Raw genomic sequence first — 144,179 nt, forward strand, 5'->3', positions numbered from 1 at the left:
GGTAACAACAACAGCAACAGCAAAGCAGATTGCAATCCAAACGTTCTTCGGAAGCCAAGAATGAGGCATAAGAACAAAAAATGAACAAAGAAAAGACAATGGAAAAACAGTTGTGCTTATCTCAGACTCAGACGAGAGATAAGCAACATTCCAGTGATAACAGTTACCCTATAAAATAGCCTGATTCAAGTGGCAGACACCTGCTACTCAAAACTAAGAAGCTTTGAGAAAAATATAGAAGCATCTGTACTGTAATTACTGGAATATTCATAGAACAATTCCAAGCAAGCATAGGAAAGTTAAACTACAAGTAAAATAACAATTTGTCACCCTCATCCAACAGCTCCATCTACACTTTTCCTTGCCTTGGGAAAGAAGCCAACATCATAAATCTGGTATAATGGTGGTGCACATGGTCACAGCATCCTCTCCGGGTCCAACCAAATGTGCAATTGTTCGTCTGTTGCACCTTTTTTAGAATTGTAAGACACTGGTGCACATTAAGAGCTTCGAGTCTGCAGGTCTACCCCATCAGCAAGTTGCTTGATAGTGGAGGGGCTGGACTTGGTGTGGACCATTTTTCCTCCTGCTGCAGGAAGGCGTCAGAGTCAGTACATGATCTAACAAACAGAGTGAGTGATTGTTTCGAGCATTTTCTTGCGATCGCAAGAGTCTGTTGGACATTGGTAGTGTAGGATACTGCAAATCCGGTTCACTGTTTCATTAACGAGACGGATAGCGAGATAGCTGTGTGGCCTTGGCTGTATTGCGGGCCAGGCCCATATGCCGCGGAGTCACATGTTGCAACTGCCCAGGGGAGGAGATACTGGAAGCAGTGTAGAGCTACGTCCATGCTGGACTGTGGACTGACCCCTCCTGTCAGTGCTGCCCTCTAGTGCCCACTTGGGGAAAGACAAGCTAGATTTTGTTCACCTGCGGCTGCACTAGCACGTGACGATCGGACTGCTGCATGCTTGTTCTTGCCGACTACATCCCATGCAACATCACTCTACAGAATATGACACTCAGGGACTTGGGCTAGAACTTTTTTTATATGTAACTGTATGTTTACTCATAATGAATGTGCCATATGTGTGTAGGTACTATGTTTAGCAACTTGGCCCTGGAGGAACACTGTTTCATTTGGCTGTATTCATGCATGGTTGAATGACAATTAAACTTTAACTTAAAGATTTGTTTTCTTTTGGGCATACTCAATAAATCCAATAACCATAGTAGAATCAATGGAAGACCGCACTCATCAGGGCAGAACGTCAACGAACAAAAGACAGCAAAGTGTACAAATACAAAAGAAGAAAATAAATAATAATAATTAATAAATAATCAATAAATATCGAGAACAGGACATGAAGAGTCCTTGGAAGTGAACCCCTAGATTGTGGGAATCGTTCAGTGAGGTGACAAGTGGAGTTGAGTGAAGTTATTCCCTTTGGTTCAAAAACCTGATGGCTGAGGGGTAATAGCTGTTCCTGAACCTGGTGCTGTGAGTTCTTCCTGATGGCAGCAACAGGAAGGGAGCATAACCTGGATGGTGTGGATCCCTGACGATGGATGTTGCTTTCCTGTGACAGCACCTCAGTGTAGATGTACTCAATGGTGGGGAGAGCTTTACCTGTGATGGACTGGGCCGTATCCACTACTTTTTGTTGGATTTTCCATTCAAGGACATTGATGTTCCCATACCAGGTCATGATACAGTCAGTCAGTATACTCTCCTCCAAACACCTATAAAAGATTGTCAAAGGTTTAGATGTCATCCCAAATCTTCACATACATCTAAGGAAGTAGAGGCAGTGCAGTGCTTTGTTTGTAGTTGCATTTACGTGCTCAGCCCAGGACCGATGGTCTGAAATAACAACGCTGAGGAATTTAAAACTGCTGACCCTTTCCACTCCTGATCCATGATGAGGACTGGATCAGTAACTTCCAGTTCCCTCCTCCTGACATTAATCATTAGCTCCTTGTTCTAGCCATGAGTGAGAAGTTTTTGCTGTGGCTCCGCTCAGCCAGATTTTCAGTCTCCCTTGATTTATCACCACTTTTGATTTGGCCTACAACAGTGGTGTCATCAGCCAATTTGAACATGTGATTGGAGCTGTACTTAGCCACACAGTCATTTGTATAAAGCAAGTAGATCAGGGGCTGATCACTCTGCCTTGTAGTGTGCCAGTGCTGATGAAGATTGTGGAGGAGATGTTGTTGCCAATTTGAACTGACTGGGTCTGCAAGTGACGAAATTGAGGATCTAATTGCACAAGGAGGTATTGAGGGAAAGGTCCTGAAGCTTATTGATTAGTTTTGAGAGGATAATGGCATTGAATGCCGAGTTGTAGTCCAAAAAAGAGCACCCTGATGTATGCATCTTTGCGGACCAGATGGTCCAGGGCTAGATGAAGAGCTAAGGAAGTGGCATCTGATGTGGACCTTTTGTGCCGATAGGCAAATTGGAACTGATCTAAGTCACTTCTGAGGCAGAAATTGATATGTTTCATCACCAACTTCTCAAAACATTTCATCACTGTCGACATAAGTGCTGCTGTAGGATAGTCATTGAGGCAGGTTACCACCTTCTTCTTGGGAGCTGGTATATTTAAGCCTACCTGAAGCAGGTGGGTACCTCAGACGGCCAAAGCGAGAGGTTAACAATCTCAGTGATCAGCACAGGTCTTTACCGAAGCTTTCCGTGGAAAGCCTTACCCTCCTGAAGGAGACTCTCGCATCGGCCTCGGAGACTGAAACCACAGGGTCACGGGGGGCTGTGGGCGCTTGTGACGGCTCACGCACCTTGCGACTGTCTGGCTGCACTGCATTTTCTCAGTAACTGTAACGCTATATCCTGCACTCTGTGATTGTTTGTCGCTTTGTACTATCTTGATGTAGTTATTTTGGAATGATCTGTATGGATGGTATGCAAAACATGCTTTGCACTGCATCTCAGTACGTGACAGTAATAAACGCATAACAAATTACTTGCTGCAGCTGCAGTCCAACATTCACTACAACACCCAGATCCCTCTGCACCTTACTGGATTGCAATCCCTCGCCATTCAGATAATTTCGTTCTTTTTTTTCCAGCCAAAATGATAATTTATTCACTTATGCCCCATTCAACCTGGGTGAACGCTGGTGAATGGCTCTATATCAGGTGAAATGTTGCCACTGTCTGTAAGGAGTTAATACATTCTCCCTGTGACAGTGTGGGTTTCCTCTGTTTGCTCTGGTTTCCTCCCACAGTCCGAAGATGCGTGAGTCATGATTTGTAAGTTGTGGGCATCATAAGCATGGCGACACTTACCTGCTACCTCCAGCACACCCCGGACTGTGTGGGGCTGTCAGGCACCGGTGTCCAAGGCAGCAGGCTTCAGGAATGAAACTCCTTCCATAGAAACGTAGGAGTTCTGGTCTCAGGGCAAAAAGGTCATGGAGCAATTAGCATTATGCTATTAAGTGCCAATGAGGTTTAATTCTGCTGCTTTAAGGAGCTTATACGTATTTTCTGTGACCACGTGGGTTTCCTCCAGGTGCTTTGGTTTCCTCCCACAGTCCAAAGGTGTATGGGTTAGTAGGTCACATATGTGTAACTGGGCAGTGTGGGCTCATTGGGATGGAGGCACTTTTACTGCACTGTAACACTAAATAAATAAGTAAGTACATTTATTACTTATTAAATTTAATTGTGCTCCACAGCAGTGTAGAGTTAGTGTGGTGTTATTACAGCGTTCCACAGTTTGGAGTTCAATCCTGGCATTGTCTGTACGATCTCCCCATGGATTTTCCCTGGGCGATCCAGGTTCCTCACCTTGCCCAAGATATACCGGACAGGTTAATTGGTCATTATAAATTGTAGACTGTCCCGTGATTAGGTTAGGGTTAATCAGGTTTTTTGGGGGTTGGGTTAGGGTTATGGGCTGGAAGGCACTGTATCAATAAATAAAATTTAATCAATTAATTAAGTAATTTTAGCCTCATTAAGTCTTCTTTAATATGTTATTTTCTTACTCATCTTAAACTGAACAGATTCTACAGATGCTGTAAATCCAGAGTAACACACAAAAAATGGGGAACTGAGCAGGTCAGACAGCATCTATGAAGAGGAATGAAGAGTTGATTTTTCAGGCTGAGACCCTTCATCATTAGCAAATGTAGCAACTATAAGCTCACTGATGTCTTTTTATAAATTGTAAACAGTTAGTGGTGACTGCAGCATGCCAGTCATCGCCTGTACAACCTGGTATTTTCGTGGCGTGGGCCAGGGTCTCAGAGAGGCAGGTCAGAGTTGCTGGAACTACTTGGAAGCAGTTCAGTGAAGCAGAGGTGATGTGCAGTCAATGAAGGACCTGAGGTTTGATCAAATTAAGTGCTAAGGTGAATTGAAAAGGTCAGGTACTGGCTGAATCCAAGTGACAGACCCCAAGCCCGAAGACGTATGTAAGTGATAGAGAGTGATGCAAAGATTGGATGTTTCAGGCGCTGGGCCTGATTGAAATGGTCAGAGTGGCATGTTCAGAGGCGACTGACAGTCTGGTTTGGCTTGCTGATCCGGGGTTCTCATTTGTGTGCTGGACTGAGGCTATGGCCTGCAACTAGTGGACTTCTGGATCAGCTGCAGTGATGCCTGGCTTTGCGAACTTCAGTCCCAAATGCTGTTTGCTGGCTTTTATTGTTTGCACAATTTGTTTTTTTCTCTCTGCACGTTGGGCGTTTGATGGTTTTCTTTTGTTTTTAATGGGTTCTATTGGGTTTCTTTGTTTCATTGCTGCCTTTAAGGAGACAAATCTCAAGGTTGTATAAAGTATACATACTTTGAAAATAAATGTACATTGAACTTTGAACTTCATTACCCACTGCCATCATGAAAAGTCTCATTGGTGCCTACTCTCATGCATCGATGTATATGTGACAAATAAAACTAATCTTTTAATCTTTAATCTTTAATTCATGCAAAAGAACGACTTGCAACCATGAAGTCAGACTGAAATGAGTTTGTTTCATTTATCACACAGAAGAAGGAAAGGACGTCCTCTTTAAATCCTCTTATTCCACATGAAACCAATCAATTTCCTTTCTTGGTATAAACGAAAGTGTAAAGAGTGTTCTCTCTCTAATCAGGGACTATCACACTTGGGATAGACGAGCTGTTTTGATTTCAGTTAACTGAAAGAAGTATTAGTGATTGAGGTATCCAAAATTATGAGAGGGACAGATGGCTCAAATGCAAGCAGGCTTTTTCCACTAAGGTTGGGTGAAGATACAACTAGAGTTCAAAGTTCAAAGTAAATTTGTCATCAAAGTGCATATATGTCACCATATACAAATCCTGTCATATATGTACTTTGATAATAAATTTTCCTTGAAAATGCATGGGAGTGCAGTACTGTGCAAAAGTCTTAGGCACATATATAAATAGCTAGGGTGCCTAAGACTTTTGCACAGTACTGAATTTGTCAATGCGGAGCAGAGAGTGAGTTTGTAAATCCGGGGGCAACAGATGTTGGGAATGGTGAGGGTGGAGCATTACAAAAGGGCTGTGGCTCAGCTGTCACAGAAGGAGTGCCGGAGCAGGGAGATGGCATGGGTGCAGACGTGCCAGGCAAGGTCATTTGATCGGTTTATTGATCATTACAGAATGTCTCTCTGTAGCTTCCCACTTACTCTCCTATCCCTTCCTAACCATGATTCCCCTCTCCCTGCCCCTTTCCCACTCTCAGTCCACAAGAGAGACCCATATCAGAATCAGGTTTATCATCACTCACATATGTCACGATTTTATTTTTGTGGCAGCAGTACAGTGTAACATATAAAATTACTGCAGTACTGTGCAAAAGTCTTAGGCATCCTACGTTCACCAATGACACCAGTCCAATCCAGAGAGCTTCTGGCATTCTTTGGTCTTCATAAATCAGAGTATTGATTAATGAGTCTTGGGTCCGAGGCTGCCAGATTCAGGAGCAGTTGTTGTCTGCAGTCATTGTGAATAATTCTGGTCACCAGCATACAAGAAATATACAAATGAAGTTGAAAGAGTGCAGAGAATATTTATAAGCATGTTGCTGGGACCTGACCTGAGTTAGAGAGAAAGAATGAATAAGTTTTGACTTTATTCCCTGGAGTGTAGAAGATGGAGGAGAGATTTGATAGAGGTATACAAACTCTAGCGTGGCATAGATAAGGTAAATGCAAACAGACTTTTTCCACTGAGCTTGAATGAAGCTATAACTAGAGGTCATGGGTTAAAGATGAAAGATGAAATATTGAAGAGTGTGGTGAACTACATATACATGTCTGGACACGCCCCCCCCCCCCCCCCACTGACTGCTCCTGTGGCTCCTCCCACAGACCCCGGTATAAAGGCGATTGGAGGCACTGCTCCTCCCTCAGTCTCCAGGATGTTGTGTGGTGGTCTCTTGCTGCTGACGGTGCTTTCTTCCAGCCAATAAAAGCCTATCTCAACTCATATCTCCCAGAGTTATTGATGGTGCATCAATTTTATTAGCTGGAATTTTAAAACATGGAAAGTATTTTACGTCTGGAAAAATTGGACATTGATCCTCAAGCCCCAGAAGCAGCTCTTGCCTTTGAACTCTGGCTTGCATGCTTCCAATCATACTTGGAAGAGATTCCCGTGACTGAGCCCGCTATCATGCACAAAATCCTCCTCTCCAGAGTCAGTCCGAAGGTATACTCCCTTATCAGGGACCTGCCGACCTACCAAGGGGCACTGGACGCCCTCAAAAGACAGTACCTGTGGCTGGAGAACACTGTCTACGCAAGACATCGCTTAGCGACGTGGCGGCAGCAGACTGGAGAGTCGAGCGCTGAGTTTATCTGGGCCCTACAGACACTCGTGCGGGTCTGCGACTGCAGGGGACTGATGGCGGAACAGCATGCAGAGCTCCTGGTACGAGACGCCTTCGTTACGGGGATCAGGTCAGTGTACGTGCGCCAGCGGCTGCTGGAACACGCCGATCTTACCTTACGTTCAGTGATCGAGCTGGCCGACACGCTGGAGGCTGCTCTGCACAACGCTGACGCTGTCCAGCCGTGCGATCTCCCGCTGGTCCCATGAATGCTGCAGACCCCGCCACCCGCCAGCAAATCGACCACAGCTGCTGCCACTCACGAGTCCACGAACTCCCTGAAACCTTCTGGCGAAGCGATCATAGCTGCTGCCAGTCGCAAGTCCGCGCAGTGTTACTTCTGCGGACTCGAAAAGCACCCCAGAAAACGCTGCCCGGCCCGAGAAGCGACCTGCTCCAGCTGCGGGAAGAAGGGCCATTTTGCCAGGGTCTGTAAGTCTGAACCACGAGCGGGGTCGAGCAGCGCCGTGTGCGAGGCATGGGGGTCACCATCTTGGTTGCCGCAATCTTGACTGCCCGCCTCGTGCGAGGCATGGGGGCGGCCATCTTTGTTGGCGCCACCTCGCCCCGCCTCCGACCCAAGGGTGTTTACCGGGCACCAAGACGGCGATTCAGCTCTGGCCTCCGTCACCCTCGACCAAAGCACCCCACACCAGCTTGCAAGGTCAATGATGGACATCCTGGTGGAGGGGCACAGGACCAGCTGCCTGTTTGACATGGGCAGCACTGAGAGTTTTATTGACCCGGACACGGTGCAACGCTGCAGACTCGTGACACGGCCGGTAAGCCAGAGGGTCACCATGGCTTCTGGGTCGCATTCCACGGACATCCGGGTGGGTTGTGCAGCGACATTGGTGGTGCAGGGCACAGCATATCGGGACTTTGCGCTACTGGTCATGCCTCAACTGTGCGTGCCTGTGCTATTGGGGCTGGACTTCCAGAGCCACCTCGAAAGTGTGACTATGGCATATGATGGGCCCCCCCCACCACCACTCACTGTCAGGAATCCTCAGTTTTGTGGGACTTCGTCACATACCCCGCTACTGACCACACACACACACCGACCCGCACATCCCACCCAGCACCATGCCGACAGCTGCGCTACTGACACCACTTGCAGCCTCTCCACCCTCAAGATCCTTCCCCCACCGCTGTTCACCAACCTGACCCCCGACTGTAAACCTGTGGCAACTAAAAGCAGGAGGTACAGCGTGGGGAACAGGGCCTTCATTCAGTCGGAGGTGCAGCGGCTACTCAGGGAGGGGATCATTGAGCCAAGCACAAGTTCTTGGAGGGCCCAGGTGGTTGTTGTTCGCACCGGGCAGAAAAATAGGATGGTCGTGAACTATAGTCAGACCATCAATAGATTCACGCAGCTTGACGCGTACCCCCTACCCCGTATCGCGGATATGGTCAATCAGATAGCTCAGTGCAAGGTGTACTCAACCATAGACCTGAAATCCGCTTATCACCAGCTCCCCATCTGCCCAGAGGACTGCCCCTACACCGCCTTTGAGGCGGGCGGCAGGCTCTATCACTTCCTGCGCGTCCCCTTCAGTGTCATGAATGGTGTCTCTGTCTTCCAGAGGGAAGTGGACTGGATGGTGGATCAGTGCCAACTGAAGGCCACGTTCCCATATCTGGATAACATCACCATCTGTGGTCGCGACTGGCCGGATCACAACACCAATCTCCAACAATTTTTCCAAGTGGCCAAAGCCCTGAACCTTACTTGTAACAGGGACAAGTGTGTGTTCGGAACCACCCGACTCGTTATCCTTGGGTATGTCGTGGAGAACGGGGTCATTGGCCCTGACCCCGACCGTATGCGCCCCCTGTTAGAACTCCCTCTTCCCACCACCCTCAGAGTCCTCAGACGGTGCCTGGGCTTCTTTTCCTATTACGCCCAATGGGTCCCCCACTACGCAGACAAGGCCCACCCCCTGGTCAAGTCCACCACATTTCCCCTCTCTGCCGAGGCCCGCGCGGCCTTCAGCCGCATTAAAGGGGACATTGCCAAAGCAACGATGTATGCGGTGGACGAGACCATTCCCTTCCAAGTAGAGAGTGATGCCTCCGACTTCACACTGGCTGCTACCCTCAATCAGGCAGGAAGGCCGATAGCATTCTTTTCTCGTACCCTTCAAGGCTCTGAAATTCGGCACTCCGCGGTGGAGAAAGAAGCCCAGGCCATAGTGGAAGTTATTAGGCACTGGAGGCACTATCTCGCCGGCAAAAGGTTCACCTTGCTGACCGACCAGTGCTCAGTTGCGTTCATGTTCAGCAACCAACAGCGGGGCAAAATCAAAAATGATAAAATTTTGCGGTGGAGAATAGAACTCTTCACCTACAACTATGATGCCCTATCCCGGGGAGCATGTGCCAGCGCACAGCTCGACCAGCTATACGCCCTCCATGCAGATCTTTGCCACCCGGGGGTCACCCGATTTTACCATTTCGTGAAAGCCCGGAACCTGCCTTACTCCCTTGAGGACATCAGGATGATGACCAGGGATGGCCAAGTCTGCACTGAGTGCAAACCGCACTTCTACCGTCCTGAAAAGGCACAACTTATCAAGGCCACCCGCCCCTTTGAGCGACTGAGTGTTGACTATAAGGGCCCCCTTCCCTCCACCGACCGCAATGTCTACTTTCTCAGCATTATCGACAAGTACTCACGGTTCCCCTTTGCCATCCCATGCCCCGACACCACTGCCACGTCCGTCATAAAAGCCCTGCGCCAGCTCTTCACTCTGTTCGGATATCCCTGCTATATCCACAGTGATAGAGGGTCCTCGTTTATGAGTGATGAGCTGCGCCGGTACCTGCTAGCTAGGGGCATTGCTACTAGTAAGAGCACGAGCTATAATCCCCGGGGAAATGGACAGGTGGAGAGGGAGAATGCCACAGTGTGGAAGACAACACTCTTAGCTCTTAGGTCAAAGGGGTTGCCGGTCTCTCGATGGCAGGAGGTCCTCCCCGAGGCACTCCACTCCATCCGCTCCCTGTTATGTACGTCCACCAATGCCACCCCTCATGAGCGCCTCTTTTCTTTTCCCAGGAAGTCTGCCACTGGGACCACCCTACCGGCTTGGCTGATGTCCCCAGGGCCAGTGCTGCTCCGGAAACATGCGAGGAGCAATAAATACTCCCCGTTGGTCGAGAGGGTTCACCTACTACATGCGAACCTCCAGTATGCCTACGTGGTCTTACCTGATGGGCGGGAGGACACAGTCTCCGTCCGCGAACTGGTGCCCACAGGAGCAGCAGACCACTACCCCGAACACTCCACGGTAACTATGAACCCTGTACCCACCGAGGTGTATACCCACCTGACAACGCGCACACCCAGAACCTACACAGACTCCTCATGACACTCCCATACCGGGCGCCTCGCACACGCATATACCAGGTGCCTTGCACACACATAAGGGATCACTGATGCCTAGTGGGCTGACACCTCCAGTCAGGCCGAAACCAGCACAACCACCGTCTCCGGTGCAATCACCACCGGCACCTATGCAATCACCACCACCGGCACCTGTGCAATCACCACCGGCATCTGTGCAATCACCACCGGCATCTGTGCAATCACCATCACCGGCACCTGTGCAATCACCACCACCGGCACCTGTGCAATCACCACCACCGGCACCTGTGCAATCACCACCGGCACCTGTGCAATCACCACCACCGGCACCTGTGCAATCACCACCGGCACCTGTGCAATCACCATCACCAGCACCTGTGCAATCACCACTGGCACCTGTGCAATCACCACCACCGGCACCTGTGCAATCACCACCTCCGGCACCTGTGCAATCACCATCACCAGCACCTGTGCAATCACCACCACCGGCACCTGTGCAATCACCACCACCGGCACCTGTGCAATCACCACCGGCACCTGTGCAATCACCACCACCGGCACCTGTGCAATCACCACCTCCGGCACCTGTGCAATCACCATCACCAGCACCTGTGCAATCACCACCACCGGCATCTGTGCAATCACCACCATCGGCACCTGTGCAATCACCACCACCGGCACCTGTGCAATCACCACCGGCACCTGTGCAATCACCACCACCGGCATCTGTGCAATCACCACCACCGGCACCTGTGCAATCACCACCATCAGCACCTGTGCAATCACCACCACCGGCACCTGTGCAATCACCACCGGCACCTGTGCAATCACCACCACCGGCACCTGTGCAATCACCACCACCGGCATCTGTGCAATCACAGCCAGTGCTACGTAGATCGCAGCGACAGATTCAACCACCTGATAGACTTAACCTGTAAATATACTTGTAAGAAACTTCACCACCTGGGGACTCTTTTTTAAAACAAAAGGGGGGGTGAATGTGGTGAACTACATATACCTGTCTGGACACGCCCCCTGCTGACTGCTCCTGTGACCCCTCCCACTGACCGTGGCTCCTCCCACTGACCCCGGTATAAAGGCGATTGGAGGCACTGCTCCTCCCTCAGTCTCCAGGATGTTGTGTGATGGTCACTTGCTGCTTGTGCTTTCTTCCAGCCAATAAAAGCCTACCTTAACCCACGTCTCAGAGTTATTGATGGTGCATCAAAGAGTAAACTGAGAGGGAACTTCTTTACTCAGAAGTGAGTGCATGTGCCAGAGGAAGTGTAGGGTGCAACCTTGATTGCAATATTTAGGAGTAATTTGGATATGTACCTGGATGGGAGGATATGGAGGACTATGGTCCAGGATTAGATCAATGGGATTAATCAGAACAACAGTCTGGTATGGATTTGATGGGCCAAAGGGCCTGTTTCTGTGCTATCATGCTCTATGACTCTAATTAATGCTTACAGATTAACAGCTAATCTGTTTGTACACTCACCTGGTTTATATCTGGCTGATGTACAGCTGTTCACTTGGCACCCAGGTGATGCACATCCACATAACTCATGCCCATCACATTAACACACACCCATCCCATTTACCCCTGTGCTTTAAAATCTCTGATTTACACCCATATTTACCTACAATCATAGAAAGTCTACAATGCATTTTGAGACAATCTTATCTGTACTGATTGAATAGTTATTGGCCATCCTATTCCCAAGTTTCAGTATAAGATTTATGGTTCTGCAGAACGTCATGATTTCATTCACTTCGAGAGGACTAGAATATAAAAGCAAGGATGTATTACTATGTATTATTGAGGGTTTATAAAGCACTGGTGAGGCCTCACTTGGAGAACTGTGAATCGTTTTGGGCCCGTTATCTAAGAAAGGATGAGCTGACATTGGGGAGGGTTCAGTGGAGGTTCACAAAAAATGATTCCAGGATTGAAAGGCTTATCATAATAAGAGCGTTTGATGGTTCTGAGCCCATACTCTCTGGAATTCAGAAGAGTGAGGGGTGACCTCATTGAAACCTATTGAACATTGAAAGGCCTCCATAGTGTGGATGTGGAGAGGGTGTTTCCTATGGTGGCAGAGTATAAGACCAGAGTAGAGCCTCAGAATACAGGAGTGTCCTTTTAGAACAGAGATGAGGAGAAAGTTCTTCAGCCAGATAGTGGTGAATCTGGAGTTCATTGCCAGGCAACTGTGGAGGCCAAGTCACTGGTATATTCACAGTAGAGGTTGATAGATTCTTCAGTAGTCAAGGCATGAAGGGGTTTAGAAAGAAAGCAAGAGACTGGGGCTGGGAGGGAAAATGGGCCAATTGGCTTAATTCTGCTCCCATACCTTATGGTCTTAAAGTCTTTAAGTAACCATTCTAACATTGCTTTAATGTGACAGAAATTTTTGCCTCAAGTGGCAGGGTGGAAATAAGTCTCTACCAAAGGAGGTGTAAGGCTGTCCTTCCCTCCACTAGCCTGCAGGTCACCCTTGGGCGAGGTGTAACCGATCGGGGTCACATGAAGCCAATAGAGCGGGGGGTGGATGGGTGAATGATCAGCTGGTGCACATCACAAGTCCTGGTTTTGCGACAACTGATGACAGGCAGACAATCACTGAAGAGTATTGATAATGGCTGGGGTCACCTGTCCTGTAAAGACACTGGCCAGAAGAAGGCAATGGAAAACCACTTCTGTAGAAAGAATTGCCAAGGGCAATCATGGTCATGGAAAGACCATGATCGACCATGTCATACGACGCAGAATATATTGATGAATGTATATGTTTTTGCTTCCGCCACTCTTTCAGTCAGTGCGTTCTAGACCCCAGTCACTCTTAAAGTGCAATAATTGTTTGCTTTTTTGCTTGGTTGCTTGATTTGTTCTGTTTTGTTGTTTTTGTGTTGTTCTGCTGAGCATGGTGGCCATGCATGTGTTGCGATGCATGCACATCCAGCCCCTTTGCACACCCATGTTGGTTATTAACACAAACAATGCCTTTCACTAGGTTTTGATTTACACGTGATAAATAAATGAATTTGAATCTAAGTCTGTATAATTTTCTCTTTCAGATTTTTCCACCACTTTCTGGAAATTTGTGTTTCCTGGTTTCTGATTTGTCTAAGAGCACTAGTCAGCCAGCGCTGTCGTGGCATCTGCACCAGACTTTGAGTCCAGCGGTCCTGGGTTTGAATCTGGCCAGCTTCTTGCATGCTTTCCAATGTGTGCTGGGTTGAGAATTGAGCTAGCAACTCGGCCTCGTAAAAAACAGATAAAATGCTAAAGAAATACAAGTTTGCTGCCCAGTGTGCCACAAGACATGGAGAGGAACAGCAACAACTAACAGAAGTAGACTGTTTCTCTCCTACTCAGACTCGGCACTCAACTGTTCAGTCTCCTCTGTTCCAAGGAAGACAGTTCTAACTTGGCAAAACTTTCATAGTTGGAGACTTCCAAGGCAGTGTGAATCTTTACTGCTCCCTCTCTGTCTCCACACTGCAATCACATCTTTCCTGTGATGAGGTGTAGAGTCATTGAGTAATACAGCATGGAAACAGGTCCTTCAGCCCATCTTGTCCATGCCAGTCAAGATGCTCATGCAAGCTATGTCTTTTAAACTCTCTAGTTCAGAGTTTCCCAACCTTTTTTTATGCCATGGACCTCTACTGTTAACCGAGAGGTCTGAGGACCGCAGGCTGGGAATCACAGCTCCATTGTACACTCCTCTAGCCACTTCCTCTGGCAGCTTGTTCCATGTGCCCACCACCCTCTGTGTGAAGAAGTTACCCTTTAGATACCCTTTCAGTTCTTTCTCCCCTCACCTTAAAACTACATTCTCATTTTTAGACTCGTCTACCCTGAGAAAAAAGACCATGCTAATCCACCTTATCTATGTTCTTCATGATTTTATAAACCAATATGTCACCCCTCAGATATTATCACCCCAAGTAAAAAAGGATGAGGCTTTCCGTTCCAGGACATCTCAAATGTCCTCTTTCTTTTAGGATCGTGGTTTCCCTTCTGCCGTCAACAATGATGCCCTCACCCGCATCTCCTCCATTTCCCGCACTTCAGCTCTCACCCCATCCTCCCGTCACCACAACAGGGACCGAGTTCCTCTTGTCCTCACCTACCACCCCATCAGCCTCCGGATCCAGCATATTATCCTCTGCAACTTCCGCCCTTTTCAACAGGACCCCACCACTGAGCACATCTTTCCCTCTCTACCTCTCTCTGCTTTTCGCAGGGATCGTCCCCTCCGCAACTGCCTGGTCCACATGTCCCTCCCCACAGATCTCCCACCTGGCACTTATCCCTGCAAGCGTAAGTGCTACACCTGTCCCTACACCTCCTCTCTTACCACCATTCAGGGCCCCAAACTGTCCTTCCAGGTGAAACAACACTTCACTTCTGAGTCTGTTGGGGTCATCTATTGCATCCGGTGCTCCCGGTGTGGCCTCCTCTACATCGGCGAGACCCGACGCAGATTGGGGGACTGCTTCGTCGAGCACCTCTGTTCTGTCCGCCACAACAGACAGGATCTCCTGGTTGCCACCCATTTCAACTCTGCTTCACATTCCCATTTGGATATGTCCATACATGGCCTCCTCTACTGCCATGATGAGGCCAAACTCAGGTTGGAGGAGGAACACCTCATATACCGTCTGGGTAGTCTCCAGCCCCTTGGTATGAACATCGAATTCTCCTACTTCCGGTAGTTTCCTCCCTCTCCCTTCCCCCATCCCAGTTTCACTCTGCCTCCTCTTCCAGCTGCCTATCACCTCTCTCATAATTCTGCCTTCTACTACACATAGTGCTTTTCCCTTACATTCCTTCTTCACCTTTCCTACCTATTCCCTCCCACACCCCTTGATCCTTCCCCTTACTGGTTTTTCACCTGGCATCTACCAGCCTTCTCCTTCTCACCCTCCCCCCACCTTCTTTATAGGGCTCCTGCCCCCTCCCTCTTCAGCCTTGACGAAGGGTCTCGTTGACTGCTCGTTTCCACGGATGCTGCCCGACCCGCTGAGTTCCTCGAGCGTGTCGTGCGTGCAGCATTGCTCCCTACTTCTGTATTCAGTGTCCTGAATACTGAAGGCCAATATCCCAAATGGATTCCTAACTGCATTATCTACTTGTGATACCACCTTCAAGATCTATGAACTTTCAGTCCAAGGTCCCTCTGGGAGCTTTGGTGGGAGAGTGGGTGACGGAAGGGGTGGCAAATGGTTGTTGATGTTGTTGCTAGTATTGTTACGTGAAACGTGGTGTGTATACTATGTCACTGCTAGAATGTGTGGTGACATGTGGGCTGCCCCCATCTGATTCTTGTGTTTACTGGTTCATAATACAAACAACTCATTTAATTATATCTTTTGATATACATGTGATAAATAAATCTGAATCTGAATCTCTGTTCCTCAGTGCTAAGACTCTATCATTCAGGGAATACGTCCTTGCCTCAAAAATGCATCAGCTCATAATTATCTGGATTAAAATGCATTTGCCATTTTTCAGCCCAGCTCACCAACATATTATTATCTCTCTACAACCAAGTCTACCTTCCACACTATGAACAACAGTCCTCTTGTCAATGTGAACTTATTCCCACATTCTCATCCACATCAAAGACACTCATGTATATTATAAAGTACAATGGTTCTGGCACCATTTCTCGTGTCATAATTATGCAGACACAAAAGGAACCCTCTATCATCACATTCTATCTTCCATGTGAAGCCAATTTTGGATCTAATTTGTGGGTTCCATGAATCGCATGGGACCTAAGCTTTTGAATCAGATTCCCATAGAGAACCTTATTAATGAATTTACTAAAATCTACACTCAGTGACATTTTATTAGGTACATCTGTACACCTGCTCATTAATGCAAATATCTAATCAGCCAATCATGTGGCAGCAACTGAATGCATAAAAGCATGCAGATATGCTCAAGAGGTAAAGTTCTTGTTCTGACCAAACATCAGAATAAGGGAGAAATGTGATGTAAGTGACTTTGACTGTGGAATGATTGTTGGTGCCAGACGGGGTGGTTTGAGTATCTCAGAAGCTGCTGATCTCCTGGGATTTTCATGCACAATAGTCTCCAGAATTTACAGAGAATGGTGCAAAAACAAAAAAAAATCCAACCAGTGGCAATTACGCAGCCAAAAGCTCCTTGTTATTGAGATAGGGAGGCAACTGTAACTCAAATAACCACATGTTACAACAGTACTGTGCAGGAGAGCATCTTTGAATGCACAACACTTCAAACCTTGAAGTGGATGGGCTACAGCAGCAGAAGACCACAAACGTACACCCAGTGGCCACTTTATTAGGCGCAGGAGCCCACTGTGTTTATGTAGATCACATCTACTGCCCAGCCCTTATCAATACAAATCATTATCTCTTCATAGAATTCAGTTGCATTTATGTGACAGGATTTGCCCTTGGCAAAGATTGAAAGTGGCAACGCAGGTAGATACCATGGTTAGGAAGCAATCATCATGTGAAGATGCAGTTGATCTTATGGTTGTTCCCAGTTGGTCACAACTGAAGAAGTGAGTATTATCCACTCATCAACAGAGACACAGAGCGATATCGTCAACAGATAAAATTTATTCGGTAATAATAATAAAAAAATACATTAATTAGAGAAAGAACGTTGGAACAAGAAAAAGAAAAAAAATGATCAAACCATTAAAGAAAAGATGAAAAGAGGAAACACAGAAGGATCAGATCATTCAAACACAGTCACAATGAAAACTCAACAGATTAACCCTCACCTGCTTGGCAAATAGGAAGGAGGCACACAAACGACTGTATTTCATTAGGAGTTTGAGGAGATTTGGTTTGTCACCAAAGACTCTTGCAAATTTCTACAGGTGTATGGTGGAGAGCATTCTAACTGGTTGCACCACCATCTGGTATGGGAGGGAGGGGTCACTGCACAGGATCAGAAAAGGCTGCAGAAAGTTGTGAACTCAGCCAGCCGTATTGTGCACACTTCCCTACCCAGAAACTTCAAAATTTGATGCCTCAGACAGACAGCATCCATCTTTAAGGATCCTCATTATCCTCTCATTGCTATCCTACTTATCATTATCCTACTCATAACTATCATTGTTATCCTACTCATTGCTACATCAGGGAGGAGGTACAGGAGCCTGAAGATGTACACTTAGCTTCTGTGGAAGAACTTCTCCCCTGCTATCAGATGTTTGAATGGACAATGAACCAGACTATGAACAGTACCTCACTATTTATCCTCTCTATTTGGACTACTTATTTAATTTAATTTCTATTTCTTATTGTAACTTCTATTTTGTTTTTATGTATTGCACTGTACTGCTGCCACCAAACCACACATTTCACAACACATGTCAGTGATCTTAAACCTTATTCTGATTGTGATTCTGGCTGTGGCTGTGAAAACCCAATGGCTGTCTAAATGTGTGAAACTCTAAAGATATGTGTTAGACCATGAATGGATACAGTAGGCCATTTAGCCCTCAATTCACATGATATCAAGAAATGATTGAGATCGTTGGAAAAAACAAAGGCTACAGGGCTCGGACATAGAACAGAACAGCATAGGAAGAGGCCCTTCAACCCATAATGTTGTTCAAAGTTCAAAGTAAATTTATTATTAAAGTATGCATATGTCACCGTATATAACCCTGAGATGCATTTTCTTGCGGATATACAAAGTAAAATAGAGATATACAATAGAATCAATGAAAAACTAATAAACAATACAAAGACAAACTGCGCAAATACAAAAATGATAATAATTAAATAAGTAAGTAAGTAAGTAAATAAATAAATAAATAAATAAATAATAAACAAATCAATAATGACTGGATATACAAATAAATAAATAATACTAAGAACATGAGTTGCAGAGTCCTTGAAAGTGAGTTTGTAAGTTGTGGAATCGGTTCAGAGTTGAGTGAAGTTCAGGAGCCTGATGGTTGAGGGGTAATAACTGTTCTTGAACCTGGTGGCATGGTTCTAAGGCTCCTCTATGTCCTAATGGATGACAGGACTTTCATATGAAGAAAGACTGGATCGACTAGGCTTATACTCACTGGAATTTAGAAGATTGAGGAGGGATCTTATTGAAACGTATAAAATTCTAAAGGGATTGGACAGGCTAGATGCAGGAAGATTGTTTCCGATGTTGGGGAAGTCCAGAACGAGGGGTCACAGTTTAAGGATAAAGGGGAAGCCTTTTAGGACCGAGATGAGGAAAAACTTCTTCACACAGAGAGTGGTGAATCTGTGGAATTCTCTGTCACAGGAAACAGTTGAGGCCGGTTCATTTGCTATATTTAAGAGGAAGTTAGATATGGCCCTTGTGGCTAAAGGGATCAGGGGGAATGGAGAGAAAGCAGGTACAGGGTTCTGAGTTGGATGATCAGCCATGATCATACTGAATGGCGGTGCAGGCTCGAAGGGCCAAATGGCCTACTCCTGCACCTATTTTCTATGTTTCTAATGGCAGCATTGAGAAGAGAGCATGGTCCGGATGGTGGGGGTCCTTGACGATGGATGCTGCTTTCTTGCGGCAGCACTCCTTGGTGATGTGCTGACTTTGGGGAGGGCTTTGCCTGCGATGGACTGGGCTGTATCCACCACTTACTGTAAACTTTTCCATTCCTGGCCATTGCTGAACTATTTATAGCAGTAATTAAATGCTTAATTAACAAATCCCTTCTGCCAACACAATGTCTCCAAAGTAACAATAAGATGGACTCTCGACCTCACAATGTTCCTCAATATACTCTTGTAACTATTGTCTGTGTACACTGCATTTTTTCTGTAGCTGTAGCACTGTATTCAGTGTTCTGTTATTGTTTTACCTTGTACCACCCCAATGCACAGTGTAATGAACTGATCTGTACGTACAACAGTACAAATATAATAGGTGGTAATTAGCAGGCTGTTAGACAAGTGAATATACAAGGCTGAAGGGCCTGTTCAACATTATGGGCTGAAGGGCCTGTTCATGTATTACACTGTTCTATGTTCTATATTCTAATGTTGGGAAATAAACATTTCCAGCAAGAGAGATCATTGCTGAATTCTCACTATCAGAATCCCTGGGGTCTCCCCCAATTCTCTCTTTTGCCATTCCTCATTCTGGCTGCCCTCTTACTCCTTCCCTTCCCCTTACCTCCCTCTCGTGCCCCTCTTCCCATGGTCCACTCTCCTCTTCCATTGGGTTCCATCTTCAGCCCTTCATCTCTTCCACCTATCAACTCCCAGCTTCTCATTTCACCCCTCCACCACCCACCCCAACCCACCCACCTTCCCTCTCATCTGGTCTCACCTATCATCTGCCGGCTTCTCACTTCACCCCTCCACCCCCCACCCTAACCCACCCACCTTCCCTCTATCTGGTCTCACCTATCATATGCTGGCTCGTACTTCTTCCCCCTCCCACCTTTTCTTTCTGGCTTCTTCCCCCTTCTTTCCCGGTCCATGACAGCGTCGGCTGTAAGATCAGACCGCTCTCTGGAAGGAGTTTTTACTGTCACTCCGTGGGTTTCCTCTGGATGCTCCAGTTCCCTTCCACATTCACGTTCCTATGGGTTAAGGTTAGGAATCTGTGGGCATGCTAGGTTGGCACCACTTGTAGGTTTGTAAGTGTGGCATGGCGACACGTGTAGGTTTCCTCCAGACGTGTTGGTTGTTGACGCAAAGATGACACATTTCACTGTGTGTTCTGATATTTCAATGTGCATGTGACAAATAACGCTAATCTTTATCTTTATATTTAAAATGAGAAACCTGAGATTCCTTTCCATGCTGCCTGACCTGCAGGGTTCCTCTAGCATTTTACATGTGTAGGTCTCCTAATGGGAGTGGGACTGACTGAGGGAACACAACTGACTACCCTCCCTGTGTGCATGGTCTTTCAAGAGTTCTCGGTCAGTGCCTTCTGGAGAGTGAGGGATGGGAGGGGAAAAGTTTGGAAAACAAACCAATGCAAATCTCCCACAGCTGCCACTGTCTGGTCCCTCACTGCGCAGTGTTGACAGACTAGCAGCAGTCCTCTTCCTTCAGGCGAGCAGTAGGACTTTCCTTTTACAGATACGCATGGCATTCAATGAGCCTGGAGTTGAACCTGTAAAGAAAAACACAGTTTATTAATATCGAGAACTCCTGCAATGCACCTTGACAGATACAAGCCCAGTGGTGTGTCTGATGTAAATTTTATAATTTGGCTTATCACTGACATGTGTACCGAGGTACAGTGAAATCTTTGTTTTGTATGCCATCCATACAGAGCATTTCATTGCATCAGCACGTCAGGGTCACATGAAGGAAAGTATTAAGATTGCAGTATAAAGTGTATCAGTTACAGGGAAAACGCAGAGCAGGCAGACAGGAAGGAGGTAGGTTCTTGGAGTGAAGGAGGGTGATAGTGACTTGATAGAGGTATTGATAAAGTGAGTACCTGGGAACAACCAAGGATCCTAGGTACTCACGTTCGATTGACTGCTTCTCCTGTATTTAAAGATCCAACCTAACGGCATGAATATCAATTTCTCCTTCCGGTTAAAACAAGTTCCCTCATTCTCCCCTCTTCAGAATCAGACTCATGTTTAATCCCACCAGGATGCGTCGTGAAATTTGTTAACTTTGTGGCAGCAGTACAATACAATACATAATAAATATGGGAAAAAAACAGAATTACAGTAAGTATAGATATCTATATTAAATAGTTAAATTAAAGTAAGTAGTGCAAAAACAGAAATATAAAAAAGTAGTGAGGTAGTGTTCATGGGTTCAATGTCCATTCAGAAAGTGGATGGCAGAGGGGAAGAAGCTGTTCCTGAATCGCTGTGTGTGTGCCTTCAGGCGTCTTTACCTTCTTCCTCAATTCCCCACTCTGGCCTCTTACCTCTTCTCATGCCTATCACCACTCCCTGGGTTCCCTCCTCCTATGGTCCACTTTCCTCTCCAGCCCTTGACCTTTCCTACCCACCTGGCTTCATCTATCATTTTCTAGCCAACCTCCTTCCCTTCTCCCCAGCTTTTTATTCTGGCATCTTCCTCATTCCTTTCCAGTCCTGAAGAAGGCTCTTATATCAAAACAGCTACTGTTTATTCGTTTCCATAGAAGCTGCCTGACCTGCTGAGTTCCTCCATCATTTTGTCTGTGATAAAGTGGGCTGCCAGTGCTTTTTACCCAGGGCTGAAACAGCTGATGTGAGAAGACAAACAAGAGAAAATCTGCAGATGCTGGAAATCCAAGAAACATGTACAAAATTCTGGGGGAGCTCAGCAGGCCAGGCAGCATCTACAGGAAAAAGTACAGTCGATGTTTCAGGCCGAGCCCCTGGGTCTCAGCTGTACTTTTTTCCATTGATGCTACCTGGTCTGCTGAGTTCCTTCAACACACACAAAATGCTGTCAACAGTGCTTCTCCCTATAGATGCTGCCTGGCCTGCTGTGTTCCACCAGCATTTTGTGTGTGTTGTTTGAATTTCCAGCATCTGCAGATTTCCTCATGTTTGCTGAGTTCCTTCAGTATTTTGTGTGTGTTTAATGTGACAAGACAAAATTTTAAGGTGATTGGAGGAAAGTATAGGGGGTAAATCTGAGATAACGTTTTTTTACGCAGAGTGGTACATTAGGGGCATTTGAAGGACTCTTAGTTATGGATGACAGAAAAATAGACAGCTATGAAGGAGGGAAGAGTTAGATTGATCAACACAACATCGTGGGCCGTAAGGCCTGTACTGATTATGTTCTATATTCTGTTATGAGGTTGGAAGCTGTCTGTGAGCCCATTGGTATGTGCTTTCAGGCTCTTTTACCTTCTGCCTGATGGGAGGTGTGAGAAAAGAAAATGTCCTGGGTGTATGTTACACAGACATGTCGGTGTACGATACACAGACCCAGAGACAGACTGTGGGGCAATTTCCAACAGGACCAATCCGGTAACCAGGCACCTGGCCAGTGAAGGCCAGTTACCATGGTAACACTGCAAAAGCCTGCTTGGCACCGGAGTAAAGTGAAAAGAAAATTGGATTTTTTTTTTAAAGAAGCTATGTCTCAAGGCTCTTGTTAACTGGGTGATTTATTACCTTCTGCACTACCTTGCTGTGAGGACGAATGCGGGAAGGAGACAGAGGGCTTACCCATTGCAAAACAAAAGACAAACCTAAGTTCAGTATTTTATGGAAAATGGTAAAAGAAATTGATTTTCATTCAGCCAGGCTGTTACAGCTGGTGTGTGAGCACTGTGATTTATTTGGTAGACACTAATAATCCTCAGGTGACAGTCTGCATCTCGACTGTGTCTGCAATTATTTAACAACCATGGACACAGGTACGAAGAAGCCTCCATCAACGCCACACAATGAAACCGAACCACTGATCTCTTGAATTAGTGGATGGGTATTGGAATTGGTTTATTATTGTTACATTTAGTGAGATACAGTGAAATGCTTGTCTTGCATATTGTTCATACAGATCCTATGGACACTCTTCGACTCCAGGGTAGTCAGCACCTGTGGGACGCTGGGAATGAACACAAAAGGAACCGGGGCCCAGATCTTGTACTTACTCAATATAAACTTTGTCAAGATGCCACACAACTCTGATCGGTCAGTGAGAAAACTGTGCGAACTTTCACCCAATTAAAAAAATGTCTCAATAGTGCGAGCGAGTGCACTTTTAAACAAAACAGTCCCTGTTAACATTCCATTCGAGCTTGGTAACTGAACTTATCAACTCGAAGCACAAAAACATTCCCCCAAAGTGGAATTGGAATTGGTTTATTATTGTCACAGGTACAGTGAAAAGCTTGTCTTGCATACTGTTCATACAGATCAGAATTAGAATCAGGTTTAAAATCATTGGCATATGTTGAAAAATTTGTTGTTTTACAGCAGCAGTACATTCCAAGATATAATAAAAACTATACATTATGATAAGAAATATGTATATAAAATAAAATCAATTAAGTATTGCAAAAATAGAGCAAATTATATATGGCTCCATTGTCCATTCAGCAATCTGATGGCAGAGGGGAAGAATCTGTTCCTAAAATGTTAAGAATGTGTCTTTAGGATCCTGCACCTCCTCCTTGATGGAGCAGTGAGAAGAGGACATGTCTTGGGTGATGGGAATCAAATCATAACACAGTGCACTGAGGTAGACAAATTAAAACAATAACAAAATGGAGAATAAAGTACAACAGTTATAGAGAAGTTGCATTGCAGGTAGACAAAAAGGTGCAAGATCACAATGGTAGATAGTGCAGTCAAGAGTCCATCTTATCATTCATGGGAAGCATTCAATAACCTTATAGCAGTGGGATAGAAGCTGTCCTTCAGCCTGGTGTTATGTGATTTCAGGCTTTTGTATTTTCTGCCCTATGGGAGAGGGGAGAAGTGAGAATATCCGGAGTGGAGGGGGTCTTTGATTATGTTGGTCGCTTTACAAGAAGTATAAATGGAGTTCATAGAGGGGAGACTGGCTTCTGAGATGTGATGAGCTCTGTGCACAACTCTCTGCAGCTTCTTGTGGTCATGTGTAGAGACACTGCCATACCAGGCCATTAGGCATTCAGACAGAATGCTTTCCATGGTGCATTGATAAAAACTGGTGAGTGTGATGGGGACATGCCGAATTTCTTTAGCCTCCTGGGGAAGTACAGGTGCTGGAGAGCTTCACTGGCTGTGGCTTCGACATTACTGAACCAGGACAGGCTATTGGTAATGTTCACCCTTAAGAACCTGAAGCTCTCAATCCTCTCAGCCGAGCAGCATTGATGCAGATAGGAATGTGCGTACTGCTTAAGGACAGAAACCATTGATGACCCTTTCGATTGCTGACATTGTGAGCAGGACTGAAGCTCTCTTTCTACTTCCCTGGAAGTTACCTGGAAGGTCCGTTCCTGCAGCACCCTGCCCTTCCATTCTGCTCTCCACCTCTCCCTTTCCTCTTGATCTATACCCTCTCTTTCATCATTTCCTTTGTCTTCTATTCCCTCCTTTTCATTGTTATTAGCCTCTTTTCTCCATCTGTTGACTCGTACTATCTATGGTAAATGTGTTACCATTTCTCCTGACCACCTTTGGTGGTGGAACATTCCTCTCCATCTTTCTACTGCTCTCTTTATCTTCCTTTCCTCATTTCCTTTCTTCATCTCTCCATCCCTTTCTCCCTCTCCCTTTCTCACCAGCGATCAGATACAGATATAAACACAATATCTTTGGTGAAACATTCTTAAATTGTTGACTCTTACCCTTTGATATTGTTATCTCTAATATTTCCCTCACTCTATAAGGGACATGAATAAGGTATGTAAAGCCTCCTTGCCTTAAGGGTTCAAAAGGCCCATTTAGACACTTTGTAAAAGATGTCAGTAAGCTAACTTCAACTACCTTCTCTGGCAGTGCATTCAGGCACTCACCCCTCTCTGGGTGAAAAAGGTTAAGATTATTCCGGATCAATGCCTGTTTCTTTCCCCACCCCTGCCCTCTTGATCTGCTCAGCAATTACACCTCCCTCCCACTGGACCCAATTCTCACCCCCTTCCCTTTATTCCATGGTCCACTTCCTTTGCCAATCAAATTCCATCTTCTTCAGCCCACCGTTACGTTTACCTATCATGGCCTCCCCATTCATCTATCACCCTTCATTCACCTGGATTTACCTATCACTTGCCAACTCCAGCTCCACCCCTTCCCTCCCACTTTTTTATACTGCCTATCTTCTATCTTTCTTTCCAATCCCAATGAAAAGCCTCAACCTGAAATGTCGACTGTCCATTTCCTTCCATAGATGCTCCCTGATCTGACATTATTCGGTACAGGAGGTGTAACTGAGCCCAAGTTCAGATCAGGCATAATTTTATTGAACAGTGAAGCAAGTTTGAGGAATTGTTCGGCTGAGCCTGTACCCAATCTCTGACAGAGCAGGGGTAAACATCAAACACCTGTACAAGGTGACAGTGCGATAACATGACGGCCCTCTCCAGACACGAGCCAAGTTTACATTCTGCGGCCACTTTATTAATTATCTTCTGCACCTAATAAAGCAGCCACAGAGTGTATGTTCATGGTCTTCTGCTGCTGTAGCCCATCCACTTCAAGGATCAACGTGTTGTGCATGCAGAGATGCTCTTCTGCACACCACTGTTGTAACGTGTGGTTATTTGAGTTACTGTCACCTTCCTGTCAGCTTGAACCAGTCTAGCCATTCTCCTCTGACCTCTCTCATAAACAAGGCGTTTTCACCCACAAAACTGCCGCTCACTGGATTTTTTCCTGCTTTTTGTAACATTCTCTGTAAAGTCTAATCTCTGTTGTACATAAAAATCCGAGGAGATCAGCAGTTTCTGAGATACTCAAACCACCCTGTCTGGCACCAACAATCATTCCATGGTCAAAGTCACTTAGATCACATTTCTTTGCCATTTGATGTTTGGTCTAAACAACAACTGAACCTCTAGACCATGTTTGCCTGCTTTTATGCATTAAGTTGCAGTCACATGATTGGGTATTTGCATTAACGAGCAGGTGTACAGGTGTACCTAATAAAGTGGCTACTGAGTGCATCATGTCCCTTTAAAACTAGAAACTGTGCAATCAAAGCATTGGCTGGCTACGGATCAAATATTAAAAAAAAACCCTGACGCAGCCCACACAAGCAGGAGAGACTGAGAGAGCTGCAGCAATAGCTAAATAGACAAAGAGCTGGTGGTGTGGTGTTTGTTGCTGGGGGTAATATCAGGGTAAAAGAAAATAGCTGTGAAAACTCATACCATTGGATCTTATGACGGAGGTGTATGTTAATGTCTTGTGCTCACTGCAGCAGAGACTTAGATGATAGCTCAGACAGTAACTAATGAATTTGTCTGGTCTGCCTGCAAGCAACGACTTGATAGAATTACTAATATCTCCCTCAGTCTGAATTCTGCACACGTGTTCCCTTCTCCTCTATAGTCCTCCCCCACTCCCCCCCCCCCCCCCATATCCCTCTTGGTGAGAGGACTTAGATCTTTACTCTGCAATCCGAACACGGATTTGCTCGAAATTCCAACAAAAGAAAATGTTATCAGCTTTTGAGTAATTCGATTTGTTCAATTTGTCTCTCTGAGCTGTGTAGGAGGAGGGTCTGCGGAGATAGAGGGCAGGATATTTTCTCACACCCAATTTCTCTCAAGGCACCAAAATGAATTTTGTTTAAAAAAAATCACATGACATACATATTTTAAAAATATGGAACAAACGACTGAGTTGGCAACCCATTAATCTTCCCTGCTCTTTTGTTCCTGCTAAGAATTTTTTTTTCCCTGAGAGCTTGTCTCATCTTTTATCGAGCGATGAGGTGGTTGCTACAGAGGCAAACTCGCTTTCCAATAAAGACAATAGCATAAGACAGTGGCAGGTATTCAGATTGCAAGATCTATTAACCATTTTCCTTCCTTCTCTTTTGTCTATCCCTCAATTTTTTTCTTTGCTCTTCTGATGATTTGCTCTGGATCGTGAGTCACCAGGGAAGCCCAGACTGCAGTAAGATGGTATACATTGTACAGTATATACCTCCTGTGCCTAATAAACTGGCCGTTGAGTGTACGTTCATGGTCTTCTGCAGCTGTAGCCCATCTGCTTTATAGTTTACATGTTGTGCATTCAGAAATATTCTGCTGTACACCACTGTTGTAATGTGTGGTTAGTTGAGTTACCTTCATCCTCCTGTCAGCTTGAACCAGTCTGGCCATTCTCCTCTGACCTCTCTCATTAACAAGGCATTTTTACCCACAGAACTGCCACTCACTGGAGGTTTTTTTTTCTTTTTCTCAACATTCTCTGTAAACTCTAGAGACTGTCATGCACAAAAATCCCAGGAGATCAGCAGTTTCTGATATCCTCAATCCACCCTGTCTGGCACCAACAATCATTCCATGGTCAAAGTTATTTAGATAACATATTTTCACCATTCTGATGTCTGGTCTGAATAACAACTGGACCTCTTGACCATGTCTGCATGCTTTTATGCATTATGTTGCTGCCATGTGATTAGCTGATTAGTTATTTGCATTAAACAGCAGGTGTACATGTGTACCTAATAAAGTGGCCACCGAGTGTATAATCTGAAACCATTCTCATTTGTTGTATACTCCCAAAGTGCTAGAACCTTCGGTCTTTCTCTGTAATCTGTTTACAAGGTTCACCCATCTCTCCTTGTAATCCACCTCATCACAAACTTCACTCTTCTCTCTTCTGTTAATCTCTTCTTCAGAAATCTGAGATGGCTCTGGGGATCATGGTTGGGAAAAGGGGAAGGGAGTGGGAAGCACCAGAGAGACTTTCTGTAATGATCAATAAACCAATTGTTGGAATCAAATGACCTTGCCTGGTGACTCAGGGTTTGGTGTGTCTGCACCTGTGTCACCCCCCCCCCCCACCCTACATTCCTTCTCTGTCACCTTCCCACACCCCTCCCGCAGCACTCCTCCCTCGCCATTCCCGAAGTCCTTTGCTCCCACCAGATTTACAAACTCACTCTCTGCTCCATGTTATTATCACTCACATATGTCATGAGATCTGGTTTTTTTTATGGCAGTAATGTGCAAAAGTCTTAGGCACCCTAACTATAATATATATGTGCCTGAGACTCATGCATAGTACTGTAGATGGTGTACTTGGATAATAAATTTACTTTGAATTTGAACTTTGGACAGCGAACCCCAGAATAGAACTCTGGGCCTCCAGTCTCAATTCTCCAGGCTTTGGTCATCAGGTTTCGACTTTCAGATTTCGAGTTGACCTTTGGGCTTCAATCTTTGGTATCAACCCCTGGACTAGCTGACGATGACACCCCAAACTCCAGGTCTCAACAACCGGGCTAGCCGACTCATTGACCCTCAGGGTTTTTGTTTGCATCGTATCCAGTCCTGGGACCCACTGAACTAAGACAGCTCGACATCCACAGATGTCCTTCATCACACATTCTTTATTATGACTAGACTGAATTTAATTATTTCTGTGGAGCTCCTTGAGCTATTAAAATCTTGGCAGAAATGCCGATGGTGTTGTTAGCTTTGACAAGGCTTAGGAGTTACTCAAATGAGATTGAGCATCAAATGTTACAGCACCAGACCCTAGTGCTGTTTCTATGGTACCTGCCTTATCCTTAGTAAAGCCAAATCTAGGAGCAAGACGCTGCCAGCTTTGTTCTTATATTGACGTGATGCTTCAAGGATCTTGGGTCAACCAGACGCAGAGAACAGACAACTGGGAAGACTACTCCTCTGCCAAGCTGTTGCAGTGCGACCAGTTACACTTTGACGTTCCCATCTACCAGTTCCTTTAGTATAGAATCATAGAGCATTAGAATACAGAAGAGGGCCCCTCAACCTATCTAGAGTCATAGTGTCATAGAAAAGTACAGCATGGAAACAGGCCTTCAGCCCACTTAGTTCATGCCAAACCATTTAAACTGCCTTCTCCCATGCTGAACCACACCTGGACCATAGCTTTCCATACCAGTTCAATCCATATCCCTATCCAAACCTCTCTTAGGTGTTGAAATTGAACCTGCATCCACAACTTCTGCTGACAGCTCGTTCCACACTCGCAACAAACTCTGAGTGAAGAAGTTCCCCCAATGTTCCCCTTAAATATTTCACCTTTCGCCTTAGCCCATGACCTCTAGCTCTAGTCTCACCCAACCTCAGAGGAAAAGCCTTGCATTTACCTTATCTATACCCCTCATAACTTTGTATACCTTTATCACATCTTCCCCTCATTCTCCTAAGTTCCAGGAGAATATGACCATTATCATCGTCTGGCTCACTCAGTGTGAACCAATGTTTGCTCAAGGTTTTCCCTAACCACCACCATATAACTCTCAATCCAATTAACCATCCAGTGTGGCCATTGACTAATTGGTTGTCCATCCAGAGAGTGACAATGTCTCATCCCAGACTTTAATGGACCCATACATGGAGATTGGACAGCAATCAGGAGCAGAGAACAGCACTGATTTCATACACAGTCAACACACCTTCCACTATTCAACACCACCAGCCACTCCATCAGATCCTGTGGTGAGGGCAATTTCATCTGCAGTTGTCATCAACATTTGTACAGGCCCTGAATAGTCTGGAGTAGCAGACACAAAATGCTGGAGGACCTCAGCAGGTCAGACAGCATCTATTGGGGGGAATAAAGTGTCGACATTTCAGACTGAGGCCCTTCACCAGCACATAAGATTGTTTGCTTGTCATGAGTTATGGGACAGTGTAGAGGGAGCTTCACGCTGTATCTGACTGTCCCTGCCCTGGGAGTGTGTGATGGGACAGTGTAGAGGGAGCTTCACTCTGTATCTGACTGTCCCTGTCCTGGGAGTGTGTGATGGGACAGTGTAGAGGGAGCTTCACTCTGTATCTGACTGTCCCTGTCCTGGGAGTGTGTGATGGGACAGTGTAGAGGGAGCTTCACTCTGTATCTGACTGTCCCTGTCCTGGGAGTGTGTGATGGGACAGTGTAGAGGGAGCTTCACTCTGTATCTAACTGCCCCTGACCTGGGAGTGTGTGATGGGACAGGGTAGAGGGAGCTTCACTCTGTATCTAACTGTCCCTGCCCTGGGAGTAGGTGATGGGACAGAGTAGAGGGAGCTTCACTCTGTATCTAACTGTCCCTGACCTGGGAGTGTGTGATGGGACAGTGTAGAGGGAGCTTCACTCTGTATCTGTCTGATTTCAACATTGAAGGTAAGTTTGGATAAGTATAGGAATAGGAGTGGTACAGAGGGCTATGATCCACGTGGGTCTAGGGAGAATAATATTTCAGTACAGACTAGATGTATCCGTGTTTTAGTACAGACTAGATGTATCTATGTTTCAGTACAGACTAGATGTATCCAGGTTTTAGTACAGACTAGGTGTATCTATGTTTCAGTACAGACTAGATGTATCCAGGTTTTAGTACAGACTAGGTGTATCTATGTTTCAGTACAGACTAGATGTATCCATGTTTTAGTACAGACTAGATATATCCAGTTTTATCCTCCTCACCTTTAAAACACAGAGATTTAAGCTACAGATTTTTGCAGCTTTGCAAAACTTTGGCTATGCAACATTTGGAGTGCTGTTTGAAGTTTTGGTTGCTACATTAGACAAAGGATATTGAGGATCTGGAAGGGAAATGCAATGTTAGCACTGATTTTCAGAGGACTAGAATATAAAGCAAGGATGTAATATTGAGGTTTTATAAGGCACTGGTGAGGCCTCATTTGGAGTACCGTGAGCAGTACTGGGCCCCTTATCTAAGAAAGGATGAGCTGACATTGGAGAGGGTTCAGAGGAGGTTCACAAGAATGATTCCAGGAATGGAAGTGTTAATATCTGAGGACTGGTTGATGGTCATGGGCCAGTATTCTCTGGAATTCAGAAGAATGGGGGGGGGGGGGAGCTTATTGAAACCTATCAAATGTTGAAGGACACCAACAGAGTGGATATGGAGAGAATGTTTCCTAAGGTGAGGGAGTCTTGTACCTGACAGCAGAGCCTCAGAATAGAGGGATGGCCATTTAGAATGGAGATGAGGAGTAATTTCTTAAGCCAGAGTGTGATGAACCTGTGGAATTTGTTGACACAGGCAACCATGGATGCCAAATTATTGTCTATATTTAATGCAGAGACTGATAGATTTTTGATTAGTCAGGACTTGAAAGAAGATGGGGAGAAGGCAGGAGATTGGGGCTGAGGGAAAATGGGCTAGCCATGATGAAATGGCAGAGCAGACCTGATGGGCTGAATGACCTAATTCTGCTCCTATATGGTCCTGTGATTTAGAGAGGGTGCAAAAGAGGTTCACCAGATTGTTGCCTGGATTAGAGAGTATTAGCCGCAAGAAAAGGTTGGAAAAACTTGGATTAGTTTCTCTGGAATGTCGGAGCCTGAAGGAAAAAAACTGATAGAAGTTTATAACATTATGAGAGGTCAGGTGGTTAATGTCTTTCTCCCAAGGATAGTAATGTCTTATGCAAGAGGTTAGCGGGCATAGCTTTAAGGTGCGAGAGGGGAAATCCAAAGGAGTTATGCAGGGGAATTCTTTTTACACAGAAAGTGGTAAGTGCCTGGAATATGCTGCTAGGGGAGGTGGTGGAGACAGATATGATAGTTACATTCTCTCTCCTGCTAGGCAGATGGAACTAAAACAGGAAAGCACGTACCATCAGGACAGCTTCCATCCCATTGTTGTAAGACTATTGAATGCTTCCTCAGTATGACACAATGGACCTTCGATCTCACAATCTACCTTGTTATGAGCTTGTACCTTATTGTCTACCTACACTGCAATTATTCTGTGATTGATCTACATTGTACTACCTCAATGCGTTATTTTAATAAATTGTTATGCAGGAGAAGTTTTTCAAACTACCTTGGTACACCTGACGGTAATGAACCAGTTTACCAATGGGGTGGCACAGTGCATAGCAGTAAATGTAATGCTAGTGTTCACCAATTATGGACAGATTCCTGCCACTGTCTTCAAGGAGTTTGTTGGTTTTCTTGTTTCCTCCCTCTTTCCAAATAGCCAGTATAGCAGGGTTAATGAACTATGTTGGCACCAGACGATACTTGCAGGCTGCCCTGTACAATCCTCACTGATTTGATTTGACACAAACAACACATTTCACTGTATGCTTTGATGTACATGTGACAAATAAAGTTGATCGTCATCTTTAAACGCCAGTGCTTGTGATGTTGCTGTATTGCACTTGTGCAGACATGTCCTTGTACATGTGATAATAAACTTGATGTTGACATTGACATTTGGAAAGTTTGTGCCTTTCCATGGAAGTCAGAGAGTATGTTTATTGATAAAACACAATGCTAGAAAAAACATATACATCAATTAATTGTTCTCTGGTCTTAAAAGTATGGCAAGGCAAAGCGTACTGTATTTTTTTTGCTTTTTTTGAGGAGGCAACAGGTAGAATAAGTAACTGAGGACAATAGAAGTGTGCACTTGGGATTTCAGGTGGTTCTGATTGCCCCAAATAAAGGTTCATAAGAGTGTCGTATTGTGCGGGGGGGGGGGGGGGGGGTGTTGTATAGAGATGGCAGGAAATTTGGAAACAGGGGTCATAAAATAATAATTAATATGCTTTGATAACATCTATGGTTGACTTAGCTGGAGGTACCAAATGTAACACTTCACAATTTGCCAATGCTATCAAATTAGGTCGGAATGGGGATTGTGGGAGGAAGCAAAGAGGCTTCAAGGTGATTCAGACAGATATTTTGATGGGGCAAACACATGGCAGATGCCGTGTAATAAGGATAAATATGTAATTACTCACTTTGGTAGGGAAATTAAAGAGAAGTGAACTCAAGATTCTGTCAAAGATGGAAAACCAGAGTAATACACATAAAATGCTGGAGGAACTCAGCAGGTCAGGCAGTATCTATGGAGAGGAATAAACAGGTGATATTTCAGGATGAGGCTCTTTAGATGCTGCATGACCTGCTGAGTGCCTCCGTCATTTTGTGTGTGTCATCGAAGAGAGGTGTATGATTTAAATGATGTTAGATTGGGAGGTGCGACAACTAATCTACACTCAGAGGCCACTTTATTAGGTACACCTGTACAACTGCTTACTAATGCAAATTTCTAATCAGCCAATTGTGTGGCAGCAATTGAATGTATAAAAGCATGCAGACACGGTCAAAAGGTTCAGTTGTTGTTCAGACCAAACATCAGAATGGAGAAAGAAATGTAACCTAAGTGATTTTCATCATGGAATGATTGTTGGTGCCAGACAGGGTAGTTTGAGTATCTCAGAAACTGCTGATTTCCTGACATTTTCATGCACAACAATGTTTAGTGTTTATAGAGAATTGTGTGAAAAACAAAAATAAAAACATCGAATGAGCAGCAGTTCTGGTGGACAAAAATGCCTTGTTAATGAGAGAGGTCAGAGGGGAATGGCCAGACTAGTTTAAGCTGACACGAAGGTGACAGTATCTCAAGTAACCATGGGTTATAAAGGTGGTGTGCAGAAGAGCTTCCCTGGACACACAGAACATGTCAAGCCTTGAAGTGGATGGATTGAAGACCACAGAGACCACACCAGGTTCCACTCCCATGGCCACTTTTCCCGGTAAACCGCTGGCCATGGTAAGTCCATTCTCACTGTCTAGTTTTGGTCTCCTTCTCTAAACAAGAATGAGAGCACAGCAAAAGTTCACTTGGCTGATTCCTGGGATGAAGAGATAATGTTGATAAATTTTATATTCACTAGAGTTTTGGAGAATGAGAGGAGATCAGATTCAACCTTACAAAATTCTGACTCTGCATGAGAAGCAGCAGGCAAGGAGTGCGTTTCCCTGGCTGGATAATTAGAACGATGTGTTTCAGTCTCAGGTATAGGGCAAGATAAGGTCATATAAAATTGTTAAGTCTGACAGGTATATAAAATTATCAAGGGCGCAGATAAGATCAATGCACATAGTCTTTTTCCCAGGGCTGTGGAAGTAAAAGCTAGACAGCACAGATTTAAGTTGAGATGGGAAAGATTTGAAAAGAACCTGAGGGGTAACCTTTTCACCCAGGGAGTGGTCTGTATAGGCAACAAGCTACTAGAGGAAGTAGTTGGGGCAGCTACATTAACAACATTTAAGAGGCTCTTGGATACGGATGTGTGTGGGAAGGTTTAGAGCAGGGGTTCCCAACCTAGGGTCCATGGACCCTTTGCTTAACAGTATTAATCCATTTATGGAAAACTCTGAACATCCTCTACATAGCATCATCCAGAGACAGAGAAGCAGTTTCAGCGACAGGTTACTATCGATGCAATGCTCCTCAGACAGGATGAAGAGGTCAATACTCCCCAATGCCATTAGGCTTTACAATTCAACCGCCAGGACTTAAGAACTTTTTAAAAGCTATTATTAATGCTTTTTGAGATAGTGATTTAGATGCATATCATATTTTTTACTGAGTTAAGTATTGTATGTAATTAGTTTTGCTACAACAAGTGTATGGGACATTGGAAAAAAAGTTGAATTTCCCCATGGGGATGAATAAAGTATCTATCTATCTATCTATAAAAAGGGATGGGAACCCCTACTTTAGAGGGATATGGGCCAAAGGCAGGCAAATGGGATTAAATAACATGAGAGACTTGGTCGGTTTAGATGAGGTGGGACAAAGGGTCTGTTCCTGTGCTGTATGACTTCTTGACTGGGATAAGAAGAAAGTGCTTCAGTCAGTCCATACAAGACATAGATCGAGTGGACAGCCAGATCCTCTCCTCCTCTTGCTTGTTTTTTTTTAATGCTTTTGTTGCTTAGCACAGTTTTATTAAGTGTTAACAAGTTTTATGCCTCATTCTTGACTCCCAAAGAACCTTTGGACCACAAAAGCATCAGATCCAACAAGGAAAAAGGGTGGATTTGTGTGTGGAGTTAAGGGATGATCTTAACCTGCAATTACTGGCAACATCATGGTCCGTGCCTTGGTAGAAAGAACACTGTGGGGTTGATTGCATTCAGAAGACTTGGTCCACTTGTGTTCCAAGACTGAAAGCAGGCTGACCAACCTAGACAGAGTAGCTTCTATAAGAAGACTCTGCAGAGAAACAAGAATAGACTACTTGGCTTCTTGTGGCTGTTCCCACCATTCAGTAAGGATGTGGCTGACTGGTCAGCTCGGTGTCATTTCCACTCCACTTTCTACCCTCAGTGTCTAGCTTTGCATTCATTCCATGAATGAGACCCCAGTCCACTTGGGTAGAGAACAAAGTTTCACTGCTCACAGTATAGAGAAATTCCATGGCATCTCAAGAGAGATACAGATCAGAAAAAGGCCCTTCAGCCTACTAAATCCCTGCTAATTTGCAGAGTAGGACGAAAGGTGTACAAGATGATAACAGGCAGAGATAGGCTGGATAGCTGGAGGCCTTTTTTCCCGGGGTGGAAACGATTAATATCAGGGGGCATAATTTTAAGGTGTGGAATGTATGGTGAGAGGATGTCAGAGGTAATTTCTTTACACAATATAGTGGGTGCATGGAATGCCCTGCCAGGGGAGCTGTTAGAAGCAGATACATTAGGGACATCTAAGAGATTTTTAGAAAGGCACATGGACATTGAAAATTGGAGGACTACATGGGAGGGAAGGTTAGATTGATCTTAGATTAAGTTAAGCTTGAGTCTTTCTTCCTGGGTTACAGGCTTCGGCAAATGACAACTGGGGCTCTAGGAGTTTGTGGGACCCGTGTTCGCAGACATGGGAGGTAGGGTTCAGTTTGCCCATCAGCACTGCAACAGCCTGGCGCCCCAAAACAATGGCATATACTGCATGGGCAAATGGACCATCCACTGATTGTGTAGTGTGACTCCATGTCTGCAAACCAGCAGTAATCTCCAGTGACTTCATAGAAGTGTACAAGATGAAAAGAGGTGGAAATGGATAGTTCTGGGGGCATAATTTTAAGGTGAACGGAGAAAAGTACAGAAGGGATGTCAGAGGTAGGTTTTCTACAGTGGTGAGGAAGTTTGATTATATTAGAGACATTTAAGAAACTTTTAGATAGGCAAATGTTTGATAAGAAATGGAGGCCTATAGGGGAGGGAAGGGTTGGATTGAGTAAGTTAAAAGGTCTACACAACACTGAATGTGCTGTAATGTTCTATGCAGATGGTGGTGAACTCATCAAACTCTCTACCGCAGAGGGACATAGAAACTGAATATACTTAAAGAGAAAAATGATGTTCTAGAGCAAAAGTTATTGGGAGGGAGGGGGAATCTGATGTCCTCCGCTGGTCAGGATCAGTCACGGATGTTATGTCCTAAGCTGTCCATGTGATATGTGAGCCAGCATGCAAGCCAGGTCAGTACGATATGGAGAACAAGCAGGCCCCACCTCCCCATGCCGTTGATAAATTCAAAGGAACAGCAGTGACCGATACAGTTTGGCACCAGCAGCCTCATAGGAGTTGCCAGTCAGTGTTGAACTCAGCGTAGGACTGCCTCATGGACTGTAGCTCCAGAGTTTTCCTCCCTAGCCTTCCTTATGAGTAGGTATAGCCTTAAGGTAGCGGAGGTTTGAGATTGGAGTTTTTCTGCTAGATGAGCTGCCAACCACGGCTGACGAGCTCTATCTGCCCGAAGCGACTGGTTTTAAGGCACCAGTAACCTGGCTTTGCCCCATCTCCTGTCAGTAGAAAAGATCCTGTTGGGCTTAGTAGCTGAGCCACACATGAAAGCCAGGAGCTGGACTTGGTTGTCAGAGGCTATTTGCGATGCACGCCATTGGGCAACCAGCCCACCGGCTATGACAACCTGAAGGAACTGAGATTGGGAAGATAGTGTGGAATAGGCAACAGAGAAGAATCAAAGGGCTGAAATCCCTGTTTGTTCTTTAGCCTAGAATTGATCTGTGGCTGACAAGGGAAATTAGGGATAGTATCAGGTCCAAAGAAGAAACACATAAATTAGCAAAAAAAAGTGGCACACCTGAGGACTGGGAGAAATTCAGAGACCAGCAGAGGAGGACAAAGGGCTTAATTAGGAAAGGGAAAAAAGATTATGAGAGAAAGCTGGCAGGGAACATAAAAACTGACTGTAAAAGCTTTTATAGATACGTGAAAAGAAAAAGATTGGTCAAGACAAATGTAGGCCCTTTACAGTCAGAAACAGGTGAATTGATCATAGGGAACAAAGACATGGCAGACCAATTGAATAACTACTTTGGTTCTGTCTTCACTAAGGAGGACATAAATAATCTTCCGGAAATAGTAAGGGACCGAGGGTCTAGTGAGACGGAGGAACTGAGGGAAATACATGTTAGTAGGGAAGTGGTGTTAGGTAAATTGAAGGGATTAAAGGCAGATAAATCCCCAGGGCCAGATGGTCTGCATCCCAGAGTGCTTAAGGAAGTAGCCCAAGAAATAGTGGATGCATTAGTGATAATTTTTCAAAACTCCTTAGATTCTGGATTAGTTCCTGAGGATTGGAGGGTGGCTAATGTAACCCCACTTTTTAAGAAAGGAGGGAGAGAGAAACCGGGGAATAATAGACCGGTTAGTCTGACATTGGTGGTGGGGAAAATGCTAGAGTCGGGTTATCAAAGATGTGATAACAGCACATTTGGAAAGAGGTGAAATCATCGGACAAAGTCAGCATGGATTTGTGAAAGGAAAATCATGTCTGACGAATCTTATAGAATTTTTTGAAGATGTAACTAGTAGAGTGGATAGGGGAGAGCCAGTGGATGTGGTATATTTAGATTTTCAAAAGGCTTTTGACAAGGTCCCACACAGGAGATTAGTGTGCAAACTTAAAGCCACGGTATTGGGGGTATGGTATTGATGTGGATAGAGAATTGGTTGGCAGACAGGAAGCAAAGAGTGGGAGTAAACGGGACCTTTTCAGAATGGCAGGCAGTGACTAGTAGACCCCAGTTGTTTACAATATATATTAATGATTTAGACGAGGGAATTAAATGCAGCATCTCCAAGTTTGCGGATGACATGAAGCTGGGCGGGGGTGTTAGCTGTGAGGAGGATGCTAAGAGGATGCAGGGTGACTTGGATAGGTTAGGTGAGTGGGTAAATTCATGGCAGATGCAATTTAATGTGGATAAATGTGAGGTTATCCACTTTGGTTGCAAAAACAGGAAAACAGATTATTATCTGAACGGTGGCCGATTAGGAAAAGGGGAGATGCAACGAGACCTGGGTGTCATTGTACACCAGTCATTGAAGGTGGGCATGCAGGTACAGCAGGTGGTGAAAAAGGCAAATGGTATGTTGGCATTCATAGCAAAAGGATTTGAGTACAGGAGCAGGGAGGTTCTATTGCAGTTGTACAAGGCCTTGGTGAGACCGCACCTAGAATATTGTGTGTAGTTTTGGTCCCCTAATCTGAGGAAAGACATTCTTGCCATAGAGGGAGTACAGAGAAGGTTCACCAGATTGATTCCTGGGATGGCAGGACTTTCATATGAAGAAAGATTGGATTGACTAGGCTTATACTCATTGGAATTTAGAAGATTGAGGGGGGATCTTATTGAAACGTATAAAATTCTAAAGGGATTGGACAGGCTAGATGCAGGAAGATTGTTTCCGATGTTGGGGAAGTCCAGAATGAGGGGTCACAGTTTAAGGATAAAGGGGAAGCCTTTTAGGACCGAGATGAGGAAAAACTTCTTCACACAGAGAGTGGTGAATCTGTGGAATTCTCTGCCACAGGAAACAGTTGAGGTCGGTTCATTGGCTATATTTAAGAGGAAGTTAGATATGGCCCTTGTGGCTAAAGGGATCAGGGGGTATGGAGAGAAAGCAGGTACAGGGTTCTGAGTTGGATGATCAGCCATGATCATACTGAATGGCGGTGCAGGCTCGAAGGGCCGAATGGCCTACTCCTGCACCTATTTTCTGTTTCTATTAACGTAGGAGTCTCCACAGCTCTGAGACTGGTGGGCTTTATGTTTAAAGGGAGGCTGGAAAGGCTTGGGATTTTTCTCCTTATAGAGGTGCATAAAGCAATGAGAGCAGAGAAGATGGATGGTCACATTCCTTTCCCACGAAGTAGGGGAGCATGAGACCTGGAGGGTGTGGATCTAACCTGCACATCTTTGGACTGTGGAAGGAAACCAGAGCACCCGGATGAAATCCCAGCTGTCACGGGAACAACGTAGAAACCCCTCACAGGCAGCGGCGGGAATTGAGCCACCATTGCTGGTGTTGAAAAATATTGCAACTAACCACCTTGTGGCACCTTGCACTTACTCTTATACATCCTCCCTCACCACCACTTAACGACCCAAGGGGGGCCGCGGTAGCGCAGAACTATTACAGCTCAGGGCACTGGAGTTCGGAGTTCATTTCTGATGCTCTCTGGAAGGAGTTTGTACATTCCCCCTGTGAGCTAGTGTATTTCCTCAGGGTGCTCTGGTTTCATCTCACAGTCCAAAGATGTACCAATTAATAGGTTAATTGACCATTGTAAATTGTCCTGTAATTAGACCAGGGTTAAAATGGTGGGTTGTCGCGTGGTGTGGCTTATAGGGCCTGAAGGGCTTGTTTCACACTGTATCTCTAATTAATAAATAAACAGCCCTTCCAGGTGAGGCAAGTACACCACCCACCCCCAACCTCAATTAGTACTCAGAATGTGGTCTCCTCCACATCAGTGCGGAGTGGGCAATCACCACCGAAACGTCAATTCCTTCCTCCCCCCACCGCCCACCACAGATGATGTTCAACTCATTGAGTTCCTGCAGGAGACTGCTTGCTGCTCCAGGTTCCGGCCCCTGCTATCTCTCAACTGTGAAGGGATTTGGGAGGCCTGAAGCCGACAGAAGAGATATAAACACAAGAGGTTCTGCAGCTGCTGGAAATGTAAACCAGCACAGACACCAAATGCTGGAGGAGCCCAGCGAGTCAGACAACATCTATGGAGAGGAATAACCAGTCAATGTTTCGGGCCGAGACTTGCTGAAGGGTCTGGGCTCAAAAAGTCGACTGCTTATTCCCCTCCATAGATGCTGCCTGACCTGAGGAGAAATAGATGACCTCTGACCCCACTTTCCACACACCAGAGACCACCCCCACCCTCTTGTAGAAAGCAGCACCTAGAACAAATGATTTGACTGAAGAAATGAGTTAAGTTTTCACCGATGGGTCTGCAGGCTGTTGTTGGAGTTGTATCTTCACATCACTCTAGCCTTGCCTTTCCTCGTTGGGTGGGAGTTGGCCTCCTTGGCTAGTTGAGGTCGTTAAGGTCCTTTGCCCAGATCCCAAGAACCTAACTTGTGATATTTGAATGTGGAACGACTCACAAGTTAGGGTCTCAGGGACTGGGAGAAGATCCAATATTCGCCATCTCCACCTCCCTTCTCACTGGGCTGTTCAAGTCCATGGTACACATGTTTCTTTCAAAGAGCAGATTTGTAAGTAAATTTATTATCGAAGTGCATATACTGTCTGTCACAATACACTAGGCTGAGTCTTTTACTGAAGGTTCCTCTTAATGGCCTTCACCATTGCTGTCCAACACTGAGGGTAATAGATCTTCCTCTCCTCTGCCTTGACCTCCCCCTCATCTTAACCCACTGCTTTTTCTCGCCAGTCTTTCTGTTTATGTCATTCCTTCCCTTTAAAGATTTAAAGATTAGCTTTACTTGTCAAATACATCGAAACCACTGAAAGATTTAAAGGTTAGCATTATTTTGTCACATGTACATCAAAACATACAGTGAAATACGTTGTTGGCATCAATGACCAACACATTCAGAGTCTGTGCTGGGGACAGCTTGTAAGAGTCGCCACACTTCTGGGTACCGGCACCAACATGGCATACACACAACTTACTAACGCTAATCCGTGTGCCTTTGGAATGTGGGAGGAAACCAGAGCACCCGGAGGAAATCCGACAGCAGAGAGAATTGAAATCTGATCACTGGTCTATAACAGTGTTATGCTAACCACTATGCTACCGTGCTGCCCCGCGTTCCAAGCCCTTCCTCAGCTCCTGTTGGAGACTCTCCCGGCACTCCAACCCCTCCGACTGTGAGCCTAACTTCTCATTTACTCATTGTAACATTTTTCACCCCTCCCCTTCTAATCTCTCCCTTAACCTCACTGAACTCTTCCCAATCTGAAGTCTGGCGGGCAAGCAAATCGATATACTGTATTTAATAATTAATCAGAACAGAGCAGAACACAGAGCAGTACAGCACAGTACAGGCCCTTTGGCCCACGATGTTGTGCTGACCTTTTAACCTATTCTAAGATCAATCTAACCCTTTCCTCCCACATCAGCCTCCAGTTTTCTATCATCCATGTGCTTGCCGCAGTTACACAGGAGTTGGGAAGCAATCACTCAGTGTGATTTTACTGAAGGCTGCACAGTTCCTGACTATAGTTCCTCCCTGCTCCTTCCTCCAGCAACTTACTCCGGTCTCTGGTCTCCTCCTGATTGATTAGATTTTCAGGATCCACAGTGCCTCCGTCCAAACACAAGGCTTCCTTCCGATTCCTGCCTTCTGCTATTCGGATGGCTGATTGTCATTGCTGGAGTGACTTCGGTAGCTCGGAGTGGCACTTCTGGTCCCGCCTGCCCGTGTACACCCTCCTCATCTCAGCAATACCGCTCGCTGCTGAATGCCAACTAGCACGCAAACCTCCGGCAGGCATACATCGGTACATATACACACATGCTGACATTGGCACAAACACACACCCATACACACACACACACACACACACACACACACACACACACACTTGCACTGGTAATCACAAATATGAACACAAGAGATTCTGCAGATGCTAGAAAAGCTGAACAACGCACACAAATTGCCGGAGGAACTCAGCAGGTCAGACAGAATCTATGGAAAAGAACGAAGTACTGATGAAGGGTCTCAGCCTGAAAAGTCTTTTCTTGCTGCCTGCCCTGCTGAGTTCTTCCAGCATTTTGTGTGTGTTACTCACAGATAGGTACACTGACATATTCACATGCACCCGCGCACACTCATGCATACATGCCCCAGACACTCATTCACAGGCACATACATATACAGATGCACATACTCATGTACACACTCACCTGAATATACAGATATGAAGAAGACACAGAAACTCGAGCACAACTGCGCATGCACACACACACACACACACACACACACACACTCACACACACCTCTTTCCCCTTCGAGGAAATTTGCTTACAGAAACGGTCTGTCTCAAACCGCCAGCAGCACATTTTGATGAATATCATGGCGCTTAAGAAGAGCGGAGGCAGAGAAGTAGAGGAATGAGCTGTGAGTTTGTGCCATTATTCAGAGAGAAAGAGAGGGGGGGGGGGAAGAGAGAGAACAAGAGACAGGCAGGCAGAATATTTCACTGCAGCACAGTAGCTAAGCGCCAGCCCCTGGGAATCGCGCCCAGCTTTGGCAAATCATTAGTCTGTCTGCCGATACATTAGAGATCAATATTGGCTGCTTGTTTTCTCTTCAACATTGAGATGAAGCAAACAATATGAATAAGACCAACACACACACACACACACACACAGATAGACATTCAGACAAAAAATACACACAGACACAAAGGCACACACATACAGGCATATAGATATACACCAACACACAGACACGCATGCAGAGAAACACATAGACAGATACAAAGATGCACATATAGACCGACTGAGACACACACAAAGATACGTATGAACACAGACATATACATACACATGCATGCAGATACAAACAGAAAGGAAATGGGATGGCACATATTTCCTTTGTCCTGAGACCTTTCCCGGTCTTCCTCGCTCTGCCTCAAAGGAAGAAACAGAGAAATGAAAGCTTGTCTAGCGTTTTGCCAGCTCACTCGGGTTTCCAGTGAAGCAGACGTGCCTTCTAAAATACCGCATTGCAAATCAGCTCAGCCCAGTTCCAGTCTTCGCCCTGGCTCCTGTACGACGCTCTGTGCTATTGCATTGACAACGCACAGTACCGCTTGTCTGGGAATGGCGCTACGGTTTGGGAGAGGGTAAAAAAAAGGCGTCGCGAGAATAATTCAAAAGATGTTTAGCAAAGCATTTAATTATTGTTTCTTTTACTCGAGCACTTTCTGCAGTGGGCTGCAACGTAACGTATATTTTAAAGGATGTTTTCAGTTCTGTTGTGATGTTGATGTGAGCTTAATCAAATGTTTCCTTTCCTTTGCCCTTACCTCCTCCCCCCACCCCGTGGGAATACATCTGAAGCTCGAAAGATTAAAATCCGTCTCATATCTGTTCCAACCTACCTTGTTGCTGACTGACTCGCATGTCTCTGAGAGTGCAAAGAGCTGGGGAAGAAGCTGGCTCTCATTGTGTGTGTGTCTGTGAGAGAGAGAGAGAGAGAGAGAGAGAGACAGTCTGTGTGTCTGTCTGCATGAGTGTGCATCTCTGTGTGAGTGTGTATGTGTGTCTGTATGTGTCGTGGAGTGGGAGAGGCTGCGGAGGTGTACAAATCAGCTGGTGTTTTGACTGTCCCATCATTAACACATACCGCTCATCAAAGCTACTGGGACCATGAACTTCCAAAGCAGAGCGAGATAACCCTGTCCTGATGGGTTGCACATATACACAGTTATACATCAATATCTATGCCTCATACAGACATAAACACAAATAGCAGCACAGTTATACAACTGTGCAGACATGCACAGATGTAGATATATTCACCCAAAAGTGCTGGATGAACTCAGCAGCAGGCATTATCCACGGAAATGAGTAAAGAGTCGACATTTCGGGCCAAGCCCTTCTTCAGGACTCAGCACAGCTCAAAACTTTGACTGATTATTCATTTCCATAGATGCTGCCTGACCTGCTGAGTTCCTCCAGCATTTTGTGTGTGTTGCTCTGGATTACCAGCGTCTGCAGAATCTCTTGTGTATACACCTATATTCAGTCGTACACACAGTAACACAAGTGTGCATGCATGCACGCACTAATAAATACATGTACACATTGCACAACACATAATCACAGACATAATACACGCATATGTGCACAGTCACGTACTGTATATGCACACCCATACACAGACATGCGTGTATGTATGTCTATACACACACAAAGGAATGATCAAATCTATTTGCTTACTAGCAAGCCTTCTGTATTCCTATCGTGTATGGGTTTGTAATTCTCAGGTTGGCCATGCCTTGCTCTCTGCTCTTTCTGGGAGAGAAAAAATCTGATTGATAGAGGAACATATCCCTGCTTTTCATAATTCTCGCCTCGCCACCCCATTCCCCTGATAACACACACAAGATGCCGGCAGAACTCAGCAGGTCAGGCAGCATCTACAGAGAGCAATAATAAGTCGACATTTTGGGCCAAGACCCCTCAGCTGGATCAATGTATAGATTGCCAACCGTCATGAAAAGCCTACACCCTGTATCTACAGTGCACAAACCAAACAACCCCAGAACCAATGCAACCCACACTCCGGCCCACTTCCTCAATGTTCACACTCCCAACCACACCCCTCAAATACCGACACACTAGCCTGAACAGTCTCAGTCGTCACATTGCAATCGTTCCCTCGCCCCTTCACCCCTCCCTCCCACTCTCCGCTCCCCTCATCCCCACAAACCCACATCTCCCACTCACCCGACACATACCTCAGCCCTGCCTACCCTCTCCCCCTCCCCACCCCTCCCGAGCAAACACAACTGTACAAACTCATCCTTAAGAGTCCTGCCCACTTTGATCCATGTGACGCAGTGGGTCCACACACAATGCACGGATCCAGGCTTCGGGAATGACAGAGAAACTCTTTCCTGCGTCTCAGCAGTTGTCATGTGATACAGTCCGGGACTGATGCTCGCAGACTCCCAGATTTGGCAATTCATTGGCAGATTAACATATTCCCCCTGTCTCTAAGGCAGCTGAATGTCTGCCTGTCCCTCCCTTTCTCTTCATCTAGTCATTCATTCATTTAACTCTCTACGCATAGTATAATTGTCTGATATTTTAAATGTCTCATCGTTAAATCATACGGAGCCTCTCACTTGCAGTTCCTGTCCCCGGTTATTTGCCAGACCTGCTCCCTACCTGCCTTCCTCGCTCTTTCTCTCTTCAACCTTCATCTCTTCATTCCTCTCTCCCCTCCCTGCATCATTCTTTGTCTCCCTGCTTTCCCTATTCGTCCGTCTGCCATCCTTTATACCCTGCCTCACACCTTTTGCCCCCCTACTGCTCTCTATCCTGTCTCTCATCCCCATTCTTTTCCTCTCTCCGTTACCCCTTCTGAACTGTTCATTTTCCTCTCCCCCTCCATTCTGCTTTCCTTTGTTCCTTTCGCTCACCTACATCTCCTTTTCTCTACATTTTTTCTTTGTCTTGTCAAATATATCTATTTCCTGCCTAATTCCCTCTCTCCAGCCATTGTTCCTGTCTCTCTTGTGTGCCTTTGACCCTTCCCTTTTTAATCTCTCCTTCAAATACTTCCTGCAGTTTTTTAATTTTCTTTCTTCCATCTTTATCTCATCTATATCTCTCCTCCTGGCTGTATTTCTGGTTATTCTCATTCCCAGTTATTCACTATCTCTCTCTACCTCTTCATGCCTTCCTATCTTTTCCCCTCTTCTTCCCCTCCCCTGACTTTTCCTTTCTCCTGCTGCTCCTCAATCACAGCTCTTTGCCTTTTTCTCGCTTCACTTTCTCCTTGCTTTCTTCCTGTATGTCTCTCAGCCCTTTTTTTCTCCCTGCCTATCATAACCACTGACAAGTCTCTCTCTCTCTCTCCTCCCTCTCTCTTCTTTCCCCCTCTCTCTTTCCTCCTTTCTCTGTTTCTCCCCTCTCTACTTTTCCCCTTTCTCTTTTCCCCTCTCTCTTTCTCCTCCTCTCTCATTCTCCCCCTCTTGCTCCCTCCTCTCTCTCTCCCCTTCTCTCTTTTCCCCTCTCCCTCTCCTCTTCTCTCCTTTACCCCCTCTTAATATCATTCTCTCCCTGCTTATCTATATCTCCTCTTCAACCTTGAATGCCCACACCTATCTGTAGGCAGTTTCTATTCCCCCCAACCCCGCCGGTGCCCCAGTGTGCTCTCTCTCCCCCACCCCCAATCTCTATCTTTCTCTCTCTTTCTCTGTTCCTCACCTGCCTCACACCCCTTTAACCCTGTCAATGCCTCTCTCATCTTTTCTCTGTAGCTCTGGCCAAGTCCTTCTTTTCCACCCAACCCCTTTCCACCTATTTACCAGACTCTCTCAGTCTCCTGCAATTCTTCCTTGATTTGTACATCTGATAAAACATGAGACATTCAAGACATTAGTCATTAAATTCTTCCTGTCCTCAACTTTCATTCTCACTTCATTGTTTACGTCATTAAGGCTTGTTTTTCTAACCCCCCCCACCCCCACTGACCAATCATGCATACTGTTTAACGCAAAGCTGGTGTGGACTCCCTTTGCTTTTTAAAAGCTGAAGTTCTGAGATCGTCCCAGCCGGGATACATGGCCACATCCCAACATGCACTGCTGCACTGCAGCTATCCACCCTGGGACAAGACTGGGCCACAGGTCTTTGACCAGATTGAGGGAGGGAATATGAACGTAACAAAGGCACCATTTTCTGAAGAACACATCGTGCTTTCCTTCCCCAATCTCACCCATCTCTCCAAACCAACCCGCAGTGCCCTTACTGACGTGAGTATAGGTTATCCTTTACAGAAGCAAGCCGCACCCCCCTCCGGATGGACAGATTAATAAAAAAAGCATCAGACTGGGTCAGTAAGACAGAGAGAGAAGGAAGGGAGGAGAGGATGAGGGAGCGAGGCAGAGAGAGTGTGGGGGGAGAGAGAAAGGGAGAGAGGGAAAGATAGAGAAGGAGGAGAGAGAGAGAGGGAGGGAGTGAAACAGAAAGATGGAGAGAAAGAGAGGAGGGGAGGGTGGAGAGAGACGAGAGACAGAGGGATACAGAGAGAAGAAAGAGCAACAGCAAGAAAAGGAAGACAGGAAAAGAGAAAAAGAAAAAACGAGAGAGGAAAAGCAAGAAAAGTGAAACATAGGATAGTATAAAGAGAATAAAGCAAAGAGAGAGAGAAAGGCATTAAAATAAATCTATGAAGATACTAGGAAAGGCAAGCAAAGAGGGATCCAGCACAAAAGAGAAATGAAACAAGAACAGGGCTCAAGTCGGGATCAGAGAAATAGAAAAATAGGCTGGCAGAGACAGACAGGGAGGAAGACTAACTGGAGATGGAGTGTAAGACGACAAGATGGGCACACTGAGGTATCGACAGAGGCCACATGAGGAAAGGGCGGTCGAGAAATGGAGGGTACTGAGTCACGGAATGAGAAAGGGAGAGATGTTCAAAGACAAGGAGAAAATTAGAGACAGAAACACAGATGAAGATGAAGACAGAAAACGGTGAAAGTATGGAGGAAGGGAGGCATACGATGAAGGCTAAAGTTAATCAGAGAGAGAATGAGACAGAGAGAAAGGACAAAGGTAGACAGAGAGGAAGGAAAAAGCAAAAGGGATGCAGGCATAACTGAACCAAAATAATATAGCAAGAGCAGAGAACCACAAGAAATGCACAGTGGAAACAAACTATTAACCCTTACCCTGCTGGAGTGATCGGGAACTCAGCACAGTAAAGCTGACAGATGCTGCAATATTCTACAGTTTGAATTTTTCAAATAATTTCAAAGGTCGGTAAAGAAAAACTGTAACATTACATATAAAAGATAAAAAGGCAAGCAACGGAGAAGTTCCCGACACCATATTGGGCGTCTGGTGAGGGTGGGAGTGAGGGGAGTGATGCCTCTCCCACACCGACCTCATCGGTTAGCTCGGCTCTGGACTCGAACCCACTCGGCTCTGGCACGCTTGGCCTTTATCACTCTATGGAATTTCTCTCTCTCTCTCTCTCTCTCTCTCTCTCTCTCTCTCTCTCTCTCTCTCTCTCTCTTTCTTACTGTACCCACAATGCCCCAGACAAATTGGGGTCGTGACCTCAGTCTAGCGATCACGATAAATAAATAAGTAAGTAAATAAATAAACAAATAACACACCGGGTTGGGGGTGGGGGGTAACAGTGCAGTCTAATCGACCCTCCGCTGCCCTCACACGAGAACCTGCCTCAGTCACCAGGTGTGTACAGACCTTGATGTTCCCTGCCCTGATCTGAGGCGATTGTACAAGATGGTTTCTTCGAACAAAAAAAAGATAGATCTATCCTATCTAATGCAGCAACAGAGCTTGACTGCAGAATTGTACGTCGCACTTAGAGAGAAAAAAAATGAGAAATACCGTTCAAAGTAAATTAAATGAAGTTGAAATCCGGTCTCAAAATAACACCGCAAGAGAGAGAGAGAGAGGTAATGAGAGAATGAGAGAGAAAACAGTGTTAACCTGCAATGGTGGCCAGGTTCAAGTATGCCACCTCCTTTTTTGGAACAGTCTGTGAATCCCGTTGGGAATGCAGACCAAATAGAATCAATATAAGACGGAATCACAGACGCTGTAATCAATCTGCTCTATTGCCACTGTCAAGAAAGCCAAGGAAAGACTCTCATCTCTCTCAGTACATCTTCCGATTCAAACAAAGACCCACAGACTTAACACTTGGGAGAATTGAGCAGGTGTAATCCCCTCACAGTGTTCAGCTTTCATACAAATGCATATATATCGAAATGCACAAAATATGGTCGTATTGGCCACAGACACTTGGATATTCTAAGCAAGCATACACAGGCAGATTTATCCACCTTCTTATAGATGGATCACATGCAAAAATATATTTTATGCAGAGATATACACACATAGATAAGAAGACATATAAAATAGCAATGGTACAAATCCACACACACACACACACACACACACACACACACACACACACACACACACACACACACACACACACACACACACACACACACACACACACACACACACACACACACAAAGTGTACAGACATAAATTTACCTACACAAAAACACATTTTGTACATACATCAATACAGTATGTAAAGATACAGTAACAAGACTTGGTTCCTGAAATGGCAGATAAGCTGAAGATGTTGGATTCCTCTGTCAATCTTTTTTTTCTTATTCCACCACCGCCCCTAACTCTCCCTCGTTCCCACCCTTCCCCCTCTCTTTTTTTTAAACAAAAATCGATGACATTGATCCCTGGCAGGGTCCAGAGGGTGGGCCTTCATCAGCCGTGAAGACAGCTTGTGCTGCCGTGTAAGGGAAACTGCCCCCTGTAGCAGACGGATCGATCGGCTACGCTCTCTGCAGAGCTGTGAGCTCCTGTGAATTAATGGCTGCATCTGCTGCGGCAGCGGGGAAGAGAAACCTTCCATCCACCAATTACTTTGGGATGAAAAACAGCAATTCCCTTCCTCCCGGTGATAATTTACCTCTTATTTATCCCTTTCCTTCGCACCGCTATGGGGTGGTAGTTCCCAGACAATAGTCCATCCAGTGCCCGTTTTCTATCTGACCCACCCAGAGATATTTGAGACCATAAGACGTGGGAGCAGCCATTCTGCCCATTCTGTCTGTTTCACCATTCCATTATGGCTGACTCACTATTCCTCTCAATCCTATTCTCCTGCCTTCTCCCCATAACATTTCATGTCCTTACTAATCAAGAACCAACCAACCTCCACTTTAACTATACCCAATGACTTGTTCTCCACAGGCATCTGTGGCAATGAATTCCACAATTTACCCCCCCCACCATCTGGCTAACGAAATTCTTTCTTATCTCATTCTAAAGCGACATCATTGTCTCTGGTCCAAAACCCTGCCACTATAGGAAACATCCTCTCCACATCCAGTCTATCTACAACTTTCAATATTTGAAAGGTTTCAATGGGATCCTCCCTTATTTTTCTAAACTTTATTTTTCTGAAGTGAATATAGGCCCAGAGCTATCAAATGCTCCTCATACATTAACTCTTTAATTCCCGGGATAATCTCCAGAACCTCCTCTGGACCCACTGCAATGCCAGCACAACCTTTCTTAGATAAGGGGCACAAAACTGCTCGCAGTACTCCAAAAACAGTCAGTCCAATGCCTTATTAAGCCTCAGTTTCATTTGACTGTGAGGGGGATCTCCCAGAGAGAGTTAAAAGAGAGCAGACAAAAGCTGGCTAGCTGGTATCTGCCTGGGGCTAGCTCAGCTTGGCAACTCGGGTGGCACAGATGAGATGGTTCAAATAGACTGTTTCCAAGTTGTATAACGCAATGAGTGTGGCAGGGGAAATGAGAGGGTGGCTGTGACGAGTTCTGGTAGAGATGAGCCATGTTGGAAAGTCATAGTGTCCTAGAGCAGTACAGCACAGAACTAAGGCCTTCAGCCTATCTAGTCTGTTGTTACGAGGCCGAGTTGCTAGCTCAACATTCAACCCAGCACGGACGGAAAGGAGACGGCCTGATTTGAACTCGGGACCATTTGCCTCGAAGTTCAGCGCTGATGACACTACACCACCAGTCGGCTAACCATGTAGACCGTGCCGAACAATTATTCTGCCTAGTTCCATCGACCTGCACCTGGACCACAGCCCTCCAAATCCTTCCCTTGCATATACGTCCAAACTTCTCGTAAGTATTGCAATCAAGCCTACATCCACCACTTCCACTGGCAGCTTGTTCCATACCGGTAACACCAAGTGAGTGAAGAAATTTCCCCTCTGCATTGGAATATTGTGTTCAGCTTTGCTCACCTTGCTGTTGGAAAGATGCCATTAGGCTGGAAAGTGAGCAGAGGAAATTTATGGGGAAATCGCCCGAACTGTAGAGACTGAGTTATGGAGAGTGCAGGTATGGATTTTTCTCACTGCGGTGTCGGTGAATCAGAGGGGACCTTACTCATGAGGGGTATTAAATCATGAGGGGCAAAGACAGGGAGAAAGCACTTTCTTAAGGTTGGGGAATCAAGAGCCAGAGGGCATATATTGAACTTGAGAAGGGAGAGGTTTAATAGGAACATAAAGGGCAACGTTTTCACCCAGAGGGTGATCAGTACATGAAGTGGTTGGGAAGGTACATCAACACCAGTTAAAAGACACTTTGACAGGTACATGGATCAGAATCAGAATCAGGTTTTACATCACTGGAATATATTGTGAAATTAATTGTTTTGGAGCAGCAATTCATTGCAATCTATAATAATAAAAACCCTATAAATTACAATACATATTATATAATTATTAAATTAAATAAGTAGTGCACAAAGAGAGGGAAAAAATAGTGAGGTAGTTTCCATGGGTACATGGACTGTTCAGAAACCTGATAGTGGAGGGGAAGAAGCTGTTCTTAAACTGTTGAGTGTGCATCTTCAGGCTCCTGCACCTCCTCCCTGATGATAGCAATGAGAAGAGAGCATGTCCTGGGTGATGCGGGTCCTTAGTGATGCCATCTTTTGTGGCATCGTTCCTTGAAAGATAGGAAACGTCTAGAGGGATATGGGCCAAATGCGGGCGAATAGGAATAATGCGGATAGGTATCGTTGTTGGTATGGACCAGTTGGTCTGAAGGGCCTGTTTCAATGACTCTATGATAGATAGGTACCTTAGTCAGTATGGACCAGTTGGGCTAAAGAACGTGTTTCTGTGCAGTGCGAGCTTGCGATGTCAGGGACTGGCCAGCTCACCTTGGGCTTTGTGGGTAGAGGTCATCTCAATGGAACCGGCCTGTGCTGATGCTGTTGAACTGATCTGGAGAGGGATTCGAGATGTGGTGAAAGACAGGTTTCTCCTCATTGCTGTAGGTGGGTTGGGGGGGGGGGGTGAGGGCAGGAAAGGGGCTTGTTTTGCTGTTGTTATTTTGTCGTGTTCTGTGTTGTTTTTTTCAAGCATGGTGTGTGTGCTGTGCTGGCACCAGAACGCATGGCGGTACTTATGGGCTGTCCCCAGCATACCCTCGGGTGTGTTGGTTATTAACGCAAACAACACATTTCACTGTATGTATGGTCTGATGTACATGTGATAAATAAATCTAAGTCTGAGATCACACTCATGTACATTGTGAAGGAGGCCAGCAAACTCCTAGGATGCTAAAAGTCGCCAAAAGAGAAATTAAGCCAAGGAAGCTGGATGGAACTGAGATTCACATTAGCCACGATCTCCCACAGGGACTCAGGAATGAGCCAATCTGCTCCTTTAGCCTGTCTAGTTACTGCTGAATGGTTCCTCACTCAATTTCCTGTCCTTGTCCCACATTCCTGAATTTCTTCATTGTGACTCAGCATTCCACAGCCTTCAGGAAGTGGGGCGAATTCCAATGACTCACATCAATCCACAAAAAGAGTCTGCTCATCCTGAATAATATCCAAGGCTCAGGAGAGGCAGCATCTCTTCCGTCAATCCCATTTGGAATTTAGTACATTTCAATACGATGATAGTGTATGATTGTGAGGCTGAATGGCCACCCCCTCACTCTTAGTTTGAGACACTTGGTGGGATATCCCACAGCAATGACAGAGCTAGATAGGCCAGTGGTGGAGCTAAGATAGTGGGGTGGGGATTTTTACTTAACGGTCAGGAAACGGTGATTCATCATGGCCTAGATTGGGACCTTGCTGACTCATTCATCAATCAGATCCCCAAAAAAATTAATTCATCACTGCAGAAGGTCAGTTGGCCCACCTAAATATTGGGATGCTGGGATGCAGTTGGTGCTGGCAAACTACATGGGATAGCAAACAAGAGAATTCCCAAGCTGGAAATGGCTACAAGGGGGCATATTTTGAGGTGTTTGAAAGAAAGCATGGGGAGCCGTCAGAGGTTTTTTTTACAGAGAGTGGTGCATGCATGGATGGTGGTAGAGGCAAATACATTAAGGGCATTTAAGAAACTTTTAGATAGGCACATGGATGATAGAAAAATGGAGGGTTATGTGGCAGAGTAGGTAGATTAAAAAGATGGCACAACATTATGGGCCGAAGAGCCTGTACTGTTGCTGTAATGTTCAATGTCAGACATTCTCAATCCGGCACCCATGGACCCCTTGCTTAATGGTATTGGTCCACGGCATAACAAAAGTTGGGAACCATTGTTTCATGTTCTATGTTCTTTAAATTTTTCTTTACTGAGCCATGGCTAACAAACTGGTTGAAATGCCGGCAAGGAGAATCCAATTCCTCAGAGCTATGAATAAAATCAGATTTAGCAAATTGGTACCAGAGCAGTTTGGAGTCAGTTTCCTCAGCCTTTGCAGGGTGCCTGCTGTCCTCGAACAACAAAGGCCCATTTATTACCGCTCCCAAATCTCACAATTTATTTTTCAGCTGTCACAACAGTTCAAGCACATCTGTAATCAATGATTTGCACAAAAGCACCAGTTGTTTGCCAGTGGTTCTGCCTTTTTTTCACATCATTTGAATCTCTCACATAGAACATAGAGCACTACAGCACAATACAGGCCCTTCTGCCCATGATATTGTCAACCCTTTTAAACTACTCTAAGATCAATTTAACCCTTTTCTCCTATGTTGTCCTCCATTTTTCTGTCATCCATGTGCTTTTTGAAGAGTTTCTTAAATGACCGCAATGTATCTGCTTCTACCTCCACTCCTTGTAAGGTGTTCACATACTCATCACTCTCGGTGTAGAAAACGTGCCTCTGGCATCCCTACCCCATACTTACATATGATCACCTTAAAATTATGTCCTCTCATAATAGCCATTTCAGTCTTGGTAAAATGTCTCTAGCTGTTCACTCAAACTATGCCTCTTATCATCTTATGTACCTTTATTAAGGCACCTCTCATTCTCCTTCACTCTAAAGAGAAAATCCTTAACTTACTCAACCTATTCTCATTAGGCATGGTCTGTAATCCAGGTATCAAACTGGTAAATCTCTTCTGCACCCTCTCTAAAGCTTCCACATCCTTCCTATAATGAGGCAACCAGAACTGAACACAATATTTCAAATTTGGTCTGGCTAGAGTTTTATACAGCTGCAACATTAACTTGCGGCTCTTGAACTCAGTCCCCCAACTAATGAAGGCATGATTAACAACCCTATCAACATCTACAAAAACAAGAGAATCTGCAGATGCTGCAAAATGGTCGACGTTTCAGGCTGAGACTCTTCATCAGGACTGGAAACAAAGATAAGAAGTTAGAGCAAGAAAGTGGGGGAGGAGAGGAAGAAGTACAAGGTGGTAGGTGATAGGTGAAACTGGGAGAGGGGAAAGGTTTAAGTAAAGAGCAGGGAAGCTGATAAGTGAAAGAGGTAAAGGGCTGGAGCAGGGGAAGTCCGACAGGAGAGGGTAGAAGACATCTACAAAAGGTGGGTTCAAAGGGGATTGATGAGTCATACTTAAGAACTTGGGAACTGTCCATGTTTAAAGATTCTGAGAAGGTGTGAGTGCCTTTCCTTGACCAAAAATGTGTGTTGTTGTCCTGACCACCATTTATTGTCCATCCTACAAAGTGGTCTCTCCTCCTGGTGTGGGAAGGAGTTTCAGAATTTAAACAACGAAAGACCAGAGATATATTTCCAATGCATGATCTTTGTTTCAAGAGATGGCTTTGTGATAAAGTTTATGGTGGGCATTCTTCAGGATTGTTTATGGGGAATGATAGCTGTCACCCATTCACTAAATTGCCAACAGGGAGACACTAAAAGTCCATACCACCAGGACCACACACCATCTCTGAAGTTTATTTCCTGTAGCTATCCAGCTTTGCAACAAAACTTATTCAAGTGTTATATCTTAACTTAACCTCCGCAACAACAGTTAAATGGCCTTTCCTGCTCTGTTGATAATTATTGAGTCTGTTCATATGTTCACATTTATTTAAGTTTGACTATTGACATTTGCGTACGTGACCAATCTACTAATTGTTGATTGCTCATGACTGTTTGCACTATTGCCTTGTGAATTGTTGGTTGCTACTGTGTTGTCTGTTATGGTATTGTCCTGTGTTTGATGCTTGGCACTGAACCACTATCAATTCTGGTATGTTTCACATACTGGCAATAAAATGATCCTGGTTCTGACTCTGACTCTGAAAACTGCTCTGAAGAGGGATGGCTGAGGATTGCTGGATTGGTTCAATAAAGAACAAAATGGAGTAGAGGAAGGAGATTGAGAGCTTAGTGACAGGTGCCATGGCAACAACCTTTCCCTCAATGTCAACAAAACAAAAGAGCTGGTCATTGACTTCAGGAAAGGGGGCAGTGCACAGCTCTTACTTACATCAATGTTGCTGAGGTTGAGAGGGTTGAAAGGTTCAGATTCCTAGGAATGAATATCACTAATATCCTGTCCTTGTCCAAGCACATTGTTCCAACTGCCAAGGAACCACACCAGCATCTCTAATTCCTCAGGGTGCTAAAGACCTTCCTAAGTGTTGAAACACTGCACCATAGAAAACATCCTACCAGTGAATTATGACTTAGTGTGGTAACTCCTCTGCCCAAGACTGCAAGAAACTGCAGAGAGTTGTGGACACAGCTTAGCACATCATGGAAACCAGCCTCCCCTCCCCCCCCCCCCCCCCCCACCACCATGGACTCTACAGCTGTTATTGTCTTGGTAAAGTATCCAACATAATCAAACACCCCATCTACCTCAGATGTTCTCTCTTCTATCTTGCCATTATAAGGCTTAAGTTCACTGGGTGCATTTAAGGTGGAGGCTGGTAGGTTCTCGATTAGGGCGTGAAAGATTATGGAGAGAAGGCAGGAGAATGGGGTAGAGGTAGAGGGAAATGAATCAGCCATGATGAAATGGTGAAGAGACTCAATGGGCTGAAGGGCCTAATTCAGCTTCCATATTTTATGGTCTTATGCACTATTAAATAGTCCTCTAGTAGAACAAGATGGACTTTTGACCTCACAAGCTACCTTATTACGGCCTTGCACCTTATTGTCTATCTTTTTCTGTAAATGTGACACTTTATTCTGCATTCTGTTATAGTTTTCCCTTGTATATTACCTCAATGTACTGAGTTGAAGTGATCTGTATGGATGGCCTGTAAAACAAAGTATTTCACTGTACCTTGGAACATGTGCTAATAATAAACCAATTTACTAATGTTCTCTTTCCTCACCCCCTCTGCCAGTGATCCGTACACTCAGTGCTATGTTTGATCTCCTCAGCTTGCTTGATTCAATAGAATGCATTACTTCTGTCAGCTTGCAGGTCACGAGCAAGTTGACTCCATGAGACCAGGGAAGATCCTGCCCCACACACACATGCAAAGTTGGCTAACAAGCACACAAAAAGAGAAGGACACCTTGTGAAGTCCAACAGGAGAGACTCTACCTGATCTATTACCAGTCCAGAGCCATCAAACACTTCTCACAGATTACCCTTTCATTCCCAGAATCATTCCCATGAACCTCCTCCAGATTCCAACATTCCAGCATTTTCTGGTTTTATTCTTTTTTAATAATCTCACTATAAAAAAATATCCAATTTCTTTCTGAAAGCTCCACTGAACCAATTTCCATCATCCTTCAATACCGCAGCCAAGAAGAACAAAAAAAAGTCATGCTGCATCCTCTTTGGGTATTTTAAATCTTATCCTTTGGAATACTCACTGGGAGTTTCTCCTTCTCAACTTTGCATCAGGTTCTGTCATATTTGAGAACTTCCTCGTACCCTTATCTAGTCTGGATTTCCAACATCTGCAGGATCTCTTGTGCATTCTACCAATCAGGATGTTCTACAAGCCCTTGATGACACTCCTTAACTGCAGATCTTGCAAATTCCATTTTCAGTCTAGCCAATGGATTGAGAGTAACATCAAATGATTTTCTAACATCAATCACAGCCATACATGAAGACTTCAAAATGTTTAAAATTAAACTAGGAACACTTTCATCAGATGCCAGTTCTCCCCCGTTTGGATGTTCCCAATTGCTGCATGGCCTTGATTACCAGAGGATTTAGTTTGTGCATCCATTGAGTGAGATGAGATCTTAACTATTAGGGTTGCATACTGGTGCAAAGGAGTTTCATTAGGACCTAGATCAGTACAGCAAAGGTACAATGTTGTAATAAAGTAATTAAACTCATAAATAAATGCTGAACTAAACAAATCCCTTCAGCTTACACAATGTCCATGAGGCCCTACGCTGGTCAGGGTCAAGCATAGATGTTGCATCCTAGCTGTCTTTGTGTCAGTCAATACTCAAGCCAGGGTAGTACGACATGGAGATCAAGCTGTTGCCCATGCAGCAGGCTCTCCCTCTTCATGCATCTGATGAAACTAAAGGAACGGCAGAGACTGATACAGTTTGGCACCAGCGGCGTTGCAGGAGTTGTCAGTCAGTGTTGAACTCAACGTAAGACTATCTTAGGGACTCCAGCTCTGGGTCTTTCCTCGAGGTTTATTGGCAAAGCCTTCCCTATGAGCAGGTATAGCTGCAAGGCAGTGAAGTTTTGAGATCAGAGTTTACCTTCTCCTAGATGAGCAGCCAGTCAAGGCTGAGAAGCCCCAGCTCCCCATATAATGTCTATATCCCTCTAGTTTGAGCACATTTATGTGCCTATCTAAGATCAACTTGAATGCCTCTATCTTATCTGCCTCCACCACGATCACTGCAGTGTAATCCAGGGACCCACTACTCGCTGTATAAAAAATCTTACATCGTAAGTCTCAATTGAACTTACCTCCTCTCACCTTAAATGTATGTCCTCTATATTCGCTGTTTTGACCTTGGGAGAAAGATACCAGATGTCTACTGTTAGATTAGGGTGCAGAATTGTTACTTTGCTTGTATCTTCCTTACACAGTAGTTTAACCTTCTTATATATTTTTATATAATCACCCAGACTCAGTGACCACTTTATTAGGTACACCTGCTCATTAATACCCATATCTAATCAGCCAATCATGTGGCAGCAACTCAATGCATAAAAGCATGTAGACGTGGTCAAGAGGTTCAACTGTTGTCCAGACCAAACATCAGATTGGGGAAGAAATGTGATCCAAGAGACTTTGACTGTGGAATGATTGTCAGTGCCAGATGAGGTGGTCTATGTATCTCAGAAACTGCTGATCTCTTGGGACTTTTATGCACAACAGTCTCTAGAGTTTACACAGAATGGTGCAAAAAAACAAAAAAAATTCCTGTGAGCAGCAGTTCTGTGCGTGAAAACACCTTGGTAATGAGAGAAATCAGAGGAGAATGCCCAGACAAACTCAAACTGACACAATTGTGGTGAAAGTTCCAGGAGATCAGCAGTTTCTGAATACTCATATCACCCTGTCTGGCACCAACAATCATTCCATGGTCAAAGTCACTAAGATCACATTTCTTCGCCATACTGATGTTTGGTCTGAACAACAACTGAACCTCTTGATCATGTCTGCATGCTTTTATGCACTAAGTTACTGCCACCTGATTGGTTGGTTAGACATTTACATTAAATAAGTGTACAGTTATACCTAATATAAGTGGCCACTGGGTGTATATATTCACTGCCTTGCCTCCACTGCCTTCTATTGAAGAAATTTTCTGCAGGTTCACCATCTTCTAGGTGAAGACCTAGTGCATGTCAGGGGCATTTAGACAGACACCAAAATAGGCAGTGTGTAGAAGGATTTGGACAGGAAGATAGATAGGAAAGCTTTGGAGGGACACAGGCCAGATGCAGGTACCAGTGGCTAGTGTAATGCTGCTAGAGCACCAACAACCAGGGTTCAATTCCCATAGCTGCCTGTAAGGAGTTTTACATTCTCCCCGTGACAATGTGGGTTTCCTCCAAGTGCTCTGGTTTCCTCCCATGTTCCAAAGACGTACGGGGTAGTAGTTGGTCTTACGGGTGTAATTGGGTGGTGTAATCTTGTTGGCCAGAAGGCCCTGTAACTATGCTGTATTTCTCAACAGGTAAATAAATACATTGAACAGTGTGATCATGCACAATATCATCAAGCTGCAACCCATCGACTCAAAGAATTCTGCGGGGCCGAAATAATGAGCAGTCTCTTCTTCAGACACGAGACACCTGCTCCGGTGAGTTCCCGTGCTGCACTCCTCGTTGAATCAGACCTGCTCCGGGGAAAGCTAGGAGATTGTACAGTTAACTCCCATGGTGTCATACTAAACTATACAACCTACTACCTCAGCCCGGAAGCAAGCGAAGAGCTCAGGCTGAACTCCATTTACCGCTCCCCACCCACACCCTGCCCCATGCAGGTCGTCAGGACTGGTGTGTGGGGTGAGAGGATGCAATATCACGTGAGAAGAGTAATACAAATCTTCAACAGTATCCTGGGCAGCAGCATATTGGAGGTGGAAAATAATCTGAAAAGGAAGTCAAATCTTAAACACCAGAGATTCTGAAGATGCTGGAAATCCAGAGTAGCACGCACACAATGCTGGAGGAACTCAGCAGGTCAGGCAGCACTGATGGAGGAGAATAAATAGTTGACATTTCAGGCTGAGACCCTTCATCAAGACTGGAAAGGAAAGGGGAAGAAGCCAGAAAAAAAGGCGGGGGGAAGGAAAAGGAGGACAAGCTAGAAGGTGATAGGTGAGACCAGGTTGGTGCGATGGTGTGGGGGGGGGGGGGGGAATAAGTAGCTGGGAGGTGGCAGGTGAAAACGGTAAAGGGCTGGTGAAGAAGGAGTCTAACAGGAGAAGAGAGTGGACCATGAGAGAAAGGGAAAGAGGCAGGGCACCAGGGCGAGGTGATTGGCACGTGAGGAGAAGAGATAAGAGGCCAGAGTGGGAAATAAAAGAAAATGGAAGTGGGAGGGGGGAAAAATTACCAGAAGTTGGAGCAATCGATGTTCCTGCTATCAGGCTGGAGGCTCCCTATACGGAATATAAGGGCTGCCCCTCCAGCCTGAGAGTGGCATCATTGTGGCAGAAGACGAGTCCGTGGACCAACATGGCAGAATGTAAATGGAGACTGGAATTTAGATGGTTGGCCACTAGAAAATCCTGTTTTTTTGTGGATGGAGTGGAGGTACCACAATGCAGTCAATCTTGCAGATTAGACGGACTGGTGTGTGCAGGTATGGGGCTTTAAACCACAAGGATGGAAATGGTGGGCCAAACAGTCTGGTTCTGTGCTCCAAATGTCACATACCACTCATCATGGTATTCCTACCAGTAATGGTTTACTCCCCTCCATAGATGCTGCCCGACTTGCTGAGCTCCTCCAGCACTTTGTGTGAGTTGCTGACATTTGGAGAGGAGGAAGGATCCCTGATTCACACCTGGAAGTATCAGGAAGCTGAAAGGTGAGAGAAGGGAATGACTCTGGTATGGAGGTGGGACTGGTGCAGGGTGAAAGACAGGCTAGTGATCAGAAGACAAACCCAATGGCAAGTTACGCAGAATAAGGAGAGGGTGTAGTTGCTTCGCCATGCCCGTTGCAGCCAGCATAGGCTGATCCTTCACCCGAGGTTTCAGGGCCACAGTCACACAGACCCATAGAGGCGAGCTTGTGCACTAGACTTCACCACAAGATCGGATCTACGGGTTTATGGTGCTGGGCAGGATCTGGAGGATGTAACGGTAACATTCAGCCATTGAGACCAAGCAGCATGACGGAGAGAACGAGAGAGAGAGAAAGAGAGAGAGAAAGGGAGGAAAATTACACATATCTTTATTTAATCACCCAACAGCCAGTTGAAAGAGGTTCTGGTTCTTGATAACCTCAAACCATAGGTCATTTCAATGAAGATCCATTCACAGCAGATACATTCTCCAAGAGTATTCATCACTTCAGTTTATTCCTATTGTTAAATAAAACCTCCTCCCTGACTGACACTGGACATATTTCTGATATCTGATACCCTCCCATTGACAGCAGAGAAAGAGTCCCACCAGACTTGTTCTTCCTCCCTAAGTGGCACGATAATGTAGTGGTTAACACAATGCTTTGCAGTACAGATGAACTGGGTTCAATTACTGCACTTGTCTGTCAAGAGTTCGTATGTTCTTCCTATGACTGCATGGGATTTCTCCGGGTGGTCCAGTTTCCTCCCACAGTCAAAGACATACCGGTTGGAAGGTTAATTGGTCATTGTAAATTGTCCCGTGATTAGGCTCAGATTAAATCGGGACTGCTGGACAGTGTGGCTTGAAGGGCCAAAAGGGCCTATACTCCATTATATCTCAAGAAATAAATGTTTTTACTTGAAATTTAATTTTTTTATCTGTTTTGATTTAAATTCTTTATCTTTTTTTCTTACAACAATATAATAATGTTAGTTTGAAATTTTCAGCATCAACCACTTTTTGGTGAGAGTTCCTTGCCCGTTCCTTGTATAACTTCGAAGTAGCTTGGCTGTAATTTTAAGATTATTTGACTTAGAGTCATGGAGTCATGTAGAGGTGGAGCACAGCAGTATAGAAACAGGCCCTTTGACCCATCTGGTGCATTCAAACCGTTTTCTTCCTTGTCCTATCAACCCACATCTGGATCATAATCTCATTAAACTCTTAAGTCTTCTATCACTCTCTTGGTCTCTGACAAGTAGACAACGGATACTCTTTGGGATATCAAGTGATTTGTCAGGGAATTCAAATCTCAGGTTGTATACTGCATACATACTTTGATAATAAATGCACTGTGAATCATTGAACCTTTAACTCACTTGCTTCAAGTCTACAAACCCTTGACTTTTTTTGCAGCTGCAGAATTGATGTGGCAGTTCTGTTTGAATTTCTGGTCAAAAGAGACGCTACTCACCATCCCACAAGAATAGTTTAATAGTCAGCGACCCAGAGATAGCTACACCACTGAATATCAAAAAGAGTGTTTGTTGCTTGAGGAGATTAAAGGTAAAGATTAGATTTATTTCTCACATGTGCATCAAAACATTGAAACAGAGAGTGAAATGTGTCATTTACATTGATGGACAACGCAGTGTGAGGATGTGCTGGGGAAGCCAGCAAGTGTTGCTCTGCTTCCAGCACCAACATAGCATCCCCCAATTTACTAACCCTAACACGTATGCCAATGGAATGAGTGACTGCCATTACCTGACACTTGAATGTTATTTACCAGTTACTAGCCCAAGCCTGAAGAATGCCCAGGTCTTACCATATGCAGCCACAGTCCACATTATCTGAGATGGCAGTGAAAAAGAGCAAGTAGCAATGGCTGTGTTAACTCCCCCACAGATGGTACCAAGCCCAGCGGTGAAAGGAGGGTTAGGCACGTGGCTAACAACTCCATCCCATAAAAACCCAGTGCTGTAGAAACACCAACAGAACCCCAAAGACCTCATCCCTGTTAGAGGAAGGATTTTCAAAGGGCTACACCTGGGTGGCAGTGTGGAAACACATCTCTACCAAAGGAGGTATAAGGTACTCTTTTCCCCTACTAGCCTGGAGGACACCCTTGGGCAAGGTGTAGCATCTGCTTAATGCAATCAGGGTCACATGAAGCCATTTGAGCAGGTGGTGGATGGTCGTATGAGCAGCTGATGCACATCACAAGTCCTGGTTATGTGACCACTGACACCAGGCAGACAATCTCTGCAGAGTATTGATAATGGCTGGGGTCACCTGTCTTGTAAAGGCACTGCCAGAAGAAGACAATGGCAAACCACTTCTGTAAAAAAACTTGCCAGGAACAGTCATGGTCATGGTCATGATCACCTACATCATATGACATAATGGGATGACTTTAACGTCATACAAAATTGGGGGGGGGGGGAACCAGAGTGATGGAACTCAGGATAGGACAGATGATAAAAAAGCAGAGATAGCGTGCAGTCAGACTGTCAGAAGGGCAGGCAGATGATATGACAAAATTGCAGCCAGCAGGGTGAGTATCTGCATTAGGGATGCAGAATCAAAAAAGGTAGCAAATACAGTGCTGAAAGTGATATATCTTAATGCACAGAGTATAAGAAATAAGGTGGATGATCTTGTTGCATGATTACAGATTCTCAGGTATGATGTTGTGGCCATCACTGAATTGTGGCTGAAAGATGGTTATAGTTGGGAGCTGAATGTCCAATTTACACGTTGTATTGTTGGGATAGGAAGATAGGCAGAGGAGGTGGCATGGCTCTGCTGGTAAAAATGGCATCAAATCAGTAGAAATATGTGACAGAGGATCGGAAAGTGTTGAATCCTTGTGGATTCAGTTAAGAAACTGCAAGGGTTAATGGACCCTGATGGCAGTTATATATAGGCCCAACAGTAGCTGAGATGTGGACCACAGATTACAAAGGGAAATTGAAAATGTGTGTCAAAAGAGCAATGTTATGATAACATACAGGTCAATTGGGAAAATCAGGTTGAAAATGGAGCTCAAGGCAGTGAGTTTGTTGAATGCCTACAAGATGGCTCTTTAGAGCAGTTCATTATTGTCCTATTAAGGGATCAGCTATACTGGATTGGGTGTTATATAATGAACCAGTGGTGATTACGGAGTTTAGGGGATCACAATACAATTGACTTCAACGTGAAATTTAATAGGGAGAAAGTGAAGTCTGACGTAGCAGTATTTCAGTGGAGTAAAGGAAAGGAAATTAAAGAGGTATGAGAGAGGAGCTGGTCAACGTAAATTAGAAGGAGCTGCTGGCAGAGATGACAGCAGAGCAGAAATGGTGTAAGTTTCTGGGGAAAATGAAGAATGTGCAGGATAGATGTATTCCAAAAACCAAAGAAATACTCAAATGGCAAAATAGTACAACCGTGGCTGACAAGGGAAGTCAAAGCTAATGTAAAAACAAAAGAGAGGGCATACAATGAAGCAAAAATTACTGGGAAGATAGAGGATTGGGAAGCTTTTAAAGGCCTACAGAAAGCAACTAAAAGAATTGTTAGGAGGGAAAAAATTAAGTATGAAAGCAAGCTAGCAAACAGTATCAAGGTGGATAGAAAAAGCTTTTTCAAGTATATAAGAATAAAAGGGAGATGAGAGTGGATATAGGACTGCTAGAAAGTGAGGCCGGAGAAATAATAATGGGGGACAAAGAGATGGCAGATGAACTAAATGAGTATTTTGCATCAGGCTTCACTGTGGAAGACACCAGCAGTGTGCCAGATGTTGTAGTGTGCAAGGGAAGAGAAATGAGTGCAGTTACAAGGGAGAAGGTGCTCAAAAAACTGAAAGACCTAATGGTAAAAAAGTCACCTGGACCAGATGAACTGCCCACTAGGGTTCTGAAAGAGGTAGCGGTAGACATTGTGGAGACATTAGTAATGACCTTCCAAAAATCATTGGACTCTCTGGCATGGTGTCAGAGGACTGGAAAGTTGCAAATGTCACTCCATTCTTTAACAAAGGTGGAAGACAGCAGGAAGGAAATTATAGACCGGTTAGCCTGGCCTTAGAGGTTGGGAAGATATTGGAGTCAATTGTTAAGGATGAGGTTATGGCGTACTTGCTGACACAGGACAACATAGGACAAAGTCAGTATGGTTTCCTTAAGGGGATATCTTGCCTGATGAACCTGCTGAAATTCTTTGAGGAGATTAGACATAGAATAGATAAAGGGGATGCAGTGGATATTGTATATTTGGACTTTCAGAAGACCTTTGACAAGGTGCCACACATGAGGCTGCTTACCAAGTTAAGAGCCCATGGTATTACAGGAAATTTACTGGTACGGTTAGAGCATTGGCTGACTTGTTGGAGGCAGCGAGTGGGAGTAAAAAGATCCTTGTCGTTGGCTGCCATTGACTAGTGGTGTTCTGCGGGGGTCAGTGTTGGGACCACTTCTTTTTATGCTGTATATCAACGATTTAGATGATGAAATAGGTGGCTTTGTTGCCAAGTTTGCAGATGATACGAAGATTGGTGGTGGAGTAGGTAGTGTTGAGGAAACAGGCTGCAGAAGGACTTAGACAGATTCGGAGAATGGGCAAGAAAGTGGCAAATGAAATACAATGTTGAAAAATGCGTGGTCATGCACTTTAGTAGAAGAAATAATTGTCTTGACTATTTTCCAAATGCAGAGAAAATCCCAAAAAACTGAAATGCAAAGGAACTTGGGTGTCATTGTGCAGAACACCCTAAAGATTAACTTGCAGGATGAGTCAGTGGTGAGGAAGGCAAATGCAATGTTATCATTCATTTCAAGAGGTCTAGAATATAAGAGCAGGGATGTGATGCTGAGGCTCTATAAGGCACTGGTGAGGTCTCACCTTGAGTATTGTGAACAGCTTTGGGCTTCTCTCCAATAAAAGATGTGCTGGCAGTGGAGAGAGTTCAGAGGAGGTTCACAAGGATGATTCTGGGAATGAAAGGGTTATCATACGAGGAATGTTTGATAACTCTGGGTCTATACTGGCTGGAACTTAGAAGGACGAGGGAGGAATCTCATTGAAACCTTTTGGATGTTGAAAGGTCTAGACAGAGTAGATGTGGAAAGAATGTTTCCCATGCAGGTGGAGTCTAGGACAAGAGGGCACAGCCTCAGGATAGAGGGGTGTCCATTTAAAACAGAGATGTGGAGGAATTTCTTTTGCCAGAGTGTGGTGAATTTTTGGAATTTATTGCCACAGGCAGCTGTGGAGGTCAGGTCGTTGGGTATATTTAAAGCTGAGCTTGATAGGTTCTTGATTAGACATGGAATCAAAGGTTATGGGGAGAAAGGTGGGGGAGTGGAGCTGAGGAGGAGAAAAAAAAGGATCAGCCATGATTAAAGGCGGAACAGACTCTCTGGGCCAAATGGCCTAATTCTGCTCCTTTGTCTTATGGTCTAATAATGATGATGACACCGTGAAAGATGAAAAGACTGGCCCAGGACAGAGGACTGTGGCTAACTGCTGTTAGCAGTCAATGCCCCAGCTGGGGTGATGGCCTTAAGAAGCAGAGTTGGCAGCATTGGACAAGGAGGCTTTTAAGTCTGTCTGGTCCAATCTTATTTGAGGCTTCACAGCTATGAACTCCTTTAACACTGTTTGGAGCTGCTTTTCTTTACTTGATTGGCAGGAGGCAACATGGAGAACCTTCCAGGCAGTGACAGACATAGCAGTCTATGACTGACTGTGCAAGACATTAGAATTCTCCATCAAAACATAATATTATTGAAGCTCAATCTCGCAGTCAGATTTGTTTGCTGATTTTACTCTATGAGGACAATTCCAATCACCCTTTGAAGGTTAATCTTGAATCTGTTTCCACTGCTTCTTCAAGCTGCACTGTGGGGATTGTAGTATGTTGCTATGTAATAGATTGTTTAAAATTGTCATATCAGAGGGGTGGACGTATAGTGGGAATAAGCTCCTACGAAATGCTCCCAACAGCACACATCTCAAATAGCCTCTGACAACTAAGTCCAGCTCCTGGCTTCACGTGTGGCTTAGCTACTAAGTCCAGCGGAACAGATTCTGCAGACCGAAGAAGGGGAAAAGGTGGGCTGTGGGTTACCTTAATCACTTTGGTCAGCTATGGTTTGCAGTTCATCTCGAAGAAGGAAAATACTGATCTCAAACCTCCACTGCCTTGTGGCTATACCCACTCACAAGGAAGGCTTTGGGAGTAAAACCCAAGGAAAAATTCACTGGTGGACTCCCTAAGGCAGTACGATGAGTTCGATGCCGACTGGCAATCTCTTGTAGAACATCAATGTTATGTTGTATTCTTTGAAAAACAATTGCCCACTTAATTCTCACACTGGATTCTTCTTCAAAGTCTAACATGACAATCACCAGGAACTCTGTTATAATGATATTTACTGATGGATAGTTATTGGCCACAAGACAATCAGAGTCATAGAGCACCACAACACAGAAACAGGACATTCCGCTCACCTACTCTAGGCCGAACCATTGTACTTCCTAGTCCCATTGACTTACACCTGAGCCATAGCCCTCCATACCCTTCCCATCCATGTAATTATCCAAACTTCTCTTAAATGTTGAAATCAAACCCACATCCACTGCTTCCAATGGCTGCTTGTTCCACACTCTCACCACCAGCTGAGTAAAGAAGCTCCCCCTCAGGTTCCCCTTAAACAGTTCACCTTTTACCCTTAACCTATGACCTCTAGTTCTAGTCTCTTCCAACCTGAGTGGAAAAACCTTGCATTTCATCATGTGCCATGTTCTGCTTGCATTTACCCTTTCTATGCCCCTCATAATTCTGTATATCTCTATCAAATTTCCCCTCATTCTCCTGCACATCAAGGAATAAAGTCCTAACCTATTCACCACTTCTTCTAACTCAGGTCCTCAAGTCCTGGTAATGTCTTTGTAAGTTTTCTCTGTAAAACCTTATTTATATCCAACAAAGAGAGGTATCATCAGAAAGATGACATCTTAGTTCATGAACAGAATGATATTGTACTGGGATCTCAGCTTTGGGCTCTAGTGTTTGGAATGGGAATTGAATCCACAACCTTTGGATCCAAAGGTAAGCCAAATGTTAAGCTTCAAGTGAATCTTCATGTGTGTGCCAAAAGATAAATTACCAGTTACTGACCGAGGTAGAACCTAAAGTATCCTCTTTGCTCATCCACACCCAGCAAAAATTAAACCAATAAGCATTAAACAAAAGCGATCCTGCAGATGCTGGAGACCCAGAGCAACACACACTAAATGCTGGAGGAACTCAGCATCTATGGAGAGGAATAAACAGTTGATTTTTGAAAATGTTGACTGTTCATTCTCTTCCATAGATGCTGCCTGATCTTCTGAACTCTTCCAGCTATTTGTGTGTGTGACCTCACAACCACCTTGATTTTAATCTTGCATCTTACTGTGTACCTGCAATGCTCTTTCTCTGTAGATCTTAACTTGTTCTACCTCAGTGCACAGCATAATGAATTGATCTGCATGAACAGTATACAAGACAATCTTTTCACTGTACCTTGTACATGAGACAATAATAAACAATTTCAATTCATCGCATGTGTGGAAAAAGTAATCAAAATAATACCCAGTACCTTAGCTGCATTTTCCAAATGCTTGCAGTTGTGAAACTTTCCTCAAGGCAGCATTACCTGTAAGAGATGAGAGAGGAGAATACTTTACACTTTTTTGGTTGAGATCACATGATCACTTCACTTCAGACCCCAAGAGTCAGTCAAAGAGGGGTTGGCAATAAGGAAATCTACACGTAATGGCTTTGCTCTCCTCAAATTCTCATTCTACCCACATATTAACAAGTCATAAATTATGCCTCAGATCCCAGGGTGTAACTCAGTCCCCATAAAGTGCTGAAAATACTCAGGCAGTGAGAGTGGAGAGATTATCTCAGATTTCTAGCATCTGCAGTATTTATTTTTATCCATTGTCCTATATATAAACCAACTATATCCCTCAGTTGGTTTCTAGCCCATTGCTTAATCTCCAGCAAAACATGAGAAAAAAATAATTCATTAAGATGATTTACCTCAGTGCCAATTTCCTGCATTAACTTCTTGTCTCTTGATTTCTTTAGCATCTAAAAATCTATTGATTGTTGCCTCAACTATACTCACAAACTTTTTGGGTGGAGAATTCCAAGTGCTCACCACCCTCTGAGAAAGGAGCTATCTTCTCATCTCCATCCTGATTGGTCAGCCATTATTTCTGTGAGCCCTGGGCATGTAAACCCCAATCAAGGAAATCAACCTCCATCATAGATGATGTTCCATCATGGGCACTAGCCTCCCCACCATTGAGTACATCTTCACAAGGCAATGCCTCAAAAAGGTGGCACCCATCATCATGGCATTATGGGCCTCCATCACCCGGAGCATGCCCTTTTCTCATTGATATATACATTTTATAATGTTTTTAGGTAATGCATTGTACTGCTGTCATAAAGCAACAAATTTCATGACATATGCTAGTGATAATAAACCTGATTTTGATTCTGATTCTCCCTGTATTTTCCCAGTCAACCTTTAAGAATTTTGTATGCTTCAATACAATTATTTCCTATTTTTCTGAAGTTAGAGGGATATAGGCCAATATACAGGCAAACAGGACTAGTTCAGTCAGGCAACTTGGTCAGAATGGATAAAATGGACCAAAGAGCCTGGTTCCATGCTGTTCAGCTCTATGACTATGCCTGCTGCTCCTGGACATTAATTTCCCAGAACTCATGTATAAGGAACACCCACAAGAATATAGAATATAGAATTCGCATATAGAACACAACTCTCAGAACGTCCCACTTTTCAATCTGCCACTAGGTAAAAACAAATCACCTTATTTTTATTTTTCCACCAAAGTGAATCACTTCAAAAATTTTCACATTACATTCCATTTGAAATGTTTTCAGTGATTCTCTTGACCTATCTATATCTTCTACAGATCTTCAGCTCTGACCGCCCACCAAACACTTGATTAGACTTCAATGCATAACTCACACCCAGGTGTATGCTCTTCATTATAAAACCCTAGTTCCCCTTGAGAAGATTCCAGTCTATTCTAATGTGCATTAATTTGCAGGTCAACCCTAGAAGGCCTAATTTAGTGAGGCCTCATTTGGAGTATTGTGTGCAGTTTTGGTCACCTACCTACAGGAAGGATGTAAATAAGATTGAAAGAGTATAGAGAAAATTTACAAAGATGTTGCTGGGATTGAAGGACCTGAGTTATAAGGGAAGGTTGAATTAGTTAGAACTTTATTCCGTAGAAGGTAGAAGATTGAGGGAGATTTGATAGAGGCATACAAAATATCAGGGTAACTGATAGGGTTAATGCAAGCAGGACTTTTCCACTGAGGTAGGGTGAGACGAGAACTAGAGGTCATGGGTTGAGGGTGAAAGGTGAAACGTTGAAGGAGAACATGCACTCAGAGGGTGGTGAGAGTGTGGAACAAGCTGCCAGCACAAGTGGTGAATGAGATTTTGATTTTAATTCTGAAGAGAAGTTTGGATAGGTACATGGATGGGAGGGGTATGCAGGGCTATGGTCTGGGTGCAGGTTGATGGGACAAGGTGTTCAGCATGGACTGGGCTAAACCGTCTGTTTCTGTGCTGCAGCTTTCTATGACACTAGAAATCCTTAATTAGGCACTCATCTCTAACCCAGATTATTGATTGTACTTTATAAAACCCTGCAGTCTCCATAATCAGACTTACTCCCCTGCAAGTATCACATGTGGAATAAATTGCAAATTCCAAATTGTGTTCAGTTCTGGTCGCCGCATTATAGTAAAGATGTGGAAGCTTTAGAGAGGGTGCAGAGGAGACTTTTCCAGACTATTAGCTGGATTAGAGAGCATGATGATAGGTTGAGCCAGCTAAGGCTTTTCTCTTTGGAGTGAAGGAAGGTAAGAGATGACTTGGTGGAAATGCACAAGATGATAAGAAGCATGGATTGAATGGAGAGCCAGTATCTTTTTCCCAGGGTGGAAATACAAGAGACACAGTATGTTTAAGGTGTTCGGAGGGAAGTTTATGGGGATGCCAAAGACAGGTTCTTTACACAGAGAGTGGTGGTAGAGGTAGATGTATTAATTATGTTGAAGAAACTCTTAGATAGGCACATGAATAAAAGAAAACTGGAGGGCTATGTGGTAAGAAGAGTTAGGTTGATTTGGAGTAGGTTAAAAGGTCAGCACAACATTGTGGGCTGAAGGTCCTGTATTGTGCTGTAGGTTCTATATTTTACATTCTTTAATAATCATTTAGTTTCCAGCCTGTGGCTCATGTTTGGCTATACACACAGTGGCCATTTTGTTAGGTACACCTGTACACCTGCTCATTAATGCAAATATCTAATCAGCTAATCATGTGGCAGCAGCTCAATGCATAAAAACATGTAGACACGGTCAAAAAGTTCAGTTGTTGTTCAGACTAAACATCAGAACGGGGAAGAAATGTGATTGAGGTGACCTGACTGTGGAATGATTGTCAGTGGCAGACGGGGTGGTTTGAGTATCTCAGAAACTGCTGATCTCCTGAGATTTTCACACATGACCATCTCTAGAGTCTCAGAGAATGGTGTGGAGAACAAAAAGCATCCAGTGAGCAGCAGTTTTGTGGGTGAAGTACCTTGTTAATGAGAGAGGTCAAAATGGCCAGACTGGTTTGATCTGACAGGCAGTCGACAATAATTTTAAAAGCCACATGTAACAACAGTGGTGTGCTGAAGAGCGTCTCTGAATGTACATGTCGAACCATGAAATGGATAGTCTACAGCTGCAGAAGACCATGAAGGTATACTCATTGGGCACTTTATCAGGTACAGGGGGTGTCCTAATAAAGTGGCCAGAGTGTATTTTATTTATATATACCGTATATAGTTTCCCTGCTGTCTTTGAATCCCTCGATTAAAGGCCCCATCTGTACCTCATCATAAATCTGGAGAGCATCAGCTTTCCCTGCTTCATCACAGACTGTCGCTGTCGCAGCCCATTGTAGCACCTGGATTGCATTGAACCAGTCTAATGTGACTGCTTTGTGCTCCTCTCTCTACTGTTCACTGCCTTAACCAGAGCAAGCACCCGCCGTCAGGAAGCTGGAAACAAAGGCACCATCTGCATTTGGCTGTAGTTCTTCCTAAATGGGATCTGTCCCATGCAGAATCAAGAGTGGGGCCACCGAGCTCTAGCGTGACAAAGCACAAGTGTACACAACCTGGCAATGAAACCTGGTCAAAGGGGGTGGGTCTGGAGGTTTCTTCAAAAGCCCTGGAACAATACCACCGAATATCCTTCCTACGTTACTGTATGGAGCTGAATCATGGACCACCCACAGCAGACACCTGAAAGCCCTGGAACAATAACACCAAAGTTCCTTACAAAAGATCCTTCCTATGTTACTGTATGGAGCTGAATCATGGACCACCTACAGCAGACACCTGAAAACCCTGGAACAATGCCACCAAAGATCCTTACAAAAGATTTTGATGATCAGCTGGAAGGGCAGACACACTAAGACTAGCGTACTGCAAGAGGCCAACATGACTCTTCTCTACGATAAAGTAATACCATCTCCGATGGATCGGTCATGTCATCTGGATTATTGGCAGGATTCTTAGCAGTGTGGAGGAAACATAGAAACATAGAAAATCTACAGCACAATACAGGCCCTTTGGCCCACAAAGCTATGCTGAACATGTCCTTACCCTAGAAATTACCTAGGGTTACCCATACCCTCTATTTTTCTGAGCTCCATATACCTGTCCAGGAGACTCTTATAAGACCCCATCGTAGCCACCTCCACCACCGTCGCTGGCAGCCCATTCCAGGCACTCACCATTCTCTGAGTAAAAAAACTCACCCCTGACATCTCTGTACCTACTTCCAAACACCTTAAAACTGTGCCCTCTCATGTTAGCCATTTCATCCCTGGGGAAAAGCCTCTGACTATCCACATGATCAATGCCTCATCATCTTATACACCTCTATCAGGTCACCTCTCATCCTCCGTCGGATTAGAGGGACCTTGGGGTCCACCCTCACCGATTGCTCCAAATTGCCGTGCAAGTTGATAGGATGGTTAAGAAGGCATATGTTGTGTTGCCCCTCATTAGTTGGGGGACTGAATTCAACAGCTGGAAGGTAATGTTGCTCCACTGAAAAACCCTGGTTAGACCATATGGAGCATTGTGTTCAGTTCCAGTCATCTCACTGCAGGAGAAGAGATTTATCAGGGTGCTGCCTGGATCAGAGAGTGTGTCTTATGAGGAAATATTCAATGAGCAAGGCTTTTCTCTTTGGAATGAAGGAGGATGAAAGGTAACTTGATAGATGTGGACAAGACGATGAGTCATTGATGGAGTGAACAGCCAGAGACTTTTTCCCAGAATGGAAATGACTAATACAAGGGGGCATAATTTTAAGGTGATTGGAGGAAAGAATAAGGGAAATATCTGAGGCAGGTTTTTTTACACAGAGTGGATGATGCGTGGAACAAGCTGCTTGAGGTGGTGACAGAGGCAGATACATCAGGGACATTTAAGAGACTCTTAGAGAGGCACATGGAGTATAGAAAGATGGAGGGTTATGCTAGAGGGAAGCATGTGAATGATCTTACAAAAGGATAAAAAATCAGCATAACATTGCGGGTCAAAGGGCCTATACTGTACTGTACTATTCCAAGTTCTATGTTCTCCCCATGACCATATGGTTTTCCTCCAGGTGCTCCACTTCCCTCTCACTTTCCAAAAACACACAGGTTAATAAGTTGTGGGCATGCCACGTTGTCACCGGAAGCGTGACGACTCTTGCCGGCTGCCCCCAGCACAATCCTCGGACTGTGTTGGTTGTTGTTGCAGATGACGACTTCACTGTACACGTGATAAATAGAGCTAATTTTTATCTTTCTGTGTTCTACGAGGAAAAAAGACAGAGGAGACAAGTCAGCCCACTGTGTCAGAGTAATTCAAGTGTTCGTCCCAGTAGCTTTTAATGCGGAGAGGGTTTCTGTCTCCCCCGGCACATGTTCCGGACCCCTGGAGCTCTATCAGTGAAAGAGTTACCTTTCTCCTCCCTCATCTTCTTCCAATTAGCTTGAACCTATGTCGTTAGTTTTTGACCTCGTTGTTGAATGGTGTAATCCTTTCCTGTTTAAACTGTCTGGACTCCTCATTAGTCTCACACTCTGCCCAGCTTCCTCTGTTCCAAAGGCTGCATGCAGGTACAGCCCCGATGGCCTCTCTTCATAAATAAGCCCAGTGGTAATCTCATTAGAATAAAACAGGGCCGGTGGAGGGGAAGGGAGAGAGACAATCAGTGCGGAGATAGGCAGGCAAGGGAAGAGGCTCCCTGAGAAAGCATGTGCAATGCCACAGGAGACAAGCCTCCTTTCCCGAAAGCACAGCCTCTTGCTCAAGTGTGACTCACTGCCACCAGCTGCCCTTTTGTGCTCCGTCCAAGCGATCATGAATCACATGCAAGTTCAGGCAGTGAGCTGTAAGCGGGGGACTGGCTGTTTGATCGCAAAGGCAGTGACGCTTGAACCTGATTCCATTTTCACCCCTGAAATCCTCCAAGCAGCCAGCAGCGGCTGACTGATCAGGGAAAAAAAACCTCAACAGCACAGAAGGGCCCATTGTGTAGGTACGGCTGCAGGACAGTCATCCGCTCTAATCCTACTTCCCAGCCCTCTGTCCGTCCCCTCCAAGTGAACAGCCTTAACCCTGCAGTCTTGGTTTCTGTATCCAACAACTTTAGATCATAGAACAACACAGACCCTTCGGCCGACAGTGTTGTGCTGACTTTATAACATACTCTAAGATCTGACTAAACCTTCGCTCCTATACAGTCCTCCATTTCTCTGTAATGCATGTGCCTATCAAAGAGACTCTGAAATGTCCCTAATGTATCTGCCTCTATCACCACTCTAGGCAGCACATTGCATGCACCCAACTCTCTCTGTGTAAAGGAATTACATCCAACATCCCCCCCATATAATACACTCGAAACACTGGAGGAATTAAGTAGGTCAGGCAGCATCTATGGAAATGAATAGATGGTCAATATTTTGGGCCGAGACCCTTCTTCAAGACTGAGAAGGAAGGGGGGAGTTGTCAGAATAGAAAGGTGGAAGAGTCCTGAAGAACGGTGTTGTCCCAAAAAGTCAACTATTTATTCAGTTCTGTAGATACTGCCTGACCTGTTGAGTTCCTCCAGCATTTTGTGCGTGCTGCTTGGGATTTCCAGTGTCATGTTTATGATTTTCTTTCGCCACCTCCCCCCCCCCAACACTTTCATCTCGTCACCTTAAATTTATAACCATCATATTAGCTATTTCTGCCTTGGGAAAAAGTTGGTGGCTGTCCACTCAATCTATGCCTGTTATCATCATGTACACCTCTGTTAAGTCACTTCTCATCGTCTTTCTCTCCAAAGTGAAAAGCTCCAGCTCACTCAACCTACTGAACAGAGTTGCTATAGACTTGGGGCGAAGGTGGGGAAGGGATTAACTGGTCTAATTTTTGGAGCGGGGTAGGGATAGTCTTACAGAGAGAGATTAAATAAGACTGTTTTAAGTTTAGATGACCAGGAAATGGTCTGCTGAGCCCTAAGAGACAGGGGCAGACAGGATAAAGATGGCAGCTTATATCCTCTAAACAGAGCGTCTAGAATGAGGGAATACAATCTCAGGATGAACAGGATGCCATTTATAGTAGATTCTTTATGCCAAGAGTTGGATAAAGATGAAAATATTAGCTTTATTTGTGACTAGTACATTGAAACATAGAGTGAAACATATCATTTGTGTTAATGATCAACACAGTCGGAAGACGTGCTGTGGGCAGCCCACAAGTCTTGCCGTGCTTCCAGCGCCAACAGAACATGCTCACAATTTCCTAACTCTAACCTGTACCAACCTGTGCTCTTTGGAATGTGAGAAGAATCTGGAGTACCCGAAGGAAACCTACATGGTCATGGGGAATATGTACAAATTCCTTACGGACAGTGCTGGGAATTGAACCCCAATCGTTGGCATTGTAAAGCATTGTACTAACCATTACATCACCATGCTGCCTCAATTCCTCTGCCCAAAAGTCTCGTGTCTATCAGAGCTGGTCCTAACAGTTCAATACAGCGGTCAACACCGGGGAATCAAGGGGGATAGGCGTTATGGTGGAGTTGTGATTGGCCATGATTTCCATCAAAGCTCAAGGTGGTGGAGGTACTCCTGAAGCATTTAACAAGTATCCAAGGCAAGTGCTTGAATTGCCAAGCCGTAGATGACCACAGAGCAAATGGTCGGAAATGGGATTGGTTACAGCATAACATTGGTGTTGGGAACACTTACTCATATCTGCGGAAGAATTCCAGAAGAGTTACACATACGGAATGCAAGAGGAAATGCAGGTCAGGCAACATCCATGATGAGAAATAAGCAGTCACCATTTCAGGCCACCAGGTATGGATGGCGGTTTGAGATCAGAATGAATATGGTGGACCGGAGGGCTTGTTAATGTACTGTGTATCTCCATCTCTCCATGGCTCTTGCCCCTGTTTCTGATGCTAGATTTTATTTTATTTAGAGATATAGCACAGGACAAACCCTTCCAGACCAGCACCCCGCCTAATTAACCCAAGCCTAATAACAGGACAACTTACAGTGAGCAATCAACCTACTACCTGATACGTCTTGGGAATTTGGGAGGAAACCCTTGTGTTCACGGGAAGGATTTACAAACTTCTTACAGGTGGCGTTGGAATTGAAATCCGAGCTCTGATGCTCTGGGCTGTAACAGCATCGTGCTAACCTCTACGCTACCATCCGTGGCGCCAAGTGAATCAGGACTTTGCAGCCAGGAATGTGGATAAATCATGAGGTCAGCCATTGAGTAGGCTTGAAACGGTCAAATGACTGACCACTGCTCCAATCTCCTATGCACGTCTGATTTAATGCTTCATCCATGACAGCCCCTTTTCCGTAACGCACGCAGACCATAAATGCTAAGTCCAACCATGCCACATAGGGTTGGAGACAGGCCCCACTTGACTACATCCAGGGCATCTGCTGTTCATGTGGGCACCACACACAGTGGCTAGCCTGCCTGGCGCCAATACAAAAGGAAACGCTGAAAAAGGCAGGTTAAAGCAAACCGTATGACAATGGCCCCTCCCCATCCTCTCTCCCTTAAAAATACGTAAATCTGCAACCTGTAAATTGCTTTCAAACCTCTTCTTCCACCCCAGTGCCCAGTTCCAACATCTGCCTGCCTGCCATTCACCCCTTTCTGAAATTTCACGTTGCTTTCTCAGCGGCTGTTCCAGAAAGTTCTCCAAATTGCGCACACCTCCCCACACAACCCCCCCCCCCCACCCCGCTGCCAAGTTTGGGTTGAAACGAGAAGCACGTGTGAGCAGAGGCACATGAGAGCAAATTGAGGCTACTTAACCCCAAAAGTGCAATGCCAGTGTGTGGGTGCAAACACAGTCTCCGACACGTTAGATTCAACACACTTATTGACGCATTTACAGCAAGGTTACAACACCCCCTCCCTCTGCAAATACTGAAGCAAACGACTCAACCAACAATTAAAAATTAAAAAGCAACCTTCATTATCAGCAGATAGATGACCAGAAAATATTGAAAGGTATAATGAAAAGGAAAGAGAAAATCAGTACCTGCTTCAGCAAAAGGTAAATTTACCTCAGCAAGTGGCAAAGTAAACATCCCAAACGGTCTGCATCACCGATGGCTGGAGTCTCATCTGAAGGAGATGGTTGGGGGAAGATAGATATGGAAGGGATTGGGTTGAGAGATGGATGGTGGCAAAGGGTGGAGGAGAGAGGAGGATGGGCAGAGAGGGAGGGGAGGTATGGGAGAAGAGGATGGGGAATGGAGGGGGAAGAAGGGAATTTGTGCAGAAAAAGGATGGGGAGAAAGGGAGGCATGGGAGGAATGGGGAGAATGGGGCTAGTGCGGTTGAAGAGACGGAGGGGTTGTCTGGCGTCCCCCTAAAGATCCACGGCGATAGTATGATGTCACAGTACAGCAGCGACTTTTCCAACCCCATGATGAGCCGGGCCAGAATGGGGAGGCAATTTACAACCAAGGTTATCACTACACCCCCCCCCCCGCCCACCACCCACTGAATTAGCAAAAAAAAAAATTCAAAATAAAATCTGAAATCTCTGCTTGGCGTTCCGGCGCAAATCCCAGGTCAGAGGAGATGTTGGAATCTTTAACATTCGGTCCTGACACAGATCCCAGGAAGAAGGCTCTCAGTGGCTAAGCTTACACCCGTCATTCAGAGGGTGCAGCCGTTCCAATACGCTTGGCTCCAGTTTTATGGTTGTAAATGTACATTTTTTCCATCGGCGAAGGGTTTCAGCATTTCTTCAAGAGGCGACGTGCCAACGAAGAAAGATGTGGGGGGTCGGAGGACTGAAGTCAGAGGAGGATGCAGGGAACAGACCACCCCCTTCCTTGAAGCTTCATGACAGACTCCTGCTTTTGGAGACTCGGTCGGCCTGCCCACTGCCAAGGCTTTGTTGCATCCTGTCACAAAGATTTTCGAAACTTTCCCTTCCCTTCCCCTCCTTGGGGAAAGCCAAAATTTAAAATAAAACAGAAACTTCCCCCTCACATTCTTTCTCCCCCCCCTCTCACACACACACACAGACATACAGATCTACACACACACATACACACAGGCATTCACACACTTACACTCACACAGATATACACATACAGACCTGCACACAAACACAGACAAACACACACACACACGCGAACGCCAATATAAATAGTTTTTAAAATCCTGCTTCCTTTTCTCCCCTCTACCGCCCCAAGCTCACTGTCCCTGCCTATTCAGCTATTTTTTTCTAGTCTTTTTTGGGGCGAAAATCAGGAGATAAACAGCAGGATTTCTCAAGCATGGAGAGTTCAGCCCCCTGGTACCCTGCCAAAAAATAAGCGAAGATACGCAGCCAACAGCACAATGGCAAAGTTGTGCTTCCGAGTCCAAAGCTGAAGCTCTCTGCGAGCAGGGGCAGGAACACGGAACGCTCCGCCATTTTGCGTGCTGAGTTGAAATACGCTAATCCCTGAGCCTTGTGCCATTTCTCTGTTTTTCCTTCCCTCGTACATCTCCTCATCCACTCTCCTACCCTTTCCTCCAGCTCTCGATCGGGCACGTTCAATTCCCCTTCCCTCACTTTTCCGCTCTCAACCTCAATTTCCCTGCCCTCGTACTCTCTGACTCTGCATTTCTCCCTCACTCCCTCTCCTTTTTCACAATCTGTCTGTTCCTCTCACTATCTTCTCTCTCTCCACTCCGCTTCTCCGTTCCCTCCCTCCTGACTCTGCATCTTTTATTTTCCTAAGATATTCTTTGCAGCTTTCTTCAGCCTTCCCTGGCATCTCCCTTTGTCTGCTCCTCTGCATCGCTGTGACGTTAACCTCTCAGCCTTGCCTATCTCAATCCTTCCTGTCCTGTTCCCTCTCTCTCCCTCTTCAGTCGTGCCCCTCTGTCCAATTGCCCGGTTGATTGTCTCTGTCGCAACCCCAGCTCATCTCCGCTCTGCCTCAAACTCTCTCTCAGCTCCTCTCCTTTCACTCAAGCTTTCATTGATCTCTCCCTGGGACATCAATCTGTGCAGAAACCACATCCTTACTGCAAAGCGGGAGGGTTGTTCTTTATCGAGCAAACACAAAACACAAAGGAATCCCTGCCTCACAGTGCTGTCTGGCCTGCAGACGGCAACACAGAATTCGGCAAAATGCATCACCTTTGGGAGGATGGTACCATAGCAACATGTGCCTGGCACGCGGCCCAATCTCTGTGCTACTAGGCTGGCAGCTTTAACTGGTTTTAACTGGTTAAACTCCGATTGTCTTTCTGCTGCTGACCCACAGACAAGAGTCGCATGATTGTGGAAAATTGATCGAAGGTGGGATGTGCAGGGAATGTCATGCACCATAATGCAGCAGGAATCATCCCTTTGTGCTGCTGTTGGGGCACTGATGTTTGCGTGTGTTTTTGCGTATCTGTGTCCATGTTTGCGCACATATGGGTGTGTCTGAATGTGAGTGTGCTTTTTGGCACAAATGAAACTGTATGTGCTTGATTCCAGCATACTACCATCAGGGAGGGGGTAGAGACCGACACAACATTTTAGGAACAGCTTCTTCCCCTCCACCATCTGATTTCTGAATGAACCCATGAACATTACCTCAGTATTTTCCTCCCTTTCTGCTGGCCCTTGAATGCAGAGCAGACGCTTACACTCCAGCCTGTCCTCTAATTTCCCAGATCTCTAACCTGACCCTCAACTCCCCTCTATATCCTCAAAACCATCTGTATGAGCCATGAACTTAAAACAAACTAAATCTGATTCTGAGCTGCAACCTCAACAGAGACTGTAGCCAGATGCCATCTTGGGAAAAAAAACACAACTGCAGTACAAAATGAAACACAGCCGGAACATTCACAGCACCGTGTCACCCTTGCCTCAATGTGTAACAATCCTTACAATTTTCAGACTGGTATGGAGCAGCCACTGCACAGCATCGGTTGTAAACTCAGCCCTCTCCAACAAGGGCACTAGTCTCCTCAGGATCGAGGGCACCCTCAAAAGGCATGCGATGAACATCTAGCATCCATTATTAAGGACCCCCATCACTGAGGATATGCCCACTTCTCATTGCTACCATGAAGGAGGAGGTACAGGAGCCTGAAGATACACACTCAACATTTAAGGACAGCGTCATCCCCTCCGCCATCAGGTTTCTGAATGGACATTGAAGACCACTTCACTATTTTGCTCTCGGTTTGCACTACATATTTATTTTTATATTTCTTATTTCTTTATGTCTTGCACTGTACTGCTGCCACAAAACGCAAATTTCATGATGTATGTCAGTGATAATAAACCTGATTCCGATTCTGAAAGCAGCATCCATCATCAAAACCCCCCACCATCCAGGCCATTCTCTATTCTCACTACTACCATTGGCAAGGAGGCTCAGGGGCCTTGGGTCTCACAGCACCAGGTTCAGGAACAGGTATCATCTTACAACCATCAGGCTCCTGAACTGGTGCGGGTCACTTCACTCACCATACTCTGAACGCACTTTTACAGACTCTTCATAACTCAGTATTGTTTGTATTTGCACAGTTTGTCTTTTGCACATTTCTGTATGTTGGTTTTTGTCTGCTTAGAGTGCGTGCAGATTTTTTCTGCAAAATTCTATTATATTTCTTTTTCCCTGTGAATGCCTGCAAGAAGATGAATCCCAACATAGTATATATGCTTTAATAGTAAATCTACTTTAAACTTTATCTACTTGTGTTTATAGAGTTTCTCTCTATATACACTGTACATGTGACTTTACAGTGCCTGTGTGTGCACACGTATGTTGGTGCATGCATGTTTGCAGGAGGTGCAATGGCATGTTGTCAGTTTCTCACCAACACATGGTCCATTGCTTTCTATAACTTAGATTTCAAGTGCTAATATATCAGTTTTCTCCACATTCTAGCCTGCACCTCTTCCACCTCAGCACCCTTGTCCAAAATGGTACAGCAACCTTTATCGATTTTGTAATACAGAGAACAAGGAACAACACAGGCCCTTTGACCCATGATGTTGTGCTGACCTTTTCAAAGTCATTATCAAAGTACATATACGTTTACCATATACAACCCTTAGATTCCTTTTCTTGTGGGCATACTCAATAAATGTATATAATAATGACCAGAACGAAATAAATGAAGACAGGCCAACTAAGGTGTTCAACCAGTGTGCAAGTGACAACAAACTGTGCAAATACAGAAAGAAAGAAATAATAATAATAATAAATAGATAACCAATAAATATTGAGAACATAAGATGAAGAGTCCTTGAAAGTGAAAAAATCCAGGATCCAATTATACGAGGAAGTATTGAGGCTAAGGTCTTGGAGTTTATTGATGAGTCTTGAGGGGATGATGGTATTGAATACTGAGCTGTATGATGTATGCACGTTTGCTGTCCGGTTTTTCCGGGATTCTTTTTAACCTACTCTAAAACCAATCTAACCCTTCCCTCCCTCATCATCCTCCATTTTTCTATCATCCATGTGCCTATCTAAGAGTTTCTTAAACGTTCCTAATGTATCCGCCTCTACCACCAACCCTGGCAGTGCATTCCATGCATTCATCAATCTTTGTGTAAAAATTCTCCATGTGGCCCGTAGACTCCTATACCTTAGTAAATTAAGAAAAGGCTGAATGTTTGGATAGGTTGGGACTAATATCGTTTTATTGATTTACTGAGATATTGTTTTTTTAGCTTTTTTTTCAAACATCAGAAAACAATATGGCTGGGTGAATGAAAACCCCAAACATTTTCAGAAAGGAGAGTAGAAAGTTATGCTGAAGGAATGTGAAGAGTTGCCCATTGACACCAAGGGAAAGGAGGTTGAACATACAGTAGAGATTTACAATTTGTATGGTAATGCCTTGGAAATATAGGTAGGGGTAATGAATAATATGATGTTACAGGTATTACTGAAAAATAGCATAAAAAAGAATAGGACTGGAAACTCCATATTGGTAATTGTAGGGTTTCCAAATAGTCAATGAACAGTAAAGCAGGCCCTTTGGCCCATCTAATCTATGCTAAACTGTTATTCTGCCTAGTCCCATTGAACTACACTTGGACCATATAGCCTTCTGTACCTCTCCCATCAATGTACTTATTCAAAATTTTCTTAAATGCTGCAATTGAACCCTCTATCCATCACTTCTGCAGACAGCTTATTAGACACTCACACTGCCTTCCGAAGGAAAAGGTTCCCCCTCATGTTGCCCTTAAATATTTCACCTTTCACCCTTAACTCATGACCTCCAGTTCTAGTCTCACCCAACGCCAATGGAAAATACCTGCTTGCATTAACCCTATCTATACCCCTCATAATTTTGTATACCTCTATCAAATCTCCCCTCATTCTCCTATACTCTAGGGAATAAAGCCCTAACCTACCTCACCTTTCCCTCTCACTCAGGTGCTCAAGTCCTGGCAACATCCTTGTAAATTTAGTCTGTACTCTTTCTATCTTATTGATATCTTTCGTTTAAGGTCAATAAGATTGAAATCTTCCTGATATACTAATGGGGGAAAGGGAACTGAGAAGAATTGATATGGCAATGCTGGTTAAGGAACGATAAAGAGAGATTTATTTTTGGAAAGATCGCCACGTAAAGCCATATCTGTTTTTTTGGAACAGTAAACAGATAACTTATGGAAAATCTTAAAAAACGTAGTAGATACGGCTCAGTCATCATGGGAAAAATCCTCCCCACCTTTGGGGACATCTACATGTAGCTCTGTGACAGGAATGCAGTATCCATCTTTAAGGACCACACCACCAGCACCCAAGCCATGCTCTCTTTTCATTGCTGCCATCAGGAATGAAATACAGGAGCCTTAAATCCCACACCTCAGCTTCAGGAACTGTTATTACCCCTGATCCATCAAGCTCTTGAACCATAGGTGACTCAACTTCACTTGCCCCATCACTAAAATGTTCCCACAACCAATGGACTAATTTTCAAGGACTCTTCATCTCATGTTCTCAATATTTATTGCTTATTTTTTATTATTATTATTTCTGTTTTTCTTTTTTTGTGCATTTTCACAGTTTGCCTTTTGCATATTGCTTGTTTGACTGTCCTGTTGGGTGCAGTCTTTCATTGATTCTATCGTGTTTCTTGTATTTAGTCTGAATGCCTGCAAGAAAATGAATCTCAGGGTTGTATATAGAGACATATATGTGCTTTGATAATAAATTTACTTTGACTTTGAATTATTCAGCAGTGTTGCAAACATAAGAGGGTAGAGGTAAAAGGAGATTACAACTATCGTACATCAACAGAGATACAATCAGTGTAAGGGTTTAGAGGATGCTGTGTGTTTAAAATGCATTCAAGAAATCATTTTAAATTAGCACATAACAACTAACAATAGATGGGGCAGAATTTTTTTTCATTTTCTGGATGAAATTTGGTAGTTGGAAATGGTAGAAGTGGAAGAGCAATCATAACTCAGTTCAAGATTCAAGATTTGAGATTCAGGATTGGCTAATGTCATTTCCAGCACACAAATATAAAGGAGAATGAAATTGTTACTCTGGATATGTCGCAGTACACACAAAATACAATGAAATAAAGAACACAATATTAATAAAATAACATGAAATTTAAATGCATAGGATACGTTATATACTGAGATTGATTGTATTTCTATGAAGTGACGTATCGTGCTATGTGTCTATACACGAGTAATGATAAAGTAGTGATGTTTGGAGGTGCTGAGGGGTGGATTAGTGGGTGGAGGTATTGATCAGCCTTACTACTTGGGGAAAGTAACTGTTTTTTAATCTCGCAGTCATGGTGAGGATGCTATGGGAGTGGGACAAACTATTAGATTTAGCACTGAATATAAAAGGAGTAGCCATAACATTTCTAAAATGGAAATTTTATAGTGAGGTAAATAAGCACTAGAACATTAAAGAACACAGGGCTCAGACCAAAGCGTTCCCAATAAAAGTGTCCTCCCTCATCTAGACATCCATGAAGGACCTACAAGGTTTGTGATCTACAAGATCCCAGGAATAAAAGGGTTAACATATGAGGAGCGTTTGATAGCTCTGGGACTGTGCTTGCTGGATTTAAAAGAAAGAGGTAGGGGGATCTAATTGAAACCTATTGAATATTAAAAGGTCTAGATAGAATGGACATGGAAAGGATGTTTCCTATAGTGAAAGAGTGTCCAGAGTGCCAAGACTCAAAATACAACAGCTCTTTAGAACAGAGATGAGAAAGAATTTACTTTGCCGGGTGGTGGTGAATCTGTGGAACTCGTTGCCTCAGATGGCTATGGTGGCCAAGTCACTGGGTATACTTAAAGTGAAGGTTTATAGGTTCTTGATTTGTAAGGGTGTCAAAGGTTACCTGGAGAAGGTAGGAGAATAGGGTTGAGAGGAATAATAAATCAGACATGATGGAAATACAGCACAGACTCGAATGTCCTAATTCTGCTCAAGTTTGATAGTCTAAGATAGAGTAAGGCAAAAATGGAAGCTTGTTACAGAAACTGTGAGTGCAGGAAGTTTAAAGCAAAGAAACTGAGGGGTGAAAGTAAAATAACAGGAAATGATTGTGCATTATCAAATTTGAAAGCAAAATCAAGGAAACCCCCCAAGATGTTCTAAAGTACCTAAAGCAAAAATAATATTATTAGATTAAGGAGGCAGAAAAATTATTTATGTATTTAGAGATACAACACGGTATGGGTCTTTCTGCCCCGACCACACCCCGCCCCCCCAAACCACCACAACCCAGCAACCCACCAATTTAACCATAGCAGAATCACAGGACTCTTTATACTGACCAATTAACCTACTAACTGGTATGTCTTTTGACTGAGAGGAGCAGCCGGAGAAAGTTCACAAGCACATGGGACGGAACATGCTTACAGGAGACACTGGAGTTGAACTCTGAATTCGGATGCCCCAAGCCGTAACAGCATTGCAGTATCTGCTACGCTACCTTGGTGCCCCATTATGGGCATACAAAATAGAGTCATAGAAAATCACAGCACAGAAGCAGACCCTTTGGCCCAACTAGTCTGTGCCAAACCATTTAAACTGTCTTGTCCCGTCGACCTGCGCCAGGACCAAAGTCCTCCATATCCCTCCCATCCATGTACCTATCCAAACTCCTCTTGAATGTTGAAATCAAAATCACACTTAGTACTGATATGGAGACTCCAATGCAGAGGATCAAAAGAGGACATCTTGTAAAGGAAGTGCTGGAAGAAGGCGGCATCCATTAATAAGGACAATCAAGACTTGAAACATGCCCCCTTCTCATTTCTACCATCACAGAGGAGGTACAGAAGCTTAAAGATATACACTCAACATTTTAGCAACCAATGAACACTACTTCACTACTTTGATTTTCTCTTTTTGGACTACTTATTTAATTTAACTTTTTTGATATACATATACTTACAGTAATTTAGTGTTTATTGTTATGTATTGCTCTGTACTGTTGCTGCATAACAACAAATTTCACAACATATGCCAGAGATAATAAACCTGATTCAGATTCTGATTTCTGAGCATCTTCCCCACTGCCATTAGATTTCTGAATAGACCATTAACACACCCACCCGACCCTGCTATTCCTCTTTCACACCATGTGGGAAGATTCTGGAATACTGGATAATGTTAAAAACATAGAAAAGGGGAAATATTAATAACTCCAACATCACCAAAAGTGGATGAATCTACGAAAACAGAAGAAGGCATTGGGTAGTGATAGGCCTTTACCATCACTACCCAATGCCTTTAGGTACAAATGTGCTGCCAAAGATCAATCTAAGTTAACGTGCTGTCACTGTTTAAACTGAGTTTCGATGGAAGGAGCTGCCAAAGAAGTCATAGAGCTTGTTACAATTAAAATGATTAAAAAAGACATTATGGCTTGTACATGGTTCAGAAAGTTTTAGAGTGATGTGGACTAAACGCAGGTAATGGGACTGACTCAAGTTGGCAACTTGGTCTGCATGGACAACTTTATGCTCTAGGCCTGAATCTGTACTAATCCATAACATATGAAAAAACCATAACACCATAAGATATGTACCAGAATCTGCCTATTCCACCCATTGAGTTGTTCTGTTATTTCATCATGTCTGATTTATTATCCCTTTCAAAATTATTCTCCTGCCTTCTCCCTGTAACTTTTCATGCCCTTACTAATCAAGATTCTACCAACCTCCAATTTAAATATACTCAATGGCTTCACCTCCACAACCAGCTGTGGCAATGAATTCCACAGATTCACCACCTTCTGGCTAAAGAAATTGCTCCTCATCGCTGTTTTAAAGGGGTATCCTTCTATTCTGAGGCTGTGCCTTCTGGCCTTAGACTCCCCCCACTATAGGAACCATCTTCGCCACAACCACTCTATCTAGGGTCTACACAGAGTTCTTCCAGGTGATTTTCAATAAGCCTCGAGACTTTCTCACTCTCAAGCCCACGCAGCAGTGGAAACATTTCAAGGTTTTCTTTTGCAACATGATCTTTTCAAAGATTCAGTTTCCTTTTAAATCCAAGAATCTTGACACTTGAAGTCAAAACATTTTCTTCAGGGCCTTGCAGAGACTTGCTCATCTGGTCTATATGATGAAAAATGTCTGCAGAGTAGGCTAGTTTCTGCAGCCATTCTTCATCTTCAAAGCACACAGCAAAATCTGGCCTATTATTTTCTTGAAAGTACTCCTGCAATTCACCTTTCAGCACAAATACCCTGTTGAGAACTCTTCTGCTAAGCTACTGGATTTCTGTATGTAGCAGGAATTGGTGTGCTCTTTAGATAGAGTTTGTTCGCTCAAATAAGTCAGTTGGCAGTGCGTTTGGAGATGTTGGGGGAGGAAATTCAGGAGGAAGAGGCTGACATCACAGCCCAAGTCAGGCGAGTCCATTCAATGCCTAGAAAATGCACTTCACACTCTTCATCAGCCTTCCGTCCGTGCAACACAGCACTCACCGACTATCAACGGCCTCCCCTATCTCATGTCAAAAGCTGAGAATTGACTCAATCAAATAAACACGGTCCTACTACGCACTGCCATATTGGGCTGAGGGACCTCTAATGAGATTGTTAATGGGGCTCCTCAGTCACTCCCCACCTCTACAATCGCTAGCATCGTGCAAAGTTCAAAAAACAATGTTTTTTTTTAATCACGATCTCTCACGGAACCCTAGGGTGTTGCAGAACCCCAGATGAGAAACCCTTGATCTAGGCATTTCAGTTTTCAGAGTAACACACACAAAGTGCTGGAGGCGATCAGCAGGTCTATGGAAAGAAACAGTCAACCTTTCAGGCCGAGATCCTTCATCAGGACATTCAATATTCATTAGGTTTTAATAAGATCACCCCTCATTCATAAGTGATGGACATGTAATTGGAATAAGTTCCATCCAACAGTTTGAATCTTCATATAGAAAGTTTGTCAAAGTTCAAATTTATTATCGAAGTATGCATGCCATATAGCCAGCCAGTGGTGTAGTGGCATAAGCACCAGGCTTCGGGGCGAATGGTCCTGAGTTCGATTCCACCTGGCTCCTTGCACACTTCCCATCCATGCAGGTTTGAGCATCAAGCTCGCACCTCAGCCTCAGAGAAATCAGTCAAATACAACGGAAACTGCAAAAATGACACAAAGGGCGAAACGGAACAACAACACTGTATATTATATATAACCGTGACATTCATCTTCTCACAGGCACCCACAAAACCAAGACACACAACAGAGTTCACAAGAAAAACAAAGACAACTGGGCTGCCAAATTACCAATCTGCAAAAGAGGACATAGCGTGCAAATAGTAAAACATAAGTAAGCAAAAACACAAGGATCTTGTCCCTGAAAGTGAATCCGCAGCCACAGACCTTGTTCAGCGTTGAGGAGAATGAAGCCCGTCCAGGAGCCCAATGGCTGCAGGGCAGCATCTGCTCCTGAACCTGGCAGCGTGGGACCCAAGACTCCTCTATCTCCTGCCCAACAGTTTTAGTCAGGACAGACAGAGACCGGTCAAACACAGGTGGACAGTGCTCAACACCTGTTTGTTTTCCACTCTCATCCTTGACAAGTTTAATCTTGCTCGGTGCTTTAATTGGCGCAAAGTAATGGAGCCGAGCACAGCTTCATCTTCAGCTATCAGACCTTGACGTAGCATCTGTCCCTAGTGATGGCCACCCAACTGTACCTGCACTCTTAAGAGTCTAGTTCGCTGAATGCCCCAGAAGATCTCAAAAAACATCAGATCATTTAGTCCGTTCAAAAGTACGTCCTTAAAAGGGAAATTACAGGCTGCAGTCTGCAGCGATCGCAGCCCAGAAGTATATCTACCAGAGTATCTAGCAGTTTTATGAGCTGTCTACAAAACATTACCATTGGTCGCAGCACCGATTTGTTTCTGTCAGCATGGATTTGGTAAAAGGGAAGTTGTTCCAGAGCAAAGTTTGAATTATAATGAAGGAAACAAGAAGAATTGATGAGGCAAGCATATTTAATAGAGGACACAGATCTCACATCAGTCAGGAAGTAAACACACATTGAACCCAGTGGGGCAGGCTGTGTCAATTTTAACCCTAATCTGAAAGGAAAGGGAAGTGATTGAGGTTTAGCTAATGGAAAGCTAATAATGATGATGTTGGCCTGGGCACACTCCTCTGCAAATTATGGGCAGCACAGTAACATTGTGGTTAGTGTAACACCATTCCAGTGCTAGCAATCTGAGTTCAATTAATGCCACTGTCTCTAAGGTGTTTGTATGTTCTCCCCATGACTACATGGGTTTACTTCGGGTGCCCCGGTTTCGTTCCACATTCCATAGATGAACGAGTTAGTCGGTTGATTGGTCAGATGGGTGTAATTGGGCATCGTGGGAAGGGCCCATTACCATACTATATCTCTAAATAAAATAAAATAAAATAAAAATTGACCTTCAGTGTAGAAGTTACCAATGACACAACTGGGCTGCTGACTGCTAGGGGAAAACTTCTGGGCTGTGAGAAGATACAAGTCTGGTTAGACCACACTTTACTGTGTTCAGTTCTAGTCACCTCATTGCAGGAAGGATGTAGAATCTTTAGAGAGGGTGCGGAGGAGACTTAACAGGATGCTGCCTGAATTAGACAGAGTGTCTCATATGGACAGGTTGAGTGAGCTAGAGTTTTTCACTTTGGGGTCAAGGAGGATAAAAGGTGACTTGAGAGAGGGACATAAGATGATAAGAGGCAAGATAGAGTAGATAGCCATAAAGATTTTCCCAGTGAGGAAATGACTAATATAAAGGAGCATAACTTTAAGGCAATTCAAGGAAAGCTTAGGGGATGGGGAATGTCAGAGTGCTTTGTTTACAAAGTGGTAGGTGCATAGAATGCCCTGGCTAGAGGTGGAGGCAGATACATCAGGGACATTTAAGAGACTCATGGATAAGCAAATGGATGATAGAAAAATAGAGGCCATGTGAGGAAAGGGTTAGATTGATCTTAGAGTGGATTAAAAGGTCAGCATGACATCATGGGTTGACAAACCTGTACTGAGCTGCAATTTTCTAATATTCTAGCAACAGCTACTTCCCCTCCAGAGTCCTGATGGCAGCAGCAAGAGGACTACATGACCTGGATGGTGAGGGTCCCTGATGATGGATACTGCTGTCCTGTGACACCGCTCCTTGTTGATGTGCTCAGTGTAGAGGAAGGCTTTATCTGTGATGAAATGGGCCGTATCCATTACCTTTCCGTTCAATGGTATTTTTGTCTCCATATCTTTATTGTGAAGTTCTGAGATCAGATGAAGGTGATGTTGTGGAGAAAGTGGGTCACTTTGGTAGTGAGTGATGAGGGCAAATGGTTTATTACAGAGGATGAAAAAGTGTCCATCTCTCAGAAGTACATAATAAATGTAAGCAAAAGTTACAGACATGAACTGGCCTCAGGTTAAAAATCCTGGTGCCAGTTTGTAGAAGAAATCTCTGAACTTGAAGGTGGCAAACCAAGACTCTTTAACTCCACATCAGGCTAATGGTGGCAGATGATGCAAGGGAATATTGGGACTAAGTTTACCAAAGAGGATTTATAGATTATTTTCCAATGAACACCAATTAGCAATGCTCCCAGTTACTCCTATCGTCCAGATTTCCAAAAATCATTCCATGTTAATTGCTTCTGTTGTCCTCAGTGTCATTGTCCCAAGCCCCAGCTAGTGACAGTCATTATGTGTATTGCTCTTGGGCCAAACCTCAACTGTTCCACCCCATTATGTACATTTCTATTGGCCCAGATCCCAATCTGTCACATCCTTTTGGCAGAATCCGATTGGACCAAACTCCAACTAGATGCTCACATTATGTACATTCTTACTGGTCCAAACCCCAACTAATTACTCTCACAAACCACGGCTCTTAGTAGCCACCTACTCTTGCTCAATTTGGTCCAAAGACTATCGGATCAAAGTAAATTAATTATTGAAGTACATATGTATGTCACCATGTACAACCCTGAGATTCATTTTTTTGCAGGCATTCACGGTAAATACAGGAAATGCAATAGAATCAATGAAAGGTCATACCCAACTGGACAGACAACAAACAACCTGCAAAAAATAGAGCAAACTGCACAAATGCAAAATGAAAGGGAAATAATAAGAAAGAAAGAAAGAAAGAAAGAAAGAAAGAAAGAAAGAAAGAAAGAAAGAAAGAAAGAAAGAAAGAAAGAAAGAAAGAAAGAAAGAAAGAAAGAAAGAAAGAAAGAAAGAAAGAAAGAAAGAAAGAAAGAAAGAATGAAACAATAAATAATCAGAACATGAGTTGAAGAGTCCTTGAAAGTGAGACCAATTCAATGGGAACAGTTCAGTGATGGGATGAGTGTAGTTGTGTGAAGTTATCCACTTTGGTTAAAGAGCAGATAACCACTCTGATGGTTGAGTGGTAATAACTGTCCCTGAGCCTAATGGCATGGATCCTGAGGCTTCTTGATGATGGATGCTGCTTCCCTGCAACAGTGCTCGAAGCAGAGGTGCTCAATGGTGGGGAGGGATTTAACCATGATGGACTGGGCCATTACTTTTCATAGGCTTTGCCATACTGGGGCATTGGGGTCCTTAACTGGTTGTGACACAACCAGTCAATATATAGTACTCTATACCACACATCTATAGAAGTTTGTCAGAGCTTTAGATGACATGCCAAATCGACGCAAACATCTAAGAAAATAGACATGTTGTCATGCTTTCTTACGTGCTGGACCCTGGACACCATCCTTGATTAAGCCAGCAACAGTGGTGTCATCAGCAAACTTAAATATTGCATTGGAGCTGTGCTTAGCCTCACAGTCATTTGTATAAAGTGAGTAGAGCAGGGGGCTAAACACCCTGGCTTGTGGTGCACCTGAGCTGAGGGAGATTGTGGAGGAGATGTTGTTGCCAATCTGAACTGAATGGGGTCTGCAAATGAGGAAATTGAGGGTACAATTGGCCAAGGAGATATTGAGGCCTAGGACTAGAAGCTTATTGATTAGTTTTGAGAATACGTTAGTACTGAATGTCAATTTGTAGTCAATGAAGAGCATCCTGATATATGCAACTTCACTGTCCAGATGCTCCAGGGTTGAGTGAAGAGCCAATGAAACGACACCTGCTGTTGACCTATTATATTAGGCAAATTGGAGTAGATTCAAGTCACCTCTCAAGCAGCCTCTCAAAGCACTTCATCACTGTGGATGTAAGTGCTACTGGACAATAGGCATTGAGGCGGGCTACTATGTTCTTCTTAGGCACTGATATAATTGAAGCCTGCTTGAAGCAGGTGGCTACCTCAGACTGCTGAAGCGAGAGGTTAAAGATAATTGGTGAACACTCCAGCCAGTTGGTCAGCACAGGTCTTTAATACTTGGCCAAGTATCCCCTCAGGGGTGGATACTTCCTGTGGGTTCACCCTCCTGAAGGATGTTCTCACGCAAGCTTCAGAGACTGAAATCACAGGGTCATCAGGGGTGGTGGGTGCTTGTGAGGATGCCTCAGTGTTTTGACGGTCATAACGAGCATAGAAGGCATTGTGCTCATCTGGGAGCAAAGCTTCATTGTCACCCAGGTTACTTAGATGTTAGTTGGTTTGACTTTGTAGGAGATGATAGCGTTCAAGTCCTGCCACACCTGTCGAGCATCCTTCATTGACTGGTTCAATCCCATCAAGTTTGATCAAATCCCACCTCACTCTCAGAATTTCAATCCACTTTCCATTCACTTGCGTTATGGATTAAAAACCGCTTCTATTGACTCCTATTAAAGACAGCTTCAATGGTCCAAACCATGTATATAAATCTCTTCTACAATACCACCATTAGAGCATAAGACATAGGAGCAGAATTAGTCCATTTGGCCCATCAAATCTGCTCTGCTATTCGATCAGGGCGGATTTATTATCCCCCTCAACTCCACTTTTGTGCCTTCTCCCTGTAACCCTTAACCGTTACTGTAGGTTATATATGATTCTAATTAATTAAAATACTTTCTATTCATCTGTTTTCTACGGAGCTCAATAGAACAAACACACTTTACAGATAAAATGGAGTAAATTTATCCCTTTCCCTGTAAACACATTGTGTTAGATTCCCAACGCTTCATTCCTGAACGCTTCACACTCACCAGAAAGAAAAAGTCACATAGACTGAACCGCTTTGGTTTCCCGGCTGCTGTTTAGTAATCCAGTGGACCAAATCCCACATCTATTCATTGCCAGAACAATAGCCCCAATTCAAGTATTGCATTTCGTCATGCCTAGAGTCTGGACCGGGTGAATTTTAATAAGAGCCCTATGCAGACCCAGATTTATAGAGATGGCTATTAGTAACCCAGGCTTGTGGGTTACTTTACTGAGACGCCGACTGGGATCAAGAACTGACTATAATAATTCTTTTGAGGAGAATAGGAAAACAATTCTAATTGGTGCATTATCAGGTTATTAGGACTACACCCATTCATTACTCTGTGGATTGAACTCAGTTCAAAAGAAAGTTAATCCATTGTGTGATTCATTTGCGGTTTTGGTATTGATACAGGCAGGTTACACCGGAACAGAAAACCAAAGCAGAGGAGGTTTTGCAGACACCTACACAGCACTCGCCAATTACAGAGGAGCCAGAGGCAACATTGTCATGACTTTCTCATTCTGGCATCCATCATCCGAGATCCTCACCTCCCAGGCCACGCTCTTCTCCTGCTGTTGCCATTGGGTTGAAGGTACAAGAGCCTCAGGACTCGCATCACTAGATTCAAGAACAGTTTCTACCCCACATTCATCAGGCTCCTGAACAAAATGGGATAACTACACTCACATGCCCATCTACTGAGGTGTTCCCACAACCAATGATCTCACTTTAAGGACTCTTTGCCTTGTTATTTCATGCTTTTGCTATTTATTGCTATTTATATTTGCATTTTCAGTTTGTTGTCTTCTGCATTCTAGTAAATCTTTCATTGATCCTGTTACAGTTACTATTCTATAGATTTGCTGAGTATGCCCTCAGGAGAAGGAATCTTAGGGTTGTATATGGTCTCATAAATGATAATAAAATTTACTTTGAACTTTCACCTGTGATAGCATTTGCTCTCACCTCCACAGTCAACGATCTCCTGATTCTCAAAATACTTAATTAATTATTATTTATTGAGATGCAGCACAGAATATGCCCTTCCAGCCCTTTGGGCCTTGCCACCCAGGCTCCCGGTCCTTTAAGGTTGTTATAGCTGGGGGTGGTAACAGAGACAAGCTCCCATTGCGTATTAAATGCCCCCAGTGGCGTGCATCCCAAATAGCCTCTGACAACCAGTTCAAGCTCCTGGTCTCTACTGACAGGAGAAGGGGCAAAGGTGGGCTTCTGGTGCCTTAAAACCAGTCCCTTCAGGCAGTTGGGGCTCATCAGCCATGGTTGGCAGCTCATCTAGGAGAAGGAAATCTCTGATCTCAAATCTCCACTGTCTTAAGTCTATACCCACTCATGTGGAAGGCTTCAGGACTAAACCTCAAGGGAAAAATCCAGAGCTTGAGTCCCTAGGGTTCTTCTATGTTGAGTTTGACACCTGCCAACGCCTGCAATATTGCTGGTGCCAAAATGTACCAGTCTCTTCTGTTCCTTTCAATTCATCAGATGCATGCAGATAGGGAGCTTGCTACATGGGCAACAGCTTGCTCTCCATGTTGTATTTTCCTGGTTTGTGTATCTAGACAGCTAGAATGCAATATCCATGGTCGACCCTGACTAACAGAGGCCACAGCATCAGGCTCCTGAACCAACGTCAATAACTTCACTCACTTCAACTCTGAACTAATTCCACAACCGACAGACTCGTTTTCATGGACTCTAAAACTCATGTTTTCATTATTATTTATTTATTGTTTTTACTTGTATGATTTGTCTTCTTTTGCACATTGGCTATGCTACCTTTTAATTGAGTTAAACATAAACATTTATCCCTTGTATAAATATAGCAGATGCACTGCACAGCTTTAAGGAGCGGGGTTGGTTTTGTGGTAAATTGTGGATCAACGTTAAGTATATCTTCATGGCTCACTGTGACAGGAAAGTAGCATCCATCACCATCCAGGCAAGGCTCTCTTCTCACTACTGCCATCCTCCAGGAGGTACAGGAGCCTTAGATCCCACAGCTGTCAGGTACAGCTAGGCAGCCTGTGGCTATTCCCTTCAATAACAAGTATACCGTTTTGGATACTGTTGGAGGGATGACCTACTAGGGGGAGGGAGCCAGAGTAATCAATTCAATTTATTTCCATGAGGAATCTTGGGCCTCTGGCACTGAGTCTGGCATTGTGGGCTGGAAGGGAAGGGGGAGGAGGAGGAATACAGTGGGAATAGAAGGTTAGCAGAGTGGGTAGGAGAGTTTGTGGACACAAGAGAGAGACCGAGGTGGTATATTGCCTCCAAGATCCCAGGGGCAGGGACATCTCAGATCGTGTCCACGACATTCTAAAGGGGTAGGATGAGCTCCCGGATGCCTCGATACATATTAGTACCAATGACGAAGGAAGGAAACAAGAGGAAATCCTAAAGAGAGAATTTAGGGAGCTAGATAGAAAGCTGAAAAGCAGGACCTCCAGGGTAACAACCTCTGGATTACTGCCTGTGCCATGCACCAGTGAGGGCAAGAATTGGATGATTTGGCAGATGAATATATGGCTGAGGAACTGGTGCAGGGAGCAGGGTTTCAAACTTCTGGATCATTGGGATCTCTTTTGGGGAAGGTATGACCTGTACAAAAAGGACGGGCTACACCTGAGCCCAACAAGGACCAATATCCTTGTGGGCAGGTTTGCTAGAGCTGTTAGGGAGGATTTCAACTAATACGGCAGGGAACCAGCTTGACAGGCTGAGGATAGGTATGTTGATTTACAGGCAGAGTTAGTGTACAGTGAGACTGTCAGAAAGGAGAAGCAAATGGCAAGCAAATGCAGTCAATGGGATGGGTTGCAGTGTAAAAGAGGGACAAAACTGAACAGGGTGACAAATAAGCTGAAGGTGTATATGAAGTAAGGTAGATGATGTTATAGCACAGTTAGAGATTGGCAGGTATGACATTGCAGGTACCGCTGAGTCATGGCTGAAAGATGATTGGAGTTGGGGAGCTTAACATCCAATGATACACAACCTATCCAAAGGCCAGGTTAAGTAGGCAGAGAAGGAGTGGCTCTGCTGGTAAAAAAACTGAAATCAAATCTTTAGAAAAGAAGTGACATGGGATTGAAAGATATAGAGTCCTTGTGGGTAGAATTAAGAAATTGTAAGGGTAAGAAGATCATGGTAGGAGTTACTTACAGGCCTCTGAACAGTAGCCAGGATGTGGTCTACAGATTACAGTGGGAGATAGAAAAACCATGTCAAAAAGGAAATGTTACGTTAGTCATGGGGAATTTGAATTTGCAGATAGATTGGGAGAATCAAGTTGATGCTGGATCCCAAGAGAGAGAATTTTCAGAATGCCTCCAAGATGGCTTTCTGGAGCAGCTTGTGATTGAGCCCACGAGGGGATCAGCTATTTTGGATGGGAGTTGTGTAATGAACCGGATATGATTAGGCATTTTAAGGTAATGAAACCCTTAGAGTGATCATAATATGATAGAATTCACCCTGCAATTTGAGAGGGAGAAATTAAAGTCAGAATGTCAGCATTACAGTGCAGTAAAGAAATTACAGAGGTATGAGAAAGGAGATGGCCAAAGCTGATTGGAAAAACATCAGTGGCTTGAGTTTCTCAGAGCAGTTTGGAAGGCACAGTGTAGGTACGTCCCAAAGAAGAGGAAGTATACTAAAGGCAGGATGACGCAACCATGACTGACAAGGGAAAGCAAAGCCAACGTAAAAGCAAAAATCAGAGCATATTATAGAGCAAAAATTAGTGGGAAGTCAGAGGATTAAGAACATTTTAAAAACCAACAGAGGCAACTGAAAAAAAGCCATAAGAAGGAAAAACATTAAATATGAAGATAAGCTATCTAATAATGTCAAAAATTATACCAAGTTTTTCTCAGATATAAAAAGAGTAAAAGAGAGATGAGAGGAGATAATGGACCACTGGAAAACAATGCTGGAGAGATAGTAAAGGGAGCCAAGGGAATGGTGGATAAACTGAATAAGTATTTTGCATGAATCTTCACAGAAGAAGACACTAGTAGTACGCCAGACATTCGAGAGTGTCAGGGGACATTGCTATTACTAAGAAGAAGGTTCTAGGATAACTATAAAGTCTGAAGGTAGGTAAGTCTCCTCAACCTGATGGAATACACCATAGGGTTCTAAAAGATGTAGCTAAAGAGATAATGGAGGCATTAATAATAATCTTTCAGGGATCAATAGACTCTGGCATTGTTCTGGAAGACTGGAAAATTGAAAGGAAATTATAGACCAGTTCGCCTGACCTCAGTGTTTGGGAAGATGTTTGAGTTGATTTTTAAGGATGTGGTTTTGGGGTACTTGGAGGACGTGACAAAATAGGCCAAAGTCAGCATGGTTTCCTCAGGGGAAATCTTGCCTGACAAATCTGTTGGAATGCTTTGAAGAAATAACAAGCAGGATAGACAAAGGAAAATCGGTGGATGCTGTGTACTTGGAGTTTCAGAGGTCCATTGACAAAGTACCTCACACGAAGCTGCTTAACCTGTTAAGAGTCCAGGGAATTACGGGAAAGATACTAGCATGGGTAAAGCAGTGGCTGTTCGGCATGCGGCAAAAAATGGGAATAAAGAGATCCTTTTTGGATTAGCTGCCGGTGACTAGTGATGTTCCACACATCCTTTTATGTTGTATGTGAATAATTTGGATGATGGCTTTGTGGACAAATTTGTGGACGATACAAAGATAGGTGGAGGGGCCGGTCATGTTGAGGAAGCAGATAGTCTGCAGAAGAACCTAGACAGATTACAAGAATGGACAAAGGTGGCTGATGGAATACAGTGTCAGGAAATCTATGGTCATGAACTTTGGTAGATGGAATAAAGGCATATACTATTTTCTAAAAAGGAAAACATTCAAAAAATGAGTTCCAAAGGGATTTGTGACTCCTTTTGCAGGATTCCCTAAAGGTTAACTTGTACGTTGAATCAGTGCTGTGAAAGGCAAATGCATTTACTTTGAGATGACTAGAATATAAAAGCAAGGATGTAATGTTGAGGCTTTATAATGCATTTTTGAGTCCTCACTTGTATTGGGGGTAGTTTTGGGTCCCTTATTTAAGAGAGGATGTGCTGATATTGGAGAGGGTTCCGAAAAGGTTCACACAAATGAGACCAGGAGTGAAAGAGTTATGATATGTGCAGTGATAGAAGGCTCTGGGTCTGTACTCACTGGAAGTTAGAAGAATGAGGGGAGAGGGTCTCATTGAAACCTATCAAATGTTGAAAGGCCTTGATAGAGTGGATGTGAAGAGAATGTTTCCTTTGGTGGGGGAGTCTAAGACCAGAGGGCACAGCCTCAAAATAGAGGGATGTTCATTTAGGAGAGAGATGAGGAGGAATTTCTTTAGCCAGAGGGTGGTGAATCTGTGGAATTCATTGCCACAGGTGGCTGTGGAGACCAGGGTATTGTGTGCATTTAAGGCGGACGGTGCTAGGCTATGGGGTGAAGGCAGGAGAACAGGATTGAGAGAAAAGTAGATCAGCCATGATGGAATGGCGGAACAGACATAATGGTCTGAATGGCCTAATTCTCTCCTATGTCTAATTCTGCTCCTACCTACAACCATCAGGTTCCTGAACTCACGTGCATAACTTCACTCACTTCAACACTGAACTGATTCTACAACCTACAGACTCACTTTCAAGGACTCTGCAACTCGTTCTCACTTTTATTTATTTATTTTTTATTTGTACAATTTGTCTTCTTTTGTACCCTGGTTGCTCGTAGGTCTGTTTCTGTATAGTTTTTCATAAATTCGATTGTATTTTGTTATTTTCCTGTGAATGCCCACAAGAAAATGAATCTCAGGGCAGTATATTCTGACATATATGTTGTTTGATAATAAATTACTTTGAACTTTGAAGCATCCCCCATACTATAAGCCTGTCCATCTCACACCCAGCCTCTTTCCTACATTCAATGCTGCATTTACAACCCAGGGCTTGCCATACTGACTCACTCAGGCAGGACTTCAAAGCACAAGGATTCATTCCACCACTAACCACCCCCAGCCACCAGCACCACCATCCACCCACCCTTCAGCCTCTCCTTCCAATCAGACAGTAATTGGAAGCCAAGCCTGACATCATTGCACCACAGCTTCCTCTCTTGCCTAATCTTCTCTCCTGGTGCTCCTTTACTGACCCCATTCATTATTTCCCTTGGTCCAGTACCAAACAACGAAATGCAGAGATGCATCACACATTTTATCTTTTTATCTCCTCATTGTCAGATATTGTGCCAAGCCCTGCGGTTTAAATAAATAATTCATGCATTAAAGTAGCTTCACAATTTCCCGTATGAGCAGTCCTAAAAAAAGATCGAAGCTGGCAACTTTTCCCTCTCCATTTCCTCTTCTTCAATTCCTCACTCTGGCCTCTTACCTCTTCACCTCACCAGCTTATCACCTCTCCCTGGTGCCCCTCCTCCTTCCCTTTCTCCCATGGCCCACTCTCCTTTATTGAGATACAATGTGGAACAGGCCTTTGCCAGCCTATCGAGCCACACCACCCAGCAAGCCCCTGATTTAACAGCTTGTCCTCCTTTCCTTCCCCTCATTTTCTTATTCTGGCTTCTTCCCCTGTCCTTTCCAGTTCTGATGAAAGTTCTCAACCTGAAGCAGCTACTGTTTATTCCCCTCCGTAGATACTGCCTGACCTGCTAAGTTCCTCCAACATTTTGAGTGTGTTACTTGGATTTCCAGCATCTACAGAATCTCTTGTATTTATTCTCCATTGTTATTGTTTTAGCTTATACTGTATGTGGTCCTAAAAGAAAGACTGAAGCAGGATCTTTTTTATGTCCTCCACTCGGGAAATTTGCAGGACATCTTGCCTGCCCCAGATGAGGTCATGAAAATTGCATGGGTTGGAGTCAGTTACCAAACCGCATGGAGTGTGTGTGGGAGCACAGGAAGGGAGGAGTGTGAGATCCCAAAGCAGGAGAGAGATGGAGATATCAGCAAAGACTGCAGCAAATTTCTGTAGATGTACTGGGGAGAGCATCCTGACTGGTTACATCACTGCCTCGCCTGGAGACACCATTCCAAGTTCATTATATGGGAGTGTAGACACTGGGGTATTATGGGAAATGCAGGAATCAGCTGATGCAAACTCTCTACTCTCAATGGTAGGGCATTAGGGAGTGATATGGAATGGAGAGACCTCGGAGTATAAGTACATAGTTCATTGAAAGTGGTGTCACTTGCAGGCAGAGTAGTGAGAAACGCATTTAGAATGCTGCCCTTCATCAGTCAGGGTACTGAGTACAAGTTGGGATGTTATATTGCAGTTGCGTAAGTCACAGGGGAATCTGCACTTGGAGTTCTGTGCTCAGTTTTTGTCATCCAGACAGAAAAATGTGGTTAAACTGGAAGGAGCACAGAAAAGATTTACAGGGATGTTGCCAGGACAAGAGAGCCTGGGGTATAGGGAGAAGTTGGCAAGGCTGGGTCTTTATTCCTTGGAACAGAGGAGAATGAGGAGTGACCTAATAGAAATGATTAAAATTATGAGAGGTATGGTTGAGAGAGGAAAGATTTAAAGGAGACATCAAGGGCAAATTCTTTTTAATCAAAGGGTAGCTGGTATGTGGGAAGGAGCTGCCAGAGGAAGTGGTAGAGATGGGTACAATTATAACATTTAAAAACGTTTGGACAGGTACATGGATAAGAAAGCTTTAGAGTTGGGATTCCCAACCTGGGGTCCACAGATCCCTCAGTTACCAGTAGGGGTCCATGGCATAAAAAAGGTTGGGAACCCCTGCTTTAGAGGGTAATGGGACTAGAGTCATAGTGTCATACTGCATGAAATCAGTCTCTTCAGCTCGACTCCTCCATGCTAACCAAGTTGCTAGTCCCATTTCCCCATACGCTAAGACTAGCTCCTGTGCTATATAATTTTGCTATAATATCCCATGGATAATGATAACGGTGTGTTGCACTTTCAAAGGCACTGTCTTTCAGAAGAGAGAGAGTGGTCTACCTGCCCTCCAAAGTCGATGCAATAGAACCTGTGGCACTGGTTTAATGAAAAACAGGAGGATCTCCTGTATTCTGTGCTCAAAATTAATCTGTCAGTCAATATAGTGGATTCTGGTTAATTGAACCATCTGTTAATTGGGACAGCCACTTTTTGGTACAGTTTTTAGTTAGAAACTGTACAGCAACAGTCTCCTGTCCCAATTAAGCAGCATATTTGGACCCTGGTCAGACCCCACTTGGAGTACTGTGCTCAGTTCTGGTCACCTCACTACAGGAAGGATGTGGAAGCCATAGAAAGGGTGCAGAGGAGATTTATAAGGATGTTGCCTGGATTGGGTAGCATGCCTTATGAGAATAGGTTGAGTGAACTCGGCCTTTTCTCCTTGGAGTGACGGAGGATGAGAGGTGACCTGATAGAGGTGTATAAAATGATGAAAGGCATTGATTGTATGGCCAGTCAGAGGCTTTTTCCCAGGGCTGAAATGTTTGCCACAAGAGGACCCAGGTTTAAGGTGCTGGGGAGTAGGTACAGAGGAGATGTCAGGGGTAAGTTTTTTAAGCAGAGAGTGGTGAGTGCGTGGAATGGTCTGCCACCAACAGTGGTGGAGGCGGATACAATAGGGTCTTTTAAGAGGCCTTTAGATTCATAAATAGAGGGCTAGAGGTAAGCCTAGTAATTTCTATGGTAGGGACATATTCGGCACAACTTTGTGGGCTGAAGGGCCTGTATTGTGCTGTAGGTTTTCTAAGTTTTCTATGTTTTTCTATTGTCCCAAATAAGTGAAGGAAATCCCAGCTAATTTCTTGATTAACAAAATCTAATCAATAAAATAGCCGGGATTCCCTCAATTTATTTGGGACACTATGCCGCTTAATTAGGACAAGAGACTGTTGCTCAACAGTTTCTAACTAGCATCATCACAGGTATTTGTGTAGCTGTTAGACACTACGCTGTGCTTCAAGCAAACTGTTTTTAAACGGCATCACTTGCTTGTGCTTGTCCACTTAGGCCAATGGATGATGATTCAAAAAGAAGTGATTTCTGAAAATTTTGTTTTTTTTATTTTGGCTTTAAAAAATTTCATACTCTTGCAAAGATGCCACGAAAAGGTTTGACACTAGCCAAAAATATTACGCTACTGGACCAAACTAAAAGCATCTGAACTTAAGCTAGTGACTACACAAAATGCCAAGAAATTTATTGTTGGATTACAACATTTCTTCATGCAGGAAGGCAAGGAAGGCAGCCCTTTATCTGCACTTGGTGTCTGCGCTGATTTTGTTCATTTACAGTCAATCATAGAACATGGCAGCGATGAATTCCTCTGTCGATATCTATCAGGAACTCAAACACAATTTCATTGTACTGTCATTGTGTTTTGATACCTTTTTAACTGTTTCCATGAAATGTCAGCCAAATTGAGCAGCTGCTTAACTGAGCCAAAATGTAGTGGTGTGTACAATTAACTAGAATCCACTGTGTTCATTATCACCATCATTATGTGCTGTGTCAAATGACCTGGCCAATCATGGTGTATTTTCAATGCAGGTGACCCCAGCCATTATCAATACTCTTCAGAGATTGTCTGTCTGGTGTCAGTGGTCACATAACCAGGACTTGTGATATGCACCAGCTGCTCATAAAACCATCCACCACCTGCTCCATTGGCTTCACACGACCCTGATCGGCGGAGGGGGAGAAGTGAGGCAGGGGCTACACCTTGCCTAAGGGTGACCTGCAGGCTAGTGGAGGGAAGGAGTGCCTTACACCTCCTTTTGTAGAGACGTGTCTCCACCCTGCCACCCACTGGATGGGACTTGCCTGAATTGATTATCTGGCCATGATCACAATAGAGTCCGTGAGAGTCGTAGAGGCATACAACAACACCGCATAAAAGAAAAAACACTATCACCTCACCCATGCCCCTCATGACTTTATAAATCCCTATAAGTTCACCTCTTCGACTCCTTCACTCAATTGGAAACAGTCCCAGCTTAACCAGTCTCTCCTTATAACTCAAGCTCTCCAGTACCGGCAACAGGTCCTTTTCAGCTCATTTTTACAGCTTTATTCAAATCCACAAGGCTTTTCAATGCAAATTTATAGCCATTGGACAAATACAAACATAATTCACTTCGTAGTAGTCAGGAAGACTACTTCAAACCAGAAGAGGGAAGGCCAGTTCTCCACTATCTTCTTCATTATTCACTCCTTGCAAGGTCATTCAAATTGGGTTTATCATTGTCACCTGTATTAAGCTACAGTGCAAAGCTTGTCTTGCATACTGTTCACAGTGATGAATTCATTACAACAGTGCACTGAGGTAGTACAGGGTAAAACAACAGTGGAGTAACGTGTTACAGTTACAGAGAAATTGCAGTGCAGGAAGACAATAAAGTGCAAGTCATCAGACACCAGTGCAATAGGATGGAATATGTACCTCTGTCTTGTAGCTATGGTCTGTCAGTTAATCGTTCCTTCATTTCCTTCATGTCTTGTCAGACTTCATTTATTTCCTGCAAGTAAATAGATTGCTTTAAAATTTTAATAGATAAATTCCTTCAGCCTCAAATGGCAATGATTTTGGTGATGCAGCATTAGTGCTTTGTAGTTTGAACTCTCATTAGAGCGAGTCCAGAAAAGGTTCACAAGGATGACTACAGGAATGAAGGGGTTAACATATGAGGAACGTTTGGCAGCTTTAGGCCTGTACCCAATGGAATTTAAATGAATGCGGGAGGGGGATCTCATTGAAACCTACCGAATGTTTGAATGTTGAAGGGAATAGAAAAGTAGGATGTGGAGAGGATGTTTCCTGTGGCGGGGGTATCCAGAACTAGAGGGCATAGCCTCGAAATTGAGGGGTGACCATTTAGAAAAGAGGTAAGCAAGATTGTTTTTTCACCGGAGAGTAGTGAATCTGTAGAAATCTCTGCCTCAGTGTGCGGTGGAAGCCAAGTCTGTGGGTATACTTAAGGCGGAATTTGATCTTTTCCTGATTGGTTAGGACATCAAAGGATATGGCAAGAAGGCAGGTGTATGGGGTTGAATGGGATTTGGGATCAACCATGATCCCAAACTTGATAGGCTGAATGACCTAATTCTGCTCCTATGTCTTACCGTCTAATCCAATTGAGAATTTGTGGCTAGATTTGAAAAAGGCTTTTCACTCATGATCCCCAAGCAATCTGACAGAGCTTGAGCAGTTTTGTTAAGAAGAATGGGGATAAATTGCAATGTCTCGATGTGCAAAGCTGATAGAGACTTACCCACACAGACTTAAGGCCATAATTGCTGCCAAAGCTGCATCTATTAAATACTGACTTGAACGCGGCTAATACTTATGCAATCAATTATTTTCTGTTTTATATCTGTAATTAATTTAGATCACTTTGTAGAGATCTATTTTCAATTTGACAAGAAAGAGTCTTGTTGATTGATGTCAAAAAGGCCATATTAATTCCACTGTGATTCAAGGTTGTGAAACAATAAAACATGAAAACTTCCAAGGGGATGAATACTTTTTATAGGCACTGTATACAATACAAAAGCAGGCCCTTTGGCCCAACTGGTCCGTGTTGACCAAGACACCCCATTCAAGCTTATTCCATATCCCAAAATGCACCACTGACTTTAGTGCATCACTCCCTTTGGCCAACAGAGGTAATAGCCTGGACCTTAAGTTGGGAGGTTCAAATCATTGAGTTATATAGCGATAGAGTAATATATCATGGAATCATGCCCTTCAGCTCAGCTTGTCCTCTGCCGTCTAAGAAAAGAATATTTCTACACACCTCATTTCTACACAGGTTATGACTTAATTCCTTAGAAAACTGAAGACTGAAGGGAAATTTGATGGAGGTATACAAAATTATGAGGAGTAAAGAAAGGGTAAGTGCAAACAGGCATTTCCACACAGGTTGTGTGAGACTGGAACTAGAGGTCATAGTTTTAGGGTGAAAGGTGAAATATTTAAGGGGAACTGGAGGAAAAACTTCTTCGTTCATAGAGTGGTGTGAATATGGAACAATCTGCCACTGGAAGTGGTGGTAAGTTCAAATGCAATATTTAAGGGAAGGTTGAATAAGTACATGGATGTTAAGGGTTTGGAGGGCTATAGACCAGGTGCAGGTAGATGGGATGAGGCAGAATAACAGATTGGCATAGACAAGGGACATGGGTCAAATATAGTACGCTAGACTCTATAACTCTATAACAATGTCCCCCTTGTTCTTGAATTCCCAGTTAGTCATTCTCAATGTTGTGGTAGCCAGTGGCCACTGGTGTCACCTGAACACAGAGGCACCTGGTTCAAGAGTGCAACTCACCCCACTTCACCAACCTACATGCTGCCCTACTCCATCAAAAACACCAGGCATGCAAAGAGACCGGATGGGAAACCCCAAACCTACAAGGCAACATACCTGTAGGCTCTATCTGTTGAGTCTACTTGTTTTCAGTGACCTTGAATAATTGTACAGGAATCATAGTCAGACTTCCTTCATGGGACCACGCAGAATCAGAATTAAATTTATTATCAGTAACATAGCTAGTCAAATGTGTTACTTTGTGGCAGAAAAAATATCGCAATACATAAAAATTGCTATAAGTTACAATAAAATATAATAAAATAAATAATTAGCACAAAAGAGAGCAAAATAGTGAAGTTCAAGTGTTTATGGACCATTCTGATGGTGACAGGAAGAAGCTGTTTCTGAATCATTGAGTGTGCTTCTTCAGGATCCTGTAAGTCCTCCCTGGTGGTAGCAATGAGAAGAGGGCATGTCCTGGATGCTGGATGCCTCAATGGTGGGGAAGCTAGTGCCCATGATAAAGCTGGCATCCATGGACAAACCCATTTTGTATTGAAGAAAAAAACAGAAGTATCTTGGGGTCCATGTTCCTATTTCTATAAAAGTGGCTACATGCAGGTTGACAGGGTGGTAAAGAAGACATATGGCATTCTTGCATTTATTCATTGAGGCTTTGAGTTCAAGAGCCAGGAAGTTATGATGCAGGTTTATAAAACTCTGGTTAGGCTGCATCTGGAGTACTACATTCATTTCTGGTCGCCCCTTTATGGGAAAGCTGTGGAGAGGATGCAGAAGAGGTTGCTGCCTGGATTACAAGGCGTGTTCTATAAGGAGAGCTTGGACGAACTTGGATAATTCTTTTTACAGAGCAGCAGAGGCAAAAGGGAGATCTGATTGAGATTTATAAAATTATGAGTGGCATAGATAGAGTAGACAGACAGTATCTTTCACCAGGCATGCACTCAAAGTTCAAAGGAGATGTGCAGGGGAAGTTTGTTTATTTACACCGAGAGTGGTGGCTGTCAGGGGAGATGGTGTAGGCAAATTTGACAGAGGCATTCAAGAGGTTCTTTGATAGATACATGAATATGTAGGAAATGGAAGGATATGGTCAGTGTGTAGGCAGAAGGGATTAATTTTCTTGGGTATTTAATTACTAATTTAATTGTTCCAGCACGACATTGTGGGCCAAAGGGCCTGCCACTGTGCTGTATTTTTCTGTGTTCTAAGTAATAAACTCAATGGGCGGTGTGACTATCTGCTGACGACTGTCTCCCAGTGGCACTTACATCTACTATGATGAAGTACTTTGAGAGGTTGGTCATGGCTAGAATCAAATCCGGCCTAAGCAAGGACTTTGTCCGGCTGCAGATTGCCTATCGCCACAATAAGTTAAAAGAGGATGCAATCTCACTGTGCTCTCATTCTGCTTTGGATCACCTGGCAAAAGTAATACCTATGTTAGGCTACTGTTTATTGATTACAGTTCAGCATTCTACACAATCATACCCTTAATTCTAATCAACAAGCTCTAAACTCTGGGCCTCTGTACCTCCCTCTGAAACTGGATCTTTGATGTCCTCACCAGGAGACCACAATCTGTGCGGATTGGAAATAACATATCCTCCTCACTGACAATCAACAATAGCCCACTTCAAGGATGCGTACTTTGCCCACTGCTTTATTCTCTTGATACCCACAGTTGTGTAGCGGGGCACAGCTAAAATGGCACCCATAAATGTACCGACAACACAACTATTGTTGGCAGAATTTCAAATAGTAACGAGGCGGCATACAGGAGTGAGATAGATCAGTTGGTTGAGTGGTGCTGCAATAACAAGCTTGCACTCAAGGTCAGTAAGACCAAGGAATTAATAGTGGACTTCAGGAAGGAAAAGTCGAGAGAATGCCTCATTGAGGGATCAACACTGGAAATGGTAGCCGTTTCAAATTCATGGGTGTCAACATTTCTGAGGATCTATCCTGGGCCCAACATATTGATGCAATTACAAAGATGTCATGACAGCAGCTGTATTTCATCAGGAGTCTGAGGATATTGAGTATGTCACCAAAGACACTTACAAACTTCTATAGATGTACTATGGAGAGCATTCTAACTGGTTGCATCACCATCTGGTATGGAGAGGCCTCTACACAGGATCAAAAAAAGCTACAAAAAGTTGTAAACTCTGCCAGCTCCATCATGAACACTCACCTCCCCAGCATCGATGACAGCTTCAAAAGACGATTCAAAATGACAACATCCATCATTAAAGACTTCCATCACCCAGAATATGCCCCCTTCTCATTGCTACCATCCGGGAGGAAGTACTGAAGTTTGAAGCCACAAACTCAATATTTTAGGAACAGCTTTTTCCCTTCTGCAGTCAGATTCCTGAATGGACAATGAATCCATGAATACTACCTCACTTTCTTCCTCTCTTTTTTGCACTACATATTTATTTTTTATATATACTTCTCATTGGAATTTATAGTTTTTTATTATTATGTATTGCATTGTAGTGCTGCTGTAAAACAACTAATTTCATGATATATGCCAGTGATATTAAACCTGATTCACTGATCACACTGTCACGCTGATCCTAAACTGAAAAGGTTATTGTTGGCATTTACCAAAGTCATCAATCACTGGATTTTGTTTTCATTGCTTTCAATTGGCAGATCTGCACCAGTGTTTTTGAATTTCCAACCCCGTGATGAAAGTCAGTAATGTTGCCAAACTGTAACAGGTCAAGTAGCATCTATGAAGGCCAAGTGAAGGTTGAGGTCTGGCATCAGGATCAGATCTAGTCCAGATGCAGATCTCGATCCATCCCTTTCCCCTAAAAGATGCTGCTCAAATCACTGACCTTTTACATTTTGCTCCCGATTCCAGCATCTGTAATCTCTTCAAAGTTCAAAGTAAATTTATTATCAAAGTACATATATGTCCCCATATACAACCTTGAGATTCATTTTCTTGTGGCCTATACAATAAATTAATGAAAGACCACACCTAACAGGATGGACAAACAACCAATGTGCAAATGACAACAAACTGTGCAAATACAAAAGAAAAAAAAAAGAAAGAATAACAATAAATAAACATGCAAAAAATATTGAGAACACGAGATGAAAAGCCCTTGAAAATGACTCCATATGTTTAGGGAACATTTCAGTGATGGGGGAATGAAGTTCATTGAAGTTATCCACACTGGATCAAGAGCCTAATGGCTGAGGTGTAATAACACTGTTCCTGAACCTGGTCGTGTGGATCCTGAGGTTTCTGTACCTTTCTGTATCTCCATTTCTAGAATATAAACTTGACCTTAGCCGGAGTATAGAAAACAGACCGGAGTTCTCTCCAATCAGGCTTATTAACTTATTGGGACTGGCTAAATTGGAACCTGTTCCAATGTGAGGTTATATTTTTCCAGATACTCTTTTGGGAAATGGATTCTGCAGCCCAGCGTCCATTTTCCGTCAAATGGAAACCTCAGCGTTGATTTCTGTGCCAGTGTTATAATCTTCCACTCAGTCATATGCACTTTATAAAGTTTCTTGAGGGTGTTTAGTAAGAAAAATAGGAGAAAGCATTTTCATTGGCAAGAGTCGCTAACAAGAGGACAAAGAATTATGATAATTGGCAAAGGATGTAGAAACGAGACAAAAAGAATTTTTTTTTAAAACGCAGCAAGCAGCAAGCTACGATCTAGAATGTGCTGTCTGAGAGGGTGGCAGAGACAGATTCAGGAGGAAAAGAGAGACTGGAACATAAAACATTATTGCACAGTCCAGGCTCTTCGGCCCATGAAGTTGTGCCCACCATATAACCTATTCTAAGATCAATCTGACACTTCCTTCTTATCTCCATTTTCTATAGCCCTCCATTTTTCTATCATCCTTGTGCCTATCTGCCTCTACCACTACCATGGCAGGACATTCCTCACACTCACTGCACTCTGTGTAAAATACTTACCCCTGATATTCACCCCCCCATACTTTCCTCTAATCACCTTAAAATTATGCCCCCTGGTATTAGACACTTCTACCCAGGGAAAATGTCTCTGGCTATCTATTAGGTCAATGCCTTTTATCATCTTGTACACCTCTATCAAGACATCTCTAATCCTCCTTCATTCCAAAGAGAAAAGACCTAGCTTGCTCAAATAATTTTCAAAAGACATGCTCTCTAGTCCGGGCAGCATCCTGGTAAATCTCCCCTGCACCCTCTCTTTTACGTTCTTCCTATGTGGAGGCAACCAGAACTGAACTCAACATTCCAAGTGTGGTCCAATCAGGTGGAATATCTGATAATAATTGGATAAACCTTCAAAGGGAAAGATCTAGGGCTTTAAGATTTAGGGAAAGAGAAGGGTGTTGGACTAATTGGAGAGCCTTTTCAAAGAGCTAGAACAGCAATGATGGGCCGAGTAGCTGTCAAGTGGAGACTGCAATGTTAAAAGGAAATTTATCCTCATAGGAAGGACTGCTTGCCACAGAATCCTGTTTCTAAAGACAATTTGAGACTCGGCTCCTAACTGTGGGTCATGTAAGGATAAGGTTTCTGGCTGAGTTCCTGGACTCACAAGGGCCTCTTGTCAAGAATTCTGTGCATGGGCCAAAAAAGCAGAATAACATCTTGATGAAGCCTTTTCCAACGCGTGTTGTGTTAACAATTTTCCCCCCGTTCTGATTCCTTTCTCAACTCTAGATTATTACCTGGAATTTACTGTTGGCATGTTAGATGCACTTAAAACTTATCCCCCCCCAGCCCCCAATGTTACTTAACCAGTAGAATGAACTAACCGAACAAGGAAAAAGAATCTGTTAAAACTCTTTGGCTTGGTCAGGAAAGATCCCCCCCTGAATCAGAAGAGCACGAGTTTAAAGCCGTTCAAACCAGAGTGACTCTCATAGGTGCCAGTATTGTTGTGGGATCAGTTATTAAACTGCTTTTATTTGACGTGTACATCACAAAGTTCAAAGTAGATTTATTATCAAAGTACTAAATATCTCAAAATTCATTTTCTTGCAGGTATTTACAGGAAAATTAAGGAATACAATAGAATTTATGAAAAATGATACAGAAACAAAGACTGACTAAACAAACAATGTGCAAAAGAAGGCAAAGTATGCAAGAGAAATTATATGTCGATATATCTCACACTCCCTCTCCCGGAGGCCTAGAGGCCTGGGAGCTTGAGGGTTCCACGCAGTATTCTTGCTGTTCACAGTAGTGAGCTCTCCTTGACCGAGATCTCAGATGTTGTTCCCGGAATTTGTTGGAGCCACTCTCCCATTCACAGCCTCAAGTGCTCCTATCACCACTGGGATTACTTTGGTCTTAACCTTCCACATCCTTTCTATCTGCTCTTTCAAGCCCTGGTATTTCTCCAGCTTCTGATATTCTTTCTTCATGAAGTGGCTGTCATTCGGGATTGCCACATCTATAATGATTGCTTTCTTTGTTCCTTGTCCAGTGTTACTATGTCTGGTTGGTTGGCCAGTACCTGCTTATCAGGCTGGATTTGGAAGTCCCACAGGATCTCAGCTCTGTCATTCTCCACTACCTTCTCAGATGTTTTCCATTTGGACTTGGGAGTGTCCAATCCATACTCAGCGTAGATGTTCCTGTGCACAATTCCAGCAACGTCTGCGTCTATTGCTTGTGCTCAGCGCCTGTTCTAGTGCAGCCACGAACAGCGCCGCAGTGTTGTCCCTCAGCCCTGCCATTTCCAGTCATTGGTAGGACTTTCTTATGTCAGACACCTCTGAGATCTGGCAGTGGCTTGTCCTGCCATGCCCTCTGGTCCTCTGGCTCTGCTTCACCCACTTCCATTTCCATATCCCCTGCCTGCTGTCTGAGGTATTCTCCTAGCAGGATGGCCTTAGGGGCCATCTTCTTGACATACTCATGGATGATTTGCATTTCTTCCAGGACTGTAGCCTTTCTCACTTCCAAGTCCTGGTCCTCTTCTATTCTGGCAAATGTACAGTTGCTCAACATTGGACTTTGGATGGAATCCTCCATGTATTGTTAGTAGTTTCTGGGTCTTGATGTCAGCAGCTTCTGGTTCATTCTCTTTATCTACATATCTACATATATATATATATATATATATCCACGCTGGTTCAGGAGCCTCACCCTCCATGGAGGGTGTAGCACCTCTGATGAAGAGGCTTGCCATGTCTGATCTGGGGCAGCTCACTCACCTTTGGTCCTCACCAGACATTCGGGTCTCACCTACTGCTCCAAGTAGCTGTTTGCATACAGCAGCGCCCTCACCCCGGTACGCCACTGTGACAGGCGGCTAAACCAGGCGAGGGGAGCCAGCGGGCCTATACCCCAAAGAGATAGGGACGTACCTGCCCTAGCATGTAAAGTAGCTCCAGTGGACCGGGTGAATGAGACCAACAGCAAAATCAAATGAAAAGGACGGCAGCTCGTGGAGAACGAAAGGCATGACAAGGTAGAGAAGTAGTCATGGTCATCCACTGCAGCCCCCAGTTGTGACGAATACTGCTTCCACTGGACCCAGACTTCTGACGTCGAAAGAGTGGAACTGTCCCAGAGCGATGACTTCACGTTCTCGTGCACAGACTTATCTGTCATCGCTGGATTCGATGGACAACCACCAATCATATAACAAGGTACAGTTAACACAGAACTAGATCCACACAGGTACAGACTCTTCAACCTGCAGTGTGCGCGCCAACCATAATGCCAAGTTAAACTAATCCCACGGTCTATATTTCTCCATTCCCTGCCTGTGCATGCATCTGTCTAAATACGCCTTCAGCACTGGCATCGTATCTGCTCGTACCACTACCCCCGGCGGCACATTTAATTTATGTTTTTCTTGCGAATGTTGTCTACCTATGCCAGTGATGTTGCTGCACCTGTACGTACGTGTACTTGTGCATATTACAATAAACTCGGCTGACTTTGAAACTTTTACATCCTTCTTGTAATGTGGTGACCAAGATTGCACACAATACTCCAAACTTGGACGAACCAAAGTTTTATACTTGATATTCTACAAGGGCAAAGTGTAATGCCTTCAGTTTATTCTTGTTTATATTTGCTATTAAGAATAAAGTTTATTTTGGTAACAAAATGTGTTGTAGCTCAGATCATCCAGCTATTATCATGCTGCTTTGTCTGGTTGTCTGCTGAGTAACAATATGGCTGTCAACATGTAAGCATGACAGCTTTACAAAACTCTAGTTAGGCCACATCTGGAGTATTGCATACAGTTCTGGTCACCCCTTTGTCAAAGTTTTGGAGAGGGTGCGGAAGAGGTTTACCAGGATGCTGTCTGGATTAGAGGGCATGTGCTATTATGAGAGGATGGCAAACTTGGCTTGTTTTACACCATAAGACCATAAGATATAGGAGCAGAATTAGACCATTTGGCCCACCAAGTCTGCTACGCCATTTCATCATAGCAGATCCAACTTTCCTCTCAGTCCCAATCTCCGGCCTTCCCCCTACCCCCACCCTCATGTATCCTTTAATGCCCTGACCAAGCAAGAACCTATCAACCTCTGCCTTAAATACACATTAAGACTTGGCCTCCACAGCTGCATGTGGCAACAAATTCCACAGATTCACCACTCTCTGGCTAAAGAAATACCTTCTGATCTCTGTTCTAAAAGAATGCCTCTCTATTCTGAGGCTGAGTCCTCTGCTTCTAGAGTCTCCCACCATAGGAAACATCCTATCCGCATCCAATCTATAAAGAGCTTTCAACACCCCATACGTTTCAATTAGGTCACTTTTTATTCTTCTGAATTCTAGTGAGTACAGGCCCAGAACCATCAAACACTCTTCACATGACAAGCGGTTCAATTCTGGAAGCATTTTCATGAACCTTCTTTGAACCCTCTCCAGCGCCTGCACATCCTTTCTAAGATAAGGGGCCCAGAACTGCTCTCCAGAGTGATCTGTTTTCTCTGCGTCAGACAGTATCTTTTTCTGCAAGGTAAAAATGTCTAATACCAGAAGGTATGCATTTAAAGAGAGAGGGGGTAATTTCAAAGGAGTTGTGAGGGGCAAATGTTTTTACACAGAGAGTGGGGGTGTCTGGAATGCACTGCCTGGGTTGGTGGTAGAGGCAAATATATTAGAGACTTCTAAGAGACTTTTAGATAGCCACATGAATGTGAGGATAATGGAAGGATATGGACATTGTGTAGGCAGAAGGGATTAGTTTATCTGGCCATCTGATTACCAAATTAATTGGTTTGATACAACATTGGGGGCTGAAGTGCCCGTTCCTGTGCTGTACGGTTGTACTTCTTGCAGAAACCATGCAGTTGGCTATAACCTGGAGCTATGAAAACCTCAGAAAGATATGTGGTTTCTCCCTTAACTGCTCTTTATTTAATCTTTCTCACCAGGTTGAGGGTTGTGAAAGCTAGAACACTGGGAGTACCTCAAGAGGAAGGAGATTTGTTTTAGGAAGTTCGGGGAACCAAGGGTTCTGGGGAAACAGCACAGAAGAGATTAGAAGGCTTGGGGCAAATCTACAATAATTATGTTGGCTGGCGGGGGGCAGACTGGAGGGACCAAGAGGCCTATTACTGCTTCTACATTCTTACTCTAACTCTTCCGGATAAGAAAAGCAATCTTGTGCCGACGGCTGTTTACCTGATGGTTCCTGTATGGGCACCTCATAATACAGGATCCTCACTGTGCCAGTTCAGTTATGCAGGTGTCCTGGAAGTGTTGGCAGTGACAAAGGATTAAAAATGCTACGCTATGTTGGCCTGGAATGTGTGGTGACACTTGAGGGCTGCCCCCTCCCCCCCACCTCAGCACATGGTTAGGTTGCATTGCTTGTTAATGCAAATAATGCAGTTCACTTTTTTTCTGTGGAACCAGCTCTTTTTGCACTACAACAAAGACAACAGTTCCTAGCCATCATCACCTTCATCTGTCCGGCAGAAATGGTCCTCACACCCAACCGTTTCTCTTCTGCCATATGTTCCAAGCCTCGGAATATGTTCCAAGCCTTCACTGCTAATGCTCCCCAACTCTTTCTGAGTTACATTTATTTATTTAGAGAAACAGCGAGGAACAGCCCCTTCTGGCACAAAGAGACTCTCTGCACAGCCACCTACTTATTTTATCCAAGTCTAATCACAGGACAGTTTACAATGACCAATAAACCCTCTAAACAGTATGTTTTTGGACTGCGTGTGGAAACCAAGGCACCCAGAGGAAACTCACGCATTCACAGGGAGGAATACAAACTCCTTTCAGAGGATGCCTGATTAGTCCGAGTGGGAAAGGTTACAGGGAGAAGGCAGGAGAATGGGGTTGAGAGGGTAGTGAATCAGCCATGATGGAATGGTGAGCAGACTCGAATGGCCGAATTACCTAATTCTCCTTCTATGTCTCATGGTCTTAAGACTCTTCGGTGCCATGGTAGCTTAGCAGTTAGAACAAGGCTGTTATGCTTGGGGCATTGGTAAGAAGATTTTACGTCCTCCACGTGGGTTTCTTCCAGGTGATGCAATTTCCTCCCGCACCCAAAAGATGTACCAAAAGACGTAGATTAATTGGTCAAAGTAAATTGTCCTGTAATTAGGCTAGGTTTAAATAGGTGGGTTTCTATGTGGCTCAGTGGGTTAAAACAGCCTGTTTCACACTGTATCTCTAAATAAATAAATAGACAGGAAGACAGACAGACAGATAGATAGATAAATAAATAGATAGATGAATAAGAATTGTATTGTGGATGCAATGCTCCTCAGACAGGATGAAGAGGTCAATACTCCCCAATGCCATTAGGCTTTACAATTCTACCGCCAGGACTTAAGAACTTTTAAAAAGCTATTATTAATGCTTTTTGAGATAGTGATTTAGATGCATATCATATTTTTTACTTAGTTAAGTATTGTATGTAATTAGTTTTGCTACAACAAGTGTATGGGACATTGGAAAAAAAGTTGAATTTCCCCATGGGGATGAATAAAGTATCTATCTATCTATCTATCTATCTATCTAAATATGCTTCACAGCTCCAATGACCTGATCTTTGTCCCTGTCTGTCTGATAGAAGTGAGAGTCTTTTAGACTCACAGATCTGTACAGCTCTGAAACAGGTCCTACAGCCCATCATGCCAACCCTATCCTTTTTGCTCATTTATACTAATCCCATTTGCCTGCATCATGACCATCTCATGAAGGATCCCCACTCATCCTGCTCAATGATTGCTTGTTCCACCAGGGAGGAGGCTACATAGCATCCATGAGACAACCACCAGACTCAAAAACATTACTTTCATAGAATCATTAAAAAGTACAGCACAGAAACAAGCCCTTTAGTCCATCAAGTCCATGCCAAGCCATTTAAATTGCCTACTCCCATCAACCTCCACTGGGACCACACCCCTCACATCCATGCACCTATCCAAACTATAGCAATTGAACCTGCATCCACCACTTGTGCTGGTAGCTCATTCCATCATCTCACAACCCTCTGAGTGAATACGTTTCCCCTCATGTTCCCCTCAAACATTTCACTTTTCATCATTAGCCCATGATCTCTAGTTGTAGTCCCACCCAACCTCAGTGGAAAAAGCCTTCTTTCATTTACCCTATCCATACCCCTCATAATTTTGTATACCTCTATCAAGTCCCTTCTTAATCTTCTACGTTCCAAGGAATAAAGTCCTAACCTACTCGATCTTTCCTTATAACTCAGGTCCTCCGGTCTGGACAACAGCTTTGTAAATTTTCTCTGTACTATTTCAATGTTAGTTACATCTTTCCTGCAGGTAGAGACCAGAACTGCACACAATTCTCCAAATTAGGTCAAATTAAGTCTTATACAACTTCAACATTTCATCCCGTCTCCTGTATTTAATATGTGATTCATAAAGGCCAATGTGCCAAAAGCTTTCTTTACAACCCTATCTAGTGCCCTACCGTTCACTCTGTAAGACCTGCTCTGGATGGTCCAATCGAAGTGTAGCACCTTGCGCTTGTCTGCATTAAGTTCCAACTCAAACAAGAGAAAATCTGCAGAAGCTGAAAATCTAAGCGACACACACAATATGCTAGGGGAGCTCATCAGGCCAGGCAACATCTATGTAAAAGAGTAAACAGTCGACATTTTGGGCCGAGACCCTTCATCAGGATTGGAGAAAATTATGTGTGTGTTGCTTAAATTCCTTCTGCCATTTTTCCAGCTGATCCAAATCCTGCCGCAAGCTCTGATAGTCTTCCTCGCTGTCCATCACACCCCCAATTTTGGTATCATCCGCAAGATTTTACTAAGCAGTAAAGCTGATGAACACGTGCACCACCACTCTATACCCCCAATCACCACTACTTTATCATTTCCTGTCAGTCACCTCATGTACAGACACTCCTGTGCCCAGCGTCACTTTGTGGACATACAATCAATCTATGTATATATATGCTATCTTATGCATTTATATTTATCCTGTAATTTTTATTATTATTATTACCGTATGTTCTTTATCTTATTGTGTTTTTTTTTAGCTGCATTGGAGCCAGAGTAACAACTATTTCATTCTCCTTTAACGTGTACTGGAAATAGCATTAAACAATCTTGAATCTTGAATCCTTTTATACCTTTGGCTACTTTAAATGCCTAAATGCCTCTTAAATGAGGTAATTGTGGCTAATTCCACCACCTCCTCTGGCAGAATATTCTAAATATCAACTGCTCTTGTGTAAAAATTCCTCTCAAATCCCCTTTAATACTCTTTTCTCTCATCTATGTCCTCTTGATTTTGAAACTCCTACCATTGAAAGTGATTCTGACCAGCTATTCTATATGTATCTCTCGTTATCTTAAAAAATTCTACCCAGTCACTGCTCAGCCACCTACACTCTAGGGAAGCCTATCTAAAACACAAGAGATTCTGCGGGATTCAGCACACACAGAATGCAGAAAGAACTCAGCAAGTCAGGCAACATCTATAGATGGCAATAAATATTCAACATTTCGGGTCAAGATTCTTCATCAGGACTCCAGCTTATCCAAACCCACTGCCCTCAATAAATGAAGTATAGGTAACATCCTGGTGAATCTCCTCTACACTCTCCCCTGCACAAATCACATCAATATGTGTTAACCAGGACTGCAGACAGTTCTCTATGTGAAGACTAACCAGTGTTTTGCAACGATGCAGCATAACATCCCAACTGCTGGAAGATCTCATTGAAACCTACCAAATGGGGAGAAGATGTTTCCTGTGGTGGGGGTATCCAGAACTAGAGAGCACTGCCTCAAAATTAAGGGGTGGCCTTTTAGAACAGAGGTAAAGAGAAGTGTTTTCAGCCAGAGAGTGGTGAATCTGTGGAATGCTCTGCCACAGACTGCGGTGGAGGACAAGTCCATGGGTATATTTAAGTTGATTGTTCCCTGATCGGTCAGGGCATCAAAAGATATGATGAGAAGGGATCCAAGATCAGCCATGATGGAATGGTGTAGCAGACTCAATGGGCTGAATGGCCTAATTCTGCTCCTATGTCTAATGGTCTAATTCGCCTAACCTCTGAAGGCAAGAATGCCATACGACCATTTCAACACTCTATTTGCCTGTGTAGCTATTTTCAGGGAATTATCGACCTGGAATGTATGGCAACACTCCCAGGCAGCTTGGGTGTCTTGGTATTAATACAAATGATGCACTCATCTGTATGTTTCAATATACAGTACTGTGTCAAATTCTTAGACATATATATATAGCTAGGGTGCCTAAGACCTTTACACAGTACTGTATTTGTCAACGTGGAGCAAAGAGCGAGTTTGTAAATCTGGCAGGAGCAAGGGTTTTTGTGAGTAGGGAGGGCAGAGGGTGTGAGACCGATGGCTGAGAAATAGTGTCAGGGATGGCGGTTGGTGCGGGTGCAAACACCCACACCCCTGAGACACCAGACAAGGTGATTTGATTCCAAACAATTGGTTTATTAATCATTGCAGAAAGTCTCTCGGGTGCTTCTTGCTTCCTCCCCTCTCCCTTCCCCTTTTCCTAATTATGATTCCCCTCTCCCAGCCTCCTTCCCACTCTCAGTCCACAATAGAGACCCATAACAAAATCAGGTTTATCATCTCTCACATATGTCATGAAATATGTTTTTTTGTGGCAGCAGTACAATGCAATAGATATAATTATATCACTGCTGTGCAAAAGTTTTAGGCACCCTAGCTATACATACATATATATATATATATATGTATATATATATATATATATATCTATGCCAAAGACTTTTACACAGTGCTGAATATGCAACAAATAAATCTGAATCTGAATATGAACCTAAATCTAAAACCCTTGAATCTAACTATCTTGCAATTTGGAACCCTTAAATCCATCTGTTCATCAACATTCCTTAATACCCAGCAATTTATTGTATCAGTCTTACTCCTGTTTGACTGCCCAGCTATGGGGAAACTTGCCGGAAGCATTGAAGGAATAGAAGGATATAATGATGAAGGGGGATGAAGAAGGGTGGGAGAGGAGGCTCATGTGGGGCACAAACCACTTGGTCTGAGTATTTTTCTTGGTACTGTAGATTCACCGGCATCTGCTGCAATGCAGACACATTAATTGCAGACAATTAAGGAAAGATTGGGATTTATTCCTTGGAACGTAGAAGATTGAGAGGAGATTTGATAGAGGTTTACAAAATTATCAGGAGTATTGATAAATGTGAGCAGGCTTTTTCCACTGAGGGTGGGTGGGACTACAACTAGAGGTCATGGGTTACGGGTGAAAGGTGAAAGTTTAAGGGAAACATGAGGGTCGTGAGAGTGTGGAGCGAGCTGCCATCATGAGTGGTGCATGCGAGCTTGATTTCAACATTTAACTTAAATTTGGACAGGTAAATGGATGATAGGGATATGGAGGACTATGGCAACGGTGCAGGTCATTGGGAGTAGGCAGTTTAAATGGTTTGTCATGGACCAGAAGGTCAAAAGGGCTGTTTCTGTGTTGTACTTTCTTATAACTCTATGATTTGAGTTTGAATGAGGCTGACCTGAAGCACTAACCTAGTAGAAATCAACTGCTCTCACCAAGGATACATTCCCTACCCGACAACCAGCCTGTTTTACTGGCCCGGTTGTGAAAGTCTCAGTGATGCTCAAGAAAACTTTTGCTTCATCTATCAAACATGGTTGTGCATACTATGCTCCCTCTGTCTCTCCTTCTTCTTTTTTGTCTGGTTAAAGGTCACCTCCCTGACAGAGGATGTATTTCAAAGTCTTTACCTTCAATGCCCCGTCCCACCCTGAATTGAAATCATTCAGTGCAGAATGTAAGACATTTGGGATGGACTGAGGTGACTCACCAAGAGGACATCTGGAGATAATCAACACCATCACCCAAATCCATGACCTCTACTGCAGGGAGAACATAGACAGCAGGGGAGATCACTACCTCCCTTCATGACACACACTATCTTAGCCTGGAAATATTTTATTGGTTTGAGGGGGATTTGATGTTCGATGCTATACTTTAAATGGGTTGGTTCCATGGTCCTTCTTTGTTCGTGACAGTTTATGGGGAAGACCAATTTTAGGGTTGTATACTGCTTACATACTTTGTTGATAAATGTAGTTAGGATATTTGGTTCTTCATTATCAATATGTCCAGATCCTGGAACCCACTGCCCAGTGGAAACACCTTGCCATGTTAGCATCCATTTCAAGAGAACTAGAATATAAGAGCAAGGATGTAATGCTGAGGCTTTATAAGTGCATTGGTCAGACTGCATTTGCAATATTGTGAGAAATTTTGAGCTTGTTATCTGAGAAAAGATGTGCTGGCATTGGAGAGGGTCCAGAGGAAGTTCACAAGAATGATCCCAGAAATGAAAGGGTTAACTAATGAGGAGCATTTGATGGCTCTCTGATGTACTTGCTGGAGATTAGAAGGAAGTGGGGGGGAGGGGGAATCTCATTGAAGCTTATTGGACATTGAAAGGTCTGTATAAAGTGGATGTAGGGAGGATGTTTCCCATAGAGAGGGGATCGTGGACCAGAAGACACAGCCTCAAATTAGAGGTTCATCCATTTTGATTAGATTCAGCCTTCCCCAGCCTTTTATTTCTTTCTCGAATCGACTTCCCAGCTCTTCACTTCAACACTCCCCCCTCCCTGTTTCATCTACCACCTACTACCTTGTAGTTCTTCCTCCCCTCTCCCCACCTTCTTACTCTGACTTCTCTTTTTTTTTGTCAAGTCCTGCTGAAGGCTCTCAGCCCAAAACATTTGACTGATTACAAAGAGATGAGGAGGAATTAGTTTAGCTAGAGGGAGATAAGTCTGTGGAATTTATTGCTAAGGATGTCTGTGGAGGCCAAGTTATTGGGTATATTTAAAGTGGAGGTTTATAGGTTTGTAAGTAGTCTGGGTGTTGAAGGTTATGTGGAGAAGGCGGGAGAATGTGGTTGAGAGGGATAATAAATCAGCTATGATTGAATGGCAGAACTGACTTGATGGGCTGAATGGCCTGATTCTGCTCCCAAGTCTTATTGTTATTCAACAGCATAACTGCTTCAGCTCACTACCGCCCTCCCACAACTACCCTCAGCTCAGGGAATGTAGCTCCTTGGAAGTGGTTTCAACCACCTGTGGGATCAAGCATCAGTTGCTCTCAACCTTTACCCCTGTGTAGTGTGAGGATGTCACCTACTGCCACCATGGAACTCGGATCAGCTGTGAATCAGACTCAGGTTCATGCAGCAGTACAGTGCAATACATAAAAGTTACTAAATGTTGCAATAAGAACATATACTGTAAATATATAGTGGTAAAAGGGAGCAAAATAGTGAGGTAGTGTTCATGGGTTCATGGTGAAGAGAAAGAAACACACATATACATTGAGTGTGCATCTATCTTCAGGCTGCTTTACCTGGCAGCAATGAGAAGAGGGCATCCCCTGGCTAGTGAGGAATGGATGCTGTTTAGAGATGGATGCTTCTGCTAAACCTCTCCGTACTGATCAAGTTGCCCACCCAAGCTAGTTCCATTTTCTCTGATGTTTGGCCCAGATCCTTCTAAACCTTTTCTATCCAATGTATCTGTCCAACTGTATTGTAAATGTTGTTACTGCATTGCCTCATCCACTTCCTCTGGTAGCTTGTTCCATGTATCGAACCAACTACCATCTATGTAAACTAGTTGTCACTCACATTCCAATTAAATCTTTCCTCCCTCAAATATATGCCCTCTAGTTCTTGATTTCCCAACCCCTGGGGAAAAGTCTGTGTACATTTCCCTACCAATGTCCCTCATGCTTTTATACACCTATTCCACTATGTTGAGTGGCAGCATGGAGGTTAATCTCTACTAAAGGAGGTGTAAGGTGCTCCTTCCCTTCACTAGCCAGTAAGTCACCCTTGGGGAAGGTATAGAACCTGCCTAGTCCCCTTATCAGGGTTACATAAAGCCACAGGAGCAGGTGGTGGATGATCGTATGAGTCGTTGGTACATATCACAAGTCCTAATAATGTGACCACCGACACCAGGCAGACAATCTCTGAAGAGTATTGATAACGGTTGGGGATCACCCGTCTTGTAAAGACACTGCCCAGAAGAAGGCAATGGCAAACCCCTTCTGAAGGAAATTTTGCCAAGATCATGACCGCCCACGTCATATGACACAGCACATAATGATGAATATGATGATGATCTCATTCTGATTTTGCACCTAGACTACATTTTCTCTGTAGATCTTGCACTTTATTCTACATTCTTTTATTGTTTTACCTTGTTCCACCTCAATGCACTGTGTAAACATTTGATCTGTAAGAACAATATGCAAAACAAGCTTTACACTGTAACACCATATAGTACAAGCATCATCAATAAACCAATTCTAATTCCTATATAAGGTGTAAGGTGCTCCTTATTGAACTGATTCCACAACCTACAGACTCACTCTAAAACTCATGTTCTCAATATTATTTATTCATTAATTACTATTATTATTTGTGGGTTTTTCGCATTGTGGCACAGATAGGAGTATACAAAGAGTTTCTTTTCCCAAGTCTAATGCCATTAGGGCACGCATTTAAGGTGGGGGGGGGGGTAATTGGTAATTTCAAAGGAGATGTGAGGGGTAAGTTTTTTACACAGAGATTGGGCTGGAATGCATTACCTGGGTTGGTGACAGAGGCTTTAGGGACTTTCAATGGTTCCATTAAATATCAGAGAATGTATACAATAGACAACCTGAAATTCTTACTCTTCTCAGACATCCATGAAACAGCAGAAAAACCCCAAAGAATGAAAGACAGGAAGAACATAAGAACCCCAAAGCCACCATCCCCCCCTCCCACACACACAAGCAGCAGCAAGGCACCAATCCCCCCCATTTATTCCAGCAAAAGCATTAGCCTCCCTATCACCCACCGTGCAGGCAATAACAACGGTCGCAAAAAGACCATGATTTAGAGTCCACTGTTCACCCTACAGTTTGACATGCTACAGGCTATCTCTCTCACTAACAAGTAAGAGGGGGGTGTCACTCCTGCCACAGTGAGAAGGGAGACCAACAGCACATTGTTTTGATGTTACAGTCTGCAGTACCACTTTTATCTTGAGATCCCCACTCGAGAATCGGCAGCAACCTCTCTTTTAAGAGATATTTAGATAGGTACATGAATGTAAGGAAGCTGAAAGGATATGGACGTTGTGGAGGCAGAAGCGATTTGTTTATTTCGGCAGTTGAATACTAATTTAATTGGTCTGAAACAACATTGTGGGCCGAAGGGCCTGTTCCTATGTTCTCTGTGTTCTATTTTCACAATGGTTATTTTTCTGACTTTCTGTGTCATTTTTCATTGATTCTTTTGTGTTTCTTTGTATCTACTGTGAGTGTCTACAAGAAGGTGAATCCCAGAGTGGTAGATGATGACATATACATACTTCGATAATAAATTTGCTTTGAACTTGGTGTTCCAAGCCCGTCTAACCTCAGGGAGAGGTTTAGATGGAACTATTGGAAAAGCTACAAGCCACCTTCCCAGAGGTGAACGCAGAAAGCCACAACTGAGGAAAAAGGAAGTGCAGGAAAGGGTGAAGAAAATCAAATTCCAGACGTACACTGCTTTGACTAGACACGGAGCTGGGGCTTTATGTACCATGGGCCTTGCACAGTCAAATTCCTAAACGAAGCTGCACAGAAAATATTTATCTTTTAAAAAGCAAAAGATTTATGATTCCCGCCATTGAAGCATTTGTAAAGAGCAGCCTTCTCACAGCACAGAGGGTCACTGCAAGCGAATAATATCGAGTGTAAGACAAGCAAAGGCTTCATGGCGTTTCTGGGATCGCTGCTCTGGAGGTTGTCTTTGGAAAGGTGCCATGTTTGGTTGCTGGGGCCTCACGGCTGCTTCTCCATGCCCAATCCCCCCCCCCACCCCCCACAAGGCCTGATTGCAAATGTGACCTTACACCGCGAACACATCCAGAGGGGGCAGGGGTAACGTACCAGACCCCGTCCCATTGACATCCCCTCCTGCTCCGCTGCAGGCTTAGCTTGGGGTGGGCAAGAAAACCGTTGGGACCAGAGTGACATGAGCGCATGCGAAGTGTGGCAGCCTCTTGATGAACAATGCGCCAGTCCGCCTCACCCACCAACACCCCGCTGCCTCTCCCTGGTTTGGTCAACTACGCGCATGCTCTGCCAGTCATCACTCTGCACTCCACCCGCCAACTCCCCACCCTCCCTCTGCACCCCTCCCCCTCCGCACCCCTCCCCCAACCTCCGAAAAATCTCGTCTAAGCACAATGCTCCTTCAGCGACCATACAAGCTGGTCAGTCATTCCGTACAGAACGGGCAGAGGGTAAAATCTGCTTTCAAGCGAAGTTCGCATGATTCAGACGGAAATGGACGGGAAAATCGAGTCCGTTTTGGGCGGCAAAAGAATGATAGAAAAGCTAGGGATGAGGTGCCATTATCTGGCTCCGGATCGGGAACAGACGTAACATCCATAAGCTTACCTCACTGTAGATGTCTGGAAGATAACAGTCATGGACAGACTTTCAAACTGTGGGTAACACAGCCATCGAAACACACTGGCTCATCCCCATTCGCCACTCTCTCCTCAGGGTGTCGTAGCCACAGACTGCAGCGGTCACTGTTAACATGCGTTGAGGTGCCAATTAGCAAAGGGTAGGGTGGAATGATTTGGAAATGAAAACAAAATAGATAAGGTGCCGCCAAGAACCAAAATGAAACTGAAGATGCCCAGATCAGAGCAGCAGGCTGCAGCCAGTCTTTGTAAAACTTGTGAAACACAGGGCGAGGGAAAAAAGCGGCAATCTCCAATTGAGTTTTTGTTCCTTTATTCGAAAGAGCGCGAGAGAGAGTGGAAAGGGGGGGGAGTAAAGAAAGACGGGGGTGAAGAGAGAGGGAGAGAGAGAAAGAGAGAGAGGTGGGGGAGGAGGAGAGGGAGGGAGACGGAAGGGAGAGAGAAAAGAAAAAGAAAGAGAGAGAACGCAAGAGAACGAGAGAGAGAAAGAGAAAGAGAAAGAGAAATGGAATGAGAGAGAAAGAGAGCGAGGGGGAGAGAGAGGGAGAGAGAGAGAGACACAGAGAGAGAGAGAGAGAGAGAGAGAGAGAGAAGGGTGCGGTCAGACCTTGGCTATCCTCTTGCTTGCTCTCCCCCTTCTCCTCCCTCACTCTCCTCCCCACCCTACGGATAAAATGAAGGGGGAGGGGTCCTGGGCTACATTACCACCTAAGCACTCGCAGATCCTGGGAAGGGAGCCAAGACAGTGACTTTCTCCAACTCAGCTGCCAATCTATCGCTCGCCTGCAGAGACAGGCCAAACAGCGGCAAGTGCTCCCCGTGGAGAGCTTGGCTGGAATTGCCAGCCCCTTGCCCTCAGTCCCCTCCCACCTTGGCCCTTCCCTCATCAGCCTCTTGTCCATCACCTCCCTTGTCCACTAGTCTCCTCATTCCCCCCTCCTACCAGCTCTGCAAACTTCAATCCTCAGTTCCCTCACTATTCAGATATTCACACCTCAGACCCTCACTCCTGCCCCCATTGATGATCTGGGCTTTTGCCCCTCTTCCTCTGAATCCACAGTCCCTAATCATTCACTAAGCCATCACGGACTCTGGCTTCCACAGGATCGAGGATATGTTCTAATGATGATGCCTCAAAAAAGGTGGCATCCATTATTAAGGACTCCTGTCATCCAAAACATTCCCTCTTCTCATTGATCCTCAAGGAGGAGGCCTGAAAACACATACTGAATATTTTAGGAATAGCTTCTTCCCCTCCACCATCGGATTTCTGAACCCATGTACACTAACTCACTGTATTTTTCTTTAATTTTGCTCTCTCTTTGCACAACCTTTTAATTTTTAAAAAATCATATTTCTTTTTATAATTTATAGGTTTTTATATTATTCTGTATTGCAATGTGCTGCGGCTACACAACTACAAATTTCACGACATTTGCCTGTGATATTAAACCTGATTCCGATTCATTCGCACCTCCGACCTTTGATTATCAGCACCCTTCTGAGCAATCTCACATAACCACCTCTCCACTCAGCCACTCCCCTTAAGCCTCTATCCTCACCATGGGTTCCCCTTACCCACCCTTCTGCCCTCAGACCTCTGCTTCCCTCTTGCCCACCCCACCTCAAGCCACTCTCTGTTCACCACCTCAGCCCCTCACTAAGAACATAGAACAGTGCAGCACAACAGCAGACCTTTCGACCCACAACGTCATGCCAAACTAAACTAGCGATGACTAATTAAACTAATCTTACTTACTGTATACGATTCATATCCCACCCTCTTCTGCACATTCATACATCTATCAAATACTCGCTTGAAATCTTGTCGTACCTGCCTCTACTGCCATCCAGTCCCTAACAGCTTATTCCTGGCACCCTCCACTTTCTGTGTAAAAAAATATCTGACTCACACATCTCCTTTGAATTTTAACCCTCTCGTCTTAAATACATGCCCTTCAGATTCAGACATTATGACCCCTGGGAGAAGCTAGAGTGGACCATAGATGTCGACTCTATGCCTCTCATACAGTCGTGTAGTGGTTAGTGAGGTGCTATTATGACTTGGGGCGTCAGAGTTTGGAGTTCAATTCTGATGACATCTGAGATGTCTTTTCCTCTATAGATACTCCCTGACCTACTGAGTTCTTCCAGCTTTCTCCCTGTACGTCCTCCCTGTGACCATATGGGATTCCTCCAGGTGCTCCAGTTTCCTCTCACAATCCAAAGATGTGCCAGTTAGTAGGTTAATTGGTCATTATAAATTGTCTTGTGATTAGGCTACTGTTAAATAGGTGTGTTGCTGAGCATTGAGCCTTGTTGGGCTATAAGGGCCTGTTCCACACTATCTTTAAATAAATTAAAATAAAATAACATTTTATAAACCTCTCTCATGTCTTCCTTCAGCCTCTGCTGCTCCAAAGAAAATTATGCAGGTTTGTCCAACCAGTATACTGCATGTCCTCTAATCCAGGCAGTGTCTGGTAAAATTCTTCCAGCACATCCCTCCTCACCCTTGGAAGTATCTGCAGGAGGCACTGGCTCAAGAAAGCAACATATATTATCAATGTTCCCCACCATCTGGGCCATGCAATCTTCTTGCAGCTACCAGTGGGCAGGTAGTACAGGGATCTGAAGTCCCACACCACCAGGTTCAAGGAAAAGCTATTTGCAACCATTCAGTTTTTGAACCAACTCTTCAAAACCCGAATCATGACCTCGGTATAGCAACACAATGATAACTTGCATTACAATGGACAGCATTTCGTTTGTTCTAATTGTGCTCTTTCTTATATAATTTCGCATAATTTATATTTCTCTTGCGAATGCTTCTTATGTGATACCAAACACAAGAGATTCTGCAGATGCTGGAAATCTATAGGAACACACTTACAAAATGTTTCCGTACAACATATTCATCATCACCATCAGTATGTGCTGTGTCATATGACGTGGGAAATCATGATCTTCCATCTGTCTTTAATCTGCCTGTGGGGGAGACCCCTTCACACTGTTGTTCTTAGTCTTTTCTCTATCCATGTGTTCTTGGCAAGTTTTTCTACGTTAGTGGTTTGCCATTGCTGGCTTCTGGCCAGTGTCTTTACAAGATGGATGACCCCAGCCATTATCAATACTCTTCAGCGATTGTCTACCTGGTGTTAGTGTTTACATAACCAGGAATCGTGATATGCATCAGTTGCTCATATCACCACCCATCACCTGCTCCCCAGGCTTCATGTGATTCTGATCAGTGGGGGGGTGAGGGGTGGGTGCAAGGGTGGTGTTATACAGGTGCTACACGCTCCCCAAGGGTGACCTGCTCCTGACTCCTCCTTTTGTAGAGATGTATCTCCATCCCGCCACCCAGTACAACATATTAGTCCATATATTATTTTTATGATGATAAAGTTGCCTTTAACTTTCACTATGTATCCTTTCCAAGGTCTCTACATCTTTCCTGTAATGGGGCTAGCAGAATTGAATGTAATACTTACACTTAACATGCCTTCACCTCTTTCTTCCCTCAACTTCTGATGTCAAACTGGCCTTCATAAATCAGAGTATTGAGTACCGGTGTTATGTTGAAGTTGTATATGATGTTAGTGAGGCCTAATTTGGAGTACTGTGTGCAGTTCTGGTCACCTCACTCCAGGAAAGAGCACAGAGAAAATTTACAAGGGTTTTGTTGGAACTTGAGGATCTGAGTTACAGGGAAAGGTTGAATAGGTCAGGATTTTATTCCACCGGAATGTAAAAGAATGAAGGTAGACTTGTTTGAGGCATATGGAATTCTGAGGGCTATAGAAGTGTGCAAACACACTTTTTCCACAGAAGTTGGCTGAGACTAGAACTAGAGGCCATCAGTTAAAGGTGAAAGGTGAAATATTTGATGGAAACCTGAGGGAAAACTTCCTCATTCGAGTGTGAGTGTGGAACGAGATGCCAATGGAAATGGTGAAGCAGGTTCAATTGCAGGACTTGAGAGAAATTTGGATAGATACATGGATGGGATACAGATGGAGAGTCATTGTCCAGGTGTGGTTCAATGGGACAAGACAGAGTAACTCTCCTAAATAGACTAGATGGGCTGAAGGACCTGTTTGGGTGTTGTTTAAATTTTTATGACTCTATGGCTCTATAACTGGTCCTTCAACCCTCCTCCACCTCGTTACCCTCAGTCTTACCCTACTCAAGACATGTGTCCTTCAGTCCCGTTTTCATCAGTGCCTATACAATGTTCACTGTGCACGCAAAGATACATTATTGAGAGAATGGGCAGTGATGTTGGCAGAAATAACACTCAGGGAATTGAGATCAGTCAAGATGACACCAAGCCGCAAAGTCCGTTGAGGATGTTGCTCAGATTTTGTTTTTTTTTATTGACAGGAATGGTTTTAGAGGCAGTGTGGGGTGTTTTTGCAGAGGTTAGGGTTTAGGGACAGAGATAACTGGAGCTAGAGGTCGAGTTGTAAATGAAGAATTAGTGGCAGGAGCTGTTAGTCAGAGTCTAGCTTGGTGTGCTCTGTGTAAGGAAGGAAGAAAGGTCAAATGAAAGAAAGGGAGAGAGAGAGAGAACTGAAAGAGAGAAATAACAAGAGAACATTAAAGATAGAGATAGAAAGATAGAAAGAGAAAGACAGATAGACAGACAGACAGACAGATAGATAGTTAGATAGGTAGAAAGAAAAATAGTGTAAAAGGACGTGGTTGAAGCAGGTATGATAACAACATGGGTAGGAGAGTTTCAGTGGGATATGTGCCAAATGGAATGAGCTTACGTGGGAATTGTAGTCAGCATGGCCCAGTCCCTAAACTGTATGACTCTATGACTCCATAATGCTGTAAAACCGGTCTGCTCCAATTTCCCTTACCCTATATGCTCTGGAAGTGTGCAATGCATTAAGAAGAAACAGAAAAGATTGTCAATGGCATTAGGTCACATAGATCATAAGATGTAGGATTAGGAATAGGACATTCAACCCATCAAACCTTTTCCACCTTTCAATAGAATCAAACCTGATCCAAAAACCCACAAGTTCTCTTCTTCCTTCACTCCAATTCCATCACTGATTAGAAAACTAGTTATCTCAGTCTTTACTATATATGAGGACTGCACCTCTGTGGAAGGAGCTCTATAAATTCACAAGTGAAGAAATTTTCCCTCAGCTCCGTCTAACATTCACAACCATTTGTTCCAAGACTATGTCCTAAATCGGAGCTGTTGGAGAAGGCATGTAAGCATACACATCAACATGCAAGACTTGGACCACATGGTCTGATTTGATGGCGGAAGAACCATCACAAACCCTGAAAGGATTCAAGTGGATAAACAGTTTGCTTCCATGTGGGAAAGTCTAACCTAAGATTTGTTAAATAACTAATTAATCCAGACCTTTGATTCATCACCTGGTAAGATAAGATGGACTTTTGATCTTTCTTTCTTTCATTTGCTCTTGCCTGTTTGTGTGAAAGGTAATGATTCCAATTCAGCATTTGAGAAATAAGGTTATCTCCTTGAACTAATATAAATAAATTTTAGCTCCACTGCATTGATAGCAAAATGCTGGAGGAACTCAGCAGGTCAGGTAGCATCTATAGAAAACAGTAAACAGTTAACGTTTTAGGATCAGACTCTTCACTAGGACTTGATGTAGGGCCTCAGCCCGAAACATCAACTGTTTACTTATTTTCATAGATGCAGCCTGACCTGATGAGCTTTTCCAGCATTTTGTGTGTTGCTTTGGATTTGCACCATCTGCAGATTTTCTTGTTTTTGTGGCACTGCATTGATAGATTTCTTAATCAATATCAACTCTGAAGAGGACTGTAGCAACTGCTTCAGAGGGAAGTGCGAAACAGAGCTGTACAATCCACCCTAATTTAGTAGGCCTTGCCATTAAATTGATTGGAAGCCAACACAGATTCCATTGAATCTACGTGCTTAGGATGTGCAGTACCAAGATTTGGCCAATGGGTAGCAATGTTGCCCCTTGTGACTAGCTTGGTAGAAATATTTTGCAATAAGAGAGAATACAGACTTGAATTTGTAACTTTTCACAGCTAAAGACATTCCAAGGCCTCTTTACACCCACTGAGGTGCTCTTTGAAGTTCAACTGTTGCCATGAGGTTAGGAAATGCAGAAGACAAGTTGGGCACAGCAAGCCTCCGTAGAAAGAAATAATAAGTTGATTATTTGCAGTGGTGTTGAGTGGGAGTTAAGGATGCTGAGCAGCACTCTGTTCTCCGCTTCCACTCACGATCGTTAGACCTTTTATCTTCACTTGCGAGCAAGCAGACTGCTGGTTCATTAGCGCATCTGAAAGAAAGTCGTCCTTCAGCAACACCAACTTCTAGGGCTTAATGCCCATAGACATCTGATAGAGAGGGAAAACACTGGACACAAAGACTGACCTATTGTTTATCAACAATGAACAGCGTTGGTATCAGGGAACATAGGACAAAGCCAGAGAGTAGAGTACACATTGAAGCCATGGTCAGGCTTCATGGTCAATGCCTCTGCTTCCTTGCGACACTAAAGAAATTCAGCATGTCCCCATTGGTTCAAACCAATTTTTATCAATGTACTGTAAAAAGCATTCTGTCTAGATGCATAATGGCTTGGTATGGCAACTGCTCTGCATATGACCGCAGGAAACTGCAGAGAGTTGTGGACACAGCTGAGCACATCACAGAGACCAGCCTCCCTCCATTGACTCTGTCTGTACTTCTCAATGCTTCAACACAATCAAAGATCCCCACCCACCCTGGACATTCTCTCTCCTATCAAAAGCTTGAAAGCACGTACCAACAGACTCAAGGACAGCTTGTAACCCACTACTAGAAGACTACTGAATAGCTCCCAAAACAATAAATTGGACTCTTGACCTCACACAATCTACCTCTATGAATATACTGTCTTATACCTTGTTCCTGAATGCACAGTCCTTTGTAGTCTTAGATGGGCTTCACAATCTACTTCACTATAATCTTGCATTGTTTCGTTTAACTGCACTGCACATTTTAGGTAGCTTTTACAGTTTATTCTGCATTGCTATAGTTTTACCTTGTTCTAGCCTGATGCACTCTGTAATGACTTAAACTGTAAGCAAGACAAGTTTTTCACTGTTTCTTTGTGCATGTGACAATAATAAATCAAAACCAATACCAATAGTAGAGTAAGTCGCAGGATTGCGAAAGAGAGATATGAAACTGTCTCCCTGGGATTGATTGTGAGTGCGTCTAAGTGGTGAATGAAGAAAGGGCAAAGGTAGCAAACTTCTCCGTGGGCAAGAAGGCGGCCAAAGGCTAGAGTCCAATATGGGAGATATGAGAAGAATGTTAGAGTGACTTATTTTAGAGAGGGGAGGTTAGGATGGGCAGCAGGAGTCCATGAAAATGTGGAGGAATATTCATGCTCAGATGCACTAGAATGATGGACATATGTCCTTCTTCAAAGTTCAAAGTAAATGTATTATCAAGGTACACAAATAGGGAGAAGAATAGTAAATCAGCCATGATGGAATGGCGGAGCAGACTTGATGGGCTTAATGTCCTAGTTCTGCTCCTTTGACTTATGTCACTATATATTACCCTGAGATTCATTTTCTTGCAGCCATACACAGTAGAACAACAATAGAACCAATGCAAAACACATTGATTCTGTTGTACTTCATCCTGTCCTTTACCCTTCCGGCTCTGTCTCCCCCCCCCCCCCCCCCCCCATCTACCACCCACCCACCTTTATCTTTCACTTTCATCCTTCCCTCTTCCCCACCTGGTTTCTTCTATCCATCATCCTTTCTTTGGTCCACCTGTCCACTACAGGCTCCCGTTTCACCCTCCCCCCTCTCCTCTTTATATCTTCAAGATATGGACACATGGATATCTATCTGCCTGTCCACAAAACTAAAGGTGTACGAAGCTGTTGTCCTCAGCGTTCTCCTGTATGGATGTGAAACCTGGACCGTGCAGCACGTCAAAATGGTAGAGGGATTCCATATGTGTACTCTGAGGTCGATCCTTGGCATTAGCTGGCAGGACTGGGACACAAACTTAGTGGTCAATGATAGGGCAGAGTCTATGATTGTTGAGGCCATGATTGTTGAGGCCCAGAATTACGGCTGCACAGGTCTACAGGCCTCATATGGAGCCAGTGATCATTAATGGAGAATGTGTGGAGCAGGTTAAGACCTACAAGTATCTGGGAGTACAGTTAGACGAGAAGCTTGACTGGACTGCCAACACAGATGCCTTGTGCAGGAAGGCACAGAGTCGACTGTACTTCCTAAGAAGATTGGCGTCATTCAATGTCTGTAGTGAGATGCTGAAGATGTTCTATAGGTCAGTTGTGGAGAGCGCCCTCTTCTTTGTGGTGGCGTGTTGGGGAGGAAGCATTAAGAAGAGGGACGCCTCACGTCTTAATAAGCTGGTAAGGAAGGCGGGCTCTGTCGTGGGCAAAGTACTGGAGAGTTTAACATCGGTAGCTGAGCGAAGGGCGCTGAGTAGGCTACGGTCAATTATGGATAACTCTGAACATCCTCTACATAGCACCATCCAGAGACAGAGAAGCAGTTTCAGTGACAGGTTACTATCGATGCAATGCTCCTCAGACAGGATGAAGAGGTCAATACTCCCCAATGCCATTAGGCTTTACAATTCTACCGCCAGGACTTAAGAACTTTTTAAAAGCTATTATTAATGCTTTTTGAGATGGTGATTTAGATGCATATCATATTTTTTTTACTGAGTTAAGTATTGTATGTAATTAGTTTTGCTACAACAAGTGTATGGGACATTGGAAAAAAAGTTGAATTTCCCCATGGGGATGAATAAAGTATCTATCTATCTATCTAAAAGCACAGCTTTAGTGGACAGGACATGTCATGCACATGAAGGATTCCCAAATCCCCAAGCAGCTACTCAATGGTGTGCCTTCACTGGGCAAGAGGAATTCAGACAGGCCCATTAAGAGGTTCAAACACAGTGTGAAAGCTAAGATTGCACATACTGGGCTTGTACCAAAACAGTTGGAACAGAGTGGCTGGCGAGCTTTGGTTAAAATCATTCACAACGACCTGGAGGAGAGATGCCGAGCAGTACTGATCACCGCTCAACAAAGAAGGAAAACGATAGCAGAGGCTCCATGTCAAGATCCAGCAGTTTTCATGTCCTTATTGTGGACATCTATGTCATGCATAGCTTGGACTCTGCAGCCTCCTACGAACACACAGATGAAATGCACAAATCTAACTGTCATCATCGGATATGATGGGCACCCAACACACTGTAGCACAACATTTTGGGCCAGCTCCTGTTTTGTGCTATTTTATGTTCTATGTCATCTCGTTCAGCTCTATAGCACTCCGAGGGCAAGTTGGAAAACACACACTGGTCCTCACTGAGGCATCTTCAATTTCCTTGGAATCAACATCTCATGGAATCTATCCTGGGCCCAATACATTGATACAATCACAAAGAAGGTATGCCAGCAATTCTACTTCTTCAGGATTTTGAAGATATTTAGTATGTTATTAAATTCTCTAACAAAGTTCAACAGAAGTATAGTGGAGAGTATTCAGACTAGTTACGTTACAGCCTGATATGGAGGCTCTAACGCACAAGATTGCAAGAGGTTGCAGATGGTTGTAGACTCAGCCAGCTCCATCACAGACACATCGCTCCATACATCTTCATCTTCAAGTGTTGGTACCTCAAGAAGGTGACATCATTAAAGACCTTCACCATCTGGGAAATGTCCTCTTCGTGTCACTACCATTGGTGAAGAGGTACAGGAGCCTGAAGTCCCATGCTCGATGATTCAGGAACAGATTCTTCTCATCTGTCATCAGATTTCTGAACGGTTCATGAACCCATGAATACTATCTCGCTATTGATCTTTTGCACTCTATATTTATTTTGTAACTTACAGTAATGTTTATATCTTGCATTGTACTGCTACCACAAAAAAAAATTTTTTATGACATAATTTGTCAGTGATAATAAACCTAACTCTGATTCTGAAAGTAGCAACACTTCTGGGAGTCCTGCCTTTTGATCATTCCCATATGTAATAAGTCTAACCTTGGTTGTTGTACTTTAAACTATCAATGTCTTAATCTTTGGATTAGATGAGATGAGATGAGATTAGATTAATTTACTGTCATATACACCAGGGTGCAATGAAACTTCTTGTGCACATGAAAGTCACAGGGTAAACAGTATCCATGGTAATAATAAATAAACAAAAAAGTGATGAGATCTGAGACAACAGAATGGTCTAACGATTGTAATGCAAACTGAGGTCATGTAAAAAGAAATGCCAAAGTGGCAATAAAAGATTAACTGGAAAAACCTTCTTCGACTGTTCATTGACTTTGTAGTTTGGTGTTTTATATTCTGTGTTTTTTGCTCATTTATTTGCCGTTTGCGCAATTTGTTCTTTTTTTGCACTTTCGGGAGCTTAATGTTTTTCTTTGTACGGGCTCCATGTTTTTTTTGTTTTATGGCTGTCTGTGGGGACGAAAAATTTCAGGGTTGTATATTGCATGCATACTTTGATAACAAATGTACTTCGAATCTTTGAGGTCAAACTAAGGATTCAAGAAAGTGGCAGCAACAACACAAAGGTGAAGTGAGTGCTTAAGTTCAGAAGCCTGGGGAAGAAGTCTGAAAATTTGGGCCTTTAAGCTCCTGTATCTTCTTCCAGAAGGTACAGGAAAAGGAAATGGCCAGCATTGCAGGAATTCTTGATGGCTTTGCTAACCTTCTCATGACCTTCAGATGCTTCTCAATATTTTCCACCTCTTTATCAAACTTCCTCTTTGGACCAGTCTCACAGTCATAGAGTCATAGAAAATAATAACACAGAAACAGTTCATGTCAAACCATTTAAACTGCCTACTCCAATCAACCTGCTCTGGGGCCTTAGCCCTCCATATCCCTACAATTCAATTACCTATGCAAACTTCTCTTTAATGTTGAAATTGAGCTTATATACACCACTTGCACTGGCAGCTTGTCTATACTCTCAGAACCCTCCTCATGTTCCCCAGAAACTTTTCACCTTTCACTCTTAACTCTTGACATCCAGTTGTAGTCCCACCAACCCAATGTCTCCTTTTGCTACACAGTGTCAATTTTTGGTTGGTGGTGCTCCTGGGAGACAACTCAGATTTTCCATATGCAACACATTACATACAGGGAAACTGTTAAATAAAAACAGGACATAGTATTTCACTGCTATCACACTTTCAAAAGGTGGGTTGAACTTTTTCATGTGATCAATGCAGTTAATTGATCTGTGAATTATTCCTGATACGTTACAATTCTAGAATCAAAATATGGAAGGCCAAAGCAGCAACAGGAATTGGATCACATGCTGCTCCTTGATAGTTTATCCAAATATCCCTACAACTATGCCTTTAATCAACAATTATTGGCAGCTTTGACTGCATAGGTCTTTGGACAGGAACTGTCCTGAAGAAGGGTCTCGGCCTGAAATGTTGATTGTATTGTATAGTCTTTTCTATAGTTGCTGCCTTATCTGCTGAGTTCCTCCAGAATTTTGTTTATGCTGTGTTGTAAAAACCGCTGAAAACCATTGTTATCATTAGCAAGAGATTGGAACGCTGGGAGTGCTACTGAAAGGTGCATTGTCTATGAACACTGCGATGTACCAGAAAATATATCTATGCTTTCATCTGCAACTTGCCTCTAATTAACATTTGATATATTCAAAAGTGGCATTTTAATTACTTATTACTGTTTACTACTTATGCCAAGTGTTCCCAACCATTTTTATGTCATGGACCCGTACCATTAACTAAGGGGTCCGTGGACCCCAGGTTGGGAACTCCTGATTTATATTGTTCTAATCTCTCTCTGGTGCTCTTCCTCCTTCCCTTTCTCCCATGAGTCACTGTCCTCTCCTATCATACTATTTCTTCTTCAGCCCTTCTGCCTATCACCTCCCAGCTTATCACTTCATTCTACCTTCCCCTTCACCTGGTTTCACCTATCACTCACTGGCTTGTTCTCCTTCCCCTCCCCCACCTTCTTATTCTGGCTTCTGTCTGCTTCTTTTCCATTTCTAGTGAAGGGGCTCAGAACAAAGATGAGGAGGAATTTCTTAAGCAAGTGAACGGTAATTCTGTGGAATTTATTAGCGCAAACAGCTGCGGAGGCCAAGTCATTGGGTATATTTAAAGCAGAGTTCAATAGGTTCTTGACTAGTAAGGGCATCAAAAGGTAAGGGAAGAAGGCAGCAGAATGAGAGTAATAATAAATCAGCCATAAGGGGATAGTAGAACAGGCTCAATAGGCTGAATGGCCTAACTCTGCTCTTAAGTCTTATGGCTTTGGCCCCAAACGTCAACTGTTTATTCCCCTCCTTAGATGCTGCCTGACTTTTTTTCCCATCTCTTTGTTTTGTGGGGTAAATCAAACCCAGAGAGTTCCACTAGATCAAACAGAATGAGAGAACTCATTGCAATCCCTGCAGAAGACTAGTAGATGACCGTCATAGCATTCCACTTTCTGTGACTCAATCCTGAAAGACATGGCCACCCTGAGTAACAAGGGTATTTGAGCATGTTCCCTTCCAAATCACAACATCATGCAGTGCCTGTTGGATTAGGGTCCAGGTTGCTCTCTTCATTCCGTTTGTGCTCATAGTTAGAGCTTTATTTACACTTGTTTATATGTTTGTATAACCACCTGTTGTCTATAACCTTTTAGCAACTCGTAGTATGGTTGGTTCATAGTTCTGTCATTTCTTTGTTTGCAAAGTTGAAGTAAGACTCAGTCAGTACCTGTTCACAGGTTTCCCAATCCAAGCTGTTTCAGAATGGATCTTAATCAAAAAGGATAGTATGGGCTCAATTTCTTTTGTTACCTCTATCCTTACTTTGCTTGCTGGTAAAGGCTGACCTTGTCCAAACTGTGCTATAATCATCGTTTTCATGATGATGTGTCATGTTGTATGATGTGGGTGATAATGGCTATTTCTCTATCCATGACCATGATTGTGCCTGGCAAATTGTTCTACACAAGTGGTTTGCCATTGCCTTCTTCTGGACAATATCTTTAGAAGACGTGTTTGGCACAGCATTGTGGGCTGAAGGGCCTGTATTGTGCTGTAGGTTTTCTATGTTTCTCTGTTTCTAAAACCGATGATCTCAGCCATAATCAATACTCTTCAGAGATTGTCTGCGATCGCATAACCAGAACTTGTGATATGCACCGGCTGCTCATACGACCATCCACCACCTGCTCCCGTGGCTTCACGTGACCCTGATCGGGGGGCTAGGCAGGTGCTACACCTTGCCCAAGGGTGACCTGCAGGCTAGCGGAGGGAAGGAGCACCTTACACCTCCTTTGGTAGAGACGTCTCTCCACCCCGCCACCCAAGTACTCTGATGAACAACTAATGCAATGCATCAGATTTTTGCGTCAGACTTGACTTCTGAAGAATCTCTGGACAACGTCATCTCCAAATCTAACAGTACCAACACCTAATAAAAAAGCAATAAAATCAGGCAATAAAAAAGACATTCTTGAATTTCATTTCCTGATCTAATTGGAACTTTGGCTCAACCATTCCATTCTGAAGAAGTTGCCTCTCTGACCTAGTCCTCTTTGGCCCATATCCCTCTAAGTATTTTCTATCCACATATCTGTCCAAAAATCCTTTAAACATTGTAATTGTATCCACCTCTACCACTTACTCTGGCAGCTTGTTCCATGTACCAACTACCTTCATGGAAAATTTCCCTTCTGGTCCCTTTTAAGTTGAAATGTTCATTGAAAACTATCGAATATTGAAAGGTCTGGATAAAGTGGATGTGGAGGGGATGCTTCCAACAGCAACAGCAAGAGAGTCCAGCACCAGAGGACAGAGCCTCAGAATAGAAGGACATCCCTTTAGAACAGAGTTAAGGAGGAATTTCTTTAGTCAGAGGGATCTGCGGAATTCACTGCCACAGACAGCTATGGAGGTCAAGTCATATAAGGCGAAGCTTGATAGGATTCTTAATTAATCAGGACGTGAAAGGTTATGGGGAGAAGGGAGGAGAATGGGACTGAGAGGGAAAGCAGATTCAATGGGCCAAATGGCCTAATTCTATTCCTAGGTCTTACTCCTGGGTCTTACATCTTTCCCCTCTCAAATTAAACCCATGCTCTTTAGTTTTAGACACCCCCACCTCGGAAAGACTACGACCATCCACCTTTTCCATGCCTCTCGTGATTTTGTAAATCTTTATAACGTCACCCCTCAGCCTTTGCCACTCTAAGGCAGTGGTTCCCAAATTTTTGTTTATGTCAAGGACCAATACCATGAAGCAAAGAGCAATGTGTCCATTAACCTTAGGTTGGGAACCCATGCTCGAGGAGAAAAGATACTGCCTGGTTAGCCTCTCTTTACAACTCGAACCCTCCAGTCTCAGTAACATTCTTGTGAATCTTTTCTGCACCCTACCCGGCTGAGTGACATCCTGCCTACAGATGGCTAACCGAAACTATGCACAGGGATGAGTAATATTTGTTGGTCTGTCCAGCAGTCTTGAGAATTTAATTTAAAGTAAAGATCAAAGGGTGTTGGATCCTCAGAAGGTGTGGTCCTGTGGTTCAATAGTATGTAGATGTCCTCATATACTACTTTGAGATTCCTTTTCTTGCAGGCATTTACAGGAAAATGAAGAAATACAATAGAATTTATGAAAATCTATAAGTAACAAAGACTGACAACTGATGTGCAACAGAAGACAAATGCACAAATAATCAATAAAAATAAATAAATTATACTGAGAACGTGAAGTGTAGAGCCCCTGAACAAGACTCCATAGGTTGTGGAATCATTTTAGTGTTGATGTGAGTGAAGTTATCCATGCCTGATGGTTGAGGAGTAATAATTGTTCCTGAACCTGGTGGTGTGGGACCAAAGGCTCCTGTGCCTCCCACGTGAGTATTAGTGAGTGAGAGCTTGGCCTGGGTGGTGGGGATCCTCGATGATGGATGCGACTTTCTTGTGTCAGCGCTCCTTGTAAATGTGCTCAATGGTGGGGGGTGGGGGGGTGGATTCTTTGTCTGTGATGGTCTGGGTGGAAGTAAGGGTAGGAGTTGGAATGAATGCAGAGTACAGAAGGAACATCCTCCTCCTCCTCCTCCTGACCTGTTGTGCCTCACCTCAGAACAACAGTTGCTGACTGTTTCTCAGGCATTGCGCTCTCCCAGTCGGCAGTCGTCTTAACTCGACAAAAAGGAAAACTTAGTACGCAGGTCAGCCACTCAGCTACAAAGAGCGATGGAGTGCTGGCTCTGCTGTTGAGCGTGATGAATTGTCCCATTGTACCAGTCTGGGTGCCTGGCTGCTCCTCCACCGTAATTGCAATCTCCCTGATGCTATTTTAAACAGCCGCACTGTTGTCTCTCTCACCGTACAGCGACATAAAGGGACATTGTCTGCCCTGCTCGAACGAGACGGACTGGGATCCAAAGTGGTTGTCACCATGACCCTGAAATGGCACGGACTGGCACAGCTTGCAAAGCGCTCACAGGAGACTGCTTCCCAACAAGAGGCGAATGTTAATGCCGACCATGACAAACTGCCTTCTCAGATGACATATTTTTTGTTTTTGTTTAGAAGTAAGCAGAGTAACAGGCCCTTCCAGCCCAACGAGCCCATGCTGCCCAATTACACCCATGTAGCCTACTAACCCGTACGTCTTTGGTTGGAAGGTGGGAGGAAACGTGAGCACCCGGAGGAAACTGGAGCACCCAGCGGAAACTGGAGCACCCAGTGGAAACTGGAGCACCCAGCGGAAACGTGAGTGCCCGGAGGAAACTGGAGCACCCAGAGGAAACTGGAGCACCCGGCGGAAACTGGAGCACCCGGCGGAAACGTGAGCACCCGGCGGAAACGTGAGCACCCCAAAGAAACGTAAGCACCCCAAAGAAACGTAAGCACCCCGAGGAAACGTGAGCACCCGGAGGAAACGTGAGCACCCGGAGGAAACCCACACGGCCTCAGGAAGAATGTGCAAGTGTTTTACAGAGAGTGGCAGGAATTGAACCCAGATCATTGGCAATGTAATAAGACCATAAGACATAGGAGCAGAATTAGGCCATTCAGCCCATCAAGTCTTCTCCACCATTCCATCACAGCTGATTTATTATTTCTCTCAACCCCATTCTCCTGCCTTCTCCCTGTAACTTTTGACGCATTTACAATCAAGAACCTATAGCCCATTTTCTGCCACAGTTAATCATTCCATAGCAAGGTGCACTTAAAATTATGTCTAATGTTTTTAAATTTTCATTTTGCTTCCAAACCCACATTATACCTGCAAATCCAGTCAATTTTAAAGGTGTCATCCAATACTACAGCATTTGTCACAGCTGGTAGCACCTAGTGTATTGGAGACCCTCCTGGGTGAAAATTTGATAAAAGTCCAGCAAATCCTTAGTGTTATGCTAACTGTTATGCTACCCTGATGCCCAAATTAACCCCAGTACACATTGCCCTCATTGCCCACCTCTTCTTAGGATTTATTGAGAGAGTGTGGTGACAAATGCAAAGGTCTATATTCCAGTTCATCCTCAGCAGCTGTGTAACAGGGGATTCTCTGCTCAATGGGCTGTTGTCAGACACACACACACACACACACACACACACATACACACACACACCGCCCCCCCCCCCCCCCCACCTGCTGGAAGGGCATCAACTCAATGAAACTCACCATTTGGTCTGCCCAAAACATCTCCTAGCATGGCGAGATGTCCTTGAGGGAATGCTGGCTCAGTTACCCTGCTAGGGGACATGCTGAGGGATGCACTGAAGTTAGGTTCAGCCACAGCTAAGGTTCTATGGCGAAGGGACACAGTATGGACTCCTTCCACTGCTGAAAAGGAGGGGCAGAGTCATGAGGGGAAACCCTTTGAACATTGCATCACAAGTGCATCACCCAGGGGGCCACATGAGTGACAGTGGTGCTGTGGGTTAAAAGAATCGTCAGCATTACTAATTGACGAAATGGCACCAAGAATGTTTTGCACTGTGGTTCTTTCTATATGTACATTTAATTGTGAACAGCCATGAGACCAAGTCCAATTCTTGAACTTTGCATCACCCCAGGAGTATCAAAGATGCAAAGGTGCAGCTATGCAAAATGTACAAATATTAAAGATTAGTTTCTCAAGACCATAAGACATAGGAGCATAATCAGTCCATTCAGCCCAATGAATCTGCTCCAGCATTTCATCAAGGCTGATTTACTATCCTTCTTAACCCTATCCTCTTGCCTTCTCCCCGCAACCTTTGACATACTTACTAACCAAAAACCTATGAACTTCCACTTTAAACATCCCCAAATACTTAGCTTCCACAGCAGTCCATGGTAATGGATTCTACAGATACATAACCTTCTGCCTAAAGAAATTCCTCCTCTTCTCTGTTCAAAATGGATGCCCCTCTATTCTGGGCCTGTGCTCTCTGGTCCTAGACTCCCCCACTATAGGAAACATCCTCTCCACATCCATGCTGTCTAGGCCTTTCAATGCGACCATCCCCCGCACCCCCCCCCCCCGCCCATTCTTCCAACCTCTAGCAGGTACGTTTGCCGGAGCAAGCAAACGTTCTTCACACCTTAACTCATGCAATAACTCCATTTACCCACCAAGCCTTGATAAAATTAGTTATAATATTAGTCTTATTTGTCACTCTAGGGAGTTAATGCCCAGAGCCATCAAGGTTAACCCTTTCATTCCCAGGATCACTCTCCTGAAACTCCCCTGAACCCTTTCCAATTCCAGCATTCTTTTTTTTTGTTAGATAAAGAGATGTCACATATACATCAGAACAGACACTAAAATGTGCCATTTTTGTCAAATCAAATCTGTGAGGAACGTGCTGGGGGCAGCCTATAATTGTTGCCAACATAGCATGCCCATAACTTACTAACCGTAACCTTTAAGTCTTTGGGATGTGTGAAGAAACCGGAGAACCTGAAGAAAATCAATGTGGTCACGGGGAGAATGTACAAACTCCTTATAGACAGCGATGGGAATGGAACCCCTATCAGTGATTGCTGGCATTGTAATAATGTTACGCTAACCGCTATGCCACCAAGCCACAAAATCAATGCCTAGAACTAATAACCATATCAGATGACCTGCTCTGGGCCCTGCATAGAGATATTATTATAAGAAAAACATTAACCAGTCCTTACTCTCTTAGGATGTTCACCTTTGCATCAAGCATTCTAACAACCTTCCACAGATAGACCGTGTAAAGTATCCTGACTGGTTGCACTCTGTCTGGTATAGCAATATGAACGCACAGGAAGACCCTGATGAAGGGTCTCGGCCCGAAACATCAACTTTTTACTCTGCCTGGCCTGCCTGGCTCCTCCAACATTTTGTTGGTGTTGCACAGGAAGGCAACGTTCTTCTTCTTCCTACAACTTTTAATGGCGGTTGGCAGTCCAACTTGAAGGTGCATTACCCCCACCAACTGCACTGGAGTGTGGTGCAGAGAGTTGGGAAATAAAACCCCGACTAGTTCTTCATCAACTGAAAACTAAATTACCCCAAAAATCCTTATGGATTGTAAATAATGAAAAAACAATATTGTGAATTAAATTAAAGCCACTTCCATAACTTAATAAAGATTTTAAATGAAATCCATCACCCCCAAAGATAGTAGTGCAACCTGTATTTGCTTTCTTTCAACCTTGTATGCTTCACATTGTAATAGAATGTGTTCAACTGTTTCATAATGATAACAACACCTACACACCCAGACTGATGTTTTCCAACAAGATATGAGGAATAATTAAGCATAATATGCCCAATTCTAAATCAAGTCAATAAAATTCCTTCTCTTCTTGTTTTACCCCCTTCTCTATCAATCCAACAATGATGGATTCTGGTGCTTTAAATCCAGGTTCTTACAGCAGTCTGGAATGACGCATAAAATTTATTTCTTCACAATTGTTTTATTAACAGTTGATAGAACAAAGAGAACAGGAATAGAACTGTGAAAGGGGTCACTGCTACTTGAAGAAGAGAGAAATTAAAGATGACATCTAGCATAAAACAGCTACTTTTACACCCAGAGATAAGAAAAAATCCATTCAAATCTGTAGATAATAATAAACCAATTAGAAAATACTTATTCAATGCTGCAGTAAAAATTAACTTATGAGAAAGCACTTATTCACTTATGGAAGAATGAAGAAACTTCAGAATTATATTCTGTATAACCACTCAAGGCATATTAAACTGTTGTGCATACGAAGGCCACTGAAAATACAAGCAGATCATTAACTGTTAAACTGTAGAGAAAATGACAATCAAACAGTCAGATCTAAAAGTAAGAGGGTGCAGAGAGTAGTGCACTCTGCCCAGTACATTATGGGCACATCCCTTCCCACCATCTACAGAAAGTTCTGCCACAAGCAACATCATCATCAAAAATCCCCACCATCCAGGCCATGCCACCCTCTCTCAGCTACCATCGGGCAGGAGGTACAGAAGCCTAAAGTCCCACACCACCAGGTTCCAGACCAGCTACTTCCCTTCAACCATTCGGTTCTTGAAACAACTGTTACAATGCTAATCACCACAGTTTAGCAACACCATGACCACTTTGATCACTGCACTTAAATGGAGTTTATTTTTCCCCTTTTCTAATTATGTTCATACAGAACTATGCAAAAGTCTTAGACTCATATATGAGGGGTGATTGATAAGTTTGTGGCCTAAGGTAGAAGGAATCAATTTTAGAAAATTTAGCACATTTATTTTTCAACATAGTCCCCTCCTACATTTACACACTTAGTCCAGCAGTCATGGAGCATACGGATCCTTCTTTATAAAAGTCGGCATCTTGGACCTGCAGAAATGGTCAATGCCAGGGTGATTGATAAGTTGTAGCCTAAGGTAGAAGGAGATGAGTTATACAGCTCTCATAATCTTTGAGTGATTATGCAGAAAGTTTGAAGTCAATAACTCATCTCTTTCTACCTTGGGCTATGAACTTATCAATCATCCCTACTGTCCACCAACTCTGGAGGTCCAAGGCAACGAGTTCCACAAAGGAGGGATCCGTATGTTCCACGACCGCTGGACTAAGTATGTAAATGTAGGAGGGGACTATGTTGAAAAATAAATGTGCTCGGTTTTCTAAAATTGACTCCTTCTACCTTAGGCCACAAACTTATCAATCACCTCTCATATATATCTAGGGTGTCCAAGACTTTTGCACAGTACCTTATTTGTCGAAGTGGAGTGGAGAGCGAGTTTGTAATTCTGACAGGAGCAAAGGATGTTGGGAATGGCGAGGGTGGCGTGACATGGGAGGGGTGTGGGTCAGGGTACATAAACGGAGAGCCAGGGGTGGGGGATGGTGTGGGTGCAGACACACCCAGCCCTGAAACATCAGGCATGATCATTTGATTCCAAACATTTAGTTTATTGATCATGGGCAACAATTAAACCAGTGCCCAATAGTGTGAGCTGCCTTAATGACTATTGTC

Source organism: Hemitrygon akajei, chromosome 5 (genome assembly GCF_048418815.1).
Source record: "Hemitrygon akajei chromosome 5, sHemAka1.3, whole genome shotgun sequence".
NCBI classification, from domain to species: Eukaryota; Metazoa; Chordata; class Chondrichthyes; order Myliobatiformes; family Dasyatidae; genus Hemitrygon; species Hemitrygon akajei.